The following is a 144,179-nucleotide window of genomic DNA, read 5'->3' on the forward strand; positions in this document are numbered from 1 at the left end:
TAACAGTAGCAAAATAGCAGTGCTGAAGTAGTAACAAAAATAATGTTATGGTTAGGGGTCACCAGAACATGAGGAACTGTATGAAAGGGTTGTGGCATGAGGAAGGTGGAGAACCGCTGATATAATAGAAGCCCGACTCGGCGGCTCACCAAAGGCTGGCAGACTTGCGGTTCAAACCCATCCCCTGCTCATGGGCGAAAGACCTAGCGCTCTGTTCCCATGAAAACCCCCTGGGGCCATGCTCCTCCGTCACATGGGTTCACTAGATGTTGGAATTAGGTAGACGGCACCAAACAACAGCAGCATGTATGTAAGACCATGATGACGCTTTTGCACATTTGATCTTAGTGCACGTATTGAGAAACGCCCGCTAACTGATAGTAGGGAGCAGTCTTTAAACAAATCAAGCCTGGAGTTAGAGGAGGTACAATTGTGATTGCGATTTGAGAGTGATTTCCAGGAAGGCTTCTAGGAAGACGTGAGCAGGAGCTGGCTTTCAGGTTCTGTAGCAAGGGTGACGTAGAGCGCCCAGTTGCGTCTGTGGGGAGGACTCACTAGTGGGGAGGACTCACTAGGGGTTTGGCTGGTAGTCCTCGAAGGGGTCAAAGTCACCTTGGGCACCTGCAGGAAGGAGCAAGAGGAGGCCGTCTACTCTGCAAAGAGTTACGGTGCTGGAAGCCCACAGGGGCCTTTCTGCCCCTTCCTAGAGGACTGTAGGAGTGGAAATCTATTTAACAGCAGCGAGTTGGAGTTTGGTTGGAACAACACAGCAAACAGGAAACAAAGGAACGGAGAGGTGGTTGGTCCCAGGCTAGGAGGCTAGCACAGGATGGCAGTGAGCATGACCCCTTGGAGATCGGGCTGCAGACCTTACGCTCTTAGCCAGTGCTCCATGTCAAAGGTCCCCATGGCTGCGGGCCAGGCTGGGGCTCTGTTAGGCTCCTCGCACCCACCTCTACCGACCCTCTCTCCCCCAAGAAGACAGCGACTCTGTGTGAAACAGATAACTAAAACTAAATCGTTGCAAATTACATTGCTGAAAAGACCATTTTTTTTAAGGTACACATACAAATGAGAGAAACTCTTGGCAGCCCAGAGCCAGCTTCCGGTTTGGTTCAGGAACTATTTCTCATACATACAAACATAGAAAATGTTCATCCTTTCATCGTAACCTCACAGAGAATGCTGCCATTTGGGGTCGTGGGGCTGAAGAGCAGGCTTTGCTGGCCAGGGTCAGTGCTGTGTGGCCCTCAGTGTTGGCCACTGCTGATTCACTATGAAGCTCAAGCAAGCAAACAGGCAGACACATACATCCACTGCCTTCAAACTGATGCCCACTCGCAGAGAGAGGCCTCGTGGGACAGGGCAGAACTGCCCCTCTGTGTTGCCAAGACTGTAACTCTTGCCCAGAGTCGAAAGCCTCGTCTTTCTCCCAAAGAGTGACGGCTGGTTTCCAACTGCCGACCTTGTGGTGAGCAGCCCAGTGTGAGACCCATGATGCCACTCATGAGGCTATCAATCTTTGCCAGAGTGGACGGTCTCATCTTTCTCAAAGATTAACCCATGGCTCTGAACCACCAGGGCACTGGCTACTCCCATATATTTGGACATGAGATCTTAAACATTTTTCCCTTGGAAGTTTAAATTATTCTGATGCCTAAAAGCATAATGAAATATTTTCATATCACACTAACAGACTTCACGCATCAGATTGTGAAGACATTTCCAATACAAACAATGCATCGCCCATGAAAACAATGCATTTCCAATAGATGTCATGAATAGGCCTGTGGATTGCCATACAGTCCAATTAAGGGACAGAATAAATGATGTTTCCATTTTTTTTCCTTTTTGCTGATTCAACATAAAATGCCAAAGATAACAATGTGAGGTGGCAAATTGATGAACGAATATTGGGAATTCAATGAGCACTGCATTAACGAAAAGGGCAATGGCTTGACATTCTTCCCGTGTTATATTATGGGATCTTGATAGTGGCCGTGGTAGTGGGGTGGTTTTATATCAACATGAATGTGTATGAAAGTGCTCGGGTGGAGTCCAATCTGTTAATGAGGTCATAGCCTAATGATGCCTGCTGGTGGGTGGGTGGGTGAGGGGTGTCGCCATCTTTTTAGAGAGGAACAGGGGAGTTCCCTGTCCCTCTCTGCCCCCTTGCCTTCCTGCTTGCTAGGATTCTTCCTGCCTCAAGGGTATCTGTCTGATCCTGAGAGCTGCTGGCGTCGTACCAAGTTTCCATTGACCTTGGATCCACTTGACTCTGTATCCACTAGCCCATGCTCTCCCTGCATCCTGTCTCACCTTTCTACATCATCAGCCTGGAGCTACGTGAATCTGAAGAGGACTCTGACAAGCATCAGACTTATGACTTGGGTTGGACTTGGATGTCTTCTTGATATATAATTATTTCTTGATATAAAGTTCTTTGTCTCTCTGGACAATCCAGCCTAACACAGTGGCTTTTCTAGGTCTAGTAACAATTCTCCCTCTTCTTCTTCGTAACAATTTTTTACATAACAATTTTTATAACGTGTACCTGAGGTGTCCAACAACAAATTATGAAGCTGAAAGAAACTTTGCTAAATCGTCATCAATAAAATAAAATTTAAAAGACTTGAAGTTAAACAAGCAGCCATCTAGCTCAGAAGTGACAAAGCCCACATGGAAGAAGCACACTAGCTTGTGTGATCACATGGTATCAAAGGGATCAGGTATCAGGCATCATCAGAACAAAAAATCATATCATTGTGACTGAGGTGGAGAGTGTGAGTGTAGACCCAAAGCCCATTTGTAGGCCATTGGACATCTCCTTACAGAAGGGTCTCAGGGAAGAGACGAGCCAGTCAGGGTAGCAACGATGAAACATACAACTTTCCTCTAGTTCCTAAATGCTTCCTTACCCCCCGCCCCCAACTATCATGATCTCAAGTCTACCTTGCAAGTCTGGCTAGACCAGAGGATGTATACTGGTACAGATAGGAACTGGAAACACGGGGAATCCAGGGCGGATGATCCCTTCAGGACCAGTGGTGTGAATGGTGATACTGGGAGGGTGGGTTGGAAAGGGGAAACCGATTACAAGGATCTACATATAGCCTCCTCCTTGGGGGATGGACAACAGGAAAGTGGGTGAAGGGAGACATCAGACAGGGCAAGATGTGACAAAATAATAATTTGTAAATTATCAAGGGTTCATGAGGGAGGGGAGAGCGGGAAGGGATGCCAGGGGCTTGGGTGGAGAGTAGGTGTTTTGAGAATGATGAGAGCAATGAAAGTACAAATATGCTTTACACAATCAATGTATGGATGGATTGTGATAAGTTATATGAGCCCCTAATAAAATTATTTAAAAAGGAAAAAATAAAATAAAATTTGAGCTAGACAGACTACAGGAGACTAAATTATATTTCTAGTATCCCTACAGAAAATACAATTAAAATGATTTTAATTTGTGAGAAATAGGCAGCCAAAGAATAGAAGAAATAAAGTATAATAGGGAGGTGGTAGTTACATAATTTCATGTCAACTTGAAATGTGAGGGTGGAGTGTAGCCTGTCAATTAAGTCACAGTCTGTTGCCTCCTTGTGGGTGTGGCCTTCTCATAAAGAGGATCCTGGGAACTTCCTCTTTCTCTGTCCTCACCTTCCTGTTGACACCACGTGGAAACCTGCATGAACCCCAGAGATGTACACGCTGCCATTGGTCCCACAAGACTTTTCACCTACTGGTCTGTGATCTCCCTGCAGTCTGGATCATTGCTTATGTCTGCATGAGTCTGAAGAGGGAGTTATGGACTGGTATCGGACTTATGGACCTGAGCTGGACTGGGCTGGGATGTTTTCCTGCTATATAACAGCTTCTTGACATGGAGCTCTTTCTGACACATATGTGAGTCACTAGATTCGTTCTCTAGTCAACCCGGCCCAACACAGGGGTATGCCTGGAAGTTAATGAAATTATTACTAGTGTTACTGTCTATAGTGTCTGGCTTTTTGTGGTATTTTTTAGCTCTTAACAGTTAGGATTGACAGTGATTATTTTGTGGGATCCCTGGTGGTGTAGGGGTTATGCATTGGACTGTGATCCCATGCCTGGCAGTTTGAAACCACCAGTAGCCCTGTGGGAAAAGGACTGGGCTTTCTACTCCTGTTCACAGTTACGGTCTCAGAAACTCACCGCGGATCACTCTGAGTCAGCATTGCCTCAATGGCAACGAGAGAGTTATTTTTTTCTGTAAGTCCCTAATCTGTTTTTGCTTTTTGTCCTTCAAGAAGGCTTTTCAAATAGTGTACCTTTTAAGGTCTCCAAATCCACATTGCCTTTGATACAGACAAATGGGTATCTCTTCTGGTCTATTAAAAAAAAGTGTTAAATATATACCAGGGGGCTTCAGAAAAGCTAGGGAGGGAATGGGATGAAAGGATAACAGAATCTTTCCACAAACATTTTAAAGCCCCCTTGTTTCTAACTTCAGGATATCGGCTATTTCTACATTCTCTACATGCAGAGCTCCCTGGTCTGATTGGTTGGCAAATCCCACTTCTCAGGAGTGCAGTGACCTTTCTACATCCTCCGTCTCTGTCCACTTACCTATTCGAGGCATTTCATACAAGTGGATCCATAAGACACTTGTTGGATTCCTTGGCCCCATCACAGTGTTTTCATGGGTCACCCGTGCTGCTGCCTGCATCGTGTGCTCCCCGATTCTGAAGAGTGACATCTGCAACAAGGTGTCCTTCCAATCCACCGAAGACACGGGAATTCCAAAGCTCCTAGGGAAATGGAATGGAAAATCCATGCTATCCTTCCACGAACCCTTTGAAGTCCTTTTTTGTATCATTGAGGGCCCAGGTGTGCCAGGTGCTGCAGCAGATGCGGGAACTTCAGCAAAGGAAGTACTCCCTGCCCTTGTCCCTGCTTCCTGATGCCAGGTGCGGTGAGTGAGGGGGACGGCGTGCTCCCAGCCATGGTGGTGCACCCTGGAAGGGCTAAGAGGGGCGCTCTCCGATGCTCAGAAGCCTGAGCAAGAGGGCAGGCCTGATGTCTGGGCACATGCCCTAAGCATCACACGGGACCTGCATGTGGAAGGGACCTGCACTGAGGGCTTACGTTTGTGTTGACACGATTTGAAACTCGGAGCCATCCTAAGCAGAATGACATGTAGATTCACACCGGGAGCCACTCCTTATGAAGCTGGTCCTCAAGAAAGGTGTCCATGCAGGTCCTCCCTCTGGCTCAAGTTCATTGCAGAAGGCCGGATGGGAAAGTGAAGGGTGGGGCATGTTGATGAAGTGCCATCTTTCCTTTCTCTTTCCTTGGGGGCCAGAGGGGATAAGTGCCTTCCGGGAAGCTTTCTGAGGCTTGGGTTCTGGAACAGGAGGGTTTGAGGACCAGCTCTCTCCTCTACCAGCTACGACTCCAGGCAAGTGAGTGCCTCGTCTTCATCTGCCCCAGCGGGGAATGTCGTAATGTCAAGCGTTGGCATCATGCACTGCCTCCTTGTCTGGTAGAGCAGGGCAAGACTGCTGAGTGTGGGGACTGTGGGGGTCAGCGGAGGTTCATGGAGCGGTAGCGTGGGGCAATGGCTTAGGCTTGGAGGCGGGGACACACAAGGCAGGTCTGAGGGATGGGGAAGACCTGGAAGCTGTGTACACTGTTCATGACTCAGGCAAAGAACCAGAGAAGGGACTGAACTCCACTGTCAATGATGCCAAGGGTCAAACTAGGAGGTCAGATTCTCTGAGTAACCTCCCACCCCAGACATCAGAAAATAGGGTGAAAGGATTATATTAATAGCTTTATCAACATCCTTGCCAACCTCTATTATATTTTCTTTTATTCTTTGGCTGCATATTCTGTACACATGATGCTAATGGTATCGTGTTAGACAGAAGGGAACTCCTGAAAGCCTGAGGGGAGTGAGCTAGAAGCTGCTGTGTGATGGAAATTCTTCTCTGAGAACCTGTTCTCATACTGTTCCTTTAAAAGGTGGGGTCCAGAGAGAGGCAAGCCAGCTGGGCTGCAGGTTTCCAGTAAGTTGGGAGAGGCCTGCCTCCCCTGCGGGGGGTGGGGGGGTCTGCAGGACCAGGAAGAGCCCTGCAGTAGGATCCAGTGGTGGGCTGCAAGGAGCCTGCTCTCCTCAGCCTTCATCGTGTGCTCTAAGCTTTCCATACGGGAGCTGAGACTGCTGGCCTGCGAGTCAGGGGGCTGAGCCAGGTTGCAAGACGCCCCCCTTGGATGCTGACATCACCGGGGGCTGACAGTCACTGTGACATAAAGCAGGGTTCGTGTTAAAAGTTCAGGAGGAAGCACGACAGGATAAGAGGGAGAGGCAACACTATTATCCCAGGAATGAGTCTCAGCATCTGGAGTCCCAGCTGCAAAAGACCTGCCAGGGCGGTGCCGGGAGCTGGCCTTCCCCCCAGGGTGGGCAAGGGGACCCTGAATGCTCAGGGGTGGTGCTGAGACACAACTGACACCCAAATGGAGGCTGAGCTGGGACAGCAGCCCCACCACCTGCCGAGTCTTTTGTCCACCAAAGCTGACTTTCCACCCTCCAACATACTCTTTCCCTTCCCCAGGCCTGTGACACACCTGCTCTCCTGAGGGAAGGCTCCTGAAAACCCTGGGAGCCACCCCAGGGGCCCCACCTAGCCAGCCTCTTCCGCTCCACTCCGCTGCCTGGAGGCGGAGGACCATCTACACAAACGCAGCCTGGTGGCATGCGTGGAGGCGCTCAGAGCCCTTCTTGGTAGCCCCTCACAGGGACTTCTCTCATGGCGGCCTTCTCCTGCTTCACCCCCACCGAACGCCCGTTCTCCTGCCCTGCGAGACTTCGCCCCAGCTAGTTAGCATGATGCAATGGGCCTTCGTGACCTGGTCCCTGCTGTCTGCACTCTTGGTGTTCCAACACAAATCTATTTGTAGGCTCCTGAGCCCACGGTGCAGCATCTAGAAGACACGTCTCTCGGTTCCCTATAGGCATCATCTCCACCAGGAGGCCAGCCTGCCTGCCTGCCTGCCTGCCTGCCCGTGCCCTGCCCTGCCCTACTTAATGAACACATTTCTAACCTTGCAGTATCACTACCATGTATTTCTCCAGGGGACTCAGCTTCGAACTGCATCCCCAGTGTGAAGCAGGCAGTCTGACACCCAGTCTGTGTTGAGGGATGGGGGCAACCGGCAAGGGTGGGGGTGGGGGAGGAGGAGAGAGGTGCATGCAGATGCGGTTCAGAGACAGTGATTCATCTGAACACAGGCAGTAGGACCAGGACTCTAGGATGCCCACCTGCAGCTCTTGATGGACACACCAGGCTCACTTTTTATTGTCTCTCCCACGCTACGCCATGCTTGTCAAGGTTGACAGGGTGTCTTAATTAGCTAGTGTTGCGGGACACAAATGCCAAGGTGGGTGGTTTTAGTTTTCTCACCGTTCTGGAGGCTAAACATCCACACCAGAGGCCAGGCTGCCTCGATGATTTCTTTGTCGTTAGCCCCAGATTTTCCTAGTGCTGCTCACATGGCATCTGTCTTCACAGTCTCTGCCCGTGTCACCAGGTCTGATCTGCTCTTTGTACATCTCAGAAGTGATGAGGCTTCGGATTCACTCTACACAAGTCTGACCTCACCCGATTGATGGGTCACAGGGTCCTAGTTTGAATTATAGAAGGTGACTGCTTCGGATTACATTGCAGTACACAAGTCCACAAGTACAGGGTTTACAATTGTGCAAGGCAGTCAATTCTTGAGAAAGCCCTTCTAGCCGTAGTTTTGCAACCCCCATCAAATCACTGGGTTGAACAAAATGCAAACCAAAGGGTTTCTGATCTGTAAATCTTTATGGGATTGGAGAGTCTCATCTTTTTCCAAGGGAGTGGCTGGTGGGTTTGACTCTCTGACCTTGGAATTAGCAATTCAACATTTAACCCAACGGTTCCACCAAGATGCGTCTGGTTCACCAAAGGGATTCGATAGCTTGCTAATAATGTAAACAATGCTCATGACACCCTTGTAGAATGTGGCTCTGCAAATAAGATGCATGGCTCCCTTGCTTGCAGATTGGTCACCTTTGCCATCCTGCTGAGTTTAAAATGAGCTACCATAGCAATGGAAAAGGGGATCTCAATAGTACCAAGAAAGAGGAGCAAATGCTTGCGCCCCAATATACTGCACTGGGCCTCCTCAGTCTACGGGGCAGAAAGTTGTGATTCCATAGACCGTGAAGAAAGACAAAGCGACAAGGCAGATCATCAGTGGCAACAAGAAGCAGAAACAATGGAACTGCAGCAGCCAGAGTGGTTGTACAGAATGAGCAAGCTGAATGCCTTCATGAAAGACTCTTACTGGTGGAGTGAGTTGCCTCTAGGCACTTACACTGGGAAGCTAGGATTAGTGACCACAGTTTATAATGATCCACAAAATCCACCCAAGATCCATCTGACATCAATAATGACACCCCCCATTCTACAGTCCTCTCCTGAATCTGGCCTGAATCTCTGGTAGTTTTCTGTCACTACATACTGATGCAACTGTGTTGGATGATCTTCAGCAAAATTTTACTTGCATGTGACATCAATGATAGTGTTCTGTAATCTGAGCATTCTGTCGGATCCCCTTTCTTGGATCACTTCCTATCAGTTGGCCAAATTTCCTGGCATAGACAAGTGAGTACTTCCAGCGCTTCATTAGCTTGTTGAAACATTTCAATGAGTATTCCATCAACTCCTGAAGCCTTGTTGTGGCTATTGCTTTCAGCTTGGATTTCTTCCTTCAGCACCATTGATTCTTGCCCATATGCTACCTCTTGAAGTGGTTGAATGTCAACTAGTTATTTTTGATACAGTGGCTGTGTATTTTTTCCATCTTATTTTTCTGTTTCCTGCATCATTTAATATTTTATCCAAAAAATCTTTCTTTTTTTTTTTCCAAAAAAATCTTTCAATATTGCAACTTGAGGCTTCGATTTCTTTTCTTGAGTTTTTTCATTTTTGAATATGCTGAACGTGTTCTTCCTTTTTGGTTTTCTAAATCTAGGCCTTTGCACATTTGACTGCTATATTTGACTTTGTCTTCTCGAGCTACCCTTTGAAATTTTCTGTTAAGTTCTTTGACTCATCATTTCTTCCATTTGCTTTAGCTGCTCTATTAAGAGTAAGCTTCAGTGTGTCTTCTGATGCTCATTTTGATCTTTTCATTATTTCCATTCTTTTTAATGATATTTTTCTCTCTTCATGAATGATGTTCTTCACGTCCTCCCACAGCTCATCAGGTTTTCTGTCGTGAATGCAATCTAGAGCTTGGTTTACATCACCAAGACCATATTTTCCAACTACTGTCCCGTCCTCTGTTTCCAACTTTTGCATTCCAATGGCTATAATTATCAGGGCACGCTAATTGCACGTTTGATCAGTTTCAGACTGAAGAAGTAGGTGGAGTCTTCTAATTTCTTCATCACTTTGGTGGTTGATGCATCAATTTGATAAATAGCTGTATTAATTGGATTTCCTCATATGCAGATAGACATTATCATTCCCAAACAGCATGGTACTTCAAGATAGGTCTTGAAATATCCTTTTTGACTATGAATGCCATGCCTTCCTCTTGACTATGCCATACCTACCATAGTGAACCATAAGATTTTCTATTTAAAAATGGCCAATACCAGTTCATTTCAGCTCACCGTCACCCACGACATTGACTTTTATGTGTTCTATTTCATTTTAATAATTTCCAATTTCCCTAGATTAGTACATCAAAAATTCTAAGTACCAATTATTCATTGATGTTTACACCTGTGTATTCTCATTTGGAGTCATGCCCCATCAGCCATGTCATTACGGTCAACTCTACTTTGAGAAGGCAGCTCTTCCTCTGTTGTATTGAATGCCTTCTGACCAGAGGATCTCATCTAATGGTGCTATCTCTGAAAGTGTTCTGCTTCTACTAATAAGGTTCATTAAAAAGTATGGACAGCCCTTGAAAAGAATGGAAATTCCATAACATTACATTGTGTTAATCTGGAAGCTATACATGGATCAAGAGGCAATGACCCAAACAGAGCAAGGGAATACTGCATGGTTTAAAATCGGGAAAGATGTATTTCAGGGTTGTATCCATCTATCATACTCATTCAATGTGTAGCTGAGCAAATAATCCAAGAAACTGAATTATATGTAGAAAAATAAGGCATCAGGATTAGAAGACTTATTAATAAACTGTGCTATGGAGATGCCACAACTTTGCTTGCTGAGAGTGAGGAAGACGTGAAGCACATGCTGGTGGATATCAAGGATTGAGACCTTCAGTATGGATTATAACTCAACTTAAAGAAAACCCAAATCCTCACAACTGGACCAATAGTAACATCACCATAAACCAAGGCAAGATCGAAGCTGTCCAGGCATCTTGCTTGGATCCACAATCAATGCTCATGGAAGCAGTGTTCAGAGATCAAAGGAAGCATTGCCTTGGAAAGGAAGTGGAAGAAGGAAGACCTCTTTAAAATGTTGAAAATCAAGGATGGTACTTTGAGGACTACAGAGTGCTTGAGTCGGGGCATCTTCAATTGCCCCATCTGCATGGGAAAGTTGTACTTTGACTAAGGAATACCAAAGACAAAGTGATACATCTGAATTGTGGTGCTGGAGAAGAATACTGAAAGTGCCATGACTGCCCCTTAGAGGCAAGGATGGCAAGACTTCATCTCATATACTCTAGACATATGATCAGGAGAGACCAGTCCCTGGAGAAGGACATCGTGCTTCATAAAGTGATGAGATGAATTGACACCGTGGCTGTAACAATGAACTCCAACTTAAGACCCATTGTGAGCGTGATGGGGAACTGGATGGTGTTTCATTCTCTATTACATAGAGAGTCCCTGTAAGTTGGAGCAGACTAGCTGCCACCTAACAATAACAGGTTTCCTGACCCACAGCGCTAGAGCTGAACACACCCTCAGCCCAAGATCAGTTGCATAAAGGAGTGGTTCTAGGCATTTACTGATGGGGGTTAAAAGAGCTTGATAACACGTGCCTGAGCAGAGCTGAGGCTAAGGGTCCTCGTGGCTAAGAAGCCAAGTACTGCAGGCACGATTGAGAGGAGGCTGGCCCGATTGAAGAACTGTTTCCGGAGCATTTCTAATCCTGAATTGTAACAGCCACGTTTCTAATAAATACTGTAAATGTGAGTGATGCCTGTGTGTCCTCTGACCACTACAATGAATAGCCACCACCAGCAGAGGAGCAGAGAATGCCATGGGAAGGGTGAATGGTGTCAGAATGAGTAAAAAGACCCCTCCCTCCTATGAATTGACCTGGGGCACCTGTTGGTATTGCTTTTGACTCTTTCTCTTCTTAGTGAAGCTAAAGGACGTCAGATGCTACCCCCACACTATCTTTGAACATCCCGACACCTATTTGTGGGCATTAAACTCCATCTACAACACAGGGTAGGTCTGTGAGCATTATCACACTATGCGCGTTCAGTGGTCCCATTTTGAGCAAGGTCTGGCAGAGCAGGACCTCAGAGAGTCTGGCAGTGAGCAATGGAACAGAAAGGACCAGGACTGAGCCAGTGCCACGCCTCCCCTGTACAGCATCAGGCCTGAGTCCCAGAAGGAGAGGTCATTGTTTCATAGAACCCAGAGAAGTGCCCAGGGTCCTTTTCTCTGCGACCTCCATCCCCTTCAAGTTGGTGCTATGCTTGCGCTCTGCTAGGAACAGGCACATTGCTGCACAATTGAAGAAAGCTTCCGGGACTTACATTCAGAAGCACTAGAAGAAAGGACTTGGGCTCTCCTGTGAGGGACTTGGGCAAGAAAAAAAAAATGCTCTCCCTAAAAGCGAGGTTGACCGTGAGCAGCAGCATTGTGTGTGTGTGTGTGTGTGTGTGTGTGTGTGTGTGTATGTGTGTGTGTGTGTGTACAATGGAGTTGAGGGGCAGGCTGGATTTCCTCTTCTGAAGCCAGCAGCCAAAGACGGGTTATTGGGGACAAAGGAGATTGTATTTTAAGAACGTTCCAGGGGCCAAGTGTGGTATGTACCTGTCTGCCATCCTGATAATATTCCTGTGAGGTAGGCTGAGTGGGCGTCAAGCTGGAATGTGTTGGCACAGCCAGACTAATTTCTCTACCAATGAATGATCAGTGCTGTTTGGATCCCCACCAAGCGGTCAGCCACTTCTCTGGACACCCTGTCCCTTTCCTGGGGTCCTCCAACTTTCTCTATGCTCTGATGCTCTAAGAAGGGTCGAGAGAACTGTCCACGGATGCCCTAGCTGCGTGATCCTGCTATAAACATTGTCCTCATCATCCCAGGAGGGAAGTACGACTGTTATGCCCACTTTACAGGAAACCTGAAGCGCATAAACTCAGGGAAGTTGCTCAAGACCCAGTGATCCTGAGTAACGGTGACATCAGGGTGAGATCTGCCAGGCTTTGGTCACCACACCATAGTGCAAACCAAAGGGACTCCCAATGCAGGCCTGTCTGATAGGTGCAGAGGGAAGATTCCACGTGGACAAATGCCGGCCTATGAGAAGACCAGGGTGCTTGTGAGAGGCAAGAAGGGTGAGACTTCATTTTTCATACTTTGGACCTATTGTCCGGAGAGACCAGTCCCTGTAGCAAGACATCTTGCTTGGTAAGGTAGAGAGGAAGTGAAAAAGAGGAAGGCCCTTGGTGAGCTTGATGGACACCGTGGCTGCAGCCCTAGGCTGAAGCCTGGGAACGATGGTGAGGATGGTGCAGGACTGGGTGCGGTCTCCTGTTGCGCATCAGGTCGCTATGGGTCGAAGGGAACACAGTGGCACCTACCGAGAGCAAAAGAGAAGCCCCTGGCCAGAGCAGAACTGGGCAGACACTGGTCAGGGCAGACACTGGAGTGAGACCTTCAGGTCCTGACCAAGGCCCTTCTGTCAGCCCAGGGGAGGCATGTGGACTCCTCTCACTGTGTCCTCCTGAAACCCAGTCACAAAGGGCCCTGTTAAGGCACAGTAGAACAATGGAGGGTGTCCTGAAGCGGATGGCAGATGATGGAGTTCTAATCTCAGCTCAGGCCGACGTCTTCACTGTGGTTCACCGTGGGACTGGCTTAGAGTCTTAGTGCTGCTGTGGGCAGAATATGATAGGTGGGTGACTTGAAAGAAGAGCAATGTGTTTTCTTAGAGGTCAGGAGACCGGAAGTCCATATTTAGGGTGCTAGCTTCTCTGTGGGCCCTGGGAAAGATGGTTGAGCTTCTGCTGTCCTGGCATTCTTGGGTTCCTTTGGGATCTTCGGGTGGTGTCTGTCTCCCTCACTGTGCACATGTTTGCACCAGTGTCTCATGTGCTCCTTTGACGTTTCTGATGCTACTGTGCCAAGACCACACCCTATGCTGACACGGCCTCATTAACATAACGAATACACGCTGTCACTGAACAGGATTGCACCCACAGGTTACGGGATTCAGATTCCCACATAGATGTCTCCCCCCCCCCCCACCAGTTTCTCATTTCCTTTTAATTATACACATTCTTCCCCAAGTAAAACCCACAATCTGCTCTTTTTTGAGGGAAGTGCCGGTCCCTGTCCTCAGAACCTAAGGCCCAAAACACTCCTGGCTGAAGGAGAACCCAGGCTTAGTCTTGCCAGTCTTCCAGCATCTGCAGTGCTGAAGTTTGTCCATGTGTCCATCCACACATTCGAATCTGTGTCCTAAGGACAGAGTGAGATGACTAATTTACTTTCCATCAACTCGCTTCGATTTTCCTTTCGGGTCGGTCAGGATGACTATCCCCCAAGCCACAATGCTGAGGCCGACGACCATCTGCGTGATGGTGCCTGGACCCGGGGAGTATCCGAGCTTCATGGGGGTCCGGGCCATCCAGTACACGTAGCCCCCCCGCCCCGATCAGCCCCGACCCAGCGAGCACGAGACAGCTCCAGCAGCTGGTGGTCAGTGAGTCCCGCGCAGGGGCGGTCAGCGCTTCGGGTGCGGGTAGGGGCAAAGGGGCGGGGGCAGGGGCGGGGCGACCTTCTCGCGGTCCTGAGTTTCTGACTGCTCAGCGCCCATGTTGAGAAATTCGGCCCCAAGCCCCCACATAGACTTCTTTATGGGACACAATTCAACCCATAACTGTCCTCTTTGGCCTCCCAAATTAATGTTCTTCCCAAGGGCTCAACACGATCACCCTCTCACAGTGACCTTGGTGGAGCTGCTTCACCTCCGTGGAGTCTAGTTGACTTCCTAGGTTGGCCTTCCTGTAGCTTTGCAGAGTCCACCCAGCTGTACTCCCCCATCCACAACCTCAAGATCTTACCTAGCCACTTACTCTCTGGAGGTCAAGTCTCAGGCTGGGGGAGCCCCCAGGACACTTTGCAATTATGAAAGAGATGTGCCTATGCCTGCTTCTGATGAAGGCACACGGAGGGTTGTGGAGTACAGTGACTTTGATTATGCTGTCGGTGTGGCCTCGTGTGATTTTGATACATATAGATCCTTTGTGACATTGTAGAACAGCCCCCCTGGCGATCCTGGCTGTATTCTTTTTAATGAAAATATTCATACCTACTGAGGTCAGGTTTCTAAAAGTTTCCATCCTCACATGTGTCTATAGTTTCCTCTAAGAAAGGTCCAGCAATGCCCATTCTTCCTAGGAGAAGTCCACAGCCACCTCTTCAACAGCCACAGTGGCCTAAAATATCCCGTATATTCGGGTTCAGCAAGGTGCCATGCATTCCACTATGTGAAAGGATGAAGATGACAGTCCTGGGAAATAGAGACTTCATTTCACATGGGCATTAGACACAGGGGTCTTGTTCTTTTAAAAAAAATTTTTAAACATTTTATTAGGGACTCATACAACTCTTATCACAATCCATACATACATACTTGGTTGTATTCTTAATAGGAGCAGATCACTCATTCAGACCAATCAGGGCGGTAACTGGAACTGACCTCAAAACTCAAAAACTCCCTGCCATGGAGTGGATGCTGACTCCCAGTGACCCCAAAGCATAGGGTAGAACTGCCTTTGTGGGTCTTAAGACGGCAGCTCTTTACAGGAGTAGAAAGCTTAGTCTTTTTCCTGGAACTGACAGTTAACCATATTATTAAGGAGTCATTGAGTGGGCTTGAGCTGCCAGTTAGTGGCTGAGAGAGTTAGTTTTTTTGTGTGCTAACATGGCACCTGGAAGAAGATAATGGGTGGAGTTCAGTCTGTCAATCAGGTCACAGCCTGATGACCTCACTTGGAGGTGTGATCAAGCTATATCGCTCTCTGGTGGGCTCTCTTTCTCTCTGCCTGCTGCCCACCAGGAGACCTCCTGGAGCCCTGTCATGTTTTCTACTCACCTTGGATCCACAAGACTTTGCAACCACCAGCCTGTGATGTTCCTGCATTGTGCATCATTGCATTCACCTGGGTGAGTCTGAAGAGAGACAGATGGACTAGTATTGGACTTGTGGACTTGATTGGGCTGGGATGTTTTCTCGATACACAATTACTTGATAGAGAGCACATTCTTGCACCCATATGAGTGTCACTGCATTTGTTTTTCTAGTCAATCCAGCTGAACACAGTAGCCATATCACTGACCATTGAACCACCGATTCTCTTTGACTTGTGCTCTAGTCCTAAAGAAACCATTGTGTTTGGGCCCCAAGACTGGTTTTCTGGATGCATGCTTTAGTTGAAAAGAATGTTTCCTTGGGGTGCCAGAAGCAGAAACCTAATTGTGGGCTAAGCAAACTTCCTCACTTACCTTGGTTAGGGAGCAGTCAGCAGGAGCCAGAGGCAGAGGAATTCAGAGGGAGGGGCCCTGCCCAAGGCCTGCTCCCTCAAGCCCCTTCAGCATCTAGGGACCCAAGGGCCCACCCTCACAGGAGGGCGTGGCTTGAGACCAGTTCCCCTGGAATGAAACAGGTTTGACGGGTAAAATATCTTCAGGAAGGGAGGATCTGAGGAGAAGCAAAGCTGCTCTTACACCCCTCTATCCATGAGGAGGGTGACGCATCGAGATGGGGTCTCCGAGGTGAGCCCTCTAAAGCTTTGCCACCCAGACCTGAAGAATAGTAAGATCTGTCAATCGAACCCCTTGGCCCATCCATTGCCAAAGCTAGGCATATGAAAATGAGTTCCCCTCAGGCATCCTGCTAGTTCATACCTTACATATCACGACAGCAAGTATTCAATGACAAAAACACATAGTATGTAACCGTACTTGGGCCCCATCCTCGGATCCTCCCTATGTGTTCTCTATCCTTTTACTCTGTGATTTAAAAAAAATCATTTTATTAGGGCTCATACAACTCTTATCACAATCCATACATACATCAATTGCGTAAAGCACATTTGTACATTCATTGCCTTCATCATTTTCAAAACATTTGTTCTCCACATAAGCCCCTGGCATCAGCTCCTCATTTTTCCCTTCCGTCTCCGCTCCCCCTCCCTCATGAACTCTTGATACTTTATAAATTATTATTTTGTCATATCTTGCCCTGTCTGACATCTCCCTTCACCCACTTTTCTGTTGTCCATCCCCCAAGGAGGAGGTCACATGTAGGTCCTTGTAATCAGTTCCCCCTTTCCAACCCACCTGTGATGTGTTTTCTGGGCAGATCTATCTAGCTGACAGTATTTGATATTATACGTGCTTACAGCTTTCCTGGGTGGTGCAGATGGCTGAGTGTCAGATGCGAACAGAGTTCAGAGCCGCATAGAGGCACCGTGGAAGTACAGCCTGCCCACCTGCTTGTCAAAGGTCGTAGGAACCTCTGGAGCAGTGCCTCTCGACAGCACATGGGGTCACCATGAGGTGGAGTTGGCTTGACGGCAGGGGTTTTTTTGGTTGTTGTTTTTTTGGCAACAGTTTTATTGGCAATAGATTATATATAATAGAATTGAAAAGTGTAATCATTCAAACACGTTAAGTGGGAATTGTACAATCATATCCATCCAACAGCATTCCCTCCCCTCATATGCTTATTTCCTTATTAGTAGTAATATTATTATCTTTGGGTCACACCCATGAGCTAGGATGTTCCCTAAGGTCCTGGATCACTCTGCTGTGTCTGTTCTTATACTACTAGGCAGGGAGCTGGCACTTAGTGGGTCTCCATAAAGATTTGAAGTATGTTGGCCAACACAGGGACAAGGGAACAACGAGTGGTTCAAAACCAGTGGAGGGAGGGATGGGAGGACTGGTAGGGAGTGACCAAGGGCAAGGTAACTGAGAGGAATTACTGAAACCAGAATGAAGGCTGAACATGGTAGTGGGACAGGAGGAAAGCGTAAGGAAATAGAGGAAAGGTGTAGGAGGCAAAGGGCATACAGAGAAGCCTAAATACAGACATGTACATATGTATATATATTTATGATTATGGGGGAAATAGACCTATGTACATATATTTATAGGTTCAGTAGTAGGGTAGCAGGTGCACATTGGGCCTCCTCGTGCGCATTCCCTTAATACAAGAGCACCTTCCTCAGCTAAACAGTCATTCCATGATACCCACCTTCCCGACATGATTGCTGAAGACAAATGTGTGCATAAGCAAATATGGTGAAGAAAGCTGATGGTGCCCGGCTATCAAAAGATATAGCATCTGGGGTCTTAAAGGCTTGAAGGCAAATAAGCCGCCATCTAGCTCGAAAGCAACAAAGCACACAGTGAAGAATCACACAAGCATGTGTGATCATGAGATGTTGAAGGGATCAGGTAGAAGACACCAAAGAACAAAAGCTATCATTGTGTGATCACCTTCCCCACATAAATGCTGAAGATGAATGTGTGCATAAGTAATTGTGGTGAAGAAGGCTGATGGTGCTCAGCTATCGAGAGAGCTAAGCGTTTGGGGTCTTAAAGTCTTGAAAATAAACACACGGACATCTAGCTCAGAAGCAACAAAGCCCACATGGAAGCAGCACACCAACATGTGTGGTCATGAAGGGCCGAGGGGACCAGGTTTCAAGCACCAAAGGTGGGGGGTGGGGGGAAATCATATCATCGTGAATGAGGGGAGTGTGTGATGGGGACCCAATGCCCATCTATAGACAACTGGACATCCCTTGCAGAGGGGTAGTGAGGAGGAGATGAGTCACTCAGGGTTCAGTGTAGCAACAATGAAACTCACAACCTTCCTCTAGTTCTTAAACGCTTCCTCCCCCGAACTATCATGATCCCAATTCTACCTTGAAAACATGGTTAGACCAGTGGATGGATACACAGCAGTACAAATGGGAACTGGAAAGACAGGGAATCTAGGACAGATGAACCCTTCAGGACCAGTGGTGTGAGTGGCGATACTAGGAGGCAAGAGGGTGTAGAAAGGGGGAACTGATCACAAGGATCTATATATAACCTCATCCCTGGGCGATGGGCAACAGAAAAGGGGATGAAGAGAGATGTAGTGTAAGAGAAGATAAAACAATAATTTATAAATTATCAAGGGTTCAATTATACTTCTACGTTTATACATATATTAGTCTATATGTATATTAACTAAATGATTCTGGTGTGGGGGCATGTATGAAAGACAGTGAGGTCTGATTTTCAGGGTGTACTACCTTCTTTAGCTTGTCTCAGAATCATTGAGACCGGTGTTCCCCAATATGGGGGTTACAGCCCCTCGGGGGGGGGCTGCTGGGACAATCCTGGGAGGTTGCCAAAGCAGATGCCTGCACTGTCTCCTGGATTATGGGTTATAGAATGAAAGATTTTAGTTGTGGGGTGCAGAGGGACACAGTGATTTTTTTTAAAGGTGAAAGTAGACCAATCACATTTGAGGACCTAAGGACTGACCCCAAACCAAGCAAGCAACTTTATGTAGCTTCCCACATGTCCTGAAGGCCTTGCTCCACCAAACCTTTTACTTTTCTCTCTGGACGTCAGAACCTTTCTCTGCTCTGCCCTCCCACTGGTTATTCTCCTGCTCGCAGTCTCCTCCTCCTTCTCTGTCTACCTCCCATGAATTTGCTGGGATTTACCCCTTCAGGGAAGCCTTCCCTGCCCCCCTTGCAGCGCCTCCTTGCTCTCTTTCCTGGTTCCCCAATTCCTGGACAACTTCGTTCGAGCTGTGTGGTAATTTCTCCATAGATTTGGCTTCCGCAGAGGTCAGGGTTTTCTATCAGACAGTCGCTGTAGCTGTGGTAGCATTGACCCGGCTTCGTGGTGACCGCATGCAGAAGAGAAGGAAATGCTCTCTGGGTCCCTGACCTCCTTAGACTGTTGTGATCCACAGGGTTTCCATGGACGAAGTTTCAAAAGCACATCACCGGCCCTTCCCCGGTCGTCTTTCTTACTCTAGCAGCTCCGCCAAAACCCGCACAGCACCCTCAGAACCAAGTTCACTGCCACTGAGCTGATTTTGATTCATTTCCTCCCTAACCTCCACAGCAGAACTGCCCCTGCGTCTTTCTGAGAGTGCAACTCCTTATGGGAACAGGAAGCCTCATCTCTCTCCCACAGAGGGGCTGCGGGTTTTGAACCACTTAAAGCGAGCAGCCCAATGCATAACCACTGCGCTACCAGGCCTCCTAGCCTGGTCTCCACTGACAGACAAGGGGTGCGCCACATGAGCGGGAAGGGTGCTTGCCGATAGTCTCCCTCATGGAAGGTGAGATTTGCACCCCTGAGCCCCCAGTGCCCCCATGTCAGAATCGTTGTTATTTTCATAACATGGCATTATTATTACAGCTAAAACAACAGTCACGATGTACATGAGGTTGCTGGGAGTCGGGCCAAACTCAATAGCACCTATCAACATGTTCTATTAATATATTACTATTCACATAGGTATAGCATAACTATTATTGTTGATTCATTCTTTAAGCTTATCTTCCACCCTAACACCAGCACTAACCTCCAACTCTTTCCAACCAGCTCCACTGGTCCACACTTTCTACTCCCTGTGTGCTGGGCACTGGGCAGGCTGGGTTTCAGCCTGAAGTATGTTTGCTTCCCAGATGGTCCCCAGGTGGCCACCAGCTCACCCTCCTAAAGGTGGACCTTGTGTTCAGAAGCATTCTTTTCAGGCATTCCCTTTCCTTAGAGAAACGTGATACATCAATGGTTAGGCTATCAGAGCAGATGCTTACACACGTGCATGCGTACACACACACACACACACACACACACGTGCGCGTGCCCCTGCCTACCCACCTCCATCCAGTTCCACGTGGAAAGCCTTCTGATGCATTAGGCTGCATTTCACCATTCCCCAATGCACGTTCATGCTTTCTTGCCACGGCGACTTCTCCACGTTCGCAGGGAATGCCATTACTGAAGTCAGCAACCACTCAGCCCAACAGAAGGCACTGCCGGTAGCCGGCTCCTGAGGAAAAGGCTTTGATATCTCCAGGCCCTTCCCCTTCCCTACCTCCTCCCTACACACAGGTGTGCACATGCACACGCACACTCCCCTCCTCCCACACTGTGCTGGTCCATTCACCTTCCACACTCTCTAACCAAACACAGGGTGAGGCGTGAAGACCTCAAACCCACTGTGCTTCCAGAAGGTTCGGACCTGCTCTGGGCTTCTCCTCTTCCACACAGGGCCAAACTCCATCCAGAAGCTGACAAAAACCCAGAGGTGGTTGTTGTGAAGCGTGTGTCTCTTGACAAATTCACTGGCCCAATGTACCCGGCGAAGGGCTTGTGGGAGATGTTTGGGGCTCTTTAGGCCGTGAGGTAGGGACGCCGAAGGAGAGGATTCGGCTAGAGAAGGTCCCCGTGGAGAAAACCAGTCTTCCACCACTCTGTGGCTGCTCCTGGGCTTGAAGAAGGAGGCGTTGAAGGCCCGTGGTCCCGGGTGGCAGAGAGAGTGGGTCGATGCCCTGACAGAGCCAGCATCCCCTGCGTGGCTGTGAGGAGCCGAGTCTGACAGAGGAGCGGGCATCGGCTCTGCCCGCCCGGGCCATTGGAGTCTGATGCCTGGTGGATGCGTCTTCCTGGGGAAGCCAGACACGTCTCCAGGTAGCTATAAACCGACTACACAGATTTCATTTCTCAACATATGTTCAAAGGTGATAAAATCAATGCAGATGGTTTCTCCAAGCCTCAGTGGAGGATTTTTACATAGACTAAATGGACTATAAAATACACATATACATACATGCACCTACACACTTAAGCGGGAATGGGAAAAAACAAAAATCCCCCCCTCCCAACACCTAAAAAACCCAAACCCTGCCAAGCCTTAAAACATCAACCTGGGAAAAGCATTGTTGGACACAAAGTAAAGAGTGTTTTGGGGGAAGGAGAGAGTGAAATAGAGAGAACAAAACTGTCTATAAATTCGCAAGAAAGAAAGGAAACACACACACGCTGTCAGAAAATCACGTAGGCAGTATTGCTAGCAAAATATTAAGTTTCGCTGCTTGGAGGGAGTTAGGGATACCTCCCCTGGTGTGCCAACTGAGAAGGATTAAGGGCCTGTCAGCAAGCAAGCAGGGCCAGTGGTTTGGTTAGAGACCTGCAGAAGGAAACTGGGCAAATTGGCTGCCCGGGGTCTGGCTCCCACTAGGGTAGGAGATGACAAAACTTTCCTGTGGACTCCTCTGTCATGGATCTTGGGAATTCCAGGATGGGGGCTCTGTCAAGGCAGACCCTCCTCCCGACAAACCAGTGGGCTAATCCTCCTGACCATCAGTCTGCACTCCTGGCACAAGGACTGAATGAACCAGCTCCTGGACCACCTTCCCCATCATTGGCCTGCTCCGGTCCACTCTAATGAGCACTGGGTTTTCCGCGGGCCACTGAGCCTAGGAGGATCACGTTCCATCACTAGATGAGACAGTGTGCTGCTGTGAGCCACGGGGTCTTCTCTGGAAAGTTTGGAGAGGTAGATTACCAAGTTTTTCTTCCAAGTCTGTCTTAGTCTGGAAGCACCCCTGAAACCTACCCACACGGGTGGCCCTGTTGGTATTTTAAGCTCCAGGTTTACAGCAATGGGTATGTCCCTGTGGAAGAACCAAACACATGGTGAGGCTTCTATGCCAAGGATTCCACGTCATTCTCCTGAAAAGTCATCTTATAGACACCAACCCATCTTATAGAAAAGGGGTGTTTGAGAAGTTAATTCACATGCACAAATTCACCCAGCTTGTCAGTGGGGAACCTTGGGAACTCGGGTGAGGTCAGAGAGAAGCTCCCAGCGACAGCTCACCGAATTCCTGGCCGTCACATTCATGAAGACAATTGAGAACAGTGGAGTGTGGACATGACCCTACTTTGCCATAGAGTCCCATGGCATTGAAAGCCCCAGTGAGCTCAAGAGTCAGCCACGGTCATCCAGGTAACTAAGCAGGGCCAGAAGCCAGTTTTCGATCTGGTCAAGGTCATTGTATTACTACTACACATCTCTTGGCTGAATAAAACTCCAAGAAACCCAGAAGTAGGGCCAGGGCAGCAATGTGTTGGGCTTTTCAGGAGCCAGACATGAACTTTCCACAGCCCTCCTATTCCAAACATGAGTTTAATTTCCAACCTATTACAAAGGCAAATTTGGGCACTTTTAACTTGGAAGTGTAGTGCTTACGAGTTGGGCTGCCATCTGAAAGGAGAGTGGTTCGAAACCACCAGAAGCTTGAGGGAGAAAGATTGGGCCTCATACATCCTTCCATCCACAGTTGCAGTCTTGGAAGCCCACAGGTGGTCACTATGGGTCAGTGAGTTTGGTGTTTTGTTTAACCTTGTGGACGTCCGTTCCCCAGGCCCATAGCCTAGCTTGTTGGTCTCTGATGCCAATACATTACTGACCTGGAGCTGCTTAACCTTCTACTGCCCGGCCACCCAGGATGGGCAAGGCCAGACTGCAGACAGCCTGAGCCCAGAGCACCTTTCGGGAATGTTTGCATCTCATCTCCAAGCTTGCTATCACATGCAAGCAGCACACCCCACGGAAGTGTGCTGCTCCAGACTTGCCTGCGACATGCAGGCTAACTCTTGCTAGTCAAGGCCGGGCCTTTGGACTCAGCCCTGCTGCTTGGAGACAGTGCTTTCCCAGGTCAGTCCATTTCCCTGGTCAACTCGACTCCCTGGGTCAGTCCTCTGTGCATTCCGAGGGATTCTGGAAAAGAAACTCACTAGCTCCTCCACTGCAGGCTCCAAGGATGAAAAGAAAAACCCCACACCAGGTAGCAGGTGTAGGTGGCCTTTTGGGGAATCCTTTGACAGGTTGTCTCCAACTCCCCAAACTACCTGTCATTAGAACCACAAAACTTCCATGTTTAGGTCTTTGTGTGCAGAAACTCAGGCCCGGGGGATGTCCATGGTTAGTGTACTCAACTGCTGACTGGGAGGCTGGAGTTTCAGATCCACAAACGTGCCTCCAAAGAAAGCGCTGGGCACATCAACTTTAAAAGGAGCAACCATCGTAAACCCTGTGGAGAGCAGCTCTATCTGACACACATGCAGTCACCCGCAGTTGGAGTTGGCTCAATAGCAGGTTGTTGTTTTTTTAACCCAGAAACTGGTGGTGTTGTCACCGATGGTGGTTGATCAGTCTGCGTCTGAGTGCTTTAGATCTGACCCAGTCACCGTGTCCTTCGTCCTGGGCGGCAGGCTGACTGTACTCCCGACCTTCTATGATGACTTACTTCTCTCACAACTTTCTACTTGAGAAGTGGACGTGGGCCAATCTTGAGTCCCTTTATCCTTTAACCTATTTTTAAAAAAACATTTTCTTGGGGGGGTGTGTCCTTACAAATCTTATGACAAACATCATTCAATTGTATTCAGCACACTTGTACATATGTTGCCATCCACATTTCCAAAACGTGTTCTTTCTACACGAATCCTTGGTATCAGCACCTCTTTCCCCACTATTGTGTTCTTGCGAGAGGGCCAGGAATAAACACCGGTGACCCAAGATTTCCATAGACAGATGATGGTTTTCAGGACTTACCAATTTCCCAAGGTGGGAGATTCCACCACTTTGGTGGGTGCTGGGATGATGTGGGGTGGTGATGTAAACTCATGTACCCACATTTTATCACAGATTATGGGGTACAGGACAAATGCCTTTCAAGGGCAGAGGAGCACCAAATGGGTTTGTTTCTCTGAAGAGGGGATGGTTACGGCAAATGCGTTTGGCATCCCCAAGATCGCAATGTGCATTCTACACACCACACAACCATGGGCAAGAGAGGAATCCGCAAGGAGCGCAGCGCGTTGATGTCGTTATTCAAGCATCGGTCTCAATCTTCAGTCTGCCTGGCTCCCTGATAGATGACCACAGGCACAAATTAAGCCCTTGAGGCTCTTTTCCTTACCTGGGACAAGGAGAAGCTGACGGATCAAGGCTACCTTAAGTAAGTTGTGGTGATCAATGGTGCCGTTCGTGAAGGTACCCGGCCCACAGTAAGCATAGTGTCCACTTCTCATTTCCTGCACCCACATTTTAGAATCCAGAAGAGTGGAATGGTGCTTCTCATCAGAGCCACCGCTACCAGTGAGCCTGTCTCATTGCGTACATGGGTACCATACAGGTGTGTGTTAAGGGAGGCCCCGAGGTACAAATGGTCTCCAAAGACAGAGCATCGCACCAAAGTTGACTCCAACTCATAGTGACCTGTGTGCGTCAGTGAATACCTGGGACGCCATGCGGCTTTCAATGGCTGGGCTCTGAGGGCAGTAGAACATCCGGCCATTCTTCCCCAGTGCTGCTAGATTGATTGAAATCACCCACCTTTTGATTAGTAGCTAAATGCGAACTGTTTGCACCCCCAAGGCATCTTTGGGATAGAGCCCAAGGGCCTTCAAAGAAGGCAGGGAGCAGCCAGAAAAATGCACATGGGAGGGGTTCAAAGCAGGGACTGTGGCTTCCTTACTGGGTCACTGGACCCCTTGCGCCTCCTGACAAGATGGGAGAAGAAAGCCTTTATGCTCCACCTGGGAGAGGGAGAAGCACTTTCCAGAGGGGCAGGGGGCCACCAAGTTAGAGGGGCATCCTCAATCCTGCCTGCAGGGCAGCAGCGACCCCTGTACCAGGGCCTCAATGGGCACTGAGAAGATCCCTTCAAGCGGACTTTTGACATCTCAAGGTGTTGAGTCAAACAAAAGGACCCAGAGCCACAAAACACCCCAGGCCAAAGAGAACGGGAAAGGAAAGTTCTCAAATGCCTGGTCCCCGCTGGAAAGTCGACAGTGAGGGGTGGACGGGTTCTCTCGGGAATCCTCAGAAGCAGGCATTCACTGCCCTGTAACGCTGACCTAGGGAAGAGCTGGCAGGTGGACCCAGGTGTGCCCCTGCACCATTCAATATCGAACCCAGCTCGAGGAGGGGGCTCGGAGACAGAAGGGTGGGGAGTTTCGCACAAAGATAGTCCCTTTTGAGTACATCTCTCCTCCGGGTATAGGTCATTCAGGATCCATGCCCACCTGCTTCTAGATAGCCATAAAATCATTCTGTTACACACTGTTACTGTCCTTCCTTGTGTGTCTGAAAGACTAAAATCAAAACAAAACCCCCACTTACTAAAAGTAAAACAAAGACCAAGGTTAAAACTTTAAATAATATTAATAATGAAATTCAACCCTTAAATAACACCAAACAACAAATAGCCCCAGAATGTCCACCACGAAAATGGCCAGGTGCGTTGTTCCTGCTTGGAGAGTATCCCTGTTAGAGCAACCGCTGAACCGAAAGCCACTGGGCATCTTTTCCAATGCAGGCGCGGAGAAGCTTTGAATGAACGAAGGGAACATGAGCTAGAGCAGGATGGTGTATAACTGTCTACACACAACTCTGACATCATCTGAGTTCAACAAGTTTACTAAAATGACAGCCGTGGCCTTGACAATACTGAATGCAAAATACTGGTGTACACAGGTTTTACAGCGAGGCTCCCAAAAGCCACATCATGAAGAAAAAAAGAAAAAAAAAGGTTTAACAGATGGGAGAGGCCTGAGGGAAGGCAAGCACACTGATTTTATTGAGAAAAGAAAGCTTATATACTGTAAGGTTGCTGAAGTTTAATAAATAAAGGTCAACTTATAATATATAAAAACAATATAAACATTTATATGCTACATGCATATCATATAATTTAAAGTAATAATTTATATACGGGGAGAGATGCCAATTCATGTTCTTCCGATTTTCCGCGACAAGGCACACACGCAGGAGGTGTCTATCCGTATCCATCTCCAGCCCACGAGTTTATTGTTCTCTGACGTCAGTGCCCGCACGTAGGTCTGGGACGTTTTGCACTGAGAGTTCCAATGTTTATCGTCGATCCCCCTGCAACCGTTTTTGACAGGCCTGGCTTCTTTACATCGTGTTTCATAAAAATATTGTTTGACGGGGGAGTTGCCGGTTTTGATCTCCCCCAGCACCGTGACCTGGTGTCCCCGAATGTCGATAGCCGACGACTTGTCTGTCACCCACAAACTCTCACTGTCACATACCGAGTACTCCCCTCGGTGACTCTTATGCTCCGCGTACCTTTTCCGCCGAGACGTTCTGTTCGCCACCACGGGGTTGCCCACGTAATCCTCCATGAGATACAGGGGCGGGGGCTCCAAGGGGGTGCTGTCACTCAGCAAGACCCGGGGCGAGTTGTAACGTCTCTGCTGCCGCAGCAGTTCCGTGTCCATGGCGGTCACTGGCTGGAAGTCCGACTTGGTGGGCCCCGCCTGCTCCGGCTCTCTCGGGGGCGCCTCTGCTTTGGGCAGCGGGCTCTGGTAGTTCTCCTTAACGTCCACCATCTGCTTGGACAGCTTGTTTTTCAAGATATCGGCCTGGATCAGCTTAATAATGAGGGAATTTAGCGAGTCTTCCGGCAAACTCCTGCGATCCATGTTGTTTCCTTGGATGCCACGGAGATAAGCGAGAAATATCACATAAAACAAGATGGACATCACCTTGTTCAGCTGTAAGATCTGAAAGGGAAACACAGGTGTTAGTCGTGGCCTGTGGCAGCTGACTCAATGACCTTCTTTCTGGCCCCCAGCGGTCCACGTCCCTCTGAGGCAGGGCCGCACCAGCAGGACTCCTCTCTGGACGCTGCGAAGGTGCACTCTTTCTTTCCCTGATCCCCTCAGCAACTCAATGCCACTCTCCCTGAGACTCCCCAGACCATTAGCTTCCACTGACTTTCTACGAAGGTGACTGTGTGATGCTACACAGGTGTCTGGCATAAGTCAGCGGGAGAGAGAGCTCTGATACAAAAATGATCCCAAAGGCAAATGGAGAAAACCACATGACGCAAGAGGGCCCTCCTCCTAGGGGCCGGTTCACAAAGAGGACCGAAGGCAGAGGCAGCAAAAGGGGGGCACCCTCCAGGCCCCCCCCGACTCTGCATCCTTTCTAGAACACATACTGCATTGAGCGAGCCCTGTCTCCCTCATCCCGAGGCACCCAGTCGTGTGTGGACGGCACCCTCTTACAACCTCAGGCCTCAGGCTAGCCTAGAGAGTTGCACCGCCCCCCCCCCCCGCCCCCCCCCGCCGCCCCGACACAGGACGAAGGCATTCGACCTGAGCGTGCATTTCCATCCTCGGGTTGGCAGCACCCACGGCCGCCTGGAGGGAGACACCTGCTATTGCTCCTTTTCTCAAGCCAGGAGCACCCCAGGTAGGCTCATCTCTGACTGTCCACACTTGGTGGCCTCTCTGACCCTACTCTGAGGAAGGAGTATGTGAGACCACGGCGCTCTCCGTGGAAGGAGTCCAGTTCAAGGTGTTCAGCTGGGCTGGCCAAGAAGAGGCTTCTCCTGGCCACCTAACGGATCCCCTCAATCCCAAGACCCTCGTCCCCAAGCTGCAGCCTTGCCAAAGCACTACCTTGCAGCAGGTGGAGATGCACCAGCAGCCAACTCAATTTAACGTGTCCCAGATAGGAAGAGTCACTGTTGGTGGATTTTTTTTTCTTTTCTTTTTCTCGTTGGGCTTCCTTCAATTTTCCATTGAAGAAAAAAAAAGTTCCTTCTGGTGGTGCTGTTCTAATTCTCCACCTGCCGTGCTGAAATGGCACGGCGGCCCATGAGCGTGCTCCCTCTGTTGCCATAGTAGAACTTCAACACACAGGGCTTCGGTTGAGTCCTTGTGGAATTGCAGGGCTGATCTCGAGACACCTTCCGCACTAGCCACTCCCTCAGGAGCGCAAAGCCCAGCGTTCCTGAGAAGGTTAGCCGGGAAGGAGACGCTACCCAGGAGGGGAGGGGTAGTGGATCTAGAGATGTTGAGCTGTACCCCATGACCCACACCCTCCTCCGTCTGAAGGTACGTGCTCTTTAATTACCATTGCTACCACCTTGCGGGCCCGAGGGGCCCTTCCGTTCCTCTGGAAAGCTCGGTCGAAGCGTGGAAAATGACAGCCCTCTTCCCCTGGCTCTGCTATGGTATTTTCAGGAGGAAAGTACAAAATCCAGGGGGAGAAGTGAAGGGAAATAAACAAAGGTGGCACAAGAAATAGAAAAGGAGGCTTGCTGATTAAGGACTTGGGTCTGAGGCCGCCGATGCCAACAAGGTGATACCCGGGCTCCAACACTCTGACTCTTTCCCACTCTTGCCTGGGTTATCTTTCCGATGAGATAGCCTTGTCTTTCAGAACGCTGCGGGCATCTTGCCCCAGCTTCCTCCTCCTGACTCCGGGCATGCTTCTGGACACGAGGACCCTCCTACTTCTACATAACTGATCCCTTCAAGGCCAAAGTGAAGGGATAGATTCTAACTTTGGCTGCTGAACCCTGGAGATGCCTCAGGACTTGTTGTCCTGGGGAAATGGTTCCCCCGGTAACTGGTCTCCTTCCCCTTCTGGGTACAAGGGACACTTCCTTTACGTCGGCAGGCCCACAACAGGAAGCTCCGAGGGAGCAGTAAGCATGAAGTGCGTGCCACTAGAAGTGCACCCACGAAAGACAGAGAATGCAGCTGCAACAAAATCCTTTGGGACTATGAATCTGTCCAGAAACGATGTATTAGATCCCCCCAGAGTCCAGCCACTGTAAGTTAAGAATACACAGGATGCGTACTCAGAGGAAATAAATCAAGTGTGGTTAGCGAGAGGAGGCCTAAGGTAGAGTGAGCCCAGGCATATAGTAGAGGGGTTATTACAAGGGTGTGTTGATGGGAAGAATGGATTGGGGGATGCTCCCAATGGGTTGGGGGAACCAAAGTGTATTGTCAGACTCACTGCCATCCAGGAGTTGACTGACTCACAACGACCTTGTAGGATGACAAAGGATTCGAAGAATAGGTAAGGATATACAAAGCGAGCATTTAGGATGACTCCTTCACTCTGGTGGGGTTGTTAGGGGACAGTGAGTTTACTCTGACGCCTGGGGACTCTGAGGACAACAGGATGAAATCCTGCCCAGTCTTGATTGAGCCAATTACTGCAGCCACTGAGGCTGTGCATCTCTGGAAGGTCCTCCTCTTCTTTGCTGACTCTCAACTGTGCCAAGTGCGATGCCCTCAGGAGAACCCACAATGCATGTTAAAGAAGAGGCGAGACGCCCAAAGGTATAGAGAAGGTTCTTCCTGCTCCCACCCTGACCTCCCTTTTCATCATGTTAGGACTGGGCTCGCCCCTGGCTCCTGATGCGGGCTGCGGCCACACTCATGCTTCACAGCTCCCTGAGTCTGAGTTAAAACCTGGGTAAACGGTTGGCTCCCTTCACCTTGCACACTGTCTACCTCTGCTGTTGAAATCAGACTAGTTCTTCAGTGTCCGAATCGAAGGCTACCATCTCTAGGAAGCTCCGCCAGGACCCTCATCAGTAATTCCTGCTCCTGGGTTGACCCTCAGTCTGTCTTCTGCACTGCACCCATGGCAGGCATCACATCCCTCCTGGCACTGGGTGGTTTTCTCCCTAGAGTCTAGGAACCTGAGCCTCATCTCTATTTTGTCTGCATGGTATCCACATTCACTCTCAGCAGGAGGGGCAGGCATGAGTGGAGTGAGTTCTAGTGGAAATGAGAGTGGCTGGAGGCCAGCCCAGCTACATAATATGTGGCACCCAGTGGAAAATGGAAACTCGGGGCCCTTGTTTAAACACTGGAGTAGGTGGGGCGGTGGCAGGATGTGTATGGCCACATGAGAGTCAGTGGTGCAGGCCCTCAGGCACAGACCCCATGGTCCCATGGGACTTCGTGTTCAGAACCCATATTCATTGATGGAATTAAGAAGGATTTCGCAACCATGGCCAGGGAGTAGCAAGGTCCAAGCCCAGGGTACTCCTCTAGGGTGACGGCACTGCTAGCACCCCTGGGAAGCAACCCTGGCTGCGGGAGTGAAGATGGCCCATCTTGGGGAAAAGACACAGGGCTCCAAGGGTCTTGGTGGGAACAGTAACATGAAGAACCAGAAGCTGCAGACAATGGTCACGTGCTTCCATTTTCAACTGCCTTCTTGGGACACTGCCCCTCTCTGGGCATTGCCAATCCAAGGAAGGGGCATTCAGAGGGGAGGGGTGGTGAGAGAGGCCAGCATCACCAGAGAGGGCCATCTTCTCACTGGTATGGTTAAGGATTGCCCAAGTAGACTGTTAGCTAGTTCTAGTTAATAGTTAACAGGAAGGCACCCTGATGGGCAATGGGGAAGCCCTGGGCTGCTCATCCAAAGGTTGGGAGTTTGAACTGACCCAGTGGCCCCGAGAGAAAAGGGCTTGGAGCTCTGCTCCCATACGGTTATAGTCGAGAAAACCCAACAGGGCCGCCCGACTCAGATCAGCTCGAAGGCACAAAACGCCAACAATAAAACAAACAAATGAAAACATCAGCCCTGGAGTCCATTCTGATGCACGGTGACCCTATAGGACAGGGTAGAACTGTCCCCGTGGGTTTCTGAGACTGTCGCTCTTTGTGGAGCTACAGCAGTGTACCTCTAGACGCCTCCTTTCTCCCTCAGAAAGTGAGCCCTGGTGGTAGAGTGGTTATGAGTCAGACTGCCATCCACATGGTGAGCAGTTCGAAGCACCAGCAGCCCTGGGGGCACAAGACTGGGGTGAAACTCCTGCACCCAATTACAGCCTTAGAAACCCACGGGGGCCCCCATGAGTCAACATTGACTCGAAGACAGTGAGGGTTGTTTTTCTTTTTTTAAATTTTGGTTCTCCCTCCGAGTGGCTGATGGTTTTGAACTGCTGACCTTGCGGTTAGCAGCCCAATTCCTAACCACGCTGCCCCAGGGCTCCTAAAATGAGAGAGAATATTTACAATTTGCTCCTGGAGGTGGTGATGGTAGGGCTGAGAGCACAGGTCTCCTGACCCTTATAGTTAAACCTGTCCTTCTTAGGTCCCAAGCGCACAAGCCCAGCACAGAAGAACTCGGTCCAATGAGAAAAAGAAGCCCCCCAATGTCTTTTCACATAAGATTCGTACATGACTTCTTCCCTCCAGATGTGAACACTTGCCCTGATGTCCTGGAATACACTGGTGGGAGTGACTCGTCTGCAGACCCGTCAGTGTTTCTAGACTATGTGCACGGCTGCGTCCAGAACGCCACTGCGACCAGCAGGGTCTCGCATGTTCCTCAAGAGCAAGAATTAGCCAGACTGGTGGGACTAGAACTCATCGAAACACAGAGCCATAGAAACGTGAAGCCTCCTAGTCAGTCTCCTCATTTATACTGAGCACAATACCGAAGCCTCGAGGGGTGGACAAGGGCTTCTCTGCTCAGTGGGAACTTGAGCCTGGCAGAAGCCAGGCTGCTTAATGAGCGGGGCAGGGGCACACTCAGTACAGTGTTGACCCACAGTGCGAAACCCAGCCTGTTGCTGGTGAGTCGGTTCCAACCCCGGGTGCCCCTCTAGGGCACCACAAAAGCCCCGTAGGCTTCCCAAGGCTGTCATCTCTCCAGAAGCAGCCTGCCACGACTGTATCCTATGGACCACCAGCCTCTTCGTTAGCATTTGGTGAACATGACCCAGTGCGCCACCAGGGCTCCGCAGCTCGTAGTGAGCGCATACACATGGTGAGTAGCATGCGCACCTGCATGTTCAGCGGCAACAAGAGGCACTGCTGTGCCGTGCCAAACGTACCAAGTACCAATCATTTCGAGTCAAGAGTTCCTTTCTCCACCCTCAGCTAGAAGCAATCTCTCATCGCTCCATCAGGCTTGCTCCCGAATGCCATTGCCAGCAAGTGCTTCCACCTTGGGTCAGTCATACTGGTGATGGCAAAAGAAAAGACAGATCGCCAATTGGAGGCAGCGCTTCCGAATGAGAGCGGGGGGTGGGGGGGTGGTGTTTTTGTGTGTGTGTGTGTGTGTGTGTGTGTGTGTGTGTGTGTGTGTGTGTAAAGCATAGCTACCCCTGTGACGACTAACCAGAGGCAGCATTGCGGAAGACAAGCCTGGTGACCACCTCTGAAAGGACACAGCCCTGTCTACGCGATGGAACAGTTCCACCCTGTAACTCTTGGGGTGGCCTGGAGTAGCAACCGACTCGATAGCAACTGGTCGGTTTCATGATTCCATTTGCAAAGAGGTCAATTCTTAGCTCCCATCTCTTGCTCATCACCGCAGCCTTCATTTCCCACCCCGGTGCCCCCAGAACACTAGTCCTGTGAAGTGGGGGCTGTGGCTGATGGGCTCAGACGAGATGCGCCAGAGGGTATTTAAATCCAGGGGGTGGTTTCTATGCTTCTGCTGCAGGTCAGCATCCTTCATAGAGACCGCCATCTAGGCAAGCATCGTCCTGCATTCCTCGTTGTCTGCACGGCTCCTCTTGGATCACGGGGACCTTGTCTTTCCCCTCATCGTGCCTGATGCCTGGCAAGGGCTGTCCACCGTGCACAGGGTCATTGGAAATTCACTGACTGAGAGGAGGATGTACTGAGCGTCTACTAGAAGCAAGCCCTCCCCTAGACATGGCTTACGAGCCGGTGCGCAGGTATGGGCCTCTGCCAAGCCTGGCTTTGGAGGCCAATCAGCTCTGCCTTCTTCCCCCCAAAGAAAACACAGACCTTGGCTCTGAAGTAGGCCGTGGTCCCTAGGCTCTTTTTGGTTATAATTGGAAAAAGAGCTGTTAAAGACCTCAGTAAAACCCCCTTCCTACACTGCCCCCAGTGCCCATTTCCCCTGCTCAGAGTTTTCCAAGATCCTGACCAACGTGCATATGCTATTTTCCCACTTAGACTCTTTTCCCACATATGGTGTTTTCTCAGTCCCCGGAGCAACATTCCTACAAGCTTTCTCCATCCCTCAAAATACGCAAAAGAGAGCAATTTCTGGTTCCTCCTTTTTGGCTCCATTTCTAATGCACACAGCGGTTCCTGGAGGTATTCAGGGAGCCGCTAAAAGGGTTGGGGAAGTAGGCATGGAGAGGGGCACAGCGCCTGAGCCCCTGTGACCCATGTCGGTCTGTCACACTGATAGAGATGGTGGCGGGGCTGAAACTGACCTCTGTAGCTTCCCTCACGGGCACACCTACTCTTGTGGCAAATGTATGAGGGTGCTGGTGGGCTGGTCTGAATGGCCGCCTTGAGAACAGCAATGCCACGTACCCAGTACTGCCACCTCTTTGGTCTTGAACCCTGAGAACTCCACCAAGGTAAGTACTACTACATTTCCCGTTTCCAGGTTGGGAAACTGAGGCACGAGGAGGTTAAATCACTGGCCTACAAGCAGCACGAAGGAGCCCTGGTGGCGTAGTCAGTAAGCATTGGGCTGCTAACTGCAAGGCCAGCAATTCAAACCCACCAGCCACTCGGCTGGAGAACGAGAGGCAGTCTGCTCCCTTAAAGGTTTCTAGACTCAGAAACCCAAGGATGCGTCGGAATCGACTGAATGGCGGTGGGTTTGGCAAGAGCAGAGCCGGGAGTGGAGCAGTTTGCCTCCTGCATCCAGGCCCTTAATGAATGGGCCAAACTGCTTCTGCATCTGCCTTCAGCCTCAAACTCTTCAGAAGGCTTCTTTCCACAGCAAGTCCAAGTTTCAAGCCTGGAGCCAGGGCAGCAGCGGTCGTCAGCAGGTTGAGCCCATCCCCTAGAAGCCATGGCCCTAAGTCTCCCCAAGAGGCCACTGCCCTGTTTCCTCCTTCTTATATTCCCCGTGGAAGCAAACACTTTTCCGCTTACTCTCATCCCTCCTGGCCCTGGTGCTCTCCTGGGGCTTTCCCTCTGTAGGCCTCACAGGTCCCTGCAGAGCCTTGTGTCCAGGGCAATGCCGGCCCAAGCCACTGGGGTAGAGAGCAGAGAGGGGTCCTGGGATCATTTCTCTCTGAATGTGCTAGATTGTCACGATATAAGTGCGAGAGGCTTCATGGTTTCTTGCTTTCTGGGCATCCTCTGAGGCGAATGCGTCTCCTGGCTGGGGCTCACGAGGACACAGTCCAGCTGTATCCAGCAGGGCTTGCTTCTCAGGAGGACTTCTGATTCATGCCGAGGCCTCAAAAGACCACATCCTGCCAGATCACCCTACTATCTTGTTCAGTGAGCCCAAAGGGCAAGAGGTGGGAAGGCCAGAAACTTAGAGCAAAGGGACAGGAATGTGGTGGGAACTTCCCTGGAAGACCCGCTCAAAGGCTGCCTAAGCGTGCTTCCAAGCCCTTGGCAAAGTTCCTTCAGAACTGGCGTTGTTTGGGCACACAGATCCCAGGGACTCGAGATGAGTTAGTGGGGCCACCTGCAGATGCCAGGCTGTGATGGGGAGAGGGAGGGAGATGCTGGTGGTGCCACCACCAGGACGAGGCATGGTTTTGGTTAATGTCTTTATTAACGACCTGGAAATGGGGAGATTAATTAAAATGCACAGATGCCGCTCAAAGGGAAGGCTCAGCAAACACCAGTGAGGACAGACTAATTAGGCTCCAGCACCCTTGGGAGCTGGCAACCTGGAAATAGCATGATTAGACTCAAACTGGAAACCCAGTGGAGGCAAGATCAATCCAAAACCAACAAGGGAGGGAAGGGCTTGGGCGAGGGCGGGGCCAGGCACAGCCTGGGATCCCTCCAAGGGGTGAATGAGAAACGCACGCGCATGCACAGTGCAGGGAGGGGCGCCTCAGCACCCGCTGCCCCCCTCGAGCCCCCCGTGATCCTTTCTGGAAACCACTTCACTACCTCCTACCGCCTCTCTGACATGGTGGCAGCAATCGCAGCTCCTGTCTTATTAAAGACATAATCGGGGTTTTCAAGCGGGCCAGGCAGAGAGCCAAGCTCTCTGTAAGTCAGCGAGTGTCACCCGGAAAAGCTGTTGTGGACTCGCTCAAGCCACAGAACACCAGAAGCCAGCAGCAACGCAGAGTCTCTCTCTCTCTCTCTCTCTCTCTCTCTCTCTCTCTCTCTCTCTCTCTCTCTCTCTCTCTCTCTCTCTCTCTCTCTCTCTCTCTGCTGTAGCTGCTGAGAATCTCCTAACCGCGGGCAGGCCTCTATGGCACAGAGTCAAAACAAAGGCAAGGGCAGCAAGGCATTTTCTCCCGTTCCAACTCAACACTGACTGCAGAGTTCTCAAAGGACGGCTGGCCAAGGGCATCCGTGGGCCAGCTAGCTTCTGTGATCTCAAGCCCGACTCATAGAGAGCCCCCTCCTTGTCAAAGTCAAACTGTACCCTGTCGCTTTCTTCACTGGTGAGCTATGAGAAGTTGATCGCCAGGCCTTTCTTCTGAGGCCCCTCACAGTGAACTTGAGACTTCTGATTCTTCATTCAGCTAACAGCTCTGCGCCTAAAGCACGTGCACTATCCTGGACCTAGGCCTCCACTTTCAGATGTCAGTTTCCCGGTGGGAACATGATACACTGTCAGCCGGGAAGAGACACCAGAGAGCCCCTTAGAAAGCAGACTTCCTTCGTTCAGAAAGGAGGTACTGAGATCAAGCCTTCCTGTGGACCAGCAAGTGGGGAAGGGACTCTGAATGGACAAGGAGACGCTCTCCATGGGGCGGCAGCCGTCCTGAGATGGAGGTGCAAAGCCAGCCGTGGGTTCGCTCTGCACAGTTGCTGGATGAGATTTTCACATCCTGCAGAGCACACCCTGGCTGGCCCCACGCGATCAAAGACGGAAGGTATGGCGCATGTCAAAACAATGCGCACGGGGAGCTCCGAGGGGGAGGCAGGACCAGGATCCGCGGGCCAAGGATAGGCCTGCCCCCGGCTTGGCAAGGAGATCAGAAGGGAGCGTGGTCTGCCACTACAAGCCCCAGGAAATCCCTACCATACCACAACCCCCCATTCCGTGGCCGGAGGGGGGACGCGGAAGGATCTGCAGAGAAAATGTGAGTCAGTTCAGCTATTGGCCATCGTGGCATTGTCTCGTGAATGTTGTTTTCTTTGTGTGGGGCCTTCATGTGCCTCTGCTACTGTGCGTGCAGGTGTGCAGGCGTGCGCGCGCACGTGCTCATTCTCTCTCTCTCTCTCTTTCTCTCTCTCTCGCGCGCGCGCACTGGAGCACCCCTCTCCCCCACATGAAAAGGAGAGGTTATAGTTAGCCAAGTCACCCCGACATCGCCAGCAACCATTTCCAAATTACGGTCTTCTTCAGAGGCGTTTTCAATTGGGTTTCAATTCCAGCATCTGAGCTAACCCCGCTTCCATGTCAGAAACCACCGAGGAGAATGTGACGTCTAGATTTCAGGCCGCTGATGGACGCAGCCAGCACAGAAGCTGTCCAGGTCAACCTGTCTCTGGGTGGACTCTGGCCTCATGTGTCCATTGGGTGTCTGTGGGAGGCATCGGTGCTGCCTGTAAACATCTGTACCTGAGCGAACTAACCTTGTCACAGGGCGGGGTGGGAGTTAGGGGAGGCACTGCTGAGTCATTGACTCTCCCCACTCAGAATAAACCATGATGGGGAGGACAATATTCCAGACAGCGGGTCTATGTTATCCCCCCTGCCTGTCAGCAGGAGTCTCACAATGACAGACCAAAGTTGACTTTGACAGTTTCACACACCCATGACCTGAGAAACTTGATGATGCATGACCACCTGCTCCCACCGCTGACTACTTTGACCTGGGTTATAGTAGTTGGGTCCCAGACAGAATGGGAAAAAAATCTGGAGCACTGATGTGTGTGTGTGTGTGTGTGTGTGTGTGTGTGTGTATGCACACGAGGGTCTTCTAGAAGAGTAGAGTCCCATTTTAATTCCACTTTTCCATGAAATTTTTGAAGCCATATGTGTGTGTGTGTGTGTGTGTGTGTGTGTGTATGAGAGAGAGAGAGAGACCGTGAAACCATTGCCCTGAGACACTCTTTAAAACTTAGAACTGAAAGGATCTTTTAGCCAAACAGCAGAGGCACACACTCACAAAAGAGGGCATGACCCATGAGATCAGCATCCTACTTAACACCCATCCGTGTGAATCATGACTCCAAAGCAAGGAAGGGAGGGTACAGGGTTAGGGAACCTAGAACACTGGAGGGGGTGTAGATGGAGCACCTTTAGAGAGAACCCAGACCAGACACGGTGCAGTGCAACTAACGTGGCTGAGCAATTTGTATTGCAGAAATGATTCAATGGGATCCTCATGTGCTGTGTCAACTTTCACCAAAATGCAATATTATTATGACTATTTTTCTTTTTAAAGGAAGGAGTCGGCTTTAGCTCAAGAGCTGAAAGCTAGGGGAAACCCCAAGGATGGCATCTATTCCCACTCTGGTGGCCTCCTCCGAACCAAGACCACAGCTGGCTTGGCAACGCCCAGACCTCTTCTGGTGCATCAACTAAAGCAGCAGTAGCAGCAGCAGTAAGGCCAGGATCAACCCAAACCATACTGGTTTGGCCCAACGAGGACTTGGCCACAGCAAGTGTGGTCAGATGGCAGCCTCTCTCCTCCAGGATTGGCAATCAGATCGGTGTCAAATATAGCCTACCGCTCCCCTCGCATGCCACCCTCTTGCCACACACCAACTTCCTTTCACGAGGATGAGGTATTGGCAAGTGGCCTGTGGTTGCCTGTGGCATGGACCTGTTCTCGAGGATGCCCGTGCGTGAAAACTCTACTATCTTCCATCTCTCTGGGTGGCACCTTGCTGCTTTCGTCCACTCCAACAATGACAGACAAAGAAATGGAGGTCAAGAAGACTTCTCTCGGGTGATTTTCCGAGTCTCTTCTCGCCCACGTGTGGAATGAGACTGGGATGGGATGAGCCCACCGGAGCAAGTCAATCTTGGACCCAAACGGGAGTGTGTGGCAGACACATCATAAACATTATGACTCCAACCCCAAACAGTCTAGTGACTCTCTCTCTGGGCAGCTGGGCGCAAACCAAACGAGAGTTCATTCTCTGAAAGCAAACTTGGCACACAGACTCTGAAGCCAAAGCTGTCTTTAATCACAGACCCAAGTCATAATAATCGCTGTAATAACAGCAAACATTAACTGAGCCTTACCAGATGCTAGGGACTTTGCAGAACACTTTACATGGATTATCTCAATTAATCCTCACAGATACACAACTGTTATCCCCACTTTGCAGCCGAGGAAACTGAGGCTCAGAAGGATTAAGTAATTTGCCCAAGATCATATGAGAGTTGAAAGGCAGAGCTAAGATTAAAAGCCCAGTCTGTGTGACCTCACAAGCCTTGAGTTTAGCCAATATTATAGAATGTCTCTCAACTCATTCCAGAGAGTCCAAGGCACCTGCCACTCATGTATAGTAAGCTAGGGACCGAGTATGCTGGTATATTAATGCTTCTTTCCGGGTTTTAAGTAAAAGGCACTTAAGACACTTGTCCATTGAAATGTAAAGAGGTCATTTCACAGCCTTTTCATCCTAGCTGAAAGGCATGTGTATCCAACCCAAGCTCGGAGTATCCTTTACTCTTGAATTTGTTCCCCAAGAGGAGCCCTGGCTGAGGGCTTGTGCTAACTGAAAGATGGGTGATTTGATACCACAGCTGCGCTGCAGAGGGAGATGTTCAAGGCGGTTTCTGTAAAAACCACAGCCTTGGAAACGCTACAGGGGTGTTCGCTGACCAATAGTGTTGCGATGAGCTAGAATCTAGGGGAATCTAATTCGATTCTAACTAGAAAGCAACGCGTTTTGGTTTCCCCCAATGCAAGATAGCCCTTTCCTCTCTTCTTTTAGGATGACCAAGAACCCAGGAATCCTTTTAAAATACTGGTTGCAATTTTTTTTCGCAGGTGGGACATTTCAGAATCTTTGGTTCCCATAGATGGTGGTGCATTTGCTATTGGGAAGAGAAAGAAAATAATGTGAACTCTGGACATACCTCCTGTTTTCGTTCATTCATTAAAACCAAGTTGGCCATCAACTAACTGGCTTTGTGACTCGGGAGAATCACAGCTCTCCTCTGGGTCACCAAGGAGCTCCTGTGGCGTAGTGGTGATGAGTTGGGCAGCGAACTGAAAGGCCCACAGTTCAAACCTGCCAGACAGAACTTCCTAGTCCAGTCAAGAGTTACCATCTCAGAAAGCCACAGGGGCAGTTCTGCGGGGTCCTGTAGGGCTGCAATGAGTGGGCATCGACTCAGAGGCACGGACTTTGGTTTGGAGATGTTTCTGGGCCTCATTTCTTAACCACGTTTCTCCACACAAGGGCGCTACTGCTATTTTGATCAGGATGCTTCTTCCTGGTGAGTTTTGCCGCCGTACATGAGCAACTCTGGCCCCCATTCTGACGGGTCCACAGTGCTTCCTAGTCACGGTGACGATCAGACATGAGAAACAGTCACGTGTCCCAAGATCCTGTTTCAGGAGACCTCCATGCCTAGGGCTAAGAGTCACCTAATGTCGAGCTGGTGCTTCTTAAGCATTCAGAAGCAGCGATTCTTAACCATGTTTTGATCATTCGTAGATTGTGATACAGGATGAAAGGAACCTTTCCTCAAAAACACATTCACGTGTACATAAGGGAAAAGATATGCAAACGTTTGAGCAGTTCACAGACTACTGAAACCTTAAACTGTGGGTGGTTTGCTGTTGGTCTCACCCATAGCAACCCTATGTATGAACAAGAGAACAAAACACCACCTGCTCCCGGGCCAGCCTCATTTAAACCCCTTGTTGCAACCACTGGATCCACTCCTATCTTGTTGAGGGAATTCCTCTTTATCGCTGCCCCTCTCCTCTACCAAGCAAGATGCCCTCCTGGTTGCTTGGCAACATGTCCCAAGTACTAAAGGGTTGTTAGGAGTTGGAATCCACTTGATGGTAGTAAGTCGAAGCCTAAGCTAGAGGCTTACAATCCAAGATGAGAAATCGTTCAACTACAGTATTTCATGGGTGCTGTCACAAAATGTGGCCAAGAAATTAGATGGTGCCCGGCTATCAGATAAAATAGCATGTGGGTCTGAAAGGCTTGTCTCCAAATAAACAGCCATCTAAGTGACATGCCACCTAAGCCTACGTGATTGTAAATCATATAATTCGAGGTTGAAGTAGGGATTAGTATCAGAGCCTACATTGGGATAATCTGGATTGCAGAAGGCAATGGATGACAGTGAGAGCCCAGCATAAATTTGTGGGATCCACATAGGAAATAAGGTTCCGGTGATCTCCCTCTATCCATACATAAGGGTGGGCAGGTAGGTGGTTACTAAACAGAGTGCATTGGAGAGATGAGTGTAGGCGATCAATGGGATAAGCCTGACTGGAACTGTTGAAACTTGGTCAGTTGATCCCTCTCTGATGCACGCTGGACCGGCTCTGGTTTTCAACATCTTCTGCATTTTTGTTTGTTCGTATTAAGGTGTACCTCCGAGGTGCTAGATCATTCGGGGTTACCCTCTTGAAGTGGCGCCATATGTTTTTCTGGATTTTGGCGTATGAAACCCAGGATGGATGAACCTATAAGGGTAGCTAGGAAAATAAGGGTTAGGGGGAAGGCACAGGGGTATAGAGTGGTGATGATGGTGATGGTGGGGAGTGTAAAAGGAGACGATGTCAAGGGTCCAGGAACAAAAAGAATGTTTGGAAACTGATTGTCGTAGCAATTGTACCATTCTGCTCGACGTGATTGAACTATGGAATGACATGATATACGTATTAACTCCCACGTAACAATACATTTTTTAAAATAAAGCATTTCAAAAGCTCCTTCTAGCTGGAAAGCTTTGTGCTGTGTTGGCAGAGCTCTGTTGTGCCGAGCCTTCAAAAGCCCAGTGCCGTCAATACGATCTCCTTTTCTGATTCGACCCAGTTTTCCTGCTCGCCTTCTGCACAAAGCGATGGAGCCGGGCACTAGGCATCCTTATCTACCGAGCTTCTCATACAATGGGAAGGTTGTGGGTTGTGGGGGAAGAGGAGTGACTTGGTCAGGGCAACACCAGATCCCTGCAGCCCAGTTCTCCAGTGGGCTAGCCTAGTATCATACTGCCCATCAGGGACCACCCGAGGAGGAGTCCAGGCAGTGTCCGGATGTCGAACGGAGTTCTGATTCTAAATCTGTTTGGCTGAACATGTACTTAACTTGAAACAGGCCCAGCCTGTGTCTAACATCAGTTAGTCTAAGATTTGTCTTACTGTATAGCGCCCAGAGACTTAGGAAAGACGAAGGCTGTATGGGAGGACTGCCTGTGGATGCTCCTAAGGCAAGGACTGCCTGCCCACACAGCTTGGCAGCAGCGCTGCCTCCAGAAGGTGTAGGGGAGAGTAAGAGGCTGACCAACAAGGCGTGTTAAACATTCGGGCTAGGACTGACCACTTAGCAGCCTGGACACAGAGCCAATCCAAAGGGTGGTCCAGGGAACAGAGTCCTTCCCTGTTTGCCCTCAGCACACCTGTAGGTGGCATCAGTGCAACCATCTGTTGTATCTGCAGGGCTTTGGGAAGGAGCGCCTTTTCCTTTCCACCTCATGTTCTGCCATGACCTTGGATGGCGTCCCCTCTAACCTGAGGGCTTCCATACCCTTTGCTGAGGATCCTCACAACCAGCACGCTCCCTATGTGTCCAAGGTACTTCCAAAGTCAAAGCCAGTCCGCTGTCATTCAGATTAGAAAGGAAAGTCAGGGGGCGGGACACTGCTTCGGGCCCGGATGGAGGCTGGCCATACTCCGCACAGGACAGGGCAACAGTGGGCAGGCTGCCGTCCAGCGACAGACACAGCCTTAGAAACTACCCCGGAACCCTGAGAGAGGAGGACTCAGTACACTTCGAGGCTCTCTTGAAATGTCTTATAAAAAGTTCAAGATAAGAAGGGATGATCAGAAAAGACACCAGGGCCAGACAGGGTACGCAATGCCTGTTGCCAGTTTGTAAGACATGGCTGTGGGCTTTTTACCCCTTCCCATGTAGTGGTACAGTGTGTGGCCCATCCCCTTGAATCTGGGTAGGCTTGTGACTGTTTTGATCAACACAACACGGTTGATGGAATCCTAAGCAACTTCCCGTGCCGTGTCCTCAAGCACCATGCAGTGCTTGTTTGGGTGTTAGAGTCATCAAGTAAGTAGTCTAGTAGTTCTAAGTCCAAGGCAGGAGAGTCCAGGAATAAGTGCTACTACCTTAAAGAGTCCCCTAGACCGACCCAGCCTCCCAGCCAAAGCATGAGACATGCAGGGCAAGAGGCCTTGGCTGATTCTGACCAGCCCACCTGCCAGGTGGATCTAACCAAATAAACCTCCATTTGTGCCGTGTGGCAGAGAACATCCACCCAGTTGAGCCCTGCTCAAATTCCTAGCCCAACCCTCCCCCCACAAATCATGAAGCATGATCAAATGGCTGTGATATTAACCCACTCGTTTATGGAGTGCCTTGTGACACAGCAAAAGACAGCCGGCACCCCCGTGGTTAAATGTGTATATGTGCAAGGGGTGAAGGCGCTTTCTTTGAGTGCCAGTGATTTCATTGGGCGTTCTCTGAAGGGTCTGGATGAATGGAGACGAGCACTCGGCCACCTACTCAAGGAGAGAGCTGTGGGGCGCAGGCCAGTCCGCGGAGCTGTAGCTCCCCGACGATGAGCTCCAGCTGAGGGCCTGATGCCCCTGCAGAACTGGCGGTAAAGTGGCAAGGCAGGGGTGTGAGGGCACCTTCTACCCACTGAGAGAGAGAGAGGGGTGTGTGTGTGTGTTTGTGTGTGTGTGTGTGTGTGTGTGTGTGTGAGAGAGAGAGAGAGAGAGAGATAGAGAGAGAGAGAGAGAGAGAGAGAGAGAGAGAGAGAGAGAGAGAGAGAGAGAGCAAGACAGAAGGAGAGGAGAAAGGGCTTTCGTGAACAAGGGGTTTCAGGTGAGGCCCACACCTATGCAACCAGGTTAGGGAAAAACAAGGTAGAAGAGACTAATCCTCTAAAGCCACCTCTATGGTGTCTGTGACACACACACCACCACCACCACCACCACCACCACCACCACCACTACCCCCCTCCAGGAGGTTTTCCCTTCAATCCAGGTGAGATAAGGCTCCACTGGCCCCTCCGGGGTAGCTCGGCCCCTCCACTGAACTTGCCTTCTGTCCCTCCTGGCCATGGGCTGCAGGCACGGTGGGCAGTGCAGCCCGTGGAAATCATAAAGACATGAGAAAAGTCTGCTTCCAAACACACGCCTTGGCAGGAAGTCAAGCTGAAACAGGCCTCGCAGTTAGCAGGCATCCGTGCCTCGTTCCAGGAGTCACAAGGGGCAATGCCCACCGGTACTGCCCTGGGAAAGGCGACAGGGCAGGACTTCGACCTGCTGTCTGGGCTTCGGCAAAAGGCAGTGTGTGTTTGGCTGTGTGGGGTGTGCAGGGAGGGGTGGAGAGAAGAAGAGAAAAACTCAAAGGGGACAGAGCATCCAGGGGTTGGGCCTCAATTCTGCCCTGGCCGCTGATGGGCAGACCTTGTTTCAAGGCGCCTCACTTGACTGCACGGTTTTTAAACACAGCACCCTCTGGGGCCATCCTGTGCTGTGCGCCAGTCTGCGGGCGCCCACTTCGTGTCTGTGCCCAACGCTGAGCTCTTGCTCTCGTGGACGCAGCGGGCTTCCATACAGTGGAAGTAAAACTGCCATAGGCACTGGGGAACCAACAAGTCCGTGCGACTTGCTTTACAGTGAGACCGGATTGACTGCGGTGACCTGCCCCCCAATACCTCGGAGCTACGCCTGTCTTATTCTGCAACCTCGGGCCGGCTCTCTTTTGTCTTCCGTTCCCTTTTGCTTCTCAGGCTTTGGTTTGCCTTCTGGAGAGTGAGTGGGTCAGAGGGAAGCAGCCCCTTGAGTACGCTGGGCTTCTAGAAGCCCGCCAGACACAGGGGTCTAAAGAAACCGGGCTCCGGGTTTGGTGGCCCTGCTCCCCTCCCCTGGAGCACAGAGGAATCCGAGTGGCCTGGGTCAGCGGGGGACGGTCCTTCTGATCCCACTCAAAGCCCCAGAGGCTCTGTTCAGTTCAAGAGGAAGGCCCAATGGCCTCCCAAGGATCCCTGTGAATTGGACATGTAAGGACAGGCAGACAGGCAGACAGGCAGGCAGGGGACTCTTCGAAGGCCTCATGACGGAAGAGAGAGGCTCTGGGTCAAGTTTGCATTTCTCATTACTTCTCCAACCCTTCTCAAATTCCTTTTGTTTAGAAACCTCCTTGAGTTTCTGAAGGCTCCCCCCACTGCCCCACCCCCTGAACAACTTCAGTCTTGGAGTTCCCCAGCCTGTAACCCTTCTGGATAACACATTCCATATGTCTGTCGGTCACTCTCGGCAAGAAACATTTACACTCACTTTTCTGGTCACCTCCACCGGGGTCTCTCCACACTGCCTTCTCCCTGAGAAACAGCCCCCACCAGCTCCCTCCCAGGGCCTCTTGTCCAGAAGCATCAAGGTAGACCAGGACGGCGTGGGCTGGCCCTCCCAGGTCAAGGCCCATGTAGAATGCCTGCAGGTCGCCGGCCGTCCGCAGAGGGCCTGGACCTGCCTGCCCTGCCAACAGCTGCAGGGAGACCCTTCTTTAACATGGGGCTAACTGAGCAGTGCTTTGATGGAGCCTGCCACAGTATTTGCTTAGAGCATGCTTTTCATAGCCGGGCAACACCGCATTCTATAGTCTTCCTGCTCCCCTTCCTCCCGGGGCTCCCCACAGTGGTAAAGCAAGGCTGACGAGAATGTTTCCAACAGAACTCCCAATGCTGCCTCTGCTGATGTCCCTGTGGCAAACATGCCGCCCCTCCTCGCCTGTCTCCCCCCCCCCCCACCCCCCCCCCCGGCACAACCAGCCGCCTTTCTGGGGCATCTACCAAGACGGAGCTCCACTCTGGAAACCTGCAATGGCTCCCCGCACAGCCTCACGCTAGCTTTGGTGAGGTGCCCCAAAGACAGAGGGGGAGGGGTTCAACCACTGGGGGGGCGGTGAGTCAGAAAGACTGAACAGTGACTTGGAGGGGGTCACGGAGTCTGAGGAGTCGGCTTGCAGTTTCGCTTCACTTCAAGGCTTCCCAATCATAGGAATGCTCTAGGGACCCGCAGGAAGACACTTTGAAAGGAGCAGGCTGCAACCACTAAGAGAACCCATGCGGGCGGGAGGCCGCAGGGGCCCTGAGGAGATTCAGTCCTTTTTCCTAATCGACGTGCAGGTTCTACTGGGGAACCTTGCCTGAGCAGAAATGTCCTCGCCTCTCTTGGATGAACAATGAATGAGACATTTAGCACCTACCGTGTGCTAAGGAAAGGAGTCTGGTGGTGTACTGGGTTGTGAATTGGCTACTGACCTCAAGGCCGGCAGTGCGAACCCACCAGCAGCTCCAGGGGAGAAAGATGAGGCTTTCTACTCCAGTCAAGAGTCGCCATTTCAGAGATCCACAGGGACCGTTCTATCCTGCCCTACGGGTCTCCGTCAATCTGAATCTACTCCGTGCCAGTGTGCTGTGACAAGGACGATCACTTAAAACGAACATCAGACACTCTCTAGCTCTTTCAAGGTGGGTCAAGTTGAGAAAATTGCTGCTGCCATCTGCTATCCACGTGGCCCTGACTCAGGGACACCCCTTTCACAAAATGCTGTCCTGCCGGCCCTATGTCACCCTCAGGAGCAGGGGTGAATCAGGCAGCTGTGATCTCTAGGCTTTCATGGATGGAGTGTCAGAGATAGATTGCCAGCCCTTTATTCCTACTCTGCCTTGGTCTAGATTCTCTGCTAAAACCTGATCAGCATCATAGAAGGTGGACTGGCCGGGAATCAAACTCAGGTGTCCCACGGAGGTGAGCAGTCTTACCACTGACCTGAATGGGCTAAGGAAAAGTAATGGTGTTTGAAAGCTCAGCATTCTTTATAGGGGAATGACAAACTACAAGGTGACTGCTAAAGGCAAAACTAAAACCAGAAGTCCTGGCTCCTGATTCCTAGCTTCCAAATCCCAAGAGCATCTTAAAAGACATCCTCTGTCGATTATCAAAGTCCTAGAGTCCGGAGGAGGATGGGGCTCAGGTCTGTGACCACCCAGGAAGCGGCTGGCCTCCATCTCCGTCAATCTGAGGAAGGAACCCTCTAGGTATGAAGTACAAACCTGCGCCTTTCCTTGAGGCTCACACTGTCTCCCCTGCACCGCTCAATCCAAAGGATATCGGTTCCAAAGCTGGGCCACATCTGGCTGCAAGAACGTTCTCCCGCCCTGGATGATGGACTGGCCTGAATTCGGCACCCACGGTCAAGTCCAGCCAAAGGGAAGCCTCTTCTAACTTCGCACTATCTCCACCCCCACGCCCACCGCCCACCCTCCACCCCATCTTGGCTCTGTCTAGTCTGCAGATTTATTGACTTCTGGAGATCAAACACCAGGCAGGCAAAAGTGTGTGTTAAGCCCCTCCCCGCTTCTCAACAATACCTGCATTAAGAAAATGACAACAGTAACGAAGGAAAACACGCTTGATGATGGACTTGGATGATGCACCGGGGCTAATGAGACAACTGAACTGATGGAAGGAGAGAATCCCACTTCAGAAGTGCTAATTATGCCGGTGGTTTGGCAAGGCCTGCTGCAGTCTCCGCTAATGAATGGATTAACACAGAGGCTAAGTCTCGGGACCCGGAATGTGCCCTGACACTGTGCTGGGCTTGCAGTGGGGCCAACAAGGACCCAGGAGGTGCAACAGGAACAAAGTTAGGAGTCCCCTCAGAGCCAGTTGCTTTGCCCAACAGACTAGCTCTCCTGCCACCGGATCGATTTGTAAAACGTGAGAGCCATCTATTTCCGGGAGGGCTATTTACGTTTACTACAAAGAACAATCGGAGATTCTCAGGCGCGTGGTTTTGATGAGCGGATCAACTGCATTTAATAGCGGGGATTGCAAATACAATTACTCGCAGACTTGAGGGTCTGTGACTCTCTATGGACATTGTGGGGTCTCAGAGACCTGGGAGAGCAGTGAGGGGCTTCCACTGGGTGCAAAGGAAGTCCTGTGGTTGGAGAGCTGGAGGGTTGCGGGGATGAGGACGGAACGCCACAGGATCTGATCAAACAGAGAGGGTCTGGAAAGCCTCCATGCTGGCAGCGATTCAGAAGGTGGAACTTTTGATCCTAGAACATGATACATTTTAATTCCCCACAGTGATGTCAATAATGTACTTGGTTAATGCCAAGCCAGCGGAACGGACAGAGCGTAGACTTCGTCCAAGAAAAGGAACAAGTCATATTGTAGCCATGCAAGTGGACCTCTGTTTGTTGCCGAGTTCAGCTTCTGGAAAGGTGGAAAGCAATATATTTTCTATGAGTTAAACGATATTTTAAAGATATCAGGAGTGTTTGTAAGGAGCCCCAGTGGAAGAGTGGGTTAATCTTTGGGCAGCAACATGCAAGGTCAGCTGTTAGAAACCACCAGCTGCTCCCCAGAGGAAAGATGAGGCTTTCTAGTCCCATAAAGAGCGGCAGTCTGGGAATCCCACAGGTGCAGTTCTACCCTGTCCTACAAGGTTGCTATGGGTCAGAATTTACCGGATGGCAATGAGTTGTTTGGTTTTCTTTTTTTGAGGAGGGTTTGTAAGGAACCCTGGTAGCCCAATGGTTAAGGGTTCGGCTGGTAACAGAAAGATGAGGGGTTCAGAACCACCAGGTGCCCCAAGGTAAAAAAAGATAGGGCAGTGTATTTCTGCAAAGATTACAGACCAGAGAGCCAAGATGGTATAGTGGTTATAAGTTGGGCTTCGATTCGCAAGGTCGGTAGTTTGAAGCCACAAGTGTGCTCCTTGGGAGAAAGGCAAGACTTTCCACTGTTTCTGAGACTGTGGGGAAACAGAACAGGGAAGAGAGTCCGTGAGGACAAACTCTCAGCAGTCATATGTTAAGGAGTGGGGAAGGCCAGGGCACCCTGGGAGGAAAACTTCCACTTCCTGGGTTGGAAATGCATCCCATTCACATTCTCCTAAGTAAAAGTTATTCCCCATCATGTCCCCCCATGGTAATGCCAAATCTAAGGTACTGTTTGCAAACACATGATCACTCACTCTACCCTGGATGGTCAACTGGTTGAGGTGATCTGCCTGAAGGTTGTCAGCCATCTAAAGCAATCAGACCCTATTGTCTGTCCCACTCTGAGTAGGGGCACTCCCTTCTGATAAGGATAATGGATTGTTCCCCTGAAAGAGAGCCCAAAGACACCTAAGGCCAAGCCAACTCAGACCAAGGTTAGGCTGCCATCTTGACTCTTGAGCCCACCCATCTTGCTACATTTGTGCCTTCCTGTCACATGTGTGCCCATTCCTACTGCATATACACCATAGCTTGTCCCCCTCATGTTAGGTGTATGCTTCTAGTACAACCTCTTCCTATTATGTACATGGTTACCATGGTCTCACTGCCCAAGATTATATAAACTCGTGAGATTACATTGCCAGCTCTCTCTCTGCTCAGACCTGGCTCCTAAATCAAGACTGAGAGGTGAGCCCTTGCATGCTTTATCTTGTCTGATGTCTCTTTAATTTACCCCTCAATGACACAACCACCCCTTAGACCCATTCAGTGGTGGGGAGGCTGCTCCCTCACAAGGGCAGTTCTTCCCTGTCCTGTAGGGTCCCCATGAGTCAGCATTGATTGGATGGCAGTGAGCTCTGTCATATAAAATTACTATAAATGGGAATTCAACTTGATAACAATAGGCTTAGATTCCTTTATTTTTTGTTTGTTTGTTTTGGAAAGTCTGCAATAAAAGATTCTATTGTGAATTCTTATTCCATCCCACTGCCACCAAGTTAGTTCTAACTCATATGGTTTCCCAGGCTGTAAATCTTCATGGAAGTCTAGTCCCTTCTTGCTCCAGAAGAGCTGCTGGTGGGCGTGAACCACTGACCCAATGTCACTCACCACTGGGGCTCCTTGTGAATTCATAAGGAAAGCAACGAAGAACCATCCTTCAACTAAAAAACAAACACAAGCCCAAATCACAAAAAAACCAAAGCAATTTACATTATCTAAAAATTTTTAATGTAGAGCCAAGTACACCTTTAATGTTCAGCATGCCTGTTGTAAATACGCTACAATCCCACAGTGAACACATACGCTCTGAGAATAAAGCCTCCACCAAGGGAATAGGCTTATTCTTTGATTAGCTCTTCAACTATCTGGATGCCTTGTTAGCACGTGTTATTCATTCCCTGAAGCTTAGTCCTCAGAAGACTAGAAAGGTGGGGAAATATGAGTGAGATACATATATACAGAGAGAGAGAAAGATAGAGAATTTCGCTGCTGGAAGCTCCTGTTTTTCCACTCCGGTGTCCTAAGTAATGTCAACCTAAATTCCCATAATCTAGGATTCTTCTGTCTTCCTTTCAAAGAGGAGAAGGGAGAGGGGGGCATGCACAATCAATGCACTCCATACTTGGTGGGGGCTCAAGACGCACGGGGACACCCATAATGACAGCAAGGGTCACTGAGCACTTAGCCTGGGGCAGGAACGGGCTTTTACAAACTTGGTAGAGTTCTGCTAACATGTTAGGGACACATTCCCATTTAACTCCACCACAACACAGTTTACAATGCCCACCATGGAAACCTAACCATGACCTAATCCTGAAGCACAGGAATCTCTGCTGTGCAAGGGATGGGATATCTATTCACTTCCGTGAAATACAGGCTAAGTCAAATCAGGTCAGGTTTTGCACCTGAGTTTGCCAAAACCTTCAGAAATGACTCTGGACTTTCAGAACACTCGGGGCTTGCGGGGCTTGGGGGGTGCCCAGAAGACACGCAGGACACATCGTACTATTTCCCTCTGGTGGAGGGAGAAGCCAAATTCAAGGGAGAATGGCTTGTCCAAGAGCACACCATGGTTGAACCACAGCCAAACTCGGCGGCAAAGCTGGGATTCAAACCACCCAGGTGTGTCTACTGCCCAAGTCCTCACTCGCAGGCCCCAGGCCGTGCTGTTGACCTTGTCTATTGCGAGTGAACACTTCTGGGGACGCTTTTCTGAAGAGCGCAAATGAAACTGATGTCACACCCTTCTTTAAAAAGAAAATTATGTTTTCCTCAGAAATAGTTTATAGAGATTATTCTCCCAGTTTATACACTATTGAGGATAATTTTGAAAATACGAAAGTAGAAAAGAAGAAATCCCTCAAACCCACCCCACCCACCCACCTACCCAAGTTGCATTTTGGAATATTTCTGCCCAGTCTTTTAAAAACACATACAGCTTTTCTCGGTATCGCCAGTGGTGATGGGCTAATATACATTATTCTTTGTATGGTACTTAATATTGCGAATTTCAACATTAGTCCATCATATTGCAATTGTGCTTTGACTTAAAAAAACAATTGCATTTGATTGTAGTAGTACACGTCTTCACACTACAGGATAAAGGCTTGCTATTTTAAGTCGTTGTCGGTGTAAAAGTCTGTGACATGAGCTACCCTCAACTTGTGTGCTGCCCTCACCACGCTACATCTCCATGGCTGTCATTGCCCCGGTTAGAAATGCAACACCTCTCCTGCCGTAACTTTCCTTCTCCCCGCCCCTGAGTCCCTGATAGCCACCTAGAAACTTCCATCGCAATGCTTTTGCCTCTTCTCGATATTTCATACAAGGTTTGTCCTTTTGTGTCTAACTTGCTTCACTCAGCACCATCCCACGCAAACTGTGGACAGCTACCTAAAATTCCAACACTGAATGTGCTATCGCTTACAGGATTACCGCCTCCCTTTGTTGGACATTTCCTCCATTCCGATTCACCACTCTCATAAAAACACTGCAAGCCCTCTCTTCCTCTATGAAGCTTACCACCTGCATGAGTTAGTCTCCTGGCCCGTCCCTTCAGCCGCTCTCCGAGCCTCTGGGCACATCTGCGCAGGCCCAGCCTCAGAGGGACCCAGCCACCACGTGTCCCACTAACAGGCAGGCGGCTGAGAGGGGCACTGCGTGGATGGGCTCATCTGCTGCCGACCTCGTTAACGTAGTCAGGTTCTGCTGGGCCCGCCCGCGCTACCTGTTGACCCCGCTTGTGTTCGCCCCATGTCAGGCATCTCTTCTCTTCACAACGGATCTTTCAAACCTGCCCTGTCCCATCAAGGGGACAATAACAGAACACAGAAAAGCTTGCTTCCTTCACAGGAAGAAAGAAAAGCACAAACCAACCAACCAAAAACGGTCCTTCAAGTAGAATTTCACTCAATTGTCTAACTCCACCTACCCACCTACTTAAAGGTCGATATTCAGGTGACCTCCTAGTTTACCATCTAAATATGGTTCAAAGTGAAAGGGGGCAATACAAGCCAGTCTCTGGGTCAGGGCCTGGACAGGACTGCCTTCGGTCAACTAGGAAGTGTGGCCACCCTGGGTTACCTGTCATTTCTTCCAAAGGACAGTGTCATCCTTGTCACACTCCTTCTCCAACAGGACCTACTCCTGCCCCTTCCCTCAGCAACCTCGTTCCACCAAGGTTCCCGCATCATTCAGCTGGTCGCCCCGGGTTTCCCTATCATTGTATGATGTTCAGATGTAACCAGTTGTGATACGTTTTTGTGACAACATGGCTCCCATAGGCACACGTGGGCAGAGTTTAGCCTGTCAATCAAGTTGCAGCTTGATTGGAGGAAAACCAAGATAAATGGGTCACTGGAGGCTGGCCCCCTTCTCTCTGCTTCACCTTCCGATTGGCGATCCATGAGGCGGAGACCTGCCAGTGTCCTTTGATAACTCCATGGCCCTTGGAGCCACAAGACACTGCTGCGTCCACTGGCCTGTGATCCCTCTGCATTCTCCACCATTGCATGAAGCTGCGTGAGTCTGAAGAGGGACTTATGGACTAGGATCAGACTTATGGACTTCATTCGGACTGGGCTGGGCTGTTTTCTTGATATATGATTACTCCTTAATATAAAGCTCTTTCTTTCTTTCCTGCACGCATATGAGTGTCACTGAAATTGTTTCTCTAGTCGGCCTGGCCTAATGCACCAATATTTCTTAAAAGAAAGAAAGAAAACAAAAAGATCAGAACCCAAATCAAACTAAATCCAGTGCCACCAAGTCATAGCAATCATACAGAACCGAGCAGAACTGTACCCTTGGGTTTCCTAGGTTAGAACCTTCACCAAGGCAGATGGCCACCATCATTCTCCTGGGGAGTGGCTGGTGGGTGTGAACTGCCCAACCTTTGGTTAGCAGAAAGTGCTGAACAATTGTGCCCCTTGGGTTCTTTAAGGAAAAGGGACCGCTTCCTTACTCCTCTGGCTTCCTCTAACTACTACTGCCTGATCCCTGCCAAATTTCATAAAAGTATAGCCTACATTTATTAATCTCACAGAGACCTTCCAGGACAGGGTAGACCTGTCCCTGTGGGTTTCTGACACTAGAATGTTTTACAGGACTAGAAAGCCTTGTCTTCCTCCGGAGGTGCATACTGGGGCGGTGGTTTCAAACTGCTGACCTTATGGTTGGTAGCCCAACGCATAACCATTACACCACCAGTGCTCCAGAATCAAATCAATGATAGTAAATTTTGAGTTTGTACATTTATTGCCTTCATGCCCTCCCCCACCCCCTTACAAACAGACTCCATAGCTTCCTTCATAGCCCAGTTCTAAGGAAGCACCAAGAGCTAAGGACACCTCCTAATGCACTCAGACGGGCAGGGCCCCACTTGACCCTACTTCTTGGTAGCCGTGTCCGAGCCGGTCCCTAACGCATGGTGATTCCATGCATGATGGAAGACGTTGTCTGGTCCAGACAATGATTCAGTCAGTGTTCATTTGCTGGTTCTCAGTAGACGAGCTGGCCTTTCTTCCTGGCCCAGCTCAATCTGGAAGCTCTGCTGACATGTGTTCCACAGCACAGCAACAGCTAGACCTACGTGCAGAAGGGGTAGTGGTGCCTTCGCAGGAGTGAGGGGCACCGACAGGAATCAAACACAGGTCTCCCGACAGACGTGCAAAGTAAGCTAGAATTCTCCCACTGAGCCACCGATGCCTGCCCCTTCACCTTCTGCGAAGACCCTCTCATGGTTTTCTTCTTCCCGCCGCTGGTGCTGGTCCTTTCTCTTCCTAAGTGTCAGTTGTCCAGTGCTGGTCTCTCTCATCTGGGCCCATGGCAGTGCATTCGCATCTGCCCCGCCCAGGTGTGGATGACTCCCATGCCCACATCTCCAGCCCAGAGGGCAGTTCTAAATTGATATCTCTTGTCATGAGGGTATCACTACTTGGATGCCTCAGGGGCATCTGAAAGGCCGTATATCCGCAACTACAGGCATCATCGTCCCCAAATCCTCCTCTTCCCCCAGCCCCTTCTTTTCCTTCCGAGGAAAAAAAGCAACCTCCCCCACCAGAGGACGCTCCTCTGCTCCCTTGTCAAACTGCCCTTTACTTCCAGTTAAATGGAACTTTAGGAGATGCACAAATGGTTTCTGAGACTCCACTTTTGCCCTCTCTCAGCCTCCCAAGACAGTCATTTCATCTCCACATTAGAATGGAATGCTCTACTTGCAACACAGATTCCCAAACTTATTTGGCCTGCCAGCCTCTTACAGTAAAATCACTCAGGACCCCCCACCCTGGCAATGAAAGAGCTTTGTATGTTAGCCTATACTGCAGGATAAAGTGTAGGTAGGCATCTGCTCTCACAGCTCCCCAGATCAGTCCAGTACTGCTCAGGATGCGGTATTCCCTTCTTAGGGAAACATCATCCAACAGTGAAACCTAACTGGGTCATTCCCCAGCTGGAGAAAGAGCCACTCTTCTCTGAGACCATCTAGATACGGTTCAGGTTATTCATAACGGTACCACTCCTTCCTGGCCTGGCTCCTGGTGTCTCTCCCACCCGCCTCATCTCACACCTCACTTCTCTCAATTGCACCTGCCAGCCACAATGAGGGGCGTCCCTGCCCACTGCGGTACTGTTGGTGAGATTTCCCCCAGACTACTCTGTTCGCCAGAGATCTCTTCTCTTCCTCTTTACCTGTAGCTGTTAGGTGCCATTGAGTTTATTTCAACTCAAAGCAACCCCAAGGGACAGAGCAGAACAGCCTCATAGGGCTTTCTGGGCTGTAAGTTTTATGGCTTCCGATGACCAGGACTTTCCTCCTTCTACAGAGCCTCTGGGTGAGTGCATCCCCATTATAGTCCTGTGGTGGTTACATAATCTGGTGTCAATTTGGGACGTGAGAGGATTAAGAGTGAAGGAGCAGAGTCTAGTCACTCAGTTGGGTCATAGCCAGTGAGGCTCTGTGTGGGCATGGCTTCTCAGAATTCTGGGAACTCTGGTGTTTCCTCCTTGGAGCTGGAGACATTCCCTCTGCTCACTCCCTGAGAGATGCTTTACTGACAAGACCATGGCGCTATGTCCTGGGAGCTGTAGAAGCCACATGGACCTACCCTGATGCAACCAGACCTCTGGAGCTGGAGAAGCCATGTAGACACTCCTGCCAACGCTGAGATGTTTACAATGCCACTGGGTCCAGAAGACTTCCAACCCACTGATCTGTGATCCTCCTTCATTCGGCATCAATGCATGTATTGAGTCTGAAGATGACTGGTGTTGGACATATGGGTTAATAATGGACTATGGACATTATCTGGACTGGGCTGGGATGTTTTCTCAATATTCAATTGTTCTTGTATATAAAGCTCTTTCTTATATACGTGGGAATGTCTATAAGTTTGTTTCTCTAGTCTACCTGGACTAACACAGGCACTAAGGTTCCTGTCCTTAGCTAGCCAAAGCCTACTTGTCCTTTTCGACAAGGCATATATGTCACCTTCCTGAAGCAAAGATCAACCTTAGCGTTTACCACAGTCCTTGAGAGACATCCTGTTAGTTACCGGTCCCCTCACTAGACTACAAGCTCCCATTGTATGCCGTGTTGCTATCACTGGCATCTATAAGGGGTGCCCTGGTGACACAGTGGGTTAGGTGTTGGGCTGCGTACTGAAGGGTCAGCTCAAACCTACCAGCTGCCTAATTCCTGTAAAAAGTTACCAGCTCCCAAACCCTATGGATCAGTGATGCTTCTGTCCTGATATCATAAATGTGAATTTTATGTATGTATGTATATATGTATGCATTTTTTGTGTGAATTTTATTTTCAAGAAAATCCCATTTGGAGTCCTTCCTTTCTACTTACTCTAGTCCTCAGGCCTTGGATACTGACTACAGGATCTGTTAAAGACAAAAAAACAACCACTTTATTGCTCTCCAAAAATTTGCCGAGGAAAAGCTTTGTGATAAATTATAAAAATCTGAGATGATGGTCTGTCTCCTAAAACAGAAAGCAAAAGGGAAGATTCTGACCCTGCCGCTTCCCAGAGCTCCTCTCTCCCAGCCCCATCCTCTCAGGAGCCCTCAACCCAGGGGGAAAAGGAGGCGCAAATGGGCACATGAGGCCAGCAGGGCCCACTCCGTCCAGCCATCTAGAAAACTACCCTGCTGCATGGCATCATGGGATATCAGTGCCTTCCCACCACCATCACCATCTACCAGGCAGGTGTAAAGTATAGAGACAGAAGATTTTGCCCAGAAGGAGGGAAAGAGAATAAGCCACTCCCGAAGGAGAAAAAGGAGTGGCAGCCGTGGTGAGGCCTAATAGTTAGACTAATACTATCTAACAGTCACCCTGCCCTGGGTGTCGTCAACCAGGAGCCCTGGCGGTGCAGTGGCTTCACACTGCGCTGCTCTCAGGTCGGCAGTCTGAAACCTCCAGCTGCTCTGTGGGGGTGCCTGTGAAGAGTCACTTTCAGAAACCCAAGCGGCAGCTGTCCCCTGTTCTACCGGGTGGCTATGGGTCAGAATGGACGCGATGGCAGTGAGTTTGCTTTTTGGTTTTCTGTATTTTCAATTTGTTCTTTAGAGTAGCACTAGGGGATGGGCAAAGAGGCATCGGCAGTTCCGTGGTAGAATTCTCAACAGCCAGGTGGGAGTCCCAGGTTCCATTCCTGGCCAGTGTTCCTCACCACCTGTTGGTCAAGGGAATAGGTTTCCCTGGAGCTTCCACACTGACCTGGACTAGGAAGAAAGGCTGGCTGATCTATTTCTGGAAGTAATCAGCCCCCAAAACCTATGCTCCACAACTTTCCGACCCACTATCGTTCATGGGGACAGCTCGGGGCTAGGCAACATTTCATTTGCACGTGCACGCATGCATTGGAGGGTCGCCACGGGTCAGATGCAGCCAAAAACTGACACAATGTGAGGGATGGAGGATGAAGATTTCCCTGGTCGTAGGTTTAAGAGAATGGAATGAGGCTCAGGAAGGGCACGTGGTAGAGCTAGGACTAGACCCATCCCTGGAGTCTGCCGCTCCACATTCTCTTTGCTTCCTCCGCACTCACTCCACACACCTGTCTGCTCACGATGTTCCTTCCTGTCGCTCTGGCCCCTCAGCCCATGCTCCTCTGCATTCTGTTAACGTACAGTCTCTGTGTTGACATTTCCAATGACTCCCATTGATAATGTCTTTGTTTTTTTTTAATAATGTCTTTGTTTTGAACAGAAACAAAAACCCACGCCTTTTGTCATGCCTAGCTATGTCTGGATGACAACCTCACCGTGTGAGACATAAAATAACTCTGCCCAGGTGATGAAGTCTCTTAGGAGCCCCAACAGGGGCTAACTGAACAATTGGGAAGTACAAGTCCCCCCCAGAGGCATCGGGGAAAGGTGGGGCGGTCAGTCTGTTACTGAAAAATCCACCACTAAGACCCTCTGGAGTGCAGTTTCACTGAGACACCCAGGGGCCACTGTGAGTTGGGGGCAACTCGACAGCTGTTTGTTTGTTTTTTTTGTTTCCTAGTCAGGTGATATGTTCTGAGGTGGATCTCAACAATCATATTTACTAAAAGGAACCAAGCCCAAACCCACTGGCATTGAGTGGACTCCAACTTGTGGCCACCCAGCAGGACAGAGCGGAGCTGGCCGTGAGGGTCGCCGAGACTGTCAATCTTTATGGTAAAGGCAGCAGCATCTATCTCCCAGAGCGCCTGGGAGATTTGAACCACCAAACTTGCAGTGAGTGGTCCCGTGCTTAAGCCACAGCTCCCTATCAGGAGAAATGAGGTGGCGATGGACAGCAGAAAGACCAAGGCTGAGGCCTTGCGGGCCTGTTTCTGTCTTGCACACAGAGCGCCCCAGCGGGGATCTTGCTCAGATTTCATCCACCTGCCTCCTCTAGTATTCCTACCACGGGCCCTAGCATCAATCCTCCAAGATCTCAGGTGCCTTCTCTCTACTTTGTCCCGAGGGAGTAGACGTTTCCAAACCAGGAGATCTATCCCTGAATTCTCCCGGAATCCACAAGTCCGTTTCCAGTGAACAAATTCAAATTCCCATTCCAGAGGTCTTCCTCATACCCAACACCTCTTCATGCTGAGTCCTTGCGGGTGGTTCAGTTTCTCCCTGACCACACTCCCCAGACCCCACTTCCATTCATCTGACGCATGGCCTGAGGTAGAGACTCACTCAGGCAGTCAATAGAAGCTGCTCTTCTGAAAAGTTGCTAGATGTGGTTCCCTCAGCACCCCATGTCCTGTTCATTGGGGTTTCACCCAGGGTCGATCCTAAGACCTCTTCCAAAAATGTCAGTCCCCTTCACTTTAGTTTGCTCCTAGTGGGACCACAGAATAGACACGATCGTGTTTCCAAATGGCAGCCTGATTTGTTATGTTTCAGTACATCCCACAATCCCACTGCCCACCCTCACACAATGCTGTTTGTGAAAGATCGGAAGACTAAGGCCACTCATTGGCTGATGATGACACAGGAGACGTGTGGATTCCTATCTTCCAACCACTTTCCAATTGTGCCCAAAGGCCGTCTGCTTCGCATTAATAGCCCATGCAAACAGTCTGTAAAAGCTGGAGGGAATTTTTAGTGCTAAAAAGCCAACAAGGCCTTAAAAGTCAGCAAGTCAATGCTTCTCAACACAAATAGTTCTGTGGACAAATAAAGAATTTCAACTTTGATGGCAAGGTATAGACCAGTGGTTCTCAACCTTCACACTGCCGTGACCCTTAACTACAGCTCCTCATGTTGTGGGGACCCCTCAAATCATAACATTATTCTCACTGTCATTTGCTACTGTTATGAATTGGGTGACCCCTGTGAAAGGGTCATTGGACCACCAAAGGGGTCGTGACCCACAGGTTGAGAACTGCTGGTCTAGACTCTAGGCAAAGGTGGGGCAAGAGAGATGGTCTGGGGTGATTACTGCTGGTGTTGCCCAGCGCAGAGGGTGGGGAAACCCAGGTGCTCCCCACAGATGCTGGCGAGATGCTGGCTACTGTGAAAAGATGAGCAGCCGAGAGACACCCATTGTGTATCTCAAAATAACCAACTTTATCAGAAGTCATCTGGGTGACAGCCTCATCTGACAACGAGGTCTTTTATCGCAGAGCAGCCTCGAGGATGAGCGGCGTGCTCAGAACCTGCATCAACTCACAGATCCAAAGACGAGACCGCCTCCTGGTCTGAAAGCTCAAATGGTGGGCGTTGGCGGAGGCCAGGGGATGGGAGGACAGTGTGAAATGCTGCCCCCCGGCCATCACCATTAGCCCCTCCACCAGGGATGAAGGACAAGGACCCACAGGTAAGAGGGGGCTGCAGTCCCTCGCCCCGCGCCTGGGGATGACCAGGCGGCAGAGGCTATGTTAGCAACGGGAGCTACACAATTGGTTCATTCCGGTAAGAGACCAGCCTCCCAGTGGAATGTGCCCTGGGAATACGGAGGCCCTCTGCACCCTTAGCATCCAGATCATGACACAGGAGTCAGGGATTAACCTTGCGGGGGAGGGAGGGGGTGTTTTCCTGCTGCAACACTAGCATGCTGGGTTACAGCCTCCCACATGGGAGAAGGGACGAATCTGGACCTTAAAATTCTTCCCCGATGAGACCTCTGTGAGCAAAGTCACTCTTCATATTAAGGCATGGGAAAAGGACAGTGAAACAGTAGATCAGGGGTCTTTCTCAGTCTATTTTCCATACAGAGACTCTCACTGAAATCAAAGGCCTGAACCATTAAAAAAAAACATCAATGATGCAGTCTAAAAGTATCTCAATAATTGTTCTTTAAAAAAACATGCATGGTTCAAAAGTTGTCTTTATAAAGATCAGGCTTATTGGTTGGCTAGAGACTGGCAGGACCCTGAGAGCATAGCTCTTAATGACCCTTCAGATCTGACAATGGGACTCACCCCATGGGTTCATTTTCAACCAAACAACCACAGGTGGATGAGGGGACAGGCATGCCAGTGAAGACGCAGAGCTGAGAATCACCAACCCTTTGAGGCGAAGAAGGCAGCATTTCCCCAAGGAGGAGGTGCAGGGGGGTCAGGGCACAAGGAGGCAGGGAAACAGGACACACAGGAAGGAAGTGGGGTAAGTGATTTTCCTTGAGGAAACTGTAATGAATGGGATGTAGCAAACTATGGATGACTTATTGAACGGAAACCTCACTTACTCTGTAAACCTTCACCCAATTAACAAGAATATATTTTGAAGTTTGGTTTTTACTCTATTTTGTCATGGGTCAGAGCCACATATACAGTAAAGTGTGTGAACTTTGATGAAGAGCGTTTTGCCTTATGGCCAGGGCTAGCTCTGGAAGAAGCGGAAGCTCCCCTACCATCATCCCAGGTTCAGACCTGGTAGGGATGTGTCAGTTTCTCTATCATGATGCGCTCCCTATGATGGCCACTGTACTGCAGGGAATGTCCAGGGTTTCCCAGACCCCAGGACTCACCTGGACCCCTCTGCCTCCCACCCTCACTTCTTGCTAAGATGCCATCTAGTGCTGCTCATTCCTTGAAGCCATCCAGCCAGTTGACTAACGCATGGCTGTCCCTGTGTATCAGGGGACTGTCCTCCATAGGATTTAAAAAAAACCAACAAAAACATTGTGTTTGGGGCTTGTGCAGCTCTTATCACCATCCATCCATCCATCCATCCATCCATCCATCCATCCATCCATCCATCCATCCATCCAACCAACCAGCCATTGTGTCCAGCACAATTGTATATATGTTACCATCATTTTCAAAACATTTTCTTTCTACTTAAGCCCTTCGTATCAGCTCAGTTCCCCCCTCCCCCACTCTCCCTCCCACATGAACCCTTGATAATTTATAACTATTTTTTCCATGTCTCCTTTCACCCACTTTTCTGTTGTCTATTCCCCTGTGATGGGGTTTTATGTAGATTACTATGATTGGCTCCCCCTGTTCCCCCCTCCACCTTCCCCTCCTGGTATGGCTACTCCCATTATTGAGGGGTTTATCTGTCCTGGATTCTCTATGTTCTCTGAGCTCTTATCTGTACCAGGTTACATGCTCTGGTCTAGCCAGATTTGTAAGGTAGAACTGGGCTCATGATACTTGGGGGGAGAAAGAATTAAAGAACTAGAGGAATGTTGTATGTTTCATCGCTACTATACTGCACCTTGACTGGCTCATCTCTTCCTTGTGACCCTTCTGTGAGGGCTTTTAATGGCTGGTTTCCTGAAAGTTGGTCCCCAGTTCTTTCTTCCATAGCATCTATGGGTGGACCCCAATCTCTGAATTTTGGGTGACCAGGTGAGCACATTCACTGTCTACACCACCCAAGGACCCTTCTCTTTCTCCTGGGACTCTGTGTACTGCCTCACTGTCTGTCTTCCTAGCACCTCCCTAAGCTGCGTTACCACCCATTCCAAACCTTCCCTTTCTAGCCTCCTGTTTGGGAAAATGGCTCTTCTGACATCACCTTTTCTTTCCCATCACTCACAAAAAAATATTCCCCGTCTGCTCCATACTTTGGCTGGCCATGAGTAAATTAAGGTTGTGGAATTCACACACACAAAAGCATTCTCTCCTTAGCGCCGGACTCTCATCATTTAAAAGCCACGACTTAACAGAATCGTCTAGTTACAGATTCATAAAGTGACTTGTTCAGTCAATGGACCTTTTTTTTCTGTCCTAAGTGGCAGCTACCCTTCCCTCGGAGGTAAGGAATCATCGTAGCAGTTCAGGCTTCATTCTCGCTCATCAGTGATCTGGCCACTAGGATTCAGTCTGCGGTCAATGGATGGAGAGGCTTCCACTTGATGACCCTTTCTGGGTTCACTACCATATTGTCTTCTGTGGCCTAAGCTCTGTGTCTCCGAACTTCCCATGGGGTGCCTCCTTTTTCCTTCCCAACCAGGCACCCCTCGGAGATAATGGGGTTCCCAGCCACCGCCATAAACGGAGTCACACATTTTTTGATTCGATTCTTTCCTGGTATTTATACAAGCTACGTTTTCACTATATGGGAGCCTTCGACATATACAAGAGAACTATGAACACGTTGTAACATAGCTTGAGAATGGCCAGCATGTGACACACGAATGAAACAGGCACATGCTGATGGGAAAATGGCACCGAGAGACTTTGCTCAAAGAAGATTGCCGCAAACCTTCATTTTATAGACACAGAAATGTAGTGTCTGAGAAGCATAATATAGTGCAAAATGAGACATGCCTGTCAAATAAAGGGGTTCTGTGATGGGAATGGAGGTGGAAGAGGAAGAGGAAGCAGATGCATATGGTTTCGGGAAGGTGTACTTCTTCACATGGAGATGGGACCTCTCCCCACCTCACTCCCTACTGCCCCATTAGATGGGTGTACTTTAGGATGGGGAAGAAGTGGGATCTGCCCTCAATTTATAACTAATTATCGATCCAGATATTTATAGTTCTTCTTAAACAGTAAAAGGAGCCCCAGCGATCTCAAAGTAAACAACGCGTGGGTGATACGAGTTAAGATCTTAATTTGGAAGAAAGATGAAAAGTGATTACAGGCATGATGGAAAATGCATCTCTCTTTCAATAGAGGATATACATGCATTATATAGAATACACACACACACATACATTTAAGTGTGTGTATATAAAACAGTCCAAGAGGTGGAGGATGCGGCGTCAATTACAGGACCAAATCAAGGCGGCGTTCATATCACTGAACACACTGTGATTATGTTGATTGGAACCAGATTTAAAGGACCAGGGGGATTTCTTTGGGAACAGAAGAAGACTAAAACATTCCCTCAGAGAGGAAATCTCATCAGACTCGGGGGAGGGGAGGAGAATGGAGGGGGTGGGAGGCAGGCACGGCAGGGAGTGGGGAGGGCAGCAAGCTTAACTGTATGACAGAATTTGGGGAAGTGGAATGAAAATTACTCATCTCTTCACTTCCAAGGGACTAAGAGGAATAGAGCAGGATGAATCCAGCGGTGATGGTGATGGGACAAAGAGAAATCTGGGGAGGGGAGGCGGGGGGCACGGGAAAGGCAGCTAATAAGGATTGGGATGTTTATCTCTGGTGGGAACAACACTCTCTCTGTTTTGGTAACTGAACAGGGAAACATCCCTCCTTTCCAGCTGTCAGACTCCAAGGATGGACGCTCATCCCATGTAGGTTTGAAAGAAGTAAGATTAATGGGCGGCTGGAGCAGGGTGCATCAAAAGCATCTTCCTAGACACAGTCTTTTGAGGCGAGCTGAGAGGACCCAGAGAGAGGAAGACTCTGGCTTTGGGCCAATCTCTTGGAAAAGAAGACAGCGAATTCCGAATCCCACCCGTCTGAGCTAGACAGAGCCACTTGCAGCTGTGGCGCATGTGCACAGAGCAAATGACAAAACGGCTCGGCTCCTGCCCAAGGTTATGCTCACCTGGGGGGAGCTTCCCCAGCACAGGTTTTGAGGGTAAGGCGGCGACAGGAACCGCAGGGAGGAATCTGCACATGGGGAAGGGACTTTGAGAGTTCCCAGCCTTATCTGACAGCTGAAGAAGCTGAGGTCCCACACGCTCAACATTACAGAGCCAGTTAACGGGAGGGTCGCAACTGGGTTTTATGGCCCCAACAAGATTTACATTTCTACCCATATTTTTGTTTATTTTCTTGTTGAGTTTTCGTGCTGTGTTCATGACATCAATTTTGACATACTCAGGGGTCGAGTTGACCGTATCCGACTCTGGAGGCCTAAGGACAATCAGAAGGCCGAGACAATCAACCCCGACTCTATCGAGCTGCTTCTGACTCATGACCACCCGGAGTGCTACAGCATGCAACCGCTCCACAGCCTTTCCTTGGCGGTCATCCTTCAGAAACTACATCACCAGGGCCTTCCCCCGTGGCATTGGCTGGGCTCCAACCAACAACCTTCACGTTAGTAGTTGAGCACAAAGAGCAGACACCATCCATGGACCTTTGCACTAAGAGTATTAATTAAAAAAAACAACCTAACAAACTCACTGCCATTGAGTCACTGCTGACTCATAGCAACCATGTAGGACGGTAGATCTAAAAGCCTCACCTTTCTCGGGAGGAGCTGGCTGGTGGTTTCAAATGGTTGGCCTGTGGTTAGCAGCCCAATGAAGAATCATTATGCCGCCAGGGCTCATTGCCCTAAGACTAGGTAACTCAAAACCCGGAGGAGGGGCAAGCACCCACTCGACATCTCTTCCTTCAGGTCCTTGGATGGTCAGACTGGGGAGCTCACTCATCTCCTAAAGGCCCGCTGTGCTGCCCGTGGCTGAAGTGATGGGAATACCAGAGCGAACAGTCTGACGAAGATCAGAGGATCCAAATCCTAACCCCAAATTCCTTTTAATTTCATGCCAGTGCTCCCGAAAGGGTGTTTGGGAAGGGCTCACCGTTCAAGAACACAAAGGGGAATTTCTAGAGGTGGCTGGGCCCTTGATCCTCTCTCTGCCAGAAACAAGCCTAGCATGTTCCGAGAGTTCAGTCACGGGGCTGTCAAGCCACCTGGGGGAATCCCAAACGACAGCATTTCTCCTCTGCTCACTTTAAGGGAGAGGAATTTCCATGTTCAAGTTGGAACAAGAGCTTCGGACCCACAGGGTGGGGGTGGAGCAAATAACATTTCGGTGAGTAGACAGTACTTTCTGAGTACATTTTTCTACCACGTTTGATCGGTGGTTACAGAGTACCCTCTTCCTGGCTTATCCCCTCGTTTCCCCTCTTCCTCAAGCATCTGTGTTTGCAGTTGTCCACACACAGACACACAGCCGAGTTCTGGAATAAATGGACACCCATGGCAGTCTGGATCTAAAAGGAGAATCTGTCACAGAGGAAATAGGAAAGACCAAGTAGTTATCATTTAAAAACAACCCAAACACCCCAGGGGCTTGCAGTGCATTCTTCTGCCATTCGCCTTGTAGGCTGACTTTGGATTTAGCTCACTCTTTGGGTACAATTGGCATGGACCTCAGTTCTGTTCCCACAGAGTGCCAATGGCTCTCCTCACCATAGGGCACAGCGGGGCCAGGCTGGCCTGCTAGGAAGGGAGAGACGTGGAAGCCACATTTCAGGCTGAGGTTTAAGGCTCAGGCTTCCTCCGTGACAGGTGGGATAGAGCTCCACCTGGAGACTGCAGCATGAGGCCCTTCCACCTTGGGCTGGTGATCCCCTCACCATACTCCATGCTCTCCAGAGAACCTGAGCCACGTGCGGCAGTTACATAAGCTGTTGTCAATTTGAGAGTCTTCAGGGTGAAGGGGGCGGAGTTTAACCTGCCAATCAGGTCACAGCTTGATGACCTCATGTGCCTGCACTAAGGAGATAAATAGCGTGCTGGAGGCAGGACACATGCTTACTTCCTGTGAGACAGTTCCTTTGACAAGACACATGGAACTATGGAACTATGCTAGAGCTCTGGAGCTGGAGGAGCTACATGGAGACCCCTGCCAACACTGAGAGGCTTACAACGCCACTGGATCCACAGGACCCTCCACTCACTGGCCTGTGATCTTCCTGCATATAGCTTCATTGCATGTATTTCAGCAGTCTACAGAAGACTTTATAGATTGCTATCGTACATATGGGCTAATATTGGACTTATGGACTTGATCTGGACCAGGCTGAGATGTTTTCTCAATATTCAATTGCCCTTGTATATAAACCTCTTTCTTATACACATGCGATTGTCTCTATGAATTGGTTTCTCTAGTCTACCCAGGCAAACACACCCTACGTTTCCTCTCAAGGAGGGCTGAGAGCCGGCCTTTTAGTTCCGGCTCTGCTACTTCACAGCTAGATGGTCTTGAGCACCTCATGCCCTCTTTTCAACGTTGCTGCTGGTGCTGGCTGCCCCACCCTGGCCACCCGATGCACCCAGGAAAGAAACACTGCCCAGCCATACGCCATCCAGAGGGTCTTCCATGACTGATTTTGAAGGTGGTAACTTTCCTTCCTCATCCTTCTTAATCTGGAAGCTCCGCGGAAACCTGTTCCGCATCTTAGCAACATGCGAGCTTCCCCTGACGGACAGGAGATGCATTGGCTGAGAAGAGAGCCCAGCATTTCGAGAGCACATTTGAATAGATCGGCACCAGCACTGCCACAGACCCCCACTGCACCCAAAGCCTCAACAAGGAGCACAAAGAAGTTTCTTGTGAATGTTTCTAAGGTAGTCACCCCTGCCTCTGGGTTACTGAGGGAAGCTGAAGGCAAGCCTTGGCTGGAGCTGCTACTGCATGGCTCAGTGGGTCACGGGCCTGGGGTTCAAGGACCCAGAAGTACTAGAGAGTAGTTAGTTATCTGGCCAATGAGCAGCATGGTGCATGGGGAAGAGGGTGGGCCGGGAGGTCGGATAATTCGCTTGCTCTTCTCCCTCCTCAGACTGTGTGTGACCTGGAGTGATCACACCACTCCATTCACCCTCAGCCTCCCCAGCTATAAAACAAAGTTAACAAAGCAATACCTCCCAGAGGGGTAGATGCGGCACTTCATGATCAAGGCTGGGGGCACGCCCTGCCTGGCATGCAGCAGGCGCTCAATCAAGAGCAGTTGCCTTGTATGAACCCCCAATAAAATGATTTGAAAAAACAGAAGAAGCACTCCCTTCCTGTTCCTACTGGTCAACTCCCAGAGGCCAAAGCCGGCCTTCTCCCTGCCTCACGTGACTGCCAGCTGTTCAGAGAAAGAACATAAGCCCATGTTGTCATGGCATTCCTACCTTAGAAAGCAGATATCAAAAACTGTCATTCCTGGCAGCAGGAATCTTTCCAGATCAAAGGGGCCTCTGCAGCTGCATCAGCTGCCTGATCCTGGCAACAGGCTCTGGCCAGAGATCCACGCCGTTGCCTTGAACCTGGCCCTCTGAGAAGCTGTGCTGGACTAGCCAGCACTGCTCCTGAAGCCACTCCCTTGTGAAGGCACAGGCATTGCTGTCTTGCATGGACAGAGAACACTACCCAACAGAGGGTAGGCAACTGAACTTATTTATAGTCTTGGCTCGGGCACTTGGTACTTGTACAGACTTGGGCTTATCGCTTCACCTCTCTGCTCCATAGTCACCAAATCTGGAACACCAGGAGAATACCTGCCTACCTTAGGAGGCACTTTTCAGCTCCAGCTAATAAAATTTGCATCTTAAAGGGATACGAATAACTTTGCTGGTTGCCAGCTGCTGCCTAGTTAATACGGACTCATCACCTCCCGTTGTTAGTGTGTAACTGTCCTTAGACACCGGTTGTTCAAGTAGGTTAGAGTCTCGCTGTGTTCCATAGGGTTGTTTTGGGTGAACTTGAACCTCTCATCTTTTGGCTAGCTCCTTAGCCATTTGCACACCCAGGGATTCCAGTAACGCTACAAGTGTTACAGAAATGGAAGGAAGGATGACAACGATACTGATGACACACATGTCACAGGCGGAGGTCTTTACTAACGAGGTTCCCCATACTCCTCAGGGGTGAAGAGATTACCATAGCCTTACCTTGCGAGGCCTCACCCCACCCCCACTCCTAGGACACAACACGGACACCTAAATCAAGCATGTCACAAAGAAGCAGTGGGTGCTTGATAAGTTATGTGCACATTAAGATAGAACATGGCCCTTCTGGATTGTGATCATAGAACAAGTTTCTTTAGAGCGAAGCTTCCAAAATGTGGTCCCTCGTCTGAGGTCCTCAAACTCCAAAACAAATGCACTGCCTTCGAGTCCATGCTGACTCATCATGACCCTAGAGGACAGGGCAGAAGCGCCCCGGTGGGTTTTCAAGACTGACTCGTTAGGGGAGTAGGAAGCCCTGTCTTTCTGCCATGGAGCCCCTAGAGGTGTTGACCTGGTGTGTCTTTGTGGTTCGATGCCCGAGGTATAACCACACTGCCACCAGGGCTCCTCAGAATCACCAGGGAGGGGTTAATGTTAAAGATTCTCAGCCTCCACTCAGGCTTACTGAATCAACATCATCAAAGGATTGGAACCCAAGACTGCATTCTTAGAGAAGTCTCTCACAGTGACGCTAATAAATACCGAGTTGGGTGACCCATGTTCCCTTTGTGCTCACCCTGGCAAGAATCTCTCCACCACCCAACCAGCGCCATACCTAGCAAAGGTACTAATGACAAAGAATTCACTGAACTGAGCTGACTGTCCAAGTTAGGAGCGGTACAAGATAGAATTAACTGGGGTTTCTCAATGGGGAGGAGAACGCATGCCATCTACCTATGCCAGTGATCCCTTCCCAGGGAAGTACACCACGATAAAGAGTATTGGTTCTGTGCATAAACCAGGGAAACGCACAACTCAGGCCACGCTCTGTTGCCATGGGGAAGAGGACATCACTTCTCCCCACTTGTATCTCAGGGCCGCATGATAAGCAGACAGATGAAAGATGCCCCTCTTACCTTTTCATTGTCATTACAAAATCATAGATATCCGATCGTGAATGGGCTAATCCAACCTCCTGATTTTACAGGAATGAAAACTGAGGCCCCGAGAGAGGCAGTAGCTTGCCACAGGTCACTTGGCATGTTGGTAGCTGAATACAGCAGTATTGTTACCCCAGCCCTCCCTCCGTAGATCTGCTGAGACACCACACCCGACTGCCTCTTGGATCTTTCGTACCCTGACATATCATGCTCTGTCACTCAAACCTGACCTCAGCCTAAAGCAGGGCCCTTTCTCTCGGGCCATACCTCTTCGACGCATCCATCCTCTGAACAATCGACAACCTTCAGATTGCTCAGCACCACAGCCTCACTCTGGTGAGCCCTTTGCCTATTCACCCTACGGCCCCGCCCTGAATCATCTCTACCTGCCCAAATATAGCCCTAGTGCAAGGCTGATCTCAAACTCGACACATGCTACCTCTTCCACCAAGCCTTCTGCCCCCTCCTTGTATTATGCGATAGCATCATCATATTACTTCAGGACAGGGAGACTTACCAGGAGTCAAGTGTATGGTCAATTCCCAGGCAGCATTTGTGATCTCTTGGTGGCTGTTACACGCTGTTTCATTCCTTGTGCATTTGCTTGTCCCTCATAATCATTCTTCAGGGGCTGTGGCACAAAGATCAATCTCCCCTATATTGTCTGGCACAGCCTTAAGTGGTCAATGAGCATTTGCTAAAAGTAAGTGAATTTGGATCTTCTGTAGGTCTCTGACTTCGTCCTCTCCTTTCTTATGTGGTTACTCTTTGTTATCCACATTTGACTGGAAGGAGGAGCAAGCCACAGCCCCAAAAGAAGTTGAAGCCACATAAGTGAGCACTATTTAACGTGTTCTTTCAGTAAGAGAGGAAGGGGCTGGTTGCTTTACGGAATAAATTCAACATACATGTCTAAGTATGCTTGTGTGTATGAAAAACTATGGCTACCAGGCTTCCGGTTCATACACGCACAGGTGTATGTCAAACGAAATATGCTCACACACGTCTCTGTGAACAGTGGGCGCTGCAGACAAGTGCTCTCAGTCACACACTTGTCTCGGTCCCATCAGGATGCGTTCAACATGAAATGTCCAAACAGAACAGTAGATTCCGAGGAAGATCTGTGGGTCCAGTTCAATTAAACAAAGATGTCAGCTCAGAAAGTCCCAGGACTGATTTAGGATCCCAAAGAGGAAATTTTCCTGGTTTTTCTCGCAGGACACAGGAATCTCGTGGAGGCTTATGGTGAGGAAATGTTCAGATAACACTGCCACATGCATTGGAGAGAAACAGGCCAGGACATCCAACTCAGGAATTTTTGTTTCTAGCCCAACTATGCATTATGAGCAGGTAGAAAGTCTGTCCTATGGGAATTTCATTGGTAACCCTTACTCCATCAGCTCCACATCCCGGAACTCACCACTTCTGACTTCTTTTGTTCCCCCAAAGCAAAGAGCATTGAAAAGGGACACAGTTTGAGTTCCTGAAAGATGCCAATCAACCGTTCTGACAAGCTGTAAACTGACAGAAAGAATCAGACAGACAGAAACACCATCTTCAGAAATGGATCGGTCTGTGGAAGATATGTCAGAAACAGTGCCTCCCATTTTGATCATTTTGTTAAAGTTATCTATGATTTGGTAAGGAATCCTGGTGGAGCTGTGATTTTGTAGCAATAGCTTTGTTTTGTTTTTTGGGGGGGTTGAAAGGGGTTGTGTGTTACCTTCATATACACATACAGTCACAACCACACACCCAGTCTGTGTACATCTGACTCTGTACACAGATATGTGAGATGTGTAAGGCAGCCCTGCCATGGGCACGTGGTTCCACAGGCTCCATGCACATAAAGAACACCAACCACATCATACCATGTGGGCATAAACCCTATATGCCCAGAGGAACCAGGGAGCATTGTATTGGTTCAGGAAAGGGAGATTTAGTAAGAGAGTTAAGAATGTGAAGTAAAGATGAAGTGGAATTAGAGGGCCCAGATGTTGTCAATTTGCTCTCGTTGATGACATCCAAAGCAGCGTTACTATCTGGAATTCTACACAGGGGTGAGGGGGCACAGTGTGCCTGCCCCACTTCAAGTCTGTCTCCGGCTCTCATTTACTGAGTGCTTACAATGTGCCGGGCATAGCTCTCAACACCATCACATGTGTGATCTATTTAGCCTTTTCCTCAGACCTTTGAGACAGGCATGATGTCCTTATCTAGAGAGTATGGAGCAGAGGAAAGAGAATAATTATTAGTAAGTTGTTGATTTTAGGGACTAGATTTCAGGTATTTTTACTCACACCTAATGTCTTTTCCACTCAAAGTAGAAGATGCAAATGGATTTCTATCCAAGTTCTAAATCCAATTTTGTGGTGGATGGCTACCTGTAAGACGTGTGTGGATGTTTAAAAGGCCTCGTGGATTTCAGTGGGGGAAAAAGGCTGGGATTGATTAGTGATGTCTGCTGTGGCCAAAGAAACAGACAATGGGGGTAAATGTGCCGCGTTTATTTCTCATCCTGCACGAAAATATCGTTTAGTCAAAGAACACTTTGTCCTGTTAAAAGTTTACCCCAATTCAATTCTCCACCATTTCTTTTTACAATTCTTCTGAAAATATGTACCCGTCAAATATTTCCAATATTCTCTTTTTTTATTTTCCCAAGTTCTCCACATTTATCTTTAAGGAGTTAGCCCCCCAAATAAGTCTTGGATCAGCCTGTCTGATGGCCTTAAGCTTCTCCTGTAGGGGCTTCTTCCTGTAAGCCGCCCTAGCTTGACCTTCCTCATTATCCAGAAAGGCCCTTTGGGAATGAAAAACCCTCTAGCAACACAGAGGGTCATGTTTTACATGACCTTGGACAACCATGCTCTGGAACAGCCATTACTAACAGAGCTGTCGCAGAGGGAACTTGAGGGATGGAGTCATTGAGAAGCAGGCAAGTGGGGACAGGGAAGGGGGGTGAGAAAGAAGCAGGGTGAGACTTGGGAAGTCCAGGTTGAAAAGTAGGCAGCTGAGAAGTCTCAGCGCTTAGTGCCTGACTATTTTGAGTCGGGAGCTAAAGAGAGCAAAGAACCCTTGGCTTATGACTTACAGCTCCTGTAGCCTAACCGTGACTTACTGCCTTGGGCGGCCAATCAGTGGGTAGAGGGAGTCAGGGTTTGGGAGAAAGAAAAGAGAAGAGCGAAATCTCCTCTTCATTGTAACTCCAACGTCTGAATCGCCGGAGGCATCTGGACGTTGTACCGCAAGCAGGACTGACCACTGCACGAACCTAGAGAAACTGGATCCTACCCTAGGCCCTCTTTAAGCGATTAAACTCCATCCGCCTGCGCTCGACGCCTGACGGCAAAGACGTCATGCGTAGAGCAGCAACCTGGGAAATGTTCGTGGGCAAATCAAGACCTTAAAAACTAATTAGAGCTCACACATCCTGAAGCAATAATGACCTCAAAACTCCATTCGCGTGTGATTTATACCTAAGAATATTTCTCCCTTGAAATTTGTCTCCCATCCCCATTCTGCGTGCTCACTCCTCCCAAATCCAACAGTTTAGAAAGTCAATATTTCAGTACAGCTAAAACGTCCAGATGGAAAAACCCTGGTCTCTATCAAGGGGAAAGGGACTGCTAACACCACCTGCCATTAAAATTATTATACACCCAGTTGTGCACGAATGCGAGCACGTGTGTGTATTCCAAGAGGTTCAAAGGGAGAACGTCGAAAAATTAATTAAGCCTACATCTCTTTGCCAAGGAAGCAAATGCTCTCCAGGGCCTGCTATTGAGACAGAGAAATGCATGCACTCCTACAGAACTCCTGGTTCGGATCCAGTTCACTGTGTACAGGCGCAAGAATGAGATGAAATCTGGATTGGAGGTGATGGGACTAATCTAGGGCCTCTTTTGCTCTCCTTGGGATGGTGTCCAAGGTCATGGAGAGAAATTATGAAGACAGGTGCATCTATTAACCAACAAGCACTGACTTTACTAGTAACAGCAGAGTCAACAAGCAGAAAGATGGAGCAAGCCCTTGCTTGACTGGCCTTGTGGCACCAAGAGACTAAAAAGGAGATGAGTGTTTTCTCTGTGTGAAGGGAAATTTTCGGAGGTGAGAAAACACAGAAGGCAAGAGGATATGCTAATTCTTTAGAAGAGATTGTGGATTCAAATGAGCATCTGGAATGGCCAATCAAATACGTTCTCAAAGTTTGTCTTCCCGTCAGGAGCCCAGTGCACAAACCTTAGACGGAAGGAATTGGAGGCCAGGGGCCCAGAGTTGAAGGTGGTTAAAGAGATGTGGCCCCAGGAAGGCCTCGCTGATGAAATCTGCCTACGGCCACATCCCCTGTTGAGAAAGACCCTTGATAACCTGGGTCCGGGACCCAAGCAGAGCTCTGGCCTTTGCTGTCTCTTATTACAACTGCAGGTGTAAAGACGTGGAAATGAAATCTCACAGCCAGGCCAAGATCCACTATGTATGTTCCTGAAGATAATTGAAATCCAGAAATCGCCCCAAAGAGGATGGAATCACGTATAGGACCTTCAGGAAAAGGCGTCGTGCTGGGGTGTTAATGGAAGGAGCCAGAGCCAGAGCCCTGTGTTAGCCTAGCAGGGGAGTGAACCGCGAGATCATTGAGAGTTAAGGGCAGTCAAGTTCTGAGCTAAGGGAACTGGGGAGAGGCCCTGAGCCTTTGAGCTTCCCAAGCCCTTTCTCAGAGAGCAAGAAATGGTTGCCTTGGGGCATGGGGGTTCATTAGGAAAGGTGTGGTCAGTCTCCTTCCTATGACTTCATCCATCCTTGAGAGGATCCAGAAGAGGAAGACAGGATGGCCTCTAAGAGCAGAAAGGGGAAAGCCAGAGTCGGGAGAGCCAGACCAGGTGCTCCCTTTGGGAGGAAGAACAGCACCATAGCAGAGCTCACCAAATGAAAACGGGGACCTACGGGAAATCAGGGAAGAGCCAGCGACAAAAGCTCATGGTTTCAGTCAAACCGGATCCCTCGGATCTGAAGCGAATGGGATTTTCCCAGGCCTACCCATAGCCCAAACTAAAGCGTGAGTTACCATGCTACAGAATGGAAGAGGTGTTTGCGCACGTGCAGGACCACGGGCCTGGCCGGCTGGGAGGGTGTGCATGTGGGGGGTGTGCATGTGCATGGGTGCGAGCATGGGCGTCTGCGAGGAAGTGGATGTGCACGTGTGTGCACTGGAAGAACAAACCGTGCCGTGTGCATCTCCCTTTATTTTACATTCCTGGTCACTGAAAAACAAATCCCCCATTCACGTAGCTGCCAAAATCATTTCAAGGCTTGTTTTAAAAACGTTAAAAGAAGGAATCCGCTCTTCGTTGGAAGAGATTACACCTCATTCAACCTTTCCCTGGTGGTGTGGCAAAGACTCAATGTTTGCTGAGGTGACTGAGCGTTAGTCACTTGTTCTGGGAATTCATCATGTTGCCCTGATGATATGGTTTTCCTTAATGCTAGCCCTGATCTTTGATCCCATTGCAGGCTTTGGCTAAGTAAATGTCTTTTATTCACTCATCAATCCATTGTACTTGTGATTGAGTCTTTATTATAAGCCAGACACTGTGCGAGGTATTAAGAATGCTGACATGTACAAGCCAGACATGGTTCCTGCCTCCAGACATCTATATAGTCTTGTAGGAGAAAAGGGGTGTTGAACCGGCACTGACAGTCAAAAACGGCGAGGGTGCCGGCAGAGAGCTCTGCAGTAGGTTGAGATTAGGGGGGAAATGCCCAAAGGAAGTGACTGTGAAGCCAGCACTTTCAGGATTATGAGAGTCGGGGACAGGTGACATGGCGAGCAGGAGAAAGAGTTCCAGGCAGTAAGAAATGGTATCGAAGTGTTTAGGTGAAACAGCAAGGAAGAACAAGGTGCATTTGGGGAAGCAAAGAAACAGTCCCAGCATGGTGGAAGCACAGAGGATCAGAGAGAACAGGAGAAAGAGGAAAGACATCATGAACCATTTCAAAAGTCAGGGTAGGGACTCAAGGCATTGGGGGCACCTTTAGCATTCAAAGGTCCCAAGTAGAAAAAAGGACCTGTTCCTTTTTGTCAAGTGTGGAGCACAGCAACAGAGGAAGGTGATTTGGCTTTGGGTAGTGATGGTAGGAATGAAGGGTCTGAACAAAGGCAAGAGACGATCCCCGGGTAGACTGGTGAAGGCTTGGAGGCTGCCCCGTGGTGCAGAAGGAGAGCAGGGCCAGCTGAGGATTGACTCCCCGTTTTCTGAAATGACCAAAGGTACTAGGAAGTAGCTCTATTTACAAAGATGGGGAATGATGGAGACTATCCACTGAAGGAAGAATGCGTTTGGGGCAGAAGGGGGTGCCGGCTGGGAAGATGGTCTGGTAGCTGAAGAGAAAGTCCCCGTATGCTCAAAAGTCAGCAGCATACAGATTTAAGGGAGAGAAGAGAGCCCAGGCTAGGTAGACGATAAAGAGTCAACAAACAAGGTGGAGAGGAACAGCCGGGGGGGGGGGGGGGGGAGGGTGAAGACCAGAAGGGTGAGGGATCGTACTCCAGGATGAGCGAATGTCAAGAATTAAGTCACCATGAACAACCGTGCTGCAGGCCAAGTTAAACAAGTCTGACACCCTGCCCCGGGTTTCGTGACACTTGGCTGCGAGGCAGAGCAGGCTCTGTGGCACGGTGGATGCCATTCTACAGTGAGTTTAAGACCTGAGTGGAAAACCTGGGCACGGTGTGCTCCTTGAGGACGTCTGGCTGGAGGGGAAGCAGAATCAAGGTTGGCACCGAGGGCCTCTAGGGTAGCAAGGGACACAGAGCAGCACCAGCGGCCTCCAGCTCGCAGATCTCCACAAGTCCCGGTACCAACACGTGTTACTGGATCCGGTTCATGTCTAACCATGAAATAACACGTATCATGACTTTATACAGTTCTGGTTCCCCTTGGAGTTCCAAACCCTCAGTCCATGTTTCCCCTTAGTTCTCCCTCCGGCAAAAGGAGGAAGGTGGATCTTACTCCTTTGTGCAGATTGCAAGATCATCACAGGCAATGCTGCTCTGGGGCCCTGGGCCACACTCAGGGAGATGGCAAGGCAGGCTAGTGACCTTCCACCACCCCTTCTCCCCCCAACCTCTCTCCTCAGTTAGCAGACAGGGGCTCCTCCCCACGCTCCCCCTGAGAACAGAGCCGCCATTCAGAGCCTCTGGGAGAATGCGGGCCCAAACCACTTGACCTAAGGGGGCTTGTGCTGTGACTCTGTCTCTTTCAGGAAGCCTGGTCCAAATCTTGGCAAACAGCAGAGCTCGGAGACGAAATCTGGTCCTCGTCATCCCATCTGCGCTGAGCTGCTGAGAGGAAATGTTACACAAGCCCTCCTCTCCACAGGCCGACGCTCCAGCAGACCACTGCCAGGGCTGCGACCCGGAGTGACCGACAGCTTGAGGGGTTGGCGTGGTGGAGCGATGGGCTCTCGGGCCTTACCGCTCAAGGGTAGGCATGGAAGGTGGACCCCTCTGCTCAGAGAGCTCTCCGAAAAGCAGCACAGAGCCCACCCCCAGGCAGTTGGGGGAAGTGGGTCCAGGAGCATGAGGATGGATGGAATCATGGTGGCACGGTTCTGACTGGGTGTGAAAAGGCCACAGCATCCAGGGTCCAGAAGTGGCTGAAGAGCACTGCAAAATTGGATTTCATTCATTCACTCGCCATTCACTTAATCAGTGCTAATGTAAGGGTTCCACCGAAGGGCCGCTACTGCCCCAACTAAAGGGCAGGAAGTGTGACGGTGTTTCTGGTTGTCACGGTAACTGGGAGGGTCTGGGGGAAGGCATTTAATGTCTGCAGTGTATCGTGTGTGTACCACTAAGAAGTATCTTCTCCGCAATGACTCAACTCAGAATAAGTCAACTACAATTGAGGGCCGATCACTAGCCATTGGCTTTGTGGTCCTAGGATACTTGAAAGAAGAAATTGGGACTCAACCGCTTCGTCTGTCTCTCCTCCTTCATGGATTCACCTCCTTCCGATTTTTCTAGGGGCTGATAGAGCAGTGAGACTAACTCAGGCAGGTGTGCAAGCACTACCCCCAGCTTACCAAAGGTAAGCCTGCTCTATCTAGTTGTAACCACTGACCTTCATTCCAGAACCTTCTCTCCATTCATCCTTCCCTCATCCAAAGAAATTTCCCTTGCCAATCAAGAAAGGGGCTTCTGTATCAGGACAGACAGGGTCCCCTTCCTATAAAGCAGCATCGTTGAGTGAGCATCTTCCTGAGAGTCCTTGAGCAAGACTGATTTCTCTGAGCCACATCTACCTCCTCTTTCCCCACCACCTACATGAGCAAGGTAGAGAGCCTTTGATTCCCTATTGCCAAGGGTAAGGATGGGTCAAAGCAGGTGGCTCGAGCAAGGCTCCAGGTTCGTGTGTGTGTGTGTGTGTGTGTGTGTGTGTGTGTGTGTGTGTAAGAGAATGATGTTGCATAGGTAGATGGGTGATTGTGGTCCAACTATTCATTGACTCCGTCATTAGCTGCTTTGCAACCCCATGTACACAGAACAAAACACTGCCCAGTTCTGGGTCCTCCCCTCCCCATCAGCATGTAGTGAACCATTGTGATCCATCGGGTTTTCATTGGCTGCTTCTGTTTGTTTATTTGTAGATCACCAGGCTTTTCTTCCTAGCCCCTCTTAGTTCGGAAATTCTACTGAAACCTTTTCAGCACCATAGCCACATGTACTGACAGACACGTGATGACTGAGCTTGAGGCTAAGAATTAAGTCTGGATTCTGGAAGGATAGAGGAGAGGGAGGGAGGGAGGGAGGCAGGGGAGGCAATGAAGGAAGGAAGGAAGGAAGGAAGGAAGGAAGGAAGGAAGGAAGGAAGGAAGGAAGTTTGTTTTTCCTGGAAGGGAGAATTCCAACACTGACCCACCAACACCACTGTTGACTTGAGTCTGCCTTTGAAAGCCTCCCAGGGCTGACAAGATCGAAGACAGATGTGTACAAAGAATAATGGGAATCATGAAAAGGAGTAGCAAGCTTACATGTGGAAAGAGACGGGAGTAGGAGGGGGAGAAGTGGGCGCAGTGTAAAGAAGTGCAGGCGAGGCACCAGATGCGAGCTGGATGACCTGTGGGCAGCGCAGCCCTGCTGGGAAGCTGTTTCCACAGGAAGAGGCACTGTGCTCTCTGCAGGGGGCCACGGCCATGAGCTCCCATTTGTTCCACACATTAGGCTCCAACGGAGAATTCCACTCAGGCCTGGAATAGCATCCTAGAGAGCACCTATCAACCTCCCAATCTTGTCCATGAACAATCTGAGACCGAGAAAGTTAAATGCCAGGGGCAAAGGCACACATTGTCGTGGCAAGGTGGGGGCAGGAACGCCCAGCTGCTGAGCCTCCTGCTGTACACGGCTGTTGCTCCAGCCATTTTACCTTCCTGTCACTCTTCCTTCCTCTACACTCCCCCCACCCTCCGCTCTGTCCATCCCTCCATCCTTTCTCTCCACCCAATGCCAGCCGACCTCCTTACTGGCCCTTAGGTCACGGTGCCGCTTTCTCTACTTGGCTCTCAGAAACTCCAAATCTCTTTGGAGCAAAAGGCTAGAGGAGTGTCGAAAATATGAGGTTGGACTGAGCCAAGCTTTCTTGATACCTTCATTCAACCTTGGCCATCACGGTTGCTGGGACAAAGACATCCGTCAGAGATCCTGTCCCTACTCTCTCCATCCTGTAAAAGAACCAACTGCGTGTTCGCACGCTGCCTGGCATGCACTCCAGGAGCATGAGGAGGGGCGACAGGGCCTCAGTGTGTTTCCTTCCCAACTTCCGGAGCTCTTCTTAGGTTCCCCGCTGTACCCCGGGGCCCACGCTGCTGTCTACATCTGACAATGGTAGGCTGAGATTGTGTTAACATGCCACGAGAGTCACGTTGAGACCTGCACATTTGGGATCAAGAGACTTTGGAATGTGCCTGCTGCTGTGTGCGGTCGGCTCTATTCTGACTCCTTGGGATGCTATCTGACTCCTTAGATGCCAGAGCGGAACAGTCCCATAGAGATTTCCAGGTTAGAATCTTTACGGGTGGAGACCATCAGGATTCTTCCCCTGTGGAGTGGCTGGTGGATTTGAACTACCGACCTTTCGGCTAGCAGTCCAGTGCTTGATCACTGTACCAAACTCAAACGTGTGCCCTGCACAGTTCCTCCAACATCTTCCTCCCACCTGCCTGTAAGGAAGGGCTTCAGAAAGTGTCGGTGACAGTGCTGTTGGGGGCAGCAGAATCCTCCGTGACAGATGTCCTGTGGTCTCCAGTCAGCTGGAGAGAAGATCCTGAGTGAGCGGAGAGCTGGCAGGGGCATGGCGATTGGCCACCAGGGTGAAGAAGCTCCTCTAACTTCCCCTAACATCTGCTGGGAGAACAAATCCAGCTCAACGGGGATCAAAGGGATGGCTAAGGAAGACAGAGAAGAGTTTAACACACAGCACACGGATAAAGCCGCCTGGGAAAGCTGCCGGCCGGGCTCCAGCAAGGCCCAGAGTGATGGCGAAGAGGGGCAGAGGCACATGTGGGCAGCACTGGCCACACCAGAGAACAGGCCATGCTCAGTCCCATATCAAGTTTCCTGGGGAAGAGGAGAGAAAATAAAGCAAGAGCAAACCCTATTGCCGTTGAGTCAGACTCACCGTGGCCCTCCAGGACAGAGTAGAACTGCCCCTGTGGGTTTCTGAGAGTACACCTGTTGACAGGAGTAGAAAGCCCCGTCTTTCTCCCAAGGAGCAGCTGGTAATTTCGAACTGCTGACCTTGTGATTAACAGCCCACCATGTAACCCATCACACCATCCAGACTCACCAAGAGAGAGAAGGGAACGGGCACAGGGTAACAAGTCTCTACAGGATGGCACACACACCATGGTGGTCAAGGCATTATGCAAGGTACCTATAACATGAATGAGCTGCTGCTCACTTGATCTGAAAATTCTAACCAATAAGCCATTGCTCCTTCCCTGCTTAATACAGGCCGGCTGCGTTTGCAAGCATTTTCTGTGTCTTTAATCATCTGATTCTCATACAATCCTATGAGGTAGCTACGGAGAATGATCCCGATTTTATAGGAGAGAGAACCGAAGATGACAGATGCATTAAGTAATTTATTCGAGGCCCTGTACCCAAGTGTCCCCCACCCACCCACTGCACTATATACAACATAAGGATCTCTGGTGGCACAGCGAGTTAAGCAGTTGTCTGCTAACCACAAGGTCAGCGGTTCAAATCCACAGCTGCTCTGGGGTCTGGCCCTGTAAAGATGTACAGCCTCAGACATCCTAAGGAACCATTAGCTCTATTCTGACGATGGGTCACTATTCGTTAGAATCAACTCAATGGCAATGGGAATGGGGTAGGGGAGCTCGGTGGTGAATAATCCAAAACCTAGATCAAGAGAGCATGCGAGACTTGAAGATCAAGCAAAGTGAGCGATGGGGAAGGGCATCTTAATCACAGCCTGCAGTGGTCTTCTCCCGGGGCCCTGCTGTGGGAGGAGGGTGGCCAAGAAGCACTTCCCTGTCCTGCGATAACCATCCGCTGGGCTTTCTGACCCACTCCGTGCTGGCCAGGCTTCCAGGAACCCCGTCTGCCTTTAGAAAGGCAAGTGGAAGCCTAGAAGTGATTTTTAGAATTCTACAACAAGAAAATAACCAGGTTCGTGTAGGGAGGGTCACAGGAAAGGCTGGTCGCTTTGGCGTGACACCGGTGACCCAAATGAAAACGTACCCTCCTAACAAAGGAGTCACACAAGGCCTTTATGGTACATGATGGGATATTATACGGCAATAATAATTTTACCCAAGAATATTTCAAAACCTAGGAGAAGTGTGCAAACATTAATAGAAAATTCTGAAACAGAATTGTCGATAGTATGAAATTTGCACACACATATATACACACACAAAGCTTGGAAGGGTACCTACTGACATGTTGATGGCATTTCAGGCAATTCTTTTCTACCTTATTCCTTTTAATATTTTTCGAATTCTGTACAGGCAGCATGTACTGGAGCACCCATTGAGAAAACAACATTTTAATTCAGAAAAAGACAACTGCCAATAGTGCACAACACGAAAACTGCAATCCACGTCACTGTATTAGACATGGAGAATTTGTTGAACTGGCAAATGTCTTGCTATGTACATTGGTCCTGCAATGAAAGAGAAGAAAACTAATACTCATACATCTACTTCTGGAATGTCCCCAAAGCTTTCGCAGTCATCTCTTCCACTGCATTCTGGCCTGGTGCAAGAGAGGTGGCATTTCTTACAGCCCCAATGAACTCTGGCATTTCTTTGTCCCTTACCTCAATTCAGGTAAAGCCAGACCCCTTGTATTTCTAATTAGACAAAAGAAATAATGATGCAAATTATGCCTGCTGATTTCAGAGGGATTCAACCCAGAACTTGCTAAGGTGGCAAAGTGGGGTGAGGTCTCTACTCAAAGAGGTATTGGAGTTTTCCACGTTCAGCATCAGCCCTCACAGTCTCCAGAACCAGTATGCACTAAAGGGGGAAGGCACAGAAATGGAGTGTTGGAGAAACGATGTCTACACAATTAGGGAAGCAATGCGGGGTGGTGGTTACGAACATGGACTCAGAAATCACAAGTGAGGGGTCCTAACCGTGGTGCTGCCTCTTCCTAGCCATTTACCCTTGAGAAAGTTACCAGGTCTTTCAACAAGTGGCATTTACAAAGCACCTACTGGCCACGTGTCATGGACTGATCTAGATGACCGAGACACCAACTGGAAGCAAGGGTATAAACCAGGTCTGTCCCATGGCATTTACATTACTAACAGGGAGAAACAGGCAATGCATCAAAAAGGAAGTATAAGACCTAGCTTCTCTGTTGATCCTAGGGGCAAAGCAGATAACACACCGTGTCCCCTTGCAGAGACCGAGAAGAAGGGGAGGCTGTTGTTCTTCTGTTGTTAGCAGGTGCCATCTTGTCAGTCCCTACTCATACCAGCCCCGTGTACAACAGAAAACCACACTGCTGGGTCCCATGCCGTCTTCATGATTGGTGAAGGATAGAATCACTGAGATCCACGGGGTTTTCATCGACTAATTCTCAGAAGTAAATTTCCTGGTCTTTCTTCCTAGTCTGTCTTAGAATGAAAGCTCCACTGAACTTACTCAGAATCATAGCAATCAGGCAAGTCCCCACTGAGTGAAGTGCTTGCACTGAGTGGTGCTTGCACTGAGGTGGGGTACATTGGTCAGAAACTCAACTTGGGTTGTCATCTTGGGAGATGAGAATGGTACCACTGAACCGCTTCACGACCCCAGCCCCACTGTTGCCTCTCTAAGTCCGCATATCTCCAGGATCATTTGGGAGTCAGGAGATTGATTTAAGACTCAAGAGGAATTCTCTTAAAGTCCAGGGTGGGGGCTGCAGAAGAGGGAGCAGAGCAAAGCACAGATTCCCATCCAGGCTTGTTTGTAGGGATGGACCTTCGGAAGGTAAGGGTGTCTCCAATTCTGTTTCCAACCATTTGGCCAACGGCCATGGGAAAGGTTCTCCAGGGCAAGAAGGAAAGACTTGATACCCTGGCAAGGGCAAAGGGAAAACTTTCCACATCCTACAAGCCTTGGATTCCTGGCTTCTGGAGAAGAAAATAAAAATCATTAAAGATTAAGAAAGAGCCCAAAGAGCGATATGGGCGTCTTTGCATGTGCAGGGGCCAGCAACGGCATGTGCGAGAATGTTTTCAGTAACGAAATGCAGAGCTTAAATCAAATGGATTATCCTGAGGTTTCACAAACCAGTAGCTTATTTTTTGGCGGACCTCAGAGGGGCTAAATGATTAGTTTGCACTTGACGCCAAAGAGGATCTCTTGTTAGTGCTTTTCCTCATCCCTGTAAATCCAGGTTTGGCAGAATGCTGTAAACTTGGGAGGCAGAACGTCTAGTCTGTCTCTGTAGCCCTGCTCTTCTTATCAAGGCAAGTCCTTCCTCTCCTGCAGCTGGGGTGGCAGCATGGCGGTGACAGCACACATCAAAGGCTAACGTCAGAAGACACGCTTCAGGAAGGCTAGACCTCCAGCCTGCCGACTGAGGCAGTTACATAATGTCCTGTCAACTTGCGAAGGGGTGGAGTCTAGCCCATCAATCAGGTCATGGTCGATGGTGCCTCTGTGTGGGCATGGCCTTCTCCTAAGAATTCTGGAAACTCCTGTCTTCCTCCCTGGAGGCGGCACGCAAACACTCCCTGTGAGACATTCCTGTTGAGAAGACACATGGAGCTATGCTGAGGAGCCACATGGAGACCCCCGAGAAAGCTGAGATGCTTCCACTGCCACTGGATCCACAAGACTTTCCACCTACTGGCCTGTGATCTTCCTGCATTCAGCATCACTGCGTGTGCTGCATGCATCTAAAGAAGAATTTATGGTCTAGTATCGACATATGGGGTAATATTGGACTTATGGGCTTGATCTGGACTGGGATGTTTTCTCAGTATACAATTGCTCTTTGATATAAAGCTCTTTCTTATACACATATGAGTCTCCCTTGATTTGTTTCTCTAGTCTTCCCCCGACTAACAAACCAACCGACCAAGCAGAGCCCCTCTGAGACGGAGTATGGCATTAAACTAGGACCAGATGAAAAGACTCCAAGAAGAGTTTCCACGCAGTTCAAAGAACACTCTTAGGGGGGAAATAATGCAAACCAAAAACAGAATAAGGGGAGGAAAGCCATGAGGGGGCACAGTCGGCCCTTCCACAAACCACAATGGCCTGAGACTTTGTGGTGGGGATGGGGCGGAGCTACTCTGAGATTTAGTTCCTATTCCAAATTCCTGGCCCTGAAGTGCATCCCAGTGTCATAGAAATCCCACGGGCAGGGCAGCAGTGTCCCACACATGCTCATGCGGTCATTTTTATAGCAGCGGACTACCACATCGTTGTCCCAGGGAGTAACTGCTCGGTCCCCACCAGTCAACCTTTTGGTTGATGGTCAACCAAACTGGGCTCCTTCCAGCTCAGACGAGTGCCTGCTAGAAATGCTCTCCCTTTCAGACACATTGGTCAAACCCCAAATCATCTCTGTATTTCCCACCCCTAAGCTTTGGGGTCAACCCTTCCACCTCAAGGGCTCTCTCCTGATCTGGAAGTCTCCCACGAGAGCCATCAGAGGTCTCTGGATCTCCCTCTGCCCCCTCCCTGTCACCGATCCAGGGCCCTGTGAATTTCCAGCTAGCATTTTATTTAGCTGGGAACATCTTATTTCCTTAGACATGAAGGCAAGTAATCCCACATTTTCGTCTTTACCAACACAGTGCACCCTACTTTACCCCACTGGGCATCCAGAAGCTACTGTCTGAAGGAATGGCTATTTGAGAACTGTAGTCTACACTCATTAGGTCTCTGGGAAGACGTCACTTTTTAGATTAGATAAAGGAAGCACAGTGAACATTCTGAACTGCTTTTTTTGTCGCATGCTCCTGATAACAGCACGGAGAATACTTGGTCTTGGAAAGAAGTTCTTTCTGAGGGGCCTGAGGAACCCACCAAGAGCTATGATTTCTCCTTCCTCCACCTTCCACATTCATTCATCTGCTATTTCCAGACCAGACCCCAAATCTGGCTTCTCAACACTCCCCTTGTGACCATCCGCATCTAAGCCACTGCTCTCTTGCTCAGCATCCTAAAAGCCGATTCGGGTCCCTGTGTCCACAGTCTGTTCCCCACAGAGCAGGCAGAGCAATGTCTTGAGAATGGTGAGCAGCTCATCTTATTCACGCCCCAACAGTTTCTCATCACCCTTAGTGGGGAAGAGCCCCTGATGTCTCAATGTATTTGGACAGAGAGAAGAGGATGGGGGGAATCCTGGTCTCCCAGGACACTTAGAGAAAGCAAAACAAAACTTTAAAAACTCTCTGTGGGTGTGCTCTACAGGGCTCTCCACTCCAGCTGGTCCTCTCACCGCCTGTCCCAACCCTGCAGCCTTTCTAAGACACTCCACGGCAGCCTGCCGCTTTCCCTGCCCTCACTGTCCATCTGAGAGTGGATCCCCTGAGCAGATGTTGCTTATTTACCTACGTATTCATATGCTTGTCTGTTTCTGTGGTTAAAGGGGGCTACCGGTGGAATGGAAGCTCTAAAAGGGCAGAGGGCTAATCTGGCTTTTGCTTCTCTACTGCACCTGAAACCATGTCTAGCACAAAGAAGACACTTGTCGATAGAAGAGCCTTTCTGGATGCTGGTATGAACAGGACTTCTTAAGGCCAGTAGAAATGCTGAGAGATCAGAAAGGTAGGGCCAAGACTTTATATTTCCTGTCTGTAGTTAATCAGTCCACCCTTGAGAGTCATTTAGCTGGAAAAGGGAAGGCTTTGAGAGACGGCGACAGAACTCCTTAGAATAAACTCACCAGAGAGATAGATAGATCTGTGCGGAAAAGGAGCATGGAAAAACGACCAAATTCTGAGAGCCCATATAATGTCCGAAGTCTATCAGAGTCCAGTTGAGTTTGTCCAGAACAAATCTTTATACCCAGCTGGATATGAAGCTGAGCCTCACCTTCAAAGGGCACACAGACTCACGGGAGAGGCAGACACTCCAGCATGTGGGAAACAATGAACCCGAGGCACATGCTGGCTTCAGGGAAGGCCTCGTGGATGAGTTAGCATCTGCCGTTGTCACGAAGAGGGTTCCCAGGCAGTGGGAAGGACAGCAACGATAGCTGTGAGAACCAACGTGGAGACAGGACACGCCAGCATACAATGTGAGGCGTGGGTGAGTCATGGAGAGTCATGCAGGTCACCGTCAAGGAGCTTGGGCTTTACTTTGCAATGGGAAAGAGCCTTCTACCACACCTTGTTTGTTTAAGCACACACGTGTTAGGTAGTATTAGGTAGAGTCTTGCTTTGGGACCACAAGCCCCAAACGTGTTCATGCACAAAATCCCAGCTAGGGAAATCAGAAAACACACGCGCACAGAGAGAGAACAGCTTTCAAGTGATTTCAGGTCTTTAGCAGTTGCCTCAAAAAAATTAATCTAACAATTAGATAAAAGAAAACAATAAAAGAGTTTCACTAACAAAATATCTGTTTTATGGCTATGGATAACTTGACATTGAACAAGGAAGAGTGAAGAAAAATCAATGGATTTGAACTATGATGTTGGTGAAGAATTTTGAAAGTATCACTCTCTGCCCCCTCGCCCCAAAAACAAAACAAAACGAAAAACAAACCTGTCTTAGAGTAAGACGAGCCAGAACGCACCTTAGAGGCAAGGATGATGAGACATCATCTTACAAGCTTTGGACATGTTATCAGAAGAAGTATGTCTCTGGCGAAGGATATCATGCTTGCTAAAGTGGACACAAACCATATCCATTTCCCTTGAGTCAATGCCAACTCACAGGACCCCACAGGACAGAGCAGAACTGGCCCGGAGGTTCGGAGACTGCGTGTGACTGTCTACAGGAATAGAAAGGCCCATCCTTCTCCCTCAGAGCCTCTGGGGATTTCAGACTACTGACTCTAGATAGCAGTCCAGCACAAAACCACGGTGCCACCAGAGCTCCTTGTGGAAAGGCAGAGGGGGAAGGAAGAGCTTCCAGGAGATAGGATGACACAGGGAATGCAACAATGGCTCAGACATAAGAACATTTGAGGGGCTGGCGCAGGCTTGGGAGGTGCTCTGTTCGGTTGTACACAGAGTTCCTGTGAGTCAGAACCAACTCACTGGCACCTAACAGCAACAGCAACAACAACAACATAGCTTCAAGAAAGATTAGAGAACAGATCGTGTTCCCAATAGGATAGCTGTCGCCTGGCACAGTGGGCAGAGCACAAAGTTGGGCATCAGTGGGATCTGGCTTCTGATTAAGGCTCTGCTGGGCATACTGCTTAACTTCTCTAAGGCTAAGTTTCAGGAACAATTATGTCTATTTTATCATTGTTATGGGGATTGGGATAGGGCACAGACAGTACCTGGCACCGTGTGATACAGGTCTCATCACTTCCCCCATGCAAATAAATCAAACAACAAAGCCTCAACAAATCTTAAGAAATAATCACAACATTGAAAACACTCCCACTGGCTCAGAAACTGATTATCCAATTGCCTAAGATTTAAGGATCTGAATCCTTACCATTTTCGGTATTCCAAGGGCCTGCATTGTAACTGTTAAGCACAGCTCGGAAATGCGAGGAATGAAAGAGTTGACACAGACTGGAAACTCTACAGCAAAACCTTGTCCCTTTTTGAACTCATGAGGCAGAGCTCAAGGGGGCTTCCTCGAGATCTTCACTTGGTGCAAGAGGCTGAACTGCCCCAGTAGCCTTTCACCGAGAAGTTGTGTTCCAGACTCCATGCACCATCGCCCCGCCAATGAGAGGGCACACCCTGCCCAGTCTAAAGGACAGCCAACCTCCCTAAACTACTATGCAAAATCCATTTCACGCTTGTCTGCTCGGGGAAAAGAGTTGCTTGAATTGTTACCCAAATATAAAGAACTGGGATGGTTCTGGCCATGCCCTATACCTCATTAAGAACTTCAGTCTTGCCAGAACATGCAAATCTTTCCTTCCTCTAATTGGATGCTCCTTGTGGTCTGCTTATGGGCCACCCGTAGTAGACTGCATGTTTGTCACCTGTCTTTGTCCTTCCTGGAGCAGAGGCTCCTAAAGGTAAGGACCCCACTTTACACTTCCAGGCAGTGAGTACCCTAGGAAGACGTCCTTCAAGCCAGCCTGACCTAGGATCATCGGAGCGTGTCCCTACCTGCCCTATGGCTCTTTTCAATGATACAATTATTTCTTGATCCTTTTTATGGATGACTTTTGGGGTCTGTGCTCAGTCCACAGGCCTTTACTTAGAGGATATTTCTGTGTCATGATTAGGCCTTTAAAGCCGTCTTTGGCGAACTTGACCCAATCTTCTATCCTGCACAGCAAGCTGAATTAGGGTGGTGAGCCTCTGACTCAAGTTGGGGCAATCAGAAATTTGGAATCGGAGCCCTGGAAAAGTCACTTGGCAGACCTAAAACTGAGAGGTGATGGGCTGGGTGAACATTTTGCATCTCAACAAAGGGGCAGATGTAGCCAGACAGAGAGAAAGAGGAGAGGGCAGGAGAGATTGGGAGGAAGAGATTGAGAGAAAACGAGACGAAGTCTCGAGAATGAAGAGGCCCTAGTGCAATAGACACACAGAGAGCAGAAACCACATGTCTCTCAGAGCAAGAAGGTTCCAGGATCCTTATGAAATCTGAGGTGCAGCCTGATGATCGTTGCTGCCATGGGTTCCCCGAGAAGACACCGCATTCTCTGTGTTTGTCTGTTTGTTCTCCGACTACTGGTAGAAGTCTCATGGGGCAACTTCAGGGCTGTGTAGTGGATGGGATAAGCCTTTGCTTGTCGTCATCCAAGTGGCATGATGAGAGGACGGGCTAACATTTATGAGACCTCAACCATGTTCCAAACCAAGAGAGCGGCACGCTCTGTTTTATTTAGTCCTTCCAACCGTGCGAAGCTGTACCCACTACCACCCTTGGACGCTTCAGAAAATTCACTGACTCGGAGAGCTTAGCGCCAAGTTTACACAGCCAAGAAATGGGGGAGATGGGATTGCAAACTAGGCCGATGCACTGCAGAACCCCTATTTTTCCCTACAGTGACATAGCTAACAAAACAGCTGTCTGCCCAAGACAAGCTCCCACCACTGGATGGGCACTGTGCTCCATGCTCTTGCCCTTCTTGTCATTGTCTCCCCGGTGACATCTGCGTACACACTGCACTTGACCGAAGCGACTCTGTATCACGATCGCAGACGGAGTTCCCACTGCCACTCCTCCCCCTCTGTACCCGAAGCATCGGTTTTACGAGGGATACATTAAACAATGAATGCATGATTCCATGGGCTTGGAACTAAGGAGGGTCTTCATGGGGCAAGATCTCTAAGGAATCCCCCCAAAGAAGCAGAGGCACCAACAATTCAAGAAGCCGAAGCTATCACAGGAATCGCAGCCAGGGGATGGCGGAGACTGTGCCACAGGGGGAAAACTGGCCACGAGAACCACCAAGCAGCAGCTGCCGAGAGTTGGCACCTCTAAAGACGCAGCCCGCATCTATGACCAGGGCAACTGCAGCCCGAGGAAGGAGTGACCAGGCACCTGGGAAAGGACTTTGGGTATATTTCATAACGTCAAAGAGTGCGCGCATGGCATCCAAGGGGCGAGGAACTGGACATTGTAAGAGGACTCCTGGGCCAAGAGGACAGCAGAGAAGGGGGTGGGACACTGCCGCTTGTCTGGCCGTTGAGTAGATGGATGTGCCGCCAGGCCCACTGGGGTGCTCGAGGGGTAGTTTCATTTGGTAGAGAGACGCGAGCATGTGCAGGGCGTATAACGACCAGAGCGGCTGGAGACACGCAGCACAGGGCCTCGAACAGCTCATGGAAACATGCGATTGAAAGACAATGGACTTTTTCCACGACATTTTTAAGCCCCCTTCTAGGTGACTGGTCTCCACGAAGTGATGGACAAACCCCAGTGAAATAAACTCCGGTTTCCGGGCTGATATTTTTATTGGCATCATGCACACCCACTGTGAAGATTCTGGCCCACAGGCACACCTCACACATGAAAAGGCCTTGAGTCTGAGAGACTATATCATCAGAATATGCGATCGATCACTGGACTATACCATCAGAACCTGGTGGAGCAATATGTCATTATCCTTCTAACCCCCGAGATCACCTACTCGCTAAATAACAAGCTGGCTCAAAAGATCATGATTATCGCCCATAAATACACTACTACTTAAATAAAACCAACCACCTCCAGGAGACCAAATGCTCAACAAATTATTTTAAAGATACCTTAAGGAATGAGAAAGTAAGGGACAGGGAAACTAGACCCATGGGCATAGCACAACCAGAATGAAAAATCATGGAAATGTTCACTCCGTGTGAAGACGACAGCCAGTGTCAGGGAATTAATTGTGTAGAAATTATGGGCTAGGAGCTTAAGCTGCTGGGCACACCATCACTGGAGACATATTACAAAGACGATTCTAAAAAGGCATTGTTCCTCCTCCAAACTACAGGCGCGGCACTTCTTCACACTGCTTATAGGACCGCCTGCCAATTGCTCCCATAGAGATGACAGCCTGGAAAATCCAACGGGGCAGCTCAACAATGTCACCTGGGGGACCTTCTCGCAACAAAACCCCAGGTTATACAACAGAGTCTCTGGGTGGGTAGGACTCACACACCGCGTTCTGGGCTGTTACCCAAGCACTAGAAGCCCGAGTCCACCCTCAGGCAGCCCAGAAGACCACATGTGACCTGCTTCTGAAAAGCCCGCCATTGAAAAATCTACGGAGCACAGGCCTTCTCTGGCACACAGGGGCTCCCCGTGACCCAGGAATCCATCCAGAATTTGGGGTGGCTTGCGGGGTCTGGGTAATAGAAGGCTTCCCCAGCCTGACTAGGAGAATCGTCTTCCAAACAGAGCAATGAGGTATTGGCATCAACACGTATCTGTTGAAACCATAATAAAAAAAATCTGTAATGTGGAATTGGCAGAGCACTTTCTTACGCAGTCTCCCCCGTGGAACCCATAGTAACCGGGCGGAGCAGAGTTCGTTTATTATCCAAGTTCATAAGAAAAGAATCCACAGCTCCAAGAGGCTGGCCCATTAGTGATCGACAGGCTTGGAAATGGAACCTGGCCTTCTTGAACGGTGAGCTCCGTACCCCAGTGCACGGCAGGAAGGTTTGCACTTCTTCACCGATGTTCCAGAGACAGCCCGTGGGGCTTTGCTCCTTATACTCCTGTAAGCAGTCCTGTCATTGGAAGACCGCTCATAATTCCCCCCAAGTCGACAAGTCACGTTCCTCACGCTCTCATTGCCATACAGTGGCTAGCCTTCGACTTCCCCGCTTTGTGGTCCCTGGACAGTGCCCTGGTGTCTAAGTGCTGGGCTGATAACCAAACGGTTGACGGTTCGAACCCCGCAGCTGCTCCACAGGAGAAAGAAGGGGCAGTCTGCTTCGGTAAATATGTATAGCCTTGGAAACCCCACAGGATAGATTTCCTCTGTCCTACTCCACTCCTGGAAGGAACGACAACCTCAGAAACTCACAGGGGCAGCTTGACCCCGGTCCTCTAGGATAGCGATGAGTTGGCACCACCTCGGTGGCAGCGAGTCTGGGCATTTGGGGACAGGGTTGCTATGAGTAAGAGTGGGCTTGGATTTTTCTATTTCATTTTATCCCGTCTGAACACGCTAGACCACAAAATCATTTTTCCAGAGCCCAGAAATAAATACTTCTGCTCAGCTCTCAACCCCAGCATCCTCCAACACGACGGTCCTTTTATTAAGACGTTTTAAAAGGAGTCCTGCGGATGGCGGTAACTGGGTGAGTCTGGAGCTGGGGCAGGGAAGAGCTTGGTGAACCTAAGCATGCCCCCAGGTCCGTCCCCGGAGCACAGACAGAGGGCTAGCCCCACGGTGCTCTACTTCTGCTGCTGTTTGCAGGGCTTGTCTCTGTGCGGCACAATCCGCCTAGTGCTTTGAGCAGAACAGCACCGTCCTCAATTCAAAGCCATGTCACGCTCGGGTCTCCTCTCCAGCTCACCAACCCAGTCCGCACGTCCGAGAACATGGCTCACACATAGTCCCTAGACTACCCTCAGGACCGAGAAGTCCAGAGAACCCCAAATCCCAAACTCTTTTAAACAAGCAAGCCATGGGTGTAAGCCATCCGGCTCCAGCAAGCCTGACGTCCTGCATGGTAATATCTTTTGCAAAAATTATAAATGAGAAACCCAGGGATTGCAAGGATTCCATATGGGCCGCTGTACAATTCAAGAATCCATAGCTGGAGACGCGACTCTTTCAGACCGTATTTAACTTCATCAGCTCGGACATCGTAGCCTCCTTCTCTCGGCCCGCGATTCTCTTTGCAAGCTTTCTTGTCCACAAATGAGAACCTGCAAGGCAAAGAACTGGTTTCTCTAGAAAAAGCCAAGCCCCATTCTGGAAGACCGGTGGCCAGGACTGCGTTGCACAGAACACAGAGGGAAGAAAGGTGTTTTCTGTCTCACGGAGCCATCCATTCCAGAAATCACCAGCCGGAACCCATGGCTAACCCTATAACCCTAAGGCAAGGTGAGTTAGCTAAAGTTTATTGTGCCCACCTGGACGATAAACACACATGGGGTTAATTGAAGGCGGAGGAATACATGGCTCAGGGAACCTCGCCTTTCAAGTTCTCGGGTCTCTTGCTTTCTGATGGTCGGACCAGGGTGCAGCTGCCTTAGTCAGTTCCCTGTTTCAGCTGGCAAGGCTTGCTTCCTGCAATACATCCCTGAGGAGTAGCCGAATGGACCTACCCCGACGCAGCCCTGGGTGCTGGAGCAGCCGTGTGGAGACCCCTGCTAGGACTGAAATGCTTACACGCTCACTGATTTGGCTTTCCTCCTGTAGTCAGCATCATAGTGTGTGTTTTGTGAGATGGAGGAGGACTTTGTGGATTGGTATCAGACCTATGGGTTAATGTTGGATTTGTGGGCTTGGGAAGCACTGGGTTGGGATATTTCCTTGATGTGCACTCACCCTTTATATAAGACTCTCTCTGATACATATAAGTTTCTGTGGATTTGTTTCTCTAAAGTACCCAGGCCAACACACAAGGCATCTGACTGAGGTGCAAATTCCCCGGGAGAACCAGGGCAGGGAATGTGATCATCCAGAGACCACCAAGCCCTTGGCATTTGGAATGTCTCAGGAAAGTGCACACCCAGTCAGAGCAGCCTAGTATGCTACTTCCTGCCTCTGGGAGCTGTTGGGGGAACTAAATGAGATGGCACGTGTAACTATATCTGTGCCTAGCTCTGGGCTGCTAACCACAAGGTCAGTGGTTCAAATCCATCAGCTGCTCCGTGGGAGAAAGCTGAGGTTTTCTGCTCCAGTGGAGATTTACAGCCTCGGAAACCCACTGGGTCAGTGGGTTTCTGTCATATAGGGTCACTATGAGTCAGCATCGGCTCAATGGCGGTGCATCGGGTAGTTTTGTGAACGCATAGCTAATACCCCATGAGTCACCATAACCTTTTGGGCTGACCTCTTGGTCTTAATTGCACTGGCCCAGCTGGGAGCCACTGTTTGGATTGGACTTTTTTTTCTTTCTTTCTAGGCACCGTAAGGAGACAAAGTCGAGTCTATGACTGAGAAAACTTGTCCGCAGCCATCCAGTGATCACAGAGGCATTTTAAAACCTGGTGGATATGGAATAAACCAGTTCACGGGTAAGCAGAACCCTAGTAGCAAGTCATTATTTGACTTATCCTTCCCTATGCAACCTGGTCTTGCAAGGAATTCTACAGAGAGCCGCTACTGCCAGGCGAGACCCTGTGGGATTCAGTGATTCCTAGGTGAGTTGGAAATGCACGCACACACTTCACTCCGTGGTTTCATCTTTGAAGAGAGTTCTGCTGCCCGGGGATTGGAATCCCTCAGCTGTCCCCAGCCCATACGCGCCCCACCCCTGAACCCTAGCATCCGTCCGCAGTCCACTGTGAGCTTACAAAACGCCTATCAAACAAGAAACCCTTTCGGATGCAAGTCATGGTGACAGTTTCACATGGCCGGGAGGACTACTCCAGAAGCTTTTTTCTGTTTGAATCCTGAGTTCAATCAACTGAGGATGGAAATGGATAGAAGGGAAAAGGCTGGAGATCCCTATTGCCAACCAGCCCAAATTCCCAGCTGGCAGTTAGTTACTTAGTTCACCCTGCCTTTCCCACAGCCAGAATCACTTCCGGCAATGGAGGGTGGCAACCTCCCCGGTGGGGATAATCCTTTCAAGGTCAGCATTGATCAGTGCCACCCTGAGGTGCTGCTCTACCAGGTGCTGCCTTTACTTATTTGCTCCCGAAACACATTAATTCTTCCATCCCTCCAGTCATGCAGCCATCCGCTCTGTCATGGAAGAGCTGTTTGTTTAAAACCATTGCTCCCATTGCAGCCAGAATGATGTGCTAAAAAGTAAAATCCTGATGGTTCCCCTCCTCCCGAGTCTCCAATAGTTCCTAACCCCCTTGGGCTAAAGAAGCAACTCCTGGGTGACCCCTGCCTATAGCTCTACCACATCCCGCCTGGTCCCACCCTTGCTTTGTGTGCGCCAACAACCCTGAACTTCTTTGTACGCCCCCCTTAAGCACACTCTGCTTATTCTCACCTCAGGCCCTTTCCCCACGTTGCCTCCTCTGCCTGGAAATCTTTCCTCCCCATTTGCTCCTAATTTGACCCACGATTTCAAATGTCATCACAGGGCATCATAACATCTCCAGCCCTCTCGTGGGCATGACTCCATGCATACTGCCCGGCCCTGAGGGTCTCCATCTACACTGGTTGGTCTTGGAAGTGTTTCCTTTTCTATGTCCACCCGAGCCCCTGCTCGCTACCTCCCCCTGGACAACAGTCACTGACACCATCATGCCACCGGATTCCCTCTCCAGCCCACAACCTTGTTTTTGTCTCTTTGCTGAACCCTGACTTTCTCTAACAGCTCTGTCCTTCACGGTGCCTGTCAAACAGGCCCCCCAAAGAACTCAGGGGCCTCGCTGCAGACAGACGGTAACTTTAGACAGCAGCCCCTAAAGGAGATGTAAACACTGAAGGAGGGAGTGGGGAGAACTATTCCTGATTCGTGCCAACAGCCAAAAAAGAAAGAAGAGAAATGTCAGAGGATTAGAGTGACGAGCTGAGATCTCTCTACCAGTCACCCAACCCAAATTCAACTTGATTTCCTAGACTTCCTAATAGACCACAATCTGAAATATCTTTCCTGTGCATATTCTCTCTCGTGTGTGTGCACACACACATCAAGAGACAACATGAAGTAACCACATGATAGAGCCAGTCTGTCTGGGTGATCACTGAAGTGTTTAAGAGAGAAATGGAGAATGAAAGAATAGTGAAAAACTCTCTTCCGGTCTCACTCCATAGCTGCCAACACATCTCAGATATTAAAATCAAACAAGTCAGGTCAAGCAGAAGCCCTTCATGGAATCAACTGTAGAATGCCTTCCAACGGGAAGGTGTCTAAAGAGTTAAGCTAGGAGTCACACCCTGATACAAGTATGCAATCTCTTCTGGGGGGAATCACCTTGAACTCCAGCACCCCGCAGATAAGATCTCCAGAAGGAGAGTTCAGAAGCTATATGGCAGACGCTCCACAACACCCTTGCTGTGAGAGTAACTGTCACATGGAGGTGCCCGTCCCGGCACAGATTCCCAGGGGGATCCTAGGCCTCCGACCTCACTGCTCTTGGACTTGTTGGAAACCAGGCATCTCCTTAGCACCTCTCGTGCAAGTGAGTCAACAATACAGTGCAGGGGCTGGGAGAGCCCTTAATAAAAAGCCCAACCAAAAGCTTCCCGTGAGAGACCCGTGGCTGAAGACTCCAGGTCAGTGGACAGGACCAGGACTGAAGTTCAGGCCTTCTGGGCCTCGGACAGACCCTGGTTTAGAGGTGATGTCAGGACCTCCCGGCTCAGTTTAGGTCAAGCTGCTCGTGCGTTCCACCCCAGTTGACAAAGAGTCCTCCTGTCTCTCCACTCCAATACCATCCGTAATCCCTGCCAACCATCAAACATGCACTGTCACAACCGGCCTGGACTCCCCACTAGATGAGGGGTCTTGAAGGCATCCAGGAAAACAGTGGCCATGGAGTTGGTGGCAGCTCACAGTGACCCCACGGGTGTCACAGCAGACCTGGCTTTCCAGGGATTTCAAAGGCTGATTTGTCAGAAGTTCGTGACCAGGGCTTTCCCTTCAAGGCTCCCGTGGGTGGGCTTGAACCTCCGACCTTTCCATGACCCATCAAAGACATCATGGTTTGTACCACCCAGGGACTCTCTTGGAGGCATTCCTTTCAGCATTCCACTGGAACTAGCATGCTACTGAGGCAGTGTCAGAAAAGGCAAGGAGGTCCCCTGGAAATAAGTTCCTCTTTCAGCAGATAAGGAAAATATGTAACAGATGAATTGCCTTCTCTTTCTTAACTTTTGATTCCAAGCGCTATAGAAATGACTTAAAACAAACAACAACAAAAACATAGATCCGGTGTCTATTTCTCCTGGTGCCTGGGCCAATGAGAAATGAGATGTGGCAAAACAAAGCCCAGGAGTGTGCTGAGCAGGCAGGACTCAGAGGACAGAAGTGGACAGTAGATGGCAGTCTGTCACTGCACCAGAAGTGGTCACAGAGGCTACTCCCAGCTCAGAGGGCAAGAAGATTTCAGGGTCCTAGATGTAACTTTCCCTCAGTGCTGGCTCCGTGGAAACTTAGGTGACACAGTGGTTAAGTATTAACATGCAAATGGAAAGGTTGGAGGTTCAAAGCCACCCAGGAGCTCCACGCAGCCTCGGAAAGATGGTGGCACTGTTCTACTTTATTACATGGGATCAATCTGAGACAAGACTCACTTGACCCCGTACCACCTGACAACAGCATGACACTGGGCGGCACCCTGGTCAAGCACTGGACTACTGACTATAAAGTCGGTAGTTCAAACCCACCAGCCACTCTGCAGGAGAAACAATCAGACATTCTGTTACTAGGCTGAGGGAAGCCCTGTGGGGGCAATGCTGCTTTGTTCTAGAAGGTTTCTGCAATGGACAATTGAACTGATGACAAACGACAACAATGGACAAAGATGTTTCTCCAAGGTAGACTGAGAACACACAAAACTCCTGAGCCTCAACATTTGTTTAACATGCATCTTCCCAAACATCTCACCACGAAGAAGAAGGTAGGCCCCACATGCTAAGAGGCCTAGACTCTATTGCTGTGGACTTGAGCCAGGCTTCCTGTAGGACTGAGTTGTTATGGACTAATCAGCTAGCTCCTGAGTTCAGAGGGACCTCCATCTTCCTCAACCACACCCAAATCAGCACCTCCTCTTGGACCTCTGCACTCTACCTCTCCCTTAAATGAATCCTGCCTGTCTGGCTCTGTGATAGGTAGGTTTATTGTGCCAACCTGGCCAATAGGAACATGTGGGATTAATCAGGTTGCAGTTTGATTGGAGGGCAAAGAGATAAATGGCTCTGCAAGGCCCTCCCCTCTCTCACTCTCTGGTGTTAGAGTGGGGCATGATGATGCTTTAGCTAGTTCTCTACCTCAACCTGTGAGCTACACTACCTGTGGGCCAAGCCAACCCATGGATCATGTCGCTAGAGCTTGAGGCTCCTTTGAGACCTGCTTTGCCACGCTGCTTGTGTGTACATAGCTTGAGGCTAGTGGATTCTGTTGCGTAGCATTGCTTGCATTTGATATCCCATCCAGGCCTGCTTCGCTAAGCTCCCAAGCTACTGACTGTTGGTGACCCACTCTCCTGTTTGCTGCCTGTGGGAAAACTCTGCTTGCCTTGCCCTCCACTGTCTGCTTCCTTGACCTTGGATGTGGCAGCCCACTTGAGTTGAGGGATTTCTAGTATATTAATTGTTCCATAGAACTGAACCCTCTGTTCTGCTGTGTGGACTAATTAGCTGTTATATTCCTTCATGCTGTATAAACCGCTTTTTCTCTATCTATCTATAATCATAAGTGTCCTGGTTTTATTTCTCTAGAGAACTCAGTCTAACAGTCTCCCTCACCAGTGTCTAGCCCATGAAGCCTGGGCCACGCCATGTCTGCAGCCTAACTTGGTCAGCTTACCACATTACTAGCTGTGTGATTCTGAGCAAATTACTTTCCCACCATGGAACCTGCATCCTCTTCTGGAAAAGGATGGAGTCAGGCTTAGTAGATGGTCAACAAGGTCAGGCCAACACAAAAGCTGGTACTTATCAGCCACCCAAAGGATGCTCACTGTAAATTCTTTTTTAAATGTGCTTTGAGCTACTTTCTGGACTCATGAGAGGGTTTGCTCCATGTACAATGGTACCCAATTCTGTTTGGACCATGTGCCCAAATTTGCAGAAGACTTAGGGATGGTAAGACACAGGGATGGGAGCATCTCAGAAAAGAACAAGGGCAGTGGGAAGTGTCCTGAGACAGAGCAAAGAGGACAGGCAGAGGATATGACTATGGAATTCTTCTCATGTCAGTGACCAGCCAGCTCCTGAGTCAAGAGGGCCTTCCAGCCTCCTCCGCCACATCAGCACTAGCCCCTCAGCTCAGGAGCCTGCCTCCTGGCTCACACTCACATCTACCACCTTAAATGGACTGTGTCTCTCTGACCTCTCCCTCACCCAGTCTCCTAGGACTCTCCTATGACCACTGGTCTGTCAGAACTAGCTGACGCTTCGTCGTGCACTTATTCACCCAACACATTTCAATGCCAGACGCTGTTAAAGGTGTTGGGGGACACGGAGATAAAAAGACCAGATTCCTTTCTTACTGGGCTCATATTCTAGTGAGAACCGAGGAATGCAAATAAAACACAGGCTGCTGGAGTGGTGTGGCATAAGGAGCCCAGGCTCCCTTGGGGAAGACGGAAAGGCATCCAGGGTTGGCAGTGGTTAGGCAAAGATGGGAAGAATCGTTCCGGGCTCATCAACAAGTCAGCAGGGGAGAATAGTCTAAATACAGAAGACACACAGACTGTCTCTTCCAATCACCTCCATGTCAAGAGCACATATATCTCGCTGACACCTTGTTCTACGGAAGACATTTCTGTCTACATAAAGCTCCTTGGGGCAACCCCTTCTCCATCTGTCTCTCATCCATCTATCCATCCAAATTTCTTTTTTTTCTTTTTAAAAATAGCTTTATTAGCAGATAATTCACCTATAATACAATCATATTTAAAAAATTGTGTCATCATCACAATTGATTTCATATCACTTTCGTCTTGTATTCCTGGTTATCTCCATGTCAAGCACATTTGTACATTTGTTGCCATCATCCTTTTCAAAACATTTTCTTTCAACTTGAGCCCTTGGGATCATCAGCTCCTCATTTTTTCCCTCCCTCTCCCTCCCTCATGAACCCTTGATAATTTATAAACTATTAGCATTTTCCTATCTTACACCGACCGCTACCTCCCTTCACCCACTAGACCCCAATTCCCACAGTTGAATGATGAGGCAGGAAAGGTTTCGGAGGCCATCCAAGCCAGTAGCTCCTCACCCTCTGCTTTACCAGATGAGGAGTGAGACCTGGCATCCTGCAGGTACGCCACCCCCCACCCCCACCCACAAACTGTAGTCTGCTTCCGGTAACATGCGGAGTGGCATCTGGTCTCTTGCTCAGAGTTCAAGATCTTTCTGATGTAGCTGACTGAATTCAGTTACCCACAGTTTCATCCCACATCAGCCTCTCCTTCGACTGCCACAAATCCGGCAAGCTGGTTTCTTCAGCACTTTATAAACAAGCACTCATCCATATGCTCAACAACTTATCTGGCATCACATAACTTAATTTCCTCCTCCACATTTCTGTACACAAGTCCTCCAAGCTGCGAGCCCCAGACATGGGGCACCATGAGGCTTAGAGAGCAGAACCTCAGAACTTCTGAATTCTAACAACTGGTATGTCCTTGGTGACCACCTACTTACTGAGCCTGATACAATCGACTCCCTCCTCTTCTAGAAGAGGAAGCAGGTCTATGGTGGGGAAGTCATTTGTACAGAGTCACACAGCCAGCTTGCATCCTGTGCTGAGAGAAAGGTAGTCAGCTGACCCAAGTAGGGAGCTGAGTGATCAGAGACCTGGGCTCAATCCTGATCACGGAACCCATCTGATGGGTAAACGGGTCACTGTCCAGAGCCTCTGCGTTCTTCTTGAGGGCAATAAAGGCAGGGAGCAAGCCCTCCGCCCTATCAGAAACAGGTCCGAGAGACACAGGAGGGAATAATCCCAGACGGAAAACTCCAAACATATTCCCTTAGGAATAATTTGGAGCCAGAGAGGGAGAATATTTTTAAATGTTCCAAAAACATGTAAAAACTGGAGACATGGGGGTGGAGGTGGGGTTGATAAATTGTAGGAATTTGGCTGTCATCCAGAAGAAGGCCTGGTTGCACAGTGGTTAAGCACTTGGCTGCTGAGACTGTGAAGCAGAGGGTGGAGCTGTTCAGCAGGAGAAAGATCGGGCACTCTGCGTCCGTACAGATGATGCCAGTCCCGGACAGTCTAAGGAGCAGGTCTACTGTGTCCCCCGGGTTGCCGTGCATTGGAATCGACTCCATGGTGTTGGGCTTGGAGCTGTTGTGAAAACCAAACTAAACCCACATCCCAAAAAAGCAGGGCTATATTCTCCGCAAAAAGGGGGCAAAAAGTATCATCCTCCATCGGAAAAGTTGTTTTTAAAAATAATAAGCACCTATTTTTCTGAGTTGCTACAAGGCAACAGGCTTTAGGTCAATGTACAATGCACACATTGCAAAGACCTCTGAAGAGAATAGCGTGTCCTCTCATGAATTGGCTTGGAAAGCATCTGGTAGTGGTGGCGGCGAGGTCCATGGTGACAGAAAAAGACCTCTGGTCACACTTTTCAAAGAATGACACAGAACAAAGGGCCAAGGCTGAGCTGCACGGATCTATGGCTACTTGGTTCTTCGGCACACCATCTCTGGGGACCCTAGTCATCTGCAGCCACCCCTACCGACTTGTCAGCAAGAGACCTACCTTAACTTGGGCAGCAGTTAAAAATGGAAGTTCATTTGTAGGCGCTTCCTAACCTACTAGGGAAAGTCATTTTCCAGATTCTGAAAGACAAACTCAAGTTCCTTTTTTCATGTTGACTTTGTGCAAGCCTCATCCCAGGGCTCAAGAATGATGGGACCCACCACCTCTTGTGGGCGTGTGGATCCAAACCAGATGTCCAGCGCCAATGTAACAGAGTTTACAAGGAGGCAAATGTGGCTTAAATCAATACCCCCATTCTGGAAGGGCAGCTTCTCTTGTCACAGAACGGAAAGGCAAGGGGGCGGGTGGTTGGAAGTTCAGGCAGATCTCACACCTGCTTGCCAGCAGGTGTGTAGAAAACCTAAACATTTGTCTTGTACATTAAAAGGAAACTTCCAGTGCAGCAGGTTGCCCCGTGAAGCGACAGAGGTTTTAGAAGGCGATCAGACCAGCCCCCATCTGGATGCCATCCTGGAACACAAACATCAGAATCTAAACGACTGGCAGGTGGTGGAAGATTCGGGATGGTCACAGGCCTCAGGAGGGCAAGTCAGTTCATCAGCCTCTGGCTGTTGACATGAGCCTATCACTTCACCTCATGCAGCCTCCACTTCCCTGTCTAAATGGGATTACTTTGAGCAGTGAGATAATGTCAGGTAGTAACAATACCTGGCACTCCAGAAGTTTCCCACTGTTGACTATCACCACTACTACCATCACCATATCACCATCATCCTCTTAAAAGGATGTGTTCATCTAAGTCAGAAGTACTGATACTGAAAGGTACTCACATGGAAGCTAGATGGTTAGCACCAGGAACACCAGAAAGGCAAACCCAAGCCCTTTCCATTAGGGACACACTGTTCAGACTAGGCGAAACATTACGAGTATTCTTAGTCAAAACGAAATATGATGGCAAATTCCTTACATGCCTTTCTCCGTTGACTCAGCTGTTTCCCAAAGAAAAAAGCCAGAGCTCTTGAAGGATGTGCCAAGATGTCCTCCAAGCAAGGCATGTCAGTACTGATCAAGGAGGAGGGTAGAGGCCTTCTTAGCCAAGCCCTTCAGTTACAGACGGAGACTAAAGCCCCGAGGACACTCACAGGATCACAGAGCCACAGCTTATTTCAACCAGTTCTTGGGCCTGGTCCTCAACCTCCAACTTTTCAGGCTTTTTTGCCCACTCTGCTGAAGATCATTTTGGACTGGGACCTGGGGAGATCAACAAGTAGCCTTTTGTTCCTACAATGCAGTCCCTGGATTCAATATCATCTTAATCATTTCAAAATCTCACTTTTAATCACTCAAAATCTCACTTTTAAAATGGGGATATAAAACATAATATATTTTTTCTGGGGATATTGTTAGAAAGTGAGCAATCTGAATGAGTGCAGAATGGGGACCCAAGACCCATCTCTAGGCAACAGAAGGGTCGCAGGGAGGAGATGAGCCAGTCAGGGTTCAGGGTAGCAATGATGAAACATACAACGTTCCTCTAGTTCCTAAATGCTTCCGCCCCACCATCCCCCCAACTACCATGATCCCACTTCTGCCTTACAAATCTGGCTAGACCAGAGGATGAACAGATAGGAACTGGTACAGATAGGAACTGGAAACACAGTGAATCCAGGGTGGATGATCCCTTCAGGACCAGTGATGAGAGTGGCGATACTAGGAGGGTGGAGGGAAGGTGGGGTAGAAAGGGGGGACTGATTATAAGAATCTACATATAACCTCCTCCCTGGGGATAGACAACAAAAAAGTGGGTGAAGGGAGATGTCGGACAGTGTAAGACATGACAAAATAATAATTTGTAAATTATCAAGGGCTCATGAGGGAGGGGGAGTCAGGGAGGGAGGGGGAAAGTGAGGAGCTGATACCAAGGGCTCAAGCAGAAAGCAAATGTTTTGAGAATGATGATGGCAACAACTGTACAAATGTGCTTGACACAATGGATGTATATATGGATTGTGGTAAGAGTTGTACGAGCCCCCAATAAAATGATTTTTTTAAAAAAGAAAGTGAGCAATCACAATAGACCACACCACAAATTTCACTAGGGAATCTGTCCTCCACCTAAACCACTGTTCTTGTGAGGACTTCCGGAGCTACAGCCAGCTATCAGTAGTCCCAATTAAGACTTTGAGAACCATGGCAGTGACAAGGACATCTAACAGCAAATTCATTATGGCCATGGGGCGGGGAGGGGGTAGGAGGGGAGGTCACCTGCAATCTCCAGTCTCTGGCTTCTTTAGGTAGACTGAAAGGTTGAGCGATGAAAGATTGTTATCCACACACCAAGAACTTTTAAAATTTCAGGTCAACTGCATGTGCTCCCGTAGATTCTGCAAATGTTTGTCTAATCTTGCACTTCATTGAGATCTGTCCAGGTAAAGGTACGGTACCATTTACCCTGGTCCCATGGTAGTCCCATGGTCTACCCTTCCAGGCCCCTGGGTAGCATACGTATGTGGTTTGCACTCAAATGAATTATAAAAAAGTTGACAGAATCAATCCAGCAGCATCTTGGACCCAAAGCCTGGCCATCAACTTCCCCCCAAAGCAGCTATTGAAACCTCTGTGGAGTGCAGGTCAAGTCTGACACACATGGTAGCATCTTCAGTTGGAATGGCTCAAAGGCAACGAAGTTTTCTGTTTGCGTTTGTTGGTTTGGTTTGATATACAGTATCCAGTTTCTCCTATCTGGTGAGCACACAGGATGAACCCATGGCCCATAGGATGAGAATGCCATCTGCCATCAAGCACTCTGTACCTGCCACCCACAACATCAGCTCTCTGAGTGCTCCTGCTGACCCAGGGTAGCTTCCATACCCCCGGGCGCTCCAGCACGCTCTAGAGCGTGCACATATCCCACAGGCCCGGCACAAAGTCCACCCCCTGGCCTTATCGCCAACACCACTCAAGACTCGGGTGAGTGAACAGCGAAGGACTTACTGGGTCCTTCTCCAACATATTCCATGTTAAATAAAACAGAATCAAAAACCTTAGCAGCAGCCATTTGTTCAGCATCTCCAACCCCAGAAGCTACCTGCCTCGTTGATGAGGAAACCAGCAGCCGGTGAGCTCTTGAAGCGGGGGTGGGAGGGGTCGAGATTTTCTGTGTTGCCTGGAGTCCTCTCCCGTTCCCAGTCAACAGGAGGATTTGCACCGTCTCTCACCCAGGTGCTCGCACTGAAACTGGCAAGGAAAAGTTTGGAGGAGCCTGCAGAGGACGCTGTCCGCTCCATTGGTGAACGTGGGGGTGAGGGGCAAGGAGGGTATGGGGAGGAGAGGCCAGGACATCTGAAACATCTGGGAGTGGAACTGCGGAGATGGGGAATGTGATGTAATTGAATTCTGCTGGCCTGGCCTGCCCAGGGAATGTGAGACCCATCAGCAGCGACCTCTTCCAATCAACTTAATTGGCCCAATCTCGCCAAGAAAAGCAACAAAACGGGTTTAGTGCCTCATGGAAATCTCTCAGCTCCTGCCGATTTATGGCCACTGGACCCAAGGATGGCACCTTACTCTGAGCAAGGAGTTGACAGCACTTACTAACTGCTGGGAGGCCTCAGAAGTATTGGTGGCATTCCTTGTGACTCTCTGTGTCTGTGTCTGGGAAAAGCGGCTCTCCCATTGACTTGACTGGATACACGGCATTTACAGACCCAAAGGCCATGCACGCCTCTTACCAGGTCAATTCTTCCTGGCTAGCATTCCACAATTGAGAAAAAACAAGCCTCAATGGAAACCCGGGCCGCCCGGCCTTTACTCCTCTTATTCAGATGGAGCCTGCTCCAAGGACTCAAAGTCATTCTCAAAGTCCCATCTGTGTTGCCCTGCCGTGCACACTACTGAACTTAAAGAACAGCGAAGCATTTGCCTCTGTTCGTAACACCGATCCCTGGACCATCTTCCTCTGGAATAATCCAAAGGTCTTCTGTGGATCCAGAGTGGTACCAACCACGTTTGGCTACCTCCATGGTATGGAGGAGTAAACTTAGACAATTTCAGAAAGTTCTGTTTATATAGTGACTTGCGGACCCCAAGACTGTTTGACCAGCTTCCATTGTCAAGGGGAAAAGGTAGGGACTCCATTTGTACAATGCTTTAGACATCAAGCAGCACATGTGTTCCATTAGGCTTCCTGTGTGAGCAAAACATTGTGCTCCTAAAGCCCCAGCCCCCGCCCCACCTTCCTATCGGGGTGGGGAGGGGGGGAAGAGGTGTAAACTTTTCTCCTCCTCGGCACACCATTGGACACAGCACCATTTAACCAAAAAAAGAGAAATAGAGGGTCAGCATGATTCGATAACTTCCTAAAGCCAGGCTACTTTAAAGTGTCCGAACTGAACGAGAATACCCAATAAACAAGAGCAACAGTGCAGACTCACTGCCACGGAGTCGATGCCGACTCACCATGACCCCGAGGAAACACCGTTGAACTTCCCTGTGAGTTTCCAAGACGGTGACTGTTTGCAGGAGTAAGAAGGCCTGTCTTTCCCCAGAGGGGTGGCTGGTGGGTTGGAACAGCTGACCTTGGGGGTCCTAGCCCAAATCGTAACTGCTCCACCACCGGAGCTCCTGCTAGAACCCCACTCGGCATTTCCCAATCAGGAGTGTCCATTTCACCACACTGTCCTCAAAACAATTTGCCGCCAGATTTTCTGAAAACAACCAACTATCTCTATGGCTATTTCTGAACGAAGTCTCCTAGACTCTCAAGACAGTATGAGTATAACTTCGTGGATTCAGAAATGGCATCAGTCATAAGATGATTCCCTCCCGTGGGGAGAGCCTTATAAGATGGGTTTCTCCATTATCTGGTCCAGCCGAGCAGGTGCATGCATCACAAAGCATGCTCTGACCCTCACCCTGATTCGATTGCCTCAGAGTCCACTGCAGGGCAAATCTTTCATTTTTCCTCAACCCCCAAAGGCAACACCAAATTCTTCCCCAAACTACCTGTCTGTTAGGTGCCTGGAGGTTGGTTCTGGCTCTCAGCCACCCCACGGACAGCAGAAGGAACCACTACCTGGCCCTGCCCCATCCTCACAACCTTGCTGGTGTTGGAGCCCACTGCTGCAGCCTCGGTGCTGGTCCATCTTTGATCTACACCTTTGTCACACCTGAGTCTGCAAGACGATTTTCCGCCTTCTTCACAAAGAGTCCCTTCCAATCCTTTGAAAACATGTCTGCCCCATCATTTCACAAAAGCTCGACCATATACCCCTCCTACCTCCCAGCCAGCTTCCTTCGTTACTTTACCCCAGCTCGGCAGCATGTGAGCGCGTTCACACACTCATGTGTGCACGCACACACACATTGGAGCACACATATGAAGCTAGTGGACCAGCAAACGAAGATTCACAAACACTCTCGACCTGCATCTTCCTGGATCACCATGTTCTGCACCTCCAGCCACACAAGGCACGTCTTCGTTGCTATTGGTGAGGAGGTATTAACGACACCTTCTCAGAAATTCAGTGCTGCAATGCATAGAGGGCAACCACTCTACAAGGACCATCCAACACCACCACCACCACCCCCCGCACGCAAATCTGCCCATCATGCCTATCTTTATGCTCCGTTCTTACGAAACCACAGATGTATTTCAAGCCAGCTTCTCTTTAGCCCCCAAGCCCCACAAACCTCTCCAGAAACTGAATTACAGACCTTGAAGAAACCTCAGCCAGCACGAAACTCTTCCTTCTTCCTCCTGGCAAAATTGTAGCAGTCAGCTGAACCCCATGAAGGAATTTTTCCAGGGCATGGTGCCATGTTCCAGTACCAGCCCCGAGCAGAGAATCCAGTGGGCATTCCATAAATTTTAATTAATAATCAATATTAATTGGTGACAGTGAATTCCCTTGTTAAGTAGGAAACCCATTTTACGTGATAAACCTGTGTCCTTGCCCTCAGGCAAGCGGACTAGCTTCCTAGGCTCACTGCTATCTGCAGCGCAAGCACTTGCCTCTGGGTCACCCAGTGCCAACACACCCTTTGTTTGTAAGCCTTCTCCAAGCCCCACCTGTCTGGAAAAGGAAGCAAACCCAAAAGGCAAACACACACCTAGCACCGCTGTCTACACTACAAAGACCAAGTCTCTCCATCAAGATGACCGAAGCCCCCACTTTTCTATTTTCCACACCCCGGAATACCTCCCCGGCCAACCCTGGGCCAAATTTCCCAGCGCACGCTCATAATAAAGTTCACACTCTGTTTTCCTCAGAGGTGATCCGTCCCCGCCCCACACACACATCCCCTTGGCAATCCATAGGCACCCCATTTTTCACACAGCCGCCCTCCCACGCCACATCCACTCCCTGCGTCCTTGCACGCGCACGCAGGAGCCATCTGTCTCCCTGAGCGGCACCTCCACTGCGTTGACGCTCTTCCAGGCACACATTTCCCATCAGCTACACCTATGTTCCCACACGCTCTTCACACATATGCTCATCCCACTGGCACCTTGGAAACATACCCTTGCATGCATGCACAGGACGCATGAAACAGCTCCTCCGGCTCCTCTGCTCTCCTCCCACCCACTTTCCAGAGCAAGAGCAGTTCACTGTCTCCCTCCGCTGGAAAGCAGACCCCTGCTCACTGGGAACCAGTCTCCACTGGCAGCCACAAGTCCTCACCAAGGGCCACACGCCCTCCAGCCGGCTGTCTTCACAACGCTCTCACACTCCCAGCCCCACACCCCGTCTAGGTGTCCATGGGGCTGTGGTTGGGTTTGATCTCCTGAATGCCACCCCTCAAAGGTCTTTGTACAGTAAGTCAAGAAGACACGGTGGGTGGGAGTAGGGAGGGCAGGCTATGCTGGTGAATTTCTTCTTCTTCTTTGAGAGAGGAGCCATTGAAAAGTTCCCTCTAGGTTACCACTAGGCTCCCTTCCTGACCAAAAGCGTGGAGGCTTTTCTGGCTTGCTGCTGGGCTGCAGGATGGGAGCCGGCAGCCCTCCACGAAAACGCCGGTCTCCAGCTAGGCTGGCTTCAGTAATCAGACTGTTAAGAACAACAAACCAGCCCCCTTTCATTCTCTCCTCCCCTCCCCGCCGCCGCCGCCGCCGCCGCCCAGCTTCACACACATAAACAAGTCCACAGGAGCACAGTCTCCCAAGCCCCCTCGCATGGAGCTCAGCGCCCTGGCTGCATCCTGGGAGTCACCTGGACTCGGATCCTGAGCCTGCCGCCTGCCGTCCAGGGGCGCCGTCTTGCTCGGTGGACTGGAATTGCGCTGGACCAACGGATCCAAGGAAAGGATCCTCTCTGGTCCGGGGACCTCAACCCGTCCCATGCCCCTTCACAGCTCAGGGCATCTGTGGCGCATCCGAAAAGACGCTGCACTGCCCAGCCAGGCACCTACTCTGGCGGACACCACCCCGCCCTGCCCTGCCTGCGCCCCGCGGCCAGCCGGCACCTACTGTCCAGAGCCTGCCTGCTTGCTGCTCCCGAGGGTCCCGGATCGCATGAGGAGCAGATTTCTTGGCGGCAATGGAGCAATCTGGCCCGCTGGGGTCCTCTTAACCCAGACGAGGAGGAGGCTTCGTGGGCGCCTGGGTTTCTCAGCCTCCCTACACCCGTGCCTCAAGTTCCCAGAACCGGCTCCGGGACCCGCAAGACAATCCCCACCCCCACCCTCACGGCCCAAGTGCCCGCCACTTGCCCGCCAAGTCCCAGATGTGCGGACAGCGGGCAGAGCCCCCCCATCTGCGTGGAGTCCCTGGGAGAGTAGCCGCGGAGTAGACGCGCGCAGGTAACCCTGCACGGGACGAGCACTCCCAACTCCCAGGGAAGGGAAGCCACCTTCGTGGTCTCAGGCTCGGCGTCCCCTCCCCCAGCCCACGCCTGGGGCCACGGTTGGGGGGAGGCGAGCCCAGAGGCCCCGCGTCCAAATGAGCAGGGTGCGGGGCGCGTGCCGGGCTGCACCCTCGCCTCTTCCCAGCCGCGCTCAGCCAACCACCCCTTTTGTTACCGGGGAGGGGAGTGTTTGGGGGACCGGAGGAACCTTCTCGGGAGGGACAGGAGTGCGTTGGGGGGAAGCAGCTCAGCTGAATACCTTTCCTGCCCTTCCGTCGTCCCCATTTCCCCTCTCCTCCACCCCACCCCCCATTTCTAATGCCGGTCCCTTAAACCTGATCACTTTCCCAGACTGAGGGCCGCAGAGTCCCCAGCCGCCCGGGCCTTTGCAGGAGGAGGTGGGGAGGGGTGTCAGTGCGTGCAAGGCCGTGCGTGTTGGGGGGTGGTCCGGGGCGCCCCAGGCTCTGCATACCCCAGCGCAAACTTCCGAGCGGCGGGCGCCATGGGGGTGGGGGTGGGGCGGGTGCAGAGTTGGGGGGCAGGCTTGCTCTCCCGGTTCCCCCCACCCCCGGGCCGGTCCCGGGGAAAACCACTTCCACGAGCCCCCCCACCCCGGGCCCGAACCTGCCCAGTCCGCGGGCGCGCTGCCCCTTACCGTGGCTGAAGTAACCATGGCATCCGCGTGGCTGTTTCCAGGGACGTCGACATGAAGAGAAAGGTGGACACCAGCTCGGTCATTCAAAGTCCCCCACCCTGCCGCCGCCGCCACCCAGCCGGGGAAAGGGGGGAGGAAGAAAGAGAGCGAAGGGCCGAAAGTGGTCGCGCTGGGCTCTCGGGCGCGGGCCGCGCGCGGAGCTCTTCCGTAGGGAGAGGAGCCTTCAACTCTGCGTCCCGCGAACCTAATCTGCGCGGTTATAACCAGCCAACCCGGCCAGATGGCTCTGCGCTCAGCGCCTTAACCCCTTCCGCGCCGCGCCCGCCCCGTGCGGGCCCAGCTCCCTTCGCCCTCCCCTCCACCGGCCAAGGGGGTTGGGGGGACCGGGTCCCTCTTTCAGTCTATTTTAACGAAAACAACCCCCTGAAATAAAAACAACAAGCACATTTCCAAAGGAGCAGTATTCTTCCCGTACACTACCCCCCCCTCCCCGGAGAGATTCTTGAACAAACGAACTGTTTTAAATGCTCACTCTATTTTACACGTTAATGTCTTCAATCTGTCTTATTTGTTATTTTTCGTGGGGGGAAAAATGGATCTGTGGTCTCTGTTTAGGGAAAAGCTTTTTCGTTGGCTTGGTTGGATTTGTTTATTTATTTGTTTATTTTGACGTGGCACCGGGGCCTTCCATGCCCCTTTCCCTCGGGCGGTTTGGATCGCATGTGTAAACCCCTCCCCCAAACCCCAGACCCTTCCAGCTGCAGACCTACCCCCACCCCTGCCAAGTTCGCCCGTCCCTCGTCTCCACACCCCACAGCAAACGCACACTCCCGAGGACACTCGCTCCCCAGCCAACTCTGTCCGCTTAGGGGGATCGGACCCAGAGCTTGGAGCAGACCTTCGGGAGGTCAGGTCAGAGAGGCGTGGGGGAGGGAACCCGGGGGGTGGGGTGTGTGTGTGTGTGTGTGTGTGTGTGTGTGTGTGTGTGTGTGTGTGTGTTGCAGCTTGGAGACTGTTGGAGCGTGGAGACTGTGGGGGATGGATCGGAGCTTCCCATTTCACCCAACCTCCAACTTCTCCTTAAGCCCCTTCCTTCCAAATCAGGACCTTCGGGCCCTGGCGCTCAGCACTCGCCCAGAACCCAGTTGTGTGCCTGCTGGACGCGCTGGGAGCTCAAAAGGCGAGCACCAAGCACAGGTCTTCTTAGCTTCCCAAAGGCACCCGCTCACTTTCCCACCAGTAGATCCATTCCACAAAAAGAAAAGGGGGGATGGGAAGGGGAACTTTCTTTTATTTCCAAAGCTGCTCCTTAGACCCCACTTGCTCGGAACTCATTCTCTCTAAACGTCCCAACATAAGGACGTCTAGTTTGCCATCGGTAGAGGGGGAGGGGGTGGGCAAGTCACTAAAAGGCAGAGAAAACTTAGAGACTAGTAAGCGGCGGAGCTTCGTGCTCCGGGTCCTTGGGGAAAGAAGGATGTCCCCTCCCCGGGGAGCCCCCACCCCTCTCCCTCCGCTGCAGCCACACCTCGCCCAACCCAAGTCGGGACCTTTGGATTCACACGCGACTGGGTGGGGTGGATGACCATCTCCTTCCAGCTCTGCAGTCCGGGTGCTCTTAATCAGCAACCCAATCTACTCTTCCGGCAGACCAGGCTCCGCGTATCCAAATCCCTGGCCACTGTTTTGAGAACTTGGCCCAAGGCCGGGAGAGAGGCTCTAGAATGCTGCCTACCTTGCCAGGCCAGAGCCCGCGCGGAGAGGCTGCAAGGAGGCAAGGACCGGGAGTCTGAGGGTGGCTACTAGATAGATTGTACCTGCCTCGTCATTATCCTGGCCGGTGGGTTCTGCCACATCGAAAACGACCGAAGCGCCCACTGAGGCCCAGGTGTCTCCTCCGGCGGGTTTCTCCTCGGGCGCCTCTTCCCGCGCCCAGGCTTTGCCGGCCTGCGCAGGTTAGTTAGGCTGCGGAGCTCTCCGCTCCAGCCCGCCACACTGCGCCGCGGAGGCTGGGGTGGGGCGTGCTCTGTGGGGCTCTGCTTTTCTCCCCCAGCTCTGGCCCGCCTCCCTCCGTCCCCCACGCCCCGCACTTGCCCCGCTTCTCCTCCCCCTCTTGCCTTCCCGCTTAGGTCAAAAAGGGATTCTGGCCCTAGTTGCAGGTCCTGCGACTGAAGTCAAGGGGTTCTTAGACCCGAGGAGCAAGCGCGAGCCAGTCACTGGGATCTCCGGCTCCCCAATCTACAGGGAGCAGAGGATTGCAGGACAGCTGCAGCGAGGAATGGGTTAAAAACTTGTGCGGGCTGATCCGCCTGCAGGCCCTAGGTCACCTGGGAGGAGGAGAAGGGGTGGGGTCACAAACTTAAATCTGAAACATCCGAATACTAGGCAGCAGTGGGTTTCAGAGCTGGATCGGTTCTGCAGATGCCTTGCACGGACTGGCAGTCTCTCTTTGCCACAGGACCTGGGCGGTGGAAGCACAGGGTGTGTGTATTGTTTCCTAACTAGAGGGGGGTTTGTCCTGGGCTGGTGGGGCTGCTTTTGCCTTGCAATCAGCATGCCTTGTAATATGAGAGGTGACACCTTAATCTTGCCAAATATGTTCATGCCTTGCAGGTGGGGGCAGTAAGGGGACTGAGGGAAGGGGGTGTGTGGGAGAGGAGAGAGAGAGAGAGAGAGAGAGAGAGAGAGAGAGAGAGAGAGAGAGAGAGAGAGAGAGAGAGAGAGAGAGAGAGAGAGAGAGAGAGAGAGAGAGAGAGAGATGCTTTCTCTTAAGGACAGGGGGCACTGGGACCATTTCCTTTGGAAGTGGGCGACCATTTGCCAGACAACCTGCCTGCCTTTTCCTTGACAGTCTTTCCACTCACAACTGAAGTTCAGTTCTCTTTTCCCTTGTAAAGAAACTAGGTGGTGGCCTCCTTGATCTCCATCTGCCAACAAGACTTCGTGTGTGTGTGTGTGTGTGTGTGTGTGTGTGTGTCAGAGAGGGGGGAGAGAGAGAGAGAGAAGGTGATCTAAAAGGAGGTGGGTAGAGAGGGCATGGGAGGGTTATTTTTTGAAAAGACAAGACTGAAGGATTATTCTGCACAGTGCAGTCACTCTGGAACTGCAGAATACTGTGACTAATGTGCAAATCCGTTTTTCTGAAGAGAGATTTCAGTGATTGTTGTCCTTGGTGTTTGCTTTTTGTATTTAAAGAAAGGCCAGGCCACCCCTTTAGACAAGGAAGGCAAAGGGCAGAACTGAGAAGTGAGCTTGAGACCTTCCTCTTAGGGATCAAAGTCCCCCCAGAACTGGACCTGTCTCAATTAGCTATGTCATTTCCCCCCTCAGAGTCTCCTCCCTGGTCTGCCTTGGCCATCCATCTGTTGCTTGTATTTTTAGGTCTCTGAACTTTCATTTTCTCGTCGCCTCCTCTGAGGGCCAGGCCCTGAATCTGGAGAGCAGCTTGTGACAGCAAAAGCCAGACCTCGATTTTTGAAAGCCCCTCTATCAAACTCTCTCCTCCAGCAAACTCCCAGAAAGTGCCTCTTGCCCACCCTTAGCTTTCGCAATAGCACCACTGTGTGGTTGAAATACTGAACAGAACAAATAAGGGAAATGATGGAATGAATTGTGCTGTCACGCAGTGAAAACAACACCCATCTACTCTTAATCCTTTGAGTGGAGTGTGTGTGTGTGTGTGTGTGTGTGTGTGTGTGTGTGTGTTGGGGGCAGGGGGCACTGCATGTGGCAGGAAAGGGGTCTTGCTTGTGCATTAGCAGCCTGTGATTAATTCAATGTGACACATTGACCCAGGAAATGAGAGAATTGTGCCCAGTGGCCTTCCAAGGATTGTATCCTCCTTGACCATACGTGGCAAAGACAATCTTGTTTTCTCCCCCTACACCATGCCTTGAACCTTTGTCCTCCTGCACTGTTCTTCTCTCTCCCTCCTTTGAGATTACTAAAATGTGTTTCAAACCTTAGCTGATCCTAAATTGTTTGCACCCCACATCTTCAACTAATGGAGGGCGCTTTGGAGGGATCTCACAGAATGCCTGCAGGCTTTTCGCTTTGCTCCACCCCATCCATCCCCACCCTCACCCACCCAGGCAGCTGCTTGAATTGATGGAGCCTGAAAGTCTACGTTTCTGAAACAATTACTGTGAATGCAAAAGGTGTTTGCACAGGGGCTGGAACTGAAGGGCGAGGAATAACTGCCTGCTACGTTGGCTCAGCAGTCCTCACAGAAGAGTCTGGTTGCCCACCCATTCCTGCACCAGGCATACTCCCTCTAGTATTATGAGCCAGCAGTCACTCGAAATTCTGCTATTAGCAACTCCTCCCAATTGCCCTGGAGAATGAGGCATTCTTAACTGGTTTTCAAAGTGGGCTCAGTTGTCCACAGCAATGGAGGGATTCATCTTGGTTGTTTAGCAAACCCAGGCCTTCCCTACACTTTCTGTCTTCTTGAGAAAACACAAGTTTGTTGTTAGTGCACGGTGTCTCCCGAAACACCGCAGGGGTGCAAGGATGAAATTGTCCCAGCTCTTCCCCCTGTGTTCAGTTGTCAAGAAACGGAGGCCCAATGGTGGCTTTCCCTCCAGGTCCACAAGGGCAACAAAGCAAAGCGAAACAAAACAAAAAGATGGACCAAGAACAAGACCTGGGTTCCAATGCTGTCTTCGCCACCCACAAGCCATCTGGCCTTTTGCCACCTTTATGAGTTTCCAAACATTCCTTTTCTGAGTGGGCTACTTGACATTGTCTCCCTTTCACCCCACCACCACCGCTGCACTCCCCTCCCCCCAAATCCCTTACTCTGTTTGCTGTTCTTATAGGCTCGACTTTCCTGGGTTTCATATACCCAAAAAATGGTAAAACATGTAACACCATTTGAAGAGGGTGACCCCTTCTCCCCAGTGACCTAACACCTCTGAGATACACCCTAATATTTACAAGCAAAAGAATACAAACCAAAAATACAGGACATTGTGGAAACCAGACCAGGTCCAGCCCGAATCACAAGGGGAATCTGCTGACACCGTTTTAACTGTTCAAGTCAACTGTTCAAGCCTTTGATTTTCTATACCCAACTCTCGAATGCGCTCTGTTTATTAACCACTTTCCTCCTGTCCCTCAGCTGCGGGTAGAGGGAGTTCACCGGAGCTTTACTTCCTCTGTAGTTCCACAAAGTTGTGCTTCCACGGTCATTCGTAGTCTTCCCCAAAGCACTGTAGGCTCTGACACTAATGCTCCTTCCAGTTTGGATGGTGTGCTTCACAACCCTTCGGTAACGGAGGATGGTGTGCTTCACAACCCTTCGGTGACGGAGGATGATGTGCTTCACAACCCTTCGGTGACGGAGGATGGTGTGCTTCACAACCCTTCGGTGACGGAGGATGGTGTGCTTCACAACCCTTCGGTGACGGAGGATGGTGTGCTTCACAACCCTTCGGTGACGGAGGATGGTGTGCTTCACAACCCTTCGGTGACGGAGGATGGTGTGCTTCACAACCCTTCGGTGACGGAGGATGGTGTGCTTCACAACCCTTCGGTGACGGAGGATGGTGTGCTTCACAACCCTTCGGTGACGGAGGATGGTGTGCTTCACAACCCTTCGGTGACGGAGGATGGTGTGCTTCACAACCCTTCGGTGATGGAGGATGGTGTGCTTCTTCCACGTGCACTTAGTTGACATCTCACTGAAATGGCTGCTTGATTGGAGACAAGCTTTAAAGATCCCAGACACTATTTTGTCCAGTAGCCGGGCACCATCTAATTTCTTTGCCACAATTTGGCTATAGCCCTCGTCTCCTCTGGGTCCCCTTCCTAAGGGCAAGAGTCGAGCAGGGCCATGATGCAAGAACTAGTTGTTCTTAAGATGGAGCTAGGATTTAGTGTAAGCCCCAAACCCATTCCTGGACTTATTTTTGAAGTGTTTTATTCATAGAACTTCGTAAACGCACCTTTCCTCCTTTGGACGGAGAATGCAAGAAATGAGCAGAATGACACAGTGGCAAGGTCGGAGTGCGTACAGCTTCCTGATGCTGATGTCACAGGGCCTTGAAACATAGCGGGAGGGCTTTGAAATCTCCTCTTATTCCTCCCCTGCCTCAAGGCGGGAATGCGTAATCATTTCCAAGGAGATTCCACCACGTCCATCAACTCTTAACAGATTGCCGGCTATATTATTGGTTTGTTGTTATTGCTAATTATGCTCTGAGGTTTACCCTGAGCAAGATAATGAACGACAATGAATCAACTCATTTTGTGAAATAGTATACATATCCATAATTGTTGCAAGGAATTACCCACAGACAGAGGGAAGGTATATATTCCCACCACACAGGTGGATATGGAAATCATAGTAAAGGCTCCTATTTCACCAGTCATGACATGCATTCCTAACCACCCTATAAATTAACTTTATGCTGCACTGAACCCCACTCATAAAAAAATGACATTAAGGTTTCCTAGGTAACTAATGCATTTCCAAAGGGAATAGGCCTCAGGAGACAAAGAGGGCAGGGGAAATGGCGGAGGCTGGGAAGTGAAGAAAAAAAGAAACAGAAAGAAAAATCCCAGACAACAGTAGATTAGCTCCCTCCGACATAAACAAAATATTTCATGGGGAGGAACAAATAAAGTTTCATTATCTGAATTTGACATAAATATGATAACGCTGCCATTAATTCCATTTGGGGACAATGGGACACTCTGATCATGTATGTCTGTGCTTTGTATTTCAGACTCATTTATACACATGTTGAGAGTCTCTTCCGTTCATCTGCTAAGCTGTGCCCACTGACCAGCCAACTATTTCTCCAGTGTCCCTCCACACTTGCAATTACAGAGCACTAAAGGTTGAGATGAAACTGAAAAATAGGTCTTATTAAAATATGTCAATGTAAGTAGTAGCTTCTGATCACTCAAGAACCTTAGGGCAGGAAGTTTCCCTACAGGTTCTGAGAAGACAGAGGCCCAGGGCTCAGAGACCTGGCCAAGGTCAGGTTCATGAGCACTCTGATAGACGGAGAGATCAAGTTGAGGTTATTAAACCCTTTTGTGGCTGTAATTGTGGTGAGGTGCCATGGGGTCAATTCCAACTCATGGTGACCTCACGTGTGAAGAGAAGAACTACCCCTGTCTGTCTGTCTGTCTGTCTTATACTAACTGCTGTCAAGTTGACTCATTGCAAACTAGAACCGTGCTCAATAGGATTATCAATGGCTGGTTTTAAGCTCTGCAGAACATTCTTCTGGGTGGCCTCTAACCCTCCACCACTAGGTTAGCAACAGAGGTTGATCACTGTTCATATCGCCCAAGGGTTACGGACTATTCACTTGAATACACTTGAGTGTTTTGTATTTCTTTTTCTCGGCCACCTTAGTAGCCACAGACCAGACTTCTGTAATTGACAGCTCTGACTGGTTAGCAGCCACAGCCAGGTGACATCTATATTGAAAGCACATAGGAGGTGACTATGTGTAGGCACCATCTCAATGCAGCTAGTTTCCCGGTGACACCCATGCTCATGTGCATCTTCCCCTTGGCCTGTCAGAGAAAGGACAGGAGACTCGGTACATGGACTGGGAAGTCAACTGGAAAACCAGTGATGTTACCAGCATGCAATCAGTTCCATCGAATCCTGAAGCCACCTTGAGATATCACGATGTTGGTGAACTTGTGGAGGGGTTGCTGCTCTTGTTAGTTGCCATCAAGTCAATTCAGACTTGGGGAGATGCCCAGTGCACTGAGCCGAGCTGCTCCATAGGCTTGTCAAGGTCATGATCTTTCAGAAACAGCTGCCAGGCCTCTTTTCCGATGTTCCTTGAGGTCCCCATCACCCACCTTTTGGTTAGGAGTTCCGTGCTCAAACATTCGCACCACCCTGGGAGTCCTTGGGCTTTGGTTAGAGATGAGAAAAGTCCTCTGGCCACATCCTCCACTTACTACATTTACTGGTTGAATAAAGGGTGGAGGATGCCTGGGAAAGATTATGTAACAGCCCAAAGGTACCGCTTTCCCAGGGACCTACAAAGGGGCCTCAGGTGCCCTTATTCCTAATTAGAAAGCCTATCCAATCTAGTCATGCTTATGAGAACCACCCATGATATGATACAAGTAGTCACTTCCAACACATCTCATTGGAATGTGGGTCTGGGGGACCCTTCAAAGGTCATGGCATTCATCCTCTTGACTTTCAAGACACCAAGCATCACCTACTCCTGATTGTAAAAGTTTGAAGTGTGTAGGATAGGGTAGGGGACAAGGAAGGTACATCCTGTTCCTCGTGACTCCTTGAAAATATTCTCCCCATTCCACTCCAGCAAATGTAAGGAAAGAGAATATCATCGGGTCTTTAACTTGGGAGCACTTGTTCTGATAGTTTCCATAAAACACTGAAGGGTGCTAGAAGTTCTTGGGGGCCCAAGAAGACTAAGTTTAAGTTAAAATGAACTTCCATACCACAGCTCTCCACAACACACACACACACAGCAGCAGCCGACTCATCTGATGGTCTGCCAATGTTTACTAGTCCATTCCCGAACAGTTCTGCCTCATCCCTGAAGCACAGGTTTCCCTCAGAACCTGGTTCAGAACACAAATAATGCTCAACCATCAGAATAGATACCAAGCTGTGGTCTCATAGGACCCCAAACTCCCGGAGTAGGCAAGAATGCTTGCAGGTGGAAACTTACATTATACACCTAGAAATGCTAATAGTAGGTGTGTTTGTCTGGGTGGACTAGAGAAGCAAATTCATAGACACTCATATGTATATAAGAAAGAGCTTTATATACAAGAGCAATTGAATATTGAAAAGACTTCCCAGCCAGATGCAGATCAAGTCCGTAAGTCTGATATTAGCCCATATGTCCAATACCAGTCTGTAAATTCCTCTTCTGACTCACACAACACATGCAATAATGCTGAATGCAGGAAGACCACCGGCCAGTGGGTGGAAAGTCTTGTGGATCCAGTGCAATGGAAGTATTTCAGCGCTGGCAGGGGTCTCCAGGTGACTCCTTCAACTCCAGGCCTCTAGCGTAGCTCCATGTGTCTTGTTCACAGGCATGTCTCTCAGGGAGTCAACTATCTGGTCTCCAGTGAGCTATTTATTACCTTAGCACCTCCAAGCTTTCAAATGAGGTCATCACAGTGTGACCTGATTGACAGGCTAAACTCCACCCCTTCACTCTTAAGTCTAAATTGACAACAGACTATGTTACTACCCCAATAGGTGACACTGACTGATGCTTATTATGTACCAGCCACTATTAATCATATTCGTATTATATAATGGGTATGGTTCTAAGCAATATGTGTGTGTGTGTGTGTGTGTGTTTTGGGCTCTTAGGAAACAAACCTACAAAATGGGTTCCTATATGATCTCTTCTTTGCATATTTAACCATTGTAGCACAGGGAACTTACACACCTGCCTGAAGATGGATCGGTAATGAATGACTGATGAAACAGAGGTTGGAACCCCAACTGCCTGTCACGACAAGCCTCCATTGCCCTCTTTGTACAGATGAGGACATTGAGACCTAGGAGGAGACATGTGCACAGAGCAGCGCACCGTGGGCCGGAGCTGTCTTCCTGGTGGAGGGGCAGCAGGCACAGCGGCGTTGCAGTGTGAATAGAGCCAGTTATGCCATCCTGGGTGGTGAGAGAAGGAAGTGAAGCCTCTCCAAGGTGCCTTCTGTGTGAACTGGCAATGGGCCCTTTCCTCCAGGTAAGTATGGTTCCCACCAGGGCGCTGACTTGGCACGAAGAACAAGCCTGGAGTCCAGCATCCTCTCAGTGGGTTCCTTAATGCGGGGCACGACTGACAGACTCTAAATGATGGCTTGGGTAAGACAGCTGCCGCAAGCCGGCCTAAGCAAAGTCACACGGTGCCCAGTTCCTAGGAGATTCTCCAAGGGAGCAGGCCATTGGCATTTTACCAAAGATTAAAAGACCCCTCATCAAAACTACCAGTCTTTGTAGCATTAAAATGTGCACAGAGAGAGTTGAGGCCTAAGCCTCTAATAAGTAATAACTCTATGAAGGTCCACTCAGAAAAAAAAAAAGACTGCTCAATTAGAATATGATAGATAATTGCTATTTTGGTACATTAAAAAAATCTGAATCCCAGGCAAACCAGCATGCCGAACTTATCTGTGGGTGAGCGCTACAATCGGGAGCTGTTGCCAAGATAGTTCAAGAGCAAGTCCAAAGGCATTGCTACTAGGGCTCCAAATACCCTGAATTGAAGCATCGCTTTGCCCTCAGTGGACGGCTGCAGCCAGGCTTTCTCAGGAACACACCTGTCGTAGACTCGTTGAGATGCCTGCTTTAAAAGGGAAGTGCTATCAAAGCAGTGGGCTCCAAGGAGATCTGTCTGCTGGCCCAGTGACCTTCAAGGCAGAAGGTCAGCTCAGGAATGACTGTTAGAGGTGGTTCGAGAGGGATAATATTGGTAGGTCTTCTAAAAGAACAAAGGACAACCACCAGAGTCTACTGGGAAGATGTTTTACCCACGTGTTTAATCTGTGCAGCTCAACCATCCGTGTATTGTGGTCTTCAAATAACTTTCTTAAAAAATAATAGTCATGTACTTTCTTTTCTAAGCAGTGTTTTCAATTCTAGACCATTGTAGAAATCAATAATAATACAAAAACTGTTTATAAAACCTCAGAAACCCTGCATAGACTCACAATGAGTCGGAATGGACTGTCTCTTTGGTATTGTAGGAGGGAATACATTTAAAGTGCCTGACACTCGATTAAAAAGGGGGAAACTTAAAGAAAAAAAGTGGAAAACTTTATCAATAAGAAAAAGGCCAGCCATGATTCAGGGAACCAATAGTGAGGTCTGTGGGGCTGGTCTAACTGCATAAATACATCCCTCCCCTCCACCCATCCCCACAGAAGAATTCACTGCAGAGGACAGCAGCTCAGGGAGGGAACAAGGGTCTGATAAGAGCACACAGGAGCAAATGAACAGGGAAAGAGAGAGAGTCCCCAAGGATGATATTCCTGCTCAGAGCAGCCAATGCACAGAGAGGACCATAGGACTGGCCCCACCACGACACACAACATCCCTTACTGACCCATAGTGCTACAAGGGACACAGTGCAGGAATGGTACCCAATCTGACCCCAACACACCAGGGTAAAACGCTTAGGGTATGCAATAGTGCAGCAAAGGGAGTAAGCAATGAAGTCCCTGGGGAATACCAAAAACGCCTGACTTTGGGGCCAGGGCATGGCACCCCATGAGACTCAACCAAAAACAGACCTGGAACTATTTCTTTCTTTCTTTTTTTTTGTCATTGTCATTGTTGTTGTTGTTTTGTTTTTCTGTTTTCTTTTGTTGCTTTGTTTTGCTCTGTCTTGTTTTTGAGCTTATTATTGTCTCTGCATGTCTACCTAGATAAGCTAGGTGGGATAAACAATACAGAGGAGAAAACAATGAGATGCATACAGTTCTGTGGGGAGACAGGCAAGGGGGAGGCAGGAGAGGGGAGGGGAGAGGAAGTGGGTGTTAGCAAACCCAGGGACAAGGGAAGAACAAGTGGTCTAAAATGGATGGCAAGGAGAATATAGGCTGTCTGGTAGGACTTTATCAAGGGCAATATAACTGAGAGGAAGTACTGAAACCTGAGTGAAGGCCGAAGATAGTGGAATAGGAGGAAAGTAAAAGGAAATAGTGGAAAGAACTAGGAGACAAAGGGCATTTGTAGGGGTCTAAATATAGGCATGTACATATGTAAATATATTTATATACAATGATAGGGAAATAAATCTATGTACATATATTTATAGATTTAGTATTAAGGTAGCAGATGGACATTGGGCCTCAATTCAAGTAGTCCCTCAATGCAAGAACATTTTGTTCTAACAACGGGGCACTCTGTGATGCTCACCTTCCCAAAGACAAAATGGGTGCATAAGCAAATGTGGTGAAGAAAGCTGATGGTGTCTGACTAGCAAAAGATATAGTATTTTGGGGTATTAAAGGCTTGAAGATAAACAAGCAACCATCTAGCTGAGAAGCAACAAAGTCCACATGGAAGAAGCACATCAGCCTCTATGATAATCAGATGTCAATGGGATCAGGTATCAGGCATCAAAGACCCAGAACAGAAAATCATATCAAGGTGAATGAGGGAGAGAACAGAGTGGAGATCCAAAGCCCAGCTATAGACAATTGGACATCCCTCACAGAAGGGTCACAAGGAAAAGATGAGCCAGTTGGGGTGCAGTATAGCACCATTGAAACATACAACTTTCCTCTAGTTCTTTAATGCTTCCTCCCCCCACTATCATGATCCTCACTCTATCTTACAAATCCAGCTAGACCAGAGCATGTACATGGGTACAGATAAGAGCTGGAAACACAGGGAATCCAGGACATATAAACCTCTCAGGACCAATAATGGGAGTAGCAATATCAGGTGGGTAAGGGTAAGGTGGAGGGTATGGAGAAAGGGGGAACTAATCACAATGATCTACATATAACCCCCTCCCAGGGGGATGGACAACTGAAAAGTGGGTGAAGGGAGACATCGTACAGTGTAAGATATGAAAAAATAATAATAACTTATAAATTATCAAGGGTCCATGGGGGAGGGGGAGGGGGAGGGAGGGGGGAAATGAGGAACTGATGCCAGGGGCTTACATGGAGAGCAAATGCTTTGAGAATGATGAGGGCAATGAATGTACAAATGTGCTTGACACAATGGATGTATGGATGGATTGTGATAAGAGTTGTATGAGTCCCCAATAAAATGAAAGGAAGGAAGGAAGGAAGGAAGGAAGGAAGAAAGAAAGAAAGAAAGAAAGAAAGAAAGAAAGAAAGAAAGAAAGAAAGAAAGAAAGAAACGAAACGAACGAGTCCTGGAAAGTTGCCCCTGCTCATTCCTGGAAGGGAGCAAAGGTTGTCCTATGAGAATCTCATTGAGAAAACCATTCATCCCATAGGCACGATCTTGCCCCTTCACATTCTTTTTGTTCCCCAACTCCAAAGTCACTCAAAGGGAACTCCAACTAGCGTCCCTGGATGATGACAGAGCAGCCATTTGGATGTGTACAGGGAGGAGTACAAATACTTCTGGGAAGAGTTAAAGTGGAGGGAGGGCTCAGAGCGGGGCTGGAAGCATCACATTCAGAAAGGTTGAGCTGGTCAAGGAGATCAATACATAGGTTATGCCATGGTCATCATTTGAAATTACTCTTGTTCTTCCCTCCAAAGAAGCGAGTTTTCCATTTTCAGACACATTCTTACACACTTTGGGTGAAAGACCTCTTAAGCGGTGGGAGAGCCCCGGTGGAATGCATTTCTCCTGGGTGGAGGCTGAGAAACTGGATGGGGTAAGCCCTATGTCACATCTGTTGTCTCCTGGTGATGGGGGTAAGTCCAAGAATATGGCTGCAAAACCCTTAGTCATCTTTATGGAACCAAAACATCAACGTGGGCAAGCTGCTGTTTCTCAACATTTCTGGCTTCTTGGACAACTTACATGTAAAATTAAAATTCACTGCCACCGAGTCGATCCAGACTCATAGCAACCCTACAGCACAGGGTGGGACTGCCCCTGTGAGTTTACAAGACAAGACAGAGTAGACAGCCCCATCTCTCTCCGGAGGAGCAGCTGGTGGTTCGGAACTGCTGACCTTGCAGTTGGCATCCCAGCGCATTACCAAGGTACACCACAACATTGGGACTCGCCAGCCTTCTCTGATAGAAAAATTAATCAACTGAAACTAATGTGTTTTTCCCAGGGCAAGCAAGGAATCCACAGTTAACAAGGGAATGAACTATGATCGGCTGGCTACTCACAAGATGAAATAGCCCATAGCACAGATCGGAAAACAGAGACTGACTACAGTGTGGAATGAATGAATAATAGTTTCCTTCAGAATTGGAGGGTACCTGAGATTTTCTAATCACATCTTATTTTTCCCAAGATGTATTTAAGACCCAGAAAAATGAAGGAGGCACTGCAGACTACACAGATAATCTGACCCGCCCGTGATGGAGTGGGGGATCCAAATACCTTACACCAAGAAAGCAGCTGTGTACCAGCCTTTGTTGCCTGCCCCCCCCCCCCTAGACGCAGCCCCTTCCCTCCTTCTGGAAATGCCCTTTCATTCTTTTCCGATTCCTTTTCTGATTTTTCTTCTGCGCACTATTCCTTTATTTCTTTCCATCCCTTTAACCATTTTATCTTCTTTATTTTGTTCCTATTTGGGCACTACTGACCAAACAGGTGGAAACTAACTGAGCCCAAGAAGGCAAGATTTCAGTAGGAACTGGCAAGGAGCTTTCATCAGAGTAGAGGATGAAGAACAGCTTTTAAAGTGAAACATACATTCCTATCTTTTAAGGCATAGGATTGATCCTCCCTGAAGAGAGGTGGTTTTATCAGATGAAGTCTTTCTTTTTCAACAACGTGATTAGAGGTGACTTTTTAAGATTCCCGTCCGCATAGATTTTCTCCCCACATCTTTCTCCTCTCTTTCCTTTATTTTAAGATGAAAAAAATGATCTATGCTTCCAAGTGAATGTTTATCTGATAATAAGGATATGCAATAAAGATATCAATAAAACTACTGTCTATTCTTGACTCGTTATTTCCTAACGTCTTCCTGATAAAGAAACTGACACCATTATTCAGTACAAGTTTGACCGCAGGTGCCAAGGATGATCCAATAAATAACTCCCAGTCCAAACTCACTGTCCTACCATCAGTGCTCCTGTGGGTTGGCAAGACTGTCACTGTTGACGAGTGTAGAAAGCCCATTCTTTCTCCAGCAGAGCTGTTCATGGTTTCAAACTGCCGACCATGCGAATAGCAGCCCCACTCCTACTCACTACACCACCAGGACTCTATAGGAGTCGAAAAACAAACAAAAAACAAAAAACTTGACTTTTCTGTAAGATTCCAAAAGGGTCAAATTAGGATTCATGGGTGAAATTGATAGGGATGCAGATGTTAAGTCAAGATGAGACGGGTGAAACGCAAAATTCTCCAAAATTTCCAAAGATGGAATCAACTGCTTCTAAAGTTAATAGTCAAGTCACCTGCTTCTCAAGTTAGTAGATTGTAGGTTCTTTCTCCTCACCGAATGAGTTCAGGTGAAGGAAGGAGGTGGCTTGTGAACAGGGTTTCGTATTTGAATGGTTGCGTACACAGCTAAGATTCCTTACAAACATGAGATGTCCTCTATCAATAGCCCTATCACTTTAGCAAGGTGTAGTACATGAACCATTGCTACTAGGAAAGATGATTTGCTTTGGGTGGCTCATGGATAAACAATTTCAATGTTGATTTAATTTGTGTTAAGGTAACAATTCTATCTGTGAAGCCACCAAATTATTTAGAATACATCTATTGGAGACGTTTACTTCCAGCTATAGCTGGTTTATTTGGAATACATCAAGAATACTTGGAAAAGCTGAAGGGAAATGTATGGTATGAATGAGTAAGCCCTTTCAAATCAACCCACTTAGAGTCGTAGCAACTAGACGCCGGGAACTAGAGAGTAAACAAACGAAGGTAGATTCTGGAAAGGGATTGGCATTTCCAAGGAGGGAATAGCATGAGCCAAGGTTTTGGGTGTGGTTGTTTGTTTTGCTTTGCTTTGTTCTTAGCTCGAGAACAAGGCACAAATTGGTACCACACTAGGTAGCAAAGAGTTAAAGATAGAGAGGGAGAAACAGACAATTCCCAGTCATAACTTGGTATTTTATACTCCTATCTAGGTAGGGGCCAAACTCAAAATGCCAGGAAAGACAATGGTGACATGCTCGATTACCCTAACTTCATTATTTTTGTCTCCAGTGCTGGGCCTGATGAACACAGAGAACTCATTCTTATTAGGTATAAATGGCAGGCTCACCAAGATAGACCATTCATTTGAGCCATAAAGCAATACTCAATCTTCTCAATGAACAAAATCACGCAGAACACATCCTCTGAAGGAGTTAAGTTAGACATCCATAGTAATAAGGTGTCTACAAGACCCAAAGTATATGAAAATAAGAGAATATCTTTAAAAAATATTTCACAGCTCATAGAAGACAACCGATAGGACCTTAAAAAAATTAGGCTTACATTCTTTGAAAATGAAAACACGACCTTTGGGATACAGCTAAAATAGGACTTGAAAGGGAAATAGCTAACGTTAATAATGATTAGAAAGGAGAAATCCTAAAATTAGTGACCAAAGTTCAACATTAGTAATCTAGACGGAAGAGTGCAAAGAAAACAGAAAGCAAGTAGAAGGAAAGAAGCAATAGCAATAAGACGATAAATTAACAAAGTAGAAATTAACAGAGCCCCAAATCTGTTCCTTCAAAGATCCATACCATTGATAACTCCCTGGCTGGACAGTTCTTTAATTGAATAGCACAGACACGTCAATATTAAAGAAAAAAGAGGTTCATAACGGTTTCATTGATGTAAATATGAAGGGAAACCATTCTATGGTTTGGGGAGTAGAGAGTTTGTAGCAGTTTATGTTCTGTAGTTTACATCTCTTTTCTGGATTTTTTGGTCACCCAGTGTGGCTGTGGGCATAGAATTAGGCTCTTTTGATTCTAGCTAGTCCCTGGCACTTCCCTTTCACTGGAGTCTCTGGGTCGTACAAACGGTTAATGCACAGGGCCACCAACTCAAAATGTTGGTGATCACAGACCACCCAAAGGTGCCTTGGAAGAAAGGCGTGGCGATTTACATTCCAACACTCGGCTCTTGAAAACTCCTTGGAGCACAGTTCTACTCTGACACACCTGGGATCTTCCTGAGTCATCACGACCTCCGTGGCAACTGACTTTGTCCCTTTTGCAATATTACCTCCTAGGAGATATTTTGTCCAACCTCCCTAATTTCACAAGTTTCAAATCATGACACAGGTTACTAAGACCAGGACCTATTACAGACCAGCTCCAATACAAATTTGTGAACTTATCATATACTCTTGAGTGATTTCATCCCCAAATGGGCTAATTTGCGTGAAAGAGAGCACAGAATTTTTTAATTAAGTAAATAAACAAAGGTTTTTAGAATCAGTCGACCTTGTCTTGAATCCCAAGTTTTTAAAGCTCCATTCGAGCTGCAGAATGAAGAGAAGCTCTTTAATGACATGTAATTGCTTCTCTGAGTCAGTTTCTTCATCTGTGAAAGAAAGTATTGTGATGATTCAATAAGACAACAAATGCGAGGCTCTTGGGACTGTGCCTGGAATATAGGCAGCACGAAGTTATGGTTTCCATATTTTCTCAGCATCATTAGAGGGATTAAGAGGGAGGAGGTGATTTCAAGGCACTGTGCTCCTTCGGCACTGGCTGCTATGATTTATCTTACACCAGGCGGATGGTATTAGCGTGTGAGGGGAATTGCAAGGGGAACTTGCCAGAGAGAACCAAGCCTTTATTTGATACCTTATGTGAGCTCTAGAAGATACTGGTTGAATTAAACTCATGCAAAGACCTTGTCTCCAGGAGCTGCCTGTTCAAAACATGCACGAGGACACATCAGAAGGAATTGCTGCACAAATCGTAGAAACCTTCACGAAACACACAGATCCAAGTATGAAGCTCCTGCTGCTATTGTTTCCGCAATGTCTTCCCTCTAGATCTGTCAACCCTTGAAGGTGGTGGCTCCATTTCAGTGACTTTCCTCGGAAGAAGTCTGCACTCCCCAAGCCACATCATGTCAAAACGGCAGTTTGTCCATCCCCTCAGGCAGTGGTTCTCAACCTGTGGGTTGTGACCCCCTTTGGGGATCAAATGAACCTTTCACAGGGGTCGCCTAAGACCATCGGAAAACACATATTTCCCTTGGTCTTAAGAATTGAGACACTGCTCCTCTATCCATCTCCAGGCGGGTCCGCCCACATACAGATATGCCCACATACGAGTACCTAGCATGATGACATCATTGTGCCAACTCCATCACACGCACCCTGTACAATACAGGTGTATGTGACAGAGTTGGTGCTATAATGTACTTATGAGGACCAGTCACACATGTGTAGAGAGCAGTTCCTGTGTAGAAAGCAGCTGCTGTGTTGAAAGCAGCGGTTTTGGAGGTAAAACGACACTTCATGAATTATAATTACATATTGTTTTTGTGATTAACCACTATGCTTTTGTTATATTGAATTTGTAAAAATAAACATCCTGCAAATCAGATATTTACATTATGATACCCAACAGTAACAAAATTACAGTCATGAAGTAGTAACAAAAATAATTTTATGGTTGGGGGTCACCACAACATGAGTAATTGTATTAAAGGGTCATGTCATTAGAAAGGTTGAGAACCACTGCTCGAAGGACCCGAACCATGTTCCTTTGGAAATGTCCTTGGAGCTCAGGGAACAGAAAGAAATGTGTAGCGGGAACACCAGGACCGTGGGGTGAACTGAGATAAAAGAACAGGGAGTCTTGCTGTGATGGGGGGCTGGGGAGATTCTTGTGCAATTTTCCTCGTCTTGTTACAATCGGTGCATTTTTCCACTTTCTTAAAACTTGTTTCTAATAAATATCTTGGGACTCTAGTATCTTTCAGGAAAACCAATTGAAATTACTCTTTTGGAAATCCCTTCCCCCAACCCACAAACAACCAAACAACTTACAGAAAAACAGTCACCATAACTTGGGAATTGATTTCTTTGCCTTGAATTTATCTGATCCAGCAGAACACCTCCGAAAGTTTTTTTGTTTTAATTTATTATTTATCGGGAGTTAATGCAGATATCATATTGTTCCATAGTTCAATCACACTGAGCAGAATCGTATAATTGCTACCACAATCAGTTTAAAAACATTCTTTTTCTTCCTGGACTCCTTGACACTGTCTCCCTTTTACCCCCTCCCCCTGCCACCCGCATCACTGTTCCCTGTCCCCCAAAACCCTTATTCTGTTTGCTGTCCCTATAGGTTCATCAGTCCTGGGTTGCATATACCAAACACACAAAAAAATATATATATAACACAACTTCAAGAGGTTGACCTACAATTACATAACACCTCTGAGATACACCCTAGTGTATGAACATACATAATTAAAATAAAACAAAAAATACTGAAAATGTTGAAAACCAGATGAGGTCCCACATGCATCAGAAGGGGGCGGGGATAAACTGACAAAGTCTACAGAAGTCGTAGTTTTGATTGGACATTTATTTTGAAGGCGCCCTAATGAGACTTAGACAAGGGCTTTACAGAGAGGACTTTTCTGCAGCTGTCTCCTGATGGCTGGGACACGTTGCAACACCTCTTTGTAGTCATCCCATGTGTATATGAATGGAGACATTAGCAGCCTTACCTTTGACTTACCCTGCTGGACTCAGAGAGACAGTCCGTTTGTGCTCATTTGCACAACTCCATGTATAAGATACGCCGAGTCAGGGAAGGATGAAACATGTATCAGGGAACAGACAGTTACCCTACTATGAAGACCAGCCTGGAAGTCACATGGGAGCAAAAGAGACAGCTTTGCCTAACAGTTAAGAGCATCAACTCCAGAGCTGTGCTGGTTGGGTTCCAAGGCTTTAGCAGCTTTTTGAGTTTAGTCATATTATTTTACTTCTCTGGGCTTCAGTTTTCACAACCATAAGACAGAGACAATGATTGGCCTCATCCTGGTATTAAACCTCACGGGTGTTAAACAAGTTCATGACCTGAAAGGCTTAAACAGAGAGTACCTAGCACATAGTAAGCACTATGCTAACTTAAAAGGATATAAGAACCCTTGTAAGGATATTTACACGTGGTGTTTTTGCTCCTGTATCAGGTACCTCATTTATAAAAATTGTAAAACAACAACAACCATAAAAACAGCCAACCCATTGACATCAAGTTGATTCTGACTTGTCAAGACTCCGTAGGCCAGAACAGAACTGCCCCAGAGGGCTTCCAAGATTGTAAGCTTTTAAAAAAAACCATTTTATTGGGAGCTCTTATAGATATTATAACAATACATAGGTCAATTAGATCAAACATCATTGTACAATTGCTGCCACCAATATTTTAAGCTTTATGGAAACAGATTGATCCCTCTTCCTCCCACAGAGCAGCTCATTTGAACTACTGACCTGCAGGCTAGCCACTGATCACTTAGCCACTGCCATGGTCAGGATTCCTTTCAGCCTGTGTCCTCCCCTCCGGGGAAACTGCTTTCAGTTTTGTTACTGATTTGTCACCATGGGCTGCATTATCGGTCACTGCTTTCTGTGATATGCACTTTAGGATTTAGAAAACTCAGCTGGTGCCATGGAGGAAGCCCAGGGGTGGGGATCGGGAGATCAAGCATTGAGACGTGTCTACATCATGAGCTTACTATGTCATACGCATTGAGGCACTTCCCCTCCTCAGTGAGATTCCATTTTTATTTGAAAGCTAAGATGAATAAGCTAGATAATTTCTACATTTCTTCCAAGTTCAAAACTTTTGCAATCCTTTCTAATTTGCTAATCAGGTTTAGATTCTGAGCTGATAGATGTATCAGAGGCATACTGTGCCTAGATGACATTGCCAGCTAGCTCTATGAGACACTTTGTTCACACCCAATTATTTGGTCTTGTGTGAATAAGCAAGAGTTTTCTGTACTTAGTTCTCGGTGATAAACAGATGAGAGGGAGGTTGGCATGGGTGCATACGGGGGCCGAGGGGTACATATATACATCCCAAGCCTGTCTAATCGCAACCTCTATGAGTGAACAAAGAGACAAAAATTGAGGACACTCAATTAAATTCCACTTTTTAAACTTAAATCCTTTGGCTCTGCTAAACTGCATATCAGTATATTAAGTGGATTAGTGCTAATGATCCAAAACAATCATTTATAGTCCCTAAGATATCATGAAAGATGTATTATACATTGGAAATGGGCAAATACTTTTCATTTTCATGATAAGAAAAGATGAGTTCAGAATACCATAGATGAAGTTGTATGTTCTAGAAGTGATTTTAAGTGGGTGGTTTGAGTCTTTGACTGGGAGGTGGCCGTGTCTTGGATCCAGGTAGGGTTTGTGGAGAACATGCCACAGAAGCTGGACTGGACATCGGGGAATGAGACTGGCCTAGTGGGTTGAGGTTACCTGGCAGAGAAGTCCCAGAGATATGTACAGAGAGCTGTGTCCAGGATCCGTACTCGTCAGGAATAGCTTTGCAGAAGAAAAAAATTCATCTCTCTACATTTGTGGATTACTTTGATCTTAGAATTATACCATGAACAGTAGAGATAACATTCACAATCATTTTTTAGGTTGAAAATCCTGGGCAAAAACGAACTATCAATTAAAAGGAATCGGCGTCCTGCATTTAGAATCAAGAAGGCATTCTTCCAGGGCACGAGGGCAATGATCTGGTTTAACAAAAAGTTCATTTAGAAGAGAGCCCTAGATGGGTAGTGTAGAACCCAAATCATGATAGTTTTGTTCAGGAAAGAAAAAACAATCTTGTTCTGGTGAACTACCATTGAGTTCACCTCTCACTCATGGTGACCTCCTACAAAGTAGACCCAAAGACTCCCTGGTCCCGTGACCTCCCCATGAAGGGCTGCAGATCAGACCACTGCGATCCTGAGGGTCTTCACTGATGGATTTTGGGAAGCGGGTCTCCAGGTCTTTCCTTGTAGTCCATTTTCTCTCGGAAGCTCTCCTAAAACCTATTTAACATCACAGCACGCACAAGGAATCACGACAGTGCCCGTCAGGGAAGACGGTCCTCCCACTGACCCACCACCGTCTCTCATGCAGTCTTGGGGACTACACAAGAACTTTGGATTTCATTACCTTGAGCTTTGCCTAGGGAACTGTAAAGTCAACAGCGGTAATAGGGTTGGCAGGTCTCCTCCGGACTTGAAGTCCTTCATAATTGATTAGTCGAAGGGCCCTTCTATCTAGATGCAGAGTTTCATTTTGGCATCTTTTGGGTGCAAGGAATGCCCTTGCCTCTGCACTGGGTAGTTTGTCTTGTACGTGATTATGTCCAGAGCACCAGCCCATCAGAATGAGGAATAAACTCCACTGCAATCGCCTCGATTTATTGACTAGTTCCTTTTAAGTGTTTTGCCAGCTGCTCAGAAGACTTCCTCGAGCCAAAGTGCGTTATAACTCACAAGATATGCTCAAGGGTTGTTTTTTTTTTTCACACCGAAAAGATAACAGGAGGTTCTGGAAGGGAGTGACAGTCTCTGCGTTTGAGGGAGAATCAAGGGAAAAGCCAGAATCACCGGCCATTACCTGATGGGGGAGGCTAAGGGCTCAGAGCTGGTCTCTGCAAGCAAATCCAAGGCCAGAGTGGACTCCTAGTTCAAGGGCTCATCAGCTTTGTGAAGAAAACACAGGGCTTTTCCATGCCCCTGTTTCCTTAGTGGGCATCATTCTCAAACCACATTCACTGCCATTGAGTTGACTCCAATTCAAACATTGCCGTATGTTATAGGCTTAAACCCCCCAAATAGGAATGTAGCAATTCCAGGTGCCTGTAAAGGCCAGTGAGCCATATACCTAGCCCTGCGCATCGTGGTATCTCCGTACACCACATAGGTCATAATATCCTCTGTCTACGATGCAGGTTCCCAAACTTATTTGGCTTCCTGCCCCCTTTTTAAAAAATTGTTTTTGGCCCACCTAGGAATTATATATATATATATATATATATATATATATATATATATATATATATCCCACAATACAGAATAAAGTGTAGGTACCTGCTTTTGGAGCTCCCCCGATCATTCCAGTACCCCCAGTGGGTGGTGTCACCCACTTTGGGAAACATTGGTCTGATAAGACCATCACTCTGAGCAGTATGGTTCTTCCTCTGCGGTCTCCTTTGGCTCATCATTGCAAACAAGGTGTTTATTCTTTGCATTGCAATTTCTCAAGCCGTATCTACTCCCTACTACCACACAGCAAGACAGGTTTCCGCAAGTGCCAAAGTTCTCTGTGCACAGCGATGCCTATCATTGAACTTGAGGCGAATTAGGGGCTTGAAAGAATGGAAAACGAAGAGAAGCAGTCAAACCACAGTAACGTTCTCAAAAGGGGAGACTGCTCTCTTCTGGCACCTGCAGGAGACAGGGTTTTGTTCCAGTGAGGGAGAAGCTTCCTGTGCCTGCCCACATGGCACTCACCTTCCCTAACCTCTCAGACCAGCTAAAGGGCTCCAGCACCTATCTTCAGGACGCACCCTTGACATGTAAACTTGGACACACCAGGCAGTGAGCAGAGGCAGCTATTTCTCTTCCAAGAATACTATCATGGGAAAGAGGAATTGTAGCTCACTTTCCTAAGGAGTAATTTAATTATCCAATGACGAACGTGGCTAAAGATTTTTCCCTTGTAACTTGTGGGCCTCTAATTTCAACCTTTTCTGCATCCCATGTGGCTGATTCAAATGCATGGGAAACGTGTGGCATTGGGCTGAGGGATTCTTAGAAATCTCCTGTTCACCCTTCTTGGTTGATAACCTTCCACCAAATTTGACCTGATGAGCGTCAAATTTGTTCTGAGAGATTGAAAGAGCATTGCCCAGTCTTGTGGGGAAAGTGCATGCCTCTGCAATGGGGGAAACCTCACACTCAGGTCTTCCTCATTGTTCTGCACTGGTCCAAACCACTGAAATCACTTCCCTATGGGAGCCTCTCCCTACTCGGTTCCATTCTTCATAGTGCCACCTCCGTAATCTGCCTGAAAAACAAAAGCCACCGATTAAAACTATTTTTTCATCTTCAAACCTCATCCCCACTGCTGAGGCTATGGGATGAATCCAAGATTCTTAGCACCAGCCAGGCACGTACTGAGCTACCTTCTGAAGGCATCTCTTCCCTCCTGAAGCTCAATATTACATTGGAGTATCAGTGAGCTTCCAGAGTCTTGGCTTGGTTTTTCTTTATCATAAGGCAATAAAAGAAATTTTCCACTTTTTCCATGTCAGAATTATTTGTATTAGTATAACCTCCACCCTACATACTGCTTTCCACCCCTTAAAAATAGGACATTCCTCTCCAGTGAAATAACATGCCAGCAACAAAGACAAATGGAGAACAGCAAGAAAAAGAACGGGGAGGCTGTGGATTGGTTTCTTTCTTTCCCATATAAATATAATAAGAGAATGTGGGAATGCATAATCACACGTTGGGGAATGATCCTCGTCCATTTATAGGGGGAGAGTGAGGACTCTGCCTTTTCACTGAGGCAACTTCCACTAGAGGGAAAGTTGATGTTGGAGTCAAGTTCTTTGCAGAGTGGCCCTTTCCCTCTTGATACAATTACACTTTATTGTGTCAACCTGGCCGATAAACACATGTGGGGTTAATTGAAGGGGGGAGGGATACATGGCTCCATGAGCCTCGCCTTTCAAGTTCTCTGGTTTCTTGTTTTGGGATGGTCAGACCAGGGTGCAGCTGCCTTAGCCAGTTCCCTGATTCAGCTGGCAAGGCTCACTTCCTGCAAGACATCCCCAAGGAGAAGCCACATGGACCTACCCTGATACAGCCCTGGGTGCTGGAGCAGCCATGTGGAAACCCCTGTCAGCACTGAGATGAGTACGCACTCACTGACTCAGCTTTCCTCCTGCAGTCGGCATCATAGTGTGTGTTTTGTGAGATGGAGGAGGACTTTGTGGATTGGTGTCAGACATATGGGCTGATGTTGGATTTGTGGGCTTGGGCAGCACTGGGTTGGGATGTTTTCTTGATGTGCACTTAACCTTTATATAAAACTCTGTCTTATATATATTTGAGTTTCTGTGGATTTGCTTCTCTAAAGTACCCAGGCTAACACATTATGGTACCTTGGGAGTGGGGCACTGGAGAAATAAATTATCAGATGGAGAGTAGATGTTTGTTTGACCTCTCCCTCATGGCAGTTTTTCTTCTTTGTCTAGCCAGAGGTCAGATAAAGCCACACTGTTTACTTGGTTGTTTTCTGGGAAAATATTCGAAGTATGAAAATAGAAAGTTTATAATCCCACTTGCTTTCAGCCATTAAAATTTACTCTTTAGATGGGTTTAGGACACGCCTGCAAAGAAAGCTTTGAAAAGAATTGCCCCACTCAGTGCTTTGCAGTACTCAGGAACCAATGGTCTTTGTCAGAAGCGGAAAAAAAATCTGGAACAATGAAGAAAACTCCCCTCTAGGACTGAATGTTAAAGGGGGCTTGTGAGCAGGGTGAGATGCTTGCTAGGCGACCACCTGTATCTACTTGTTGAGTGGAAGTGGGAGAAATGCAGCAATAAAGAGACAGTTGAGTTAGGCCACTAACACCTGTGTACTTGGTTTACAAGAAAAAAGAAGAGTGGGTTGACTGGTCTAAAGTTCATGACCTAGCATGAGGGGGCTAGGCTTGTTGAGTATTGGTGAGAGTCCATGGTCTAAAGGCAAGGTGACCAATGGACACCCTGTGGAGGCTGAGTGAGGTAGGCAACATTAAGTTGAACAGAATCTGACCAGAGAGAGATTTTTGAGCCTGTGAACTGGTGCATATTATTGTTGACTTTATGGATGGCCTATCTGGATTTGACTTTGCTTATGGATGCAGACTTCACAAGGTTCCAACTGGAATGAAGATCTTCCATGTAAGAAAAGATTGTCTTTTGAGAACACTGGATTGATGTAAGTGGGCAGTATATAAATTTGATACCCAAAATTGAGGGGATAAAGGCATGGAGTGGTTGGCTTACAAACTTTCATAGGTGGGGGAACATAGTCACAGGATTATAAGATAAAGATGTAGGTGTTACTTAATTGCAATCGTGAGGCTACAGAATTGTATACAAATGCCAAGTTGGCAAGGGGTGGATTGATATAGTTAAAATTTATTGTGCCAACCTGGCTGATACACACATGTGGGGTTAATTGAAGGACGGAGGGATAAATGACTTGGTGAGCGCCGCCTTTCTAGTTCTCGGGTCTCTTGCTTTGCGATGGTCGGACCAGTGGGCAGCTGCCTTAGCCAGTTCCCTTATTCAGCTGGCAAAGCTCACTTCCTGCAACACATCCCCGAGGAGAAGCCACATGGACCTACCCTGGTGCAGCCCTGGGTGCTGGAGCAGCTGTGTGGAGATGGAGACCCCTGCCGGCTCTGAGATGCTTACACGTCCAGTGATTCAGCTTTCCTCCTGCAGTCAGCATTATTGCGTGTGTTTTGTGAGATGGAGTCGGTGTCGGACTTATGGGCTATTGTTGGACTGTGGGCTTGGGCAGCACTGGGTTGGGATGTTTTCTTGATGTGCACTTACCCTTTATATAAAACTCTGTTACTCATATGAGTTTATGTGGATTTGTTTATCTAATGTACCCAGACTAACACACTTCTCTTCTTGGTCAAACTACACGTTTACCCAGGCTGACATCTGTGATCAGCTCCTCCCTTTCGCCTTACCAGTTGCTCCTTTACCTGTGTCCTCATATCACACTCACTTGTATGGTTTTGTGAGCTTTTATGCTCGATAATGATTTAAAGCATCAGTGAAGCATTTGTTTTCATATGTGACTGCCTAGCTTAGTGTCTGATGCCCGGTAGATGCTCTAAAAATGTTTGTTGATGGCATGCCTGCATGAATGCATGAATGAGATCGAACTTGTCTTCCCTACCCCAGTTCCTTTGTTGCGTGCACGCATGTGCACACGCGCACGCGTGCACACACACACACATGCATCTCTATGTGCAGTGAGGTCTATATACAAAGGAGGACTGGCAGATGTCTTCAGCTAAAGGTAATACTGACCTGGCTCAATGCAAAACTCTCAGACTGTGGGGAAAACGGTGACTTGAGTTGCTCCCTGGGAACTTAGAGATGCAATTAAACACTGAATGACAGAGCCAGAGGAGCAGGGCAACCAGGCGTCCTGGCTTCCAATCCACTTCTGGATTTGACTGACACACTCCCACTACAGTCCACTGGTTGGGGCAGGCTGGTTTGGTAGCTTCCCAAGGTCTCCTGAGGACTATCCAAAATGCTTTCATACATTCTACATAGAAGGTTGTATAGACCTGAGGGAAGACAGCCTCACTAACTCTCCCTGTCAGCTCTCTGTTGGGTAGCCTGGCTGAGGAGGGGTGGTGGTGGTGGTGGTGGTGGTGGTGTGTGTACAACTGTCTTCATTCTACACCTTTTCCTTAATAGCCTACCACCCTTAATGTACTATGGTACTTTCCTCTGCTGTCACGCAGGGTTTTCCAGTCTCTGGCTGCTGATTCCCCACAAGTCCTATTACATCTCTTGGTCCTGATAATTTCCCCTAATAAAAAAAATAATGCAAAGTTTACCAGCCCAAATAAATGAGCAAGGGCATTCAGGATGTCATTCAAAGGTCAACGAAGAAGTGGATATTTTAAGGGGAAGTGGTTTCCTTTATGTACACTATGATTTTCCCCCCTGCATGTTAACCTAGCCCTGCTTATCACTTTGAGACCCTGCTATGAAATTTTCTCCTTGCCTTAGCAAGTTCTGGGAGATGCCTGCTTAACTGTAGGTCTTTAGGATGTGAAAAGAAACTGCCCATCACCTTTGGGATGCATCTTTGTGTTCTATTAAATTCTGACATTTAACTATGTGATCAATCTGATTATTTTATATTTAAATCAATAGCCCACAGTCATTCCATTCGGCACTAGGAGAAGCCCGTCTCTACACTTCTTTGCGATGTAGAAACGAATTCTCTTCGCTCCCCTAAGCCAACAGAGGAATGCGCTCTGGCGTTGGTGATGACTATTCCTCTAAAGTAAATTGGACAATGCAGTTGATGAATGAGGCACCTTTAATTAATGAACCTAGGACAAATGGCTTATGGTAATTCATTTAATCAGTACTTATTTACTCACCAATCACCTTTGTTTTGAATTTCCCAAGGAGACTCCAACATATTTTTTTGAAGTATAGAAACATTGACATCTCTTATTCTTAGAAATAAGGGGAAAGAGGGTAAACAAGGCTACAATTTAGGCTTCCAAATGTGTGTCTCCCAGGTCAGAGCACACCACAAAGACATCACATGGGTGCTGTAGTTTACCTTTAGTTCTTGCAGTTTTTTATGTGAGCCCAGGAATCTTAATGCCCGAAAGCTATGGTTCCTATTTGGTTCCTCCAAATTTGTATGTGTCTTGGGGATTCAATGATGGATTTTAAAAAATCTAGCATCATTGAGACGTCCCAAGACAAATAATTTTCTCCAACTCAGGCAATTTAGAAAACCGAGGCTTCATGGAAAAGCCCAGGCTGCAGAATCAGCCAGGCCTGTACTTAGATGAGAAAAATCGGAATTAAATGAGAAAATACATTTTCTGACTTGGGAAAATTAATGCATTTCTCTTTGTGTTTTCCACTTCTATGAAATACAGTAGCCATACCTCCCTCAAAGGCTTGTGAGTGATGTGCGCTTTGTAATTAAAAGAGAAAATGTCTAGGACTTATCATGGTGAATGGAATATAAACCAAATAAATAAATAGAAGCAGGTTCATTGTCTTTGAGTTGATTCTGATTCAGAGCGACGCTACAGGACAGAGTGGGCCTGCTGGGCTTCCAAGGTTGTAATTTTAAGGCAGCCGTGTGCCCTCTTCTCTCATGGAGGGGCTGATGGGTCTGAAGGAACCTTTTGACCAGCATGTGAGCACTTCAACAACATGCCACCAGGGCCCCTCGAGTGGAACATGACAGGCTTTTAAGAAATATTAACCCTCATATCTTGAATGGAATTAAACCCAATTCAAATTCACCTCTACTCCTTTGGACCATTTCTCATTTTGGGTTCTTTCTCTAGCCACATCATGGGCCTGAAAGGCAATTAAGGTAGAATGCTGGCCATCCCAAAATAAATGCCTGTCCTATGACTCAGTTGACACACTCATCTCCTCAGAGGACTCCAGAGCAGGAGCGCGCCATCGGCACTCCTCCTTTCTTATACACACGTGTCTGGGTGCATATGCACAGGTACACGCTCGCTCTCGAGTGGGTTCTCCGCGGATATTTCCACGGTCCTCATAAGCAGCTTCCAGCAGCTTGTGAATAATTGAGGAATGTCAGCTGAACAGGATGTTTTCAGATTTTCTTCTATCGTGTCATGCAATTAAAAAAATGGTTATGGAGACATAGAAATCAGTCAGAGTAAATGTGCTGCCCTCATGTCGAACAGTAAAGGAATTCTTAGTTGAGAGGCATTCTCTGTTAAGGAAAGCTTAGGCCTCTTCTCGGTAGAACTGGATTCCTTCTCCTCAGGCTAGGCACAAAGCAAAGCAACCCCCAGAGCGCTGCATCTCACAGCCAAGGACAACTGTGTACTCGCTGCAGAAGTTTCCCAACTATCCAGCAATTTCCCAAGAAATTTCCCAACTATCCAGCAATTTCCCAGGCTCTCCGGTAAGGATCTGCTTGGTTTGCACTAATTTAATCAGCCATGCAAAGGAAACAGAGGTGTTGCATTTGACCCCGGGGAATTTTCATTATGTTCTGTTATTAGAAGGGAATACTACCTTATGGAATAATATCAGGGACTGACTCATGTAACATCAGCCCTCAAAAGAGTCCTGGGAGACAGCTAGGTCAATCTCCGACTTTAAAGAACAGGAAGCTAAGGCTCAGAGAGGGAAAGTGCCTTGCTCAGACTTACACAGATTTTGCAGTTGGTGACAGATCTCGGGCAACAACCCAGATTTCTAGTTCCCGTTCTTTCCCACACAGTTCCTACCTTATCTGCTTGCTTTTGGCATGGAGATTCTGGTCTTTGGACTCCAAGAGGCTGAGGTTTACATTTATCGTTTGCTCTTTAACATTGGTAATGCTTCTTACTACTCTTATTGCAGCCATCGTTGCTGGAGGGTTAGTTACATTGAAGAATAGAGAGGGTTGAATGGAGCCATAAATACAGCCCTTAACCCGCTATTTGGCTACCTTCCCTGATCAAAATTAACCACACAGTGGAGGACCATGGACTTTATTTGGTGCCTGGAAGATAATGGTCATTCCCTCTCAGTACTTAGGGAAAAAAAGAAGGCAGTCCCTTCTTTCTCATCTCCATGATGGTTGACATGTTGCAGGGCTCTGTGACATCTTGCCAAAAGAAGAATGAATAAATGAGCAAACAAATGTATTAAAATCCACCTGTTAGGAATCTACTTGATCCTCTTTACCCCTACTTCTTGTGTCCTTGTTTCCTGCCTCCCCCCAGTGCCTAGAATAACTTATTTTTAGAACTAGAAAGTAATCTTCCTGATTAATAGATCCAAAAATTCATTTTATGATTAGAGTTGGAGAGAGCAAGGGCCTGGCCAAGGGTCACAAATGTGTCAGGGTCAGGAATGGACTCCTGGCTAGGAATAAGTTTTTCCCTGCCGCCCCATGTCATCCGTCCTGGAAACATTACACATCCTGTGTGGTATACCTACCTGAAAGAAGACTAAAGAACTGGATTAAGTGACAAGTGTGTAAAAACATAGCTAATCCTACTGAAGTATTAATATACTTTTTCCTCTAAAGGGCTGAACCCAGTCCCTCTGATTCTCTTGGGCTTCTAGGGGCAGGAACAAGATGACAAGCATCCTCATCACTCCTCAATGTTCATTACTGATCAGTTCACTCTTCTCTCATAGACAATGCTCATCAGTGAGGCTGGTAGGAGTAATATTGTATATGTTATTAAAGATATGGGAGTAGAGGCACAGAAATTCCAATGATTTGGCTATCAATTTGGAGTTACCCACTTAGTGGGAGAAATGGTGCCTGACTGATGGATTTAGGATGAGATAATTAAGCCAACGGTTGTCTTTTATTCTATGACTGACCTCAAAGACAACCACTACCTTCTACATCATATCCTGTGGCAGGGCAGCTTGAAGGGGAAAAAATAGGTTGAGAGAATTATGAACCTTGATTCCGATGCTCTTATTTTTCTTCCTATGACCCCTGATAAGTTGCCATATACCAAGTCAGGATATTTGGTACAATAAATCTAACTGCAAGCACAGGTTCTTAAACAATAGTGTCTGTTTCATAAGAGACAAAGTTGAACAGGCCACACTGGTGTGAAACTTTGCTTCTCAAGTTTCCACAAGGGCCTAGGTCCTTTCCATACCATCTCCCAATGTTCTCCTCCAGTGTTATCCTCCTCTGCTTTGTCCAGGTTGGGGGTCTCTGTTTCAGCCTATGGGAGGGGGACAGAAGAATCAAGGGCAATGAGGGTTACAAAGGTGCCATGCACATCACAGATATTACCTTTTTAAAATTCTACTGTTAAGAAATTAAATGATGACGCTATTTCTATCTGCAAAGGATGCTGGGAAATTTAGTTTGTAGTTGGGTATCTATGTGCCCAGCTAAATTTTAAGGGTGGAGTTCCATTACTAAAAGGAAGAAAAGGAAATGGGTATTGGAGGATGACTGAAAAGCCAGGCATTCATAAGAGAAATGCAATTTAAAGCAAATACGAGATACCATGACCCTCAAAGATAGCCTAACACCCTCAAAGATAGCCTAATTTAAAAAGTCAGAAAGTAACAAGTGTTGGCGGGGCTGTGGGGAGACAGGAACTCTCATCAACTGCTGGTGGACCTGTGGATATGTGCAGCCACTATGGAAATCGATGTGGGGATATCTAAAAAATATGGAGATTGAGCTACCATATGACCCAGAAATCCCCCTACTGGGCATATACCCAGAAAAGGCAAGAAACAAACCACGGCCAGACATCTGTGCTCCAATGTTCACACGGCACAGTTGACAATCATAAGGAATTGGAAACAACCCAAATTTCCATCAACAGACAAATGGATCAAAAACCTGTGGTATGTACATGCAATGGAGTACTACACATCCCTAAAAAGCAGTGATGAATGCATGAAGCACAACGCTGCAAGGGAAGAACTGGAGGAAATCATGCCAAGTGAAGCAAGTCAAGCACAAAAGGACAAGTATAACATGAGTCCACTGAGGTAAGCTTAAAAAAATGGGGCATAGGGGAATTATACTATATGCATACATATATGCATACATCCCTGGGGTAAGGTCCAGCAACTCTGGCAGGGGCCAAACCCAATCCAGGCATACATAAAGCTGCCAACTAAATAAGAGGGGGAAAGAAAGAGGGAAAGAAGAAAAAAAAGACATGGGTAGAGGGGGAGCAGAACACTAATCCACCCAAGCGGAGGGTATTGTTTATATCTCCACAAGAGAATGAGAGAGAGACCAAGCTTCAACCCAATGCACCAACACATGAATACAACATACTGGCATGTGCCTGGGAACCAATAGAGAGGTCCGTGGGCCCAGCCCCAATCCCCTCAGAAGAATGCACTTCAGAGGACAGCAATGGGGCTACAGTTTGGGGAGAGGGGTGCATCTGATTAGAGCACATGGGAGAAATGCAAAGGAGAGGCCCACCAAGCACCAAGGATGATGTTCCTGCTCAGAGCAGACAACGCACTGGGAGGACTGTAGGGCTGGCCCCACCATGGGACATGGCATCCCTCACTGAACCATGGTGCTGCGGGGGACAGCACTGGAGACACAGGGCAGGAATAGTGCCCGGTCTGGCCCATCACACTGGGGCGAGGCACTGAGGGCATGCAGCAGGGGGAGCAGAGTGATGAAATGCCCGGGGAATACCAAAAACAGACTTGGGAGACAGAGTGTGGCACCCCATCAGACTCAACTGGAAAACACTCGAAAAGGCCAACAAACAGACCTGGAACTATAGATAGTTCCATGTTTGTCAGTGGTTTTGTTTTTGTTATTTTGTTCTTGCTTTCTGCTGTTGTTGTTATTGTTTTGTTGGTTTTGACTTCCCCAATATTTAAATAAACAAACAAATAAAGGAAAACAATGAAGAGTGGGGTGGTGGTGAGGGAGAATAAAGAAAAGCATGCATTTCTCTAAACCTTAGTGAAAATAGGAACAATCAGACTAGCTCTCTTTTGTTTTCACCCACTTTGGGTCACATATTGAACTAGGGAGTTTATTTATAGGACCTCATTTAATGACCAGAACAACCTTAGATGGATTGCGATTCTTTCCACCTTGTTTGAGAAAGTTGATTTGGACAATCCAACTATTAAGTGACAGAGTGAGGACTGGTATTCAAATTTTGCTGATTCAAAAGCCCATAATCTTTATTTCCATGTTCTATTTCCTTACACCTTATAATTTGGATACAGAACTGCTAACTCCTCTTTGACAGGCTTATTCCAAACAAAATGTGTTTGAGCACATCTCTGTGATCAGTGGATGGGTGCAGACAAGTTCTCTCAGTCATGCACTTGATCTTGTTAGGCTACCTTTGAAAAACAACGGGGACTTTGTGTGCCATTGGACACAATTATTCTGAGGTTGGGGCTAATATCAAATGTCTAGCATAGGTCAAGTGGACATCTTTCCAAATCACTGAGGATTTTCAAGAAGTGTACAGTAATATGGCCTTCATCTAAAAGAGCAGCAGCAGTTTTTAGATGCATCAAGTCTGTAAGGATGGTCAGGAAGACTTCAAAGAGGAGTCAGGCAAAGGGGTCAGCTCAGAAGGTTATATAGCAATTGCTTTTGGGGATCTTCAAGCAGTAATCTTGATCAATGTTCTCAAAGAACACATGATAAAGGCTTATCACAGTGATGTTCTCAGAAATTTTAAAACGGTGTGTGTCAGGGTTCTCTAGAGAAACAAAACCAGAATGCTAATAATCTTATATTTATACAGATAGATATGTAACATAAGAAATAGTTAATTAAATTATAAGGCAGTACAAATGACTCAGTGCAACTCACTCCCAAGAGACAGTTGTGAGACACTGGCAGTCCTTCAAGTCTTGAGGGCCGCTGGGTAGTCCTCTGTAGAGCAATTCAGGCTATCCCGGCACAGGCAGCAAACAGCAAGGCAGGTCACTAACAGTCTGCCAGGTCACCAACAGTCAGTCCCCAGCTCAAGAGATGTCTATTCCAATTCTGTGACAAGGCAGGTCTTAAAGGGACCTCAAATTACAGTGACACAGTCCATGGGTTAGGTGTCCCACAGGTAGTGTAGCTTGCAAATGGAGGCACAGAACAAGCAAGGCAGCCGCACACTGGTCCCATGAACAAAGAGCAAGAGACAAGAGAGTCGAGGCTCGCTGAGCCATTTATCTCTCTCGCCCTTCAATTAATCCCACATGTGTTCATTGGCTATGTCGGCACCATAAATGTTAACTATCTCACTGTACTAATAGCAAGGCCCAGGAAAGTTGCACTGTGCATCGCCTCCCCACTCCACCCCACCCCACCACACACACACACACACACACACACACACTCCCATCATGACAATGCACCACTCACTCATTCTTTGAGGTTAGCAGGAACTATCTTATGAGAATTTTGATGGAATATCTCTCCCCATGTGCCCTGAAGTCCCGTCCCCCGAGAATTTTGATGGAATATATTTCCTCATGTGCTCTACAGTCCCGTCCCTCCACCCCCAAAGGCATCTTTTTCTCCCCAAACAACATAGAAAATAAACATTATTTGAGTCCCTCAGAGATGTTGCAGTTTTGATGCAATGTAAGTGGAAGAGCGCAGTGTTCGTCAGGGAGTGACCCCAGCCTCCCAAACCAGCTTATTGTCATTGAATTGATTCTGACTCATAGTGACCCTCTACGTCAGCATAGAGCTGCCCTTGTGGGGTTTTGAGGTTGTGGTTCTTGACAGTAGAAAGCCTTGTCTTTCTCCTGAGGAGTACCTGATGGTTTCAGACTGCTGACCTTGTGGTTCACAGCCCATCAAGCAACCATGATACCACCAGGGCTCTTCAGGGAATAGCCAGAGTGCGGGAAGCGCTGCCTCCTGAGACGCACAGACCCAAATGGAGGAGACGAGAAGACACAGCTGCCTCTCGTTTTGATATTGTGGAGAATAAAGGTTTCAGTGATTTTGTAGCGATACTTTTTTGACTCACCCTCTTGCACTTAATCTTAAAATTGCCGCTCCCCTGGCTAAACCAAAGCAATCCCAGATGGTATTCATCAATAATTTATTCACTTGTGAAGTGAAAACTAGGGAATGTCATCTAGGGCGTGGGCCTCAGGCTTACTGCCATTGAGTCAATTCTGGCTCCCAGTGACCCTAGAGGACAGGGTAGAACTGTCCCCATGGTGTAACTGTCTCCAAGAGTGTAACTCTTTATGGGAGTAGAACCATTGTTTGTTCCCTGATAAGAAAAACAGTCATAGTCTATGTCCTCAAGGAGCTTATCAACTAGAGAGGGAGATAGGAATTGACTATGAAAGAGTAACCACAACATTTAATCAGTACATAACTGTAAAGTGTGTTACATTCTACAAAGAAGATGCCAAGAGAGAAAAGAGTGGGAGGAAGCATTTGCTTTATATTGAGAGATCTGGGAAGACTTCTAGGAAGTAGTGACATCTCAGTTGTGCTAAAAAACATGAAAAGAAATCAGTCGTGAAGAGAGTGGTGGGGAGCTCTCCAGGCAGAGGGAGGGACTGTGCAAAGGCTTTGAGCCAGGAGACAATTTCTTGTGCTCAAGGTCTGGGAAGAAGACCAGTCCAGCTGGAGCTTGGTGAATAAGGCAGGAATGGGTCAAAGATGAGGGTACTCAGAAGGACCCAATTGAAGTCAGTTAGATCTTTTAAGATAGTTTGAATTTTCCCCCCTTGCTCAGAGGAAAGTGAAATTGTTGGTCCCTAATTGAGTAAGGTGGACATGGGAGAAGCAAAAGTGAACAAGGAAGAGAAGTTAGGAGGTTATTCATTGGTTCAAGTAAGAAATGGTGGTGACGTAGGCCAGGCGAGAGTAGTTGATTTAGGATCTATTTAGGATTGCGATCGGAGTGCTTGCATACAAGGGAGGCGCTATGGTCCCGAAACGAGCTAAGAAAGAATGCCTCTCCGGTTTCTGATTGAGGTCCTGTGGAGTTAGAGGCACCTAATACTGAAAGGGAAAACGCGAAGCTAGGAACCAGTTTGAAGGAAGGGACCAAGTTGGCTTAGTGAAGATTTAAAAACACCCATAGCAAGTAAGGGACAACCAGACAAGGCTCAATCTGCTCGGGATTGAATATTCTATGTGTATGCTGACAATCATTTTTAAAAGACAAACATCTTTGTCTTTCTCCCGATCACCTCAGCGATGCTGGGGTCAATGCGCCTGCTCAAGGTTGGCCTTGAATCCAGGTAGAGTGACAGTGTACCTCTGGGGAAACCAGTGTTG

General features: G+C 48.7%; 1 protein-coding gene and 1 pseudogene across 1 annotated transcript; both read right to left on the minus strand.

Annotated features, from left to right (window-relative positions):
* Positions 1-13,737: 13,737 nt before the first annotated feature.
* LOC142451674 (distal membrane-arm assembly complex protein 1-like) lies at positions 13,738-14,070 on the minus strand (annotated as a pseudogene).
* Positions 14,071-25,791: 11,721 nt separating this feature from the next.
* Positions 25,792-108,263, minus strand: NTF3 (neurotrophin 3). Its single transcript, XM_075553138.1, has 2 exons — positions 108,004-108,263; positions 25,792-26,885 (listed from the first exon to the last, which is right to left on the minus strand). The coding sequence occupies exons 1-2, from the start codon at positions 108,019-108,021 to the stop codon at positions 26,088-26,090; spliced, it is 816 nt and encodes a 271-aa protein (XP_075409253.1). The 5' UTR covers positions 108,022-108,263; the 3' UTR covers positions 25,792-26,087.
* Between the last annotated feature and the right edge of the window lie 35,916 nt (positions 108,264-144,179).

This window comes from Tenrec ecaudatus, chromosome 6 (genome assembly GCF_050624435.1).
Source record: "Tenrec ecaudatus isolate mTenEca1 chromosome 6, mTenEca1.hap1, whole genome shotgun sequence".
Taxonomy (NCBI): domain Eukaryota; kingdom Metazoa; phylum Chordata; class Mammalia; order Afrosoricida; family Tenrecidae; genus Tenrec; species Tenrec ecaudatus.